We start from the raw sequence: 141,823 nt of genomic DNA, 5'->3' as shown, positions 1-141,823 counted from the left end.
TCTCAAATCTGTTTTAGAAGGTGGGATATATGCAAGCAAACAAACAAAACAATTCTACACACCCATGCTTCTCATATTTCAGTGAGCATCAGAATCACCTGAAGTTAAAATACAGGTTCCTGGGCACCCCCCAGAGATTCTGATCAAAGCGCTACTGATGCTAGTGGTTGGTGGACAGCACTCAGAGCAGCCTCTCCTTTGAAGTGATTCTCTAGCTATCCCTGTATTGTTTCTCAAAATGTTACCTCAATGTAATGAGCAGCCTGTTGACAGTAAGTTTAGGGTGATTGGTAGATAGATAATAAATAGATATCAAATTGAATCATATAAAGTAATGACAGTTTTTAAAATTCCTTCTTGAACATCAGTAAGTTTTTAAAGCATGGAACATACAGTATAAAAATTAAAAGAGCACAAAATCTGTATATCAGAAACTAAACTGTCCCCCATCCAGATCTACACTCCCATTTTGCAGAATCAACCACATTAAAGTCTCTTGTTAGAGTATGTACACTTAATGTTTTACAGAAATTGAGAGTTGCCTTCCAAAAAGCTTATGCCAGTTTATACTGACTACTGTTATAGAATTGCTTATTTTTCCACATGTCCATGGTATCAGACCATACCCCAAATTTTGATCTGCCTATCTGATATGTGAAAAATGACATATAATTATTATTTTGGTTTGTGTTGTTGTGATTATTAGAGAAGTTAAACAACTTGGAGTAGCAAGACTGCGGACTATCTATTTGTTTAGTGCAGATGGATGACTGGTTTGTAAACTCATATTCGTAATTTCTTTTAAGCAAAAGTGTCTGCTTTTCATATTTACCTGATAATATCTTGTTTTGTTGAATCCCACCTCAAAAAGTATTTAACCTCCTTTTGAATGAAAAAAAAAAAAAAACAAGTACAGTATCCTCCATTGTCTGCTCCCATGCTAATTTCTCCCAGGTAATTTAATTTGTATGGCATTCCTTTGGAAAGTAAAAGATGAAGTGTAGGTTTGTTCATGGTATTTTATATAGAAAATGATACATCTCCAAACCCAACCTTTGCTTATGCGAAATGACAACTTAGTGAAATTGAGACTCTAGGAAATTAAAGAAAATTTTGATTATGGCGTACATACCAAAGTTGAATTTTCCTCAGTTTGTTTATTAGTGCTCACTTGAAAGAAACACACACACACACACACACACACACACACACACACACTCACACACACACACACACACACACACACACATACCTAGGACTGCTTTTTGAAATCAAATGCATTTCCTGCCTTCTTCTTTCCTCAGTACTCTTACGACCAGCCTATTTATAGCCCAGGAAAGGAAAAAGCTCCACTGGAGGCAGGAAAACGAAGTTCAGAAAGAATAGGAGGAAGTGTGCCTGCCATTTAGCCAAACAACCTTTAATTCATTGAGCTCAAAGCTTAGCAGCTTCACTGTCGTGTCAGGCATAAACAGCTTGCAAATTTGATTTCTTTTTCTCTCTTCACTTTTGAACTGAATTTAGGCAATGGAGGTGGTAAGAGCACTTCAGAAGAGAGAACGGGAATCTCTAGGTGTTTAGACACGTGGAAGAGAAGCTTGTTAGGTGCTGGTGAAGTGGAAAGAGAAGCGATTCAATAGAGAGATGAACTTGAAATGATTTCATGTCTGAGAATTAAGGTGAGTGTGATTTTTATGACTGTTTCTACATGCACATCATGAACTAGAATATTAACTGCAGAGTGTATATGTGTATATATATATATATATATATATAACTTGAGGACAGATTCTATGCAACTTTTCACTGAACTTTGCTTATATCTCTGAAGAAATGTAGAAATCAGCCTTAGTTATGATATCAGTTTTTGATAATAATAAATAATTTTTAAAAAGTAGTTGTTTACTTAAGATAACTTTAACTTCACTAAGTTTTCCTCAGTTTCATTATCGCCAGATGATTAAATAGTATAAGTAATTTCATTGAAGATCATTTTTGAAAAATAATTTCTGGATATTTGCCTGTTTTCCTGTCCTTTCGGAAGTGCTGAGTTATAATCCATGTACCACTTTTTGGATCAATACTGGTTTAGAATACATTTAATAGGCACTCAAGCAAAAACGGTCAATGTTAGAGAAGTTGTTTTAACTAAAATTTTAATTTTGTGTAAAATTAAGTGAAGATAAAGTTGTTATTATTTCTTTTAATACAAAGCTTCTTCCCCTGGACATTGATTTTCAGGAAAGGAGAACGTACTGGAAGCACACAAAAAACCCCAGTGCTGAACAGCTCTAGTGATAGAAACTGTTCACAATAATTATTTACATTAAATTATTATTTCAAAACATTCATTCAGCATATATTTTCTGAGGGACCTGAAAAATGTCACTGGGTTTGGAAGTGGAAAGGTCGAAAAGGAATGGATGAAATCCAAGAACAGTTGACGCTGCCCACAAAAACTTGGAAAGCTCCTAGGGACATTCCAAATTCTTTTAACATTCCTTGCCATCAAACAAGTACATTTGTTTAAATGATGTACCATGTTTGCATCCATTGCTGATAGTATCCACATCTGTGTCCTGGACTAAGTTGATTAATGTTACCACAATGTCGAACAAAGGAATAAGGTTCTTTTGGTGGTGTGTTGAAAAGGAAGAGCAGAAGGAAATACATTGCTGTTATTTTGGCTTTTCCCTGTTTGAGATTGGTATGTTTAGAATCTGTTATAAGAAGATAGCAAAGCTGGAAGCCAGAAAAGCTGAGCCAGCCAGCTTACCATAGGAGGCCGAGGCTTGGCCTATCTCCGTGAGGAATCTCATGGGCTCTTCTCTTTCCTGGAAGAATTTAAGGGGTTATTTTTTCTTTCTGACTAGGAAATTATAACTCATTCCATTGAAAATGTAGCAAAATATGATATTCTTAAATAGAAACATCAATGTTTCTTAATTGAACTTAGTTTGTTAAAAATAGAGGGAAATAAAATTAATTGGACAAATATGATGGGTCTGAAGAATTAAGCAGAACAAACTCTTAGCACTTATTTCCAGCAAAGTGAAATCTAAGGTAACCTGAGATTTCCAGCACTTATTTCCTGCAAAGCCAATTCTGAATCCATTTTATTATTTCAGCAAAATGAAATCTAAGGTAACCTAATTAATTGCCACTCCACCTGGGCCTAGTGATAAGTCATTGCTTTCATTGATCCTGATTTCTGTTAATGCTGAACTCCTTCCCCTTACAGTTTCAAAACAACTTTCTCATTTGATACATCTGTATGTTACGTTATAAGAATAAAAATGTTTTAAACACTATTGAAGATTTAAATAATAGATAAAATTATTAGTTATGTATTTTATTCTAAGAATGTATTTTTTTATTTTTCCCTTTTAGAAATCTTATTGTTGATTATTGGATTCTGTATGCCTGTAGATGTTGATAAATGTATTCATGAAAAGCCAGTTATTTAAAATAGATTTCCTGGGAATTACTTAATAGTATCACAGGTTTTCTGTTGTACTTTCAAACTCCTGAGAATATTTTACATTATTAGAGTGCAGTAATTCTGAAAAAAAAAATTGCCATTTTTTCAGCAATTAATTTTCTCTATTAATAGGAATTTATTTCTTGGTTTGCAGTATAACTCCTATAATCACTATGTATTTACAGGGTACATAGTATAGCCACCCTTGACTGCACATTTAAATATCAATGAAATCAGATTACTGAGGAAATAGAATGAAGTGGTGAGATTGAGATGTCACACAATTTGTAGAATGTATTAGAGGGAGGGTAGGGAGAAACATGCCAAGGTCAGTCACCCGTAGCCACCTGGCCTTATGTTGTGTGGGGAGAGGGAGTCTTTTGTGTGTTGATTTTCGTTTCTATAAGCACCTTAAACCCAATTAGTGGGCTCTGGAGTTTCTCTTTCTCCTACACTCTCACCCCCTCACATCCTATTTTAGCAGCAGCACCACACCACCAAAGCAAGTTTATTAAATTCTACTTCCAATACAAACTCTACCTTTGATAAACTTAACATTTACTTGGAGAAAGGGAATTAGAGACGACACCAGGCACCCTATCTATGGGACCAAATGAATGAGGTAGAGAATGAATACCAGATAAGGAACGCCTGATCCAGGCAGTCTTCCTGGAGGGATGAGGTTGAGCTGGGCCTTGAAAGGCAGAAGGAAATCTGATGGGAACAGTGAGAGATAAGAGCATCCAAGAATGGAGCTGTGTGCATGGGCAGAGTTAAGAATACACTTGGGTTGCCAGATGAAATACAGAATTCCCATTTGAATGTGAACTTCAGATAAACAACATACACGTTTTTCAGTAAAAGTACGTCCTATTGCACAGGTGTGGATGAGACCCATCGCATGGGACATGCTTATACAAAATATTGTTTGTTGTTTACCTGATTCTCATTTAACTGGGCATCCTGTGCTTTTATTTCCTGAATCTGGTGGCCATCCCAGGGAACTGTGCACCAGCTTGACATGAGCAGAGGCCATGAGCATGTGGAACAAGAGAGAAAAAAGCATCTGGAGGAGTTGGGGTCAGACAGTTGTGGGACTGTAATACCAGAGTAAGGAGTTTAAAATCTAATTTATAGACATTGGGGAGCACTGAAGGGTTTTGAAAAGGGAAATGACATCAGTAAGATCTGCCCATTTGAAGCAGTGCCTAGTGGGGCAAAGAGAACAGGTCACCATGGCCTGCATGCTGGCGACAATAGTGAGAAAGAAACCAGATGGAGACACATTAGGGAACAAATCAACTGGTTCTGTAAACTAATTGAATATGGTTAGGAGAAGAGGAAGTGTCAGAGAGGATGTTATGTTTTATGGTCCACTCAAAGAAATGACCAAAGAGATAGCAGCAAGTCAGGGAAGTAGTAAGGGAAATGAGGATCTTGGTTTCAGGCATATTAAATTTGAGGCGATGATGGGATGAACAGGTAAAATAGTAAGTGGACAGCTGGAAATGGGAAACAGCTTAGGAGGGAGGTAGCGACCAGACATAACAATGGCCATCACTGAGCATTTGTTTGCTGTGTGCCAAGCCTTTTATATCCATTCTCTTATTTAATGCTCACAACCACCTGGGCGGCTTCCAGTGTTAGCCACTTTTTATAGATGAGAAAACGGAGACTCAGAGAGGTTAGGTAACTTGTCCATGATTACCTAGCTAGGGAGACAGGTAGACAACGGAACCCAAGTATGTGTGAGGTCAAGGCCCGGGCTCCTGCTCATTCCCAGAGAGAATGTCAAGAATCTGCTCTGGGTTCACTTCTTCCAACTACAAAGATGTAAGGGCACCAGTTCATGCTGTAACCCAATTTTTAACTAGATTTCTGGTTAAAATTTTGGAAAAAAAAATTGCCACCTTTTGGCAATTAATTTTCCCAATTAATTAAATAGAAATGTATTTCTTGGTTTCCAGCATTATTCCTATAGTCACGCTGTGTTTACAGGTTGTATAGTATAGCCACCCCTGGTCTTTCATTGTTCGTAACTGTGGCAGCCCTCAGAATTCTGCACCTTTTGGTTAATATCTCTGAGGAAAAGGGAATCGTTTCTGCAAAGAGATTTTCTTATTTATTTATTTATTTATTTGCATATTAGTTTATTACCTATACTGTGTCCCCCTTCAGTGCCTTGTTTTCCATGTCTCCTCATTTATCTGGTGAAATAAAGATTGTGCTGAGAAGAAAGCAGGACCAAGAAGGGTGTTCAACTCCTCTCTCTGTCCCCGGCTGCCCTCTCGTGGCAGCACCAGGTAACAGTGCTTAGCCCTGGCCGCAGACAGCGCAGACAGACGCTAGAAACAAGTTCCTTAGGAAACCAAGAGTTCACAGAATCACTGCGGAATTATCTCTGGGCTCCTAAATGGTTTGGAGGCTAGTTGTGCTTGGAGATTTTGGAAAAGAACTTAATAGAACTACAGACACCCTTATAATTTAATGGCCCAAAAGTCTTTTGGAGTAGACCAGTTTTAGATATTTCTTAAACTTTGTAATTATTAAAAGTATTTAACTTGTTTATACTATTAGGAAGGTACATATATCAAGTTTGGTTATTAAACTTTTAATGCACACATCTGCCTTTATTGTTAAGAAAATTTCCTAGGCCTTTTATTCTACATATTTACTTAAAAATACACAACACATTTTTTTAGTAAAAAGCGAATAGTTTATCTTTTAGGACTGTATCCTAAGGAAATAGTCATAGATTGAGACAGAAATGTATGTAAAAGGATGTTTACCTATTTGTAATAAACAAGTTTTGGACAAATATACAAAATAAGGAAACTGTCTAATGATATTTCATAATATGGAAATTTGTTGAGCCATTAAATTACATTAAAATAGTTAATGGCATTGGAAGCTGTTCAGAGTAAATATTAAGTGAAAAAGAGAAGGTAAAAAAATTATGTACATGATGTGATCTCATTTTCTTAAAAATTATGTATGTACATATGAAAAAGAGTTAAGAACTAAAAATCCATATATTGAAATGTTAACAATAGGAATCTCTGGTCACTTGGGGGTAATTATGATTTTTATTTTCTATTTTGTCTCCAGGATAAGCATGTACTACTTTTACTATCCGGAACAAAAACCAGCTTGTTTTTAAAAAGTGGAGAGCTGAGCCCCAGTGCTCTAATTTCTTGCTGTCATGACAATAATGTTTGTGCTAATTCAACCCCATTTACAGCCTCTTTGCCCAGTAAAGAGCTGTATCCTGTTTGTGACAACATAATTCATTGTAATGGAAAAGATTGTGATGCACTGGTCTGGTCTATGACTTCACTGCATTCATCAGCAACAGGAAACAAAGACACACACTCTTTTTTTTTCATAATTGTTTTAGTAATAATTGACAATTGGAGGAAATGAATGGCAGAAAACAATTATGGGTAGACAAGATGGTCAGCAAATCAGACTGAGAAATGCTGTGGAGCCAGTCTCAGTTACATTCATGCAACAAATTCAGAACGTTACAAAGATATTATTGTTTTGTTCTCAACCTACTCCTGAAATCACTATTGTTTTTAACAGGAGTTACACCAATTCTTTGCTGGCAGCAATGACCCCCAATATGTTTTGAATTCAGTAATCTGGTAATCCTACATCAGGGATTTGGTCCTGAATTTTTCTAGGTATATTTTAATATTCAGGGTTACTGGGAACTTCTCTCCGTGCTCGTGTCCAGTAATAATGCTCCTATAATAATCACTAGCTGCCTGTTGCCCACATATAGAATCTTAAAAAGGTTTGTTTTCCATTAACCTTAAATCAAATTCATGTTTCTATTTTCTGTGAAATGATTCCTAGTTTTCATCTGAGCAGCAATGGTGGGGGGAAACAACAACAAAACTCAGAACAAGTGAATTCATGATTCATTCTCCAGTTTCCATCCTGTGAAATGAGCACAATTAATAATGGCTAAGATGAAAATGAGGGATGCGTTATCAATTAGGAAAGAACTAAAAAGGCAGGTATTATATATACTAAGGTAACACTTCTTTCTCCTAGGGCTTGTGTTCATAGACATAACTGTCCTGTGGGGTACTCTGAAAATTCTTTGGGTGGGGAAACTAAACACATAGGGGCTGTTTTAACCTTTACTCCAAGTCACATTCCCATAGGATGGGCCTGCTTTGGAGTAAAGTTCTGCCACAGCTCTGACTTCCTATCTTACTGGTCATGACTAACGCCATTTATTGTGGAGGCCTCTGGACCACACCGTCCAATAAAAATATAATGTAAACCATAAATGTGAGCCACATGTGTCATTTTATATTTTCTAGTGACCACATGAAAAAAATAAAAAGAAGCAGGTAAAATTAATTTGAAGAATATAGCTTAACCCAATATATCAGAAACATTTAATTTTATAATACAATCAATATAAAAAACTATTAATGAGATATTTTACGTTCTTTCTTTTACCAAGTCTTTAAAATCCAGTATGGATTTTATGTATACTACGTGTCTCAATGTGGACAAGCCTCATTTCATGTGGTCAATAGCTTCCGGTACATAGTGACAACAGTATTGGATGGTACAAATCTAATCAGAAGAGCTGTAGTACTACCACAGTTCCATAAATAGCACGTGAAGAGATTCTACTATCTGTTTAGGGCTCACAGTCATCTCCATTCTGAGACATTCAGCTGGCCACTCTTACTGGTATCAGTTAAAACGGAATAATTGAAAAGCAAGCAAAGGACCGGCAGTGTTTGAGTTTTGGCCTATTAGCACAATCCAACTGTTCATCTAGGCTGTGTAACTAAGGATTCCTCAGTTGAGATTAAGGATAATAGAAGTTTTTTAAAAAACTCCCAGTTTTTCAAATCTGGATTATATGGTTGTAAGAACTATTTTATCACGATGTCGTCCAGTGAATTTAGATATAGGAATAGATTACATTATATAGCCTAAAACTAACTTCCAGGAAGCATTGTAGACATTGTGCTCTTAACAATGCATAACATTTAGCACAAAGACATCTTCAGCAATACACACACACACACATACACACTTCTGACATTGTGACCACTTGCTGATGTCTTTTCTACATTCCGCATTGTTTTATTTGAAGGGTAGGAAGTACGCTTCAATAATCTTGTATAACTACTATGCCCTGGGGACGCTCATGCCAGTCAGCTGGAGTGATAAAGATAGCTCTGTGTGCTAAATATGGAGATACAAAAATAGAACTGGTGGAAGCGGATAAAAGTAAAAGACATTGCAGGTTCTTATGGCCCTGCCAATGGCAGAGACGTGGAACAAGGGCTCCTGAAGACTTGGCAATGAGTCACAGCCAACTGGCTCAATCATATTTTGGGCTCATTTCTTATTCCATCAGGGTTTGGTTATAAAGCTAGAGTTAAAGCCGTCAGAAAATTCTAAAATCAAAATAAAAGTTAAAGACATATAAAATATAAATAATGACCATCCATTGCATGATTTACAAATTGATAGTGCTCCAAAAACTTGTTTTTAAGAATGTTCCTGGCCCTCTGAATTCACTTTCCATTTTTCTCCTAGAAACAAAGTCGTAAATAGTAACTGGTATGTGCACCTAAAAATACTATATACTACAACAGAATTATTATAGTACATTTACAATGTATTCAATGTGTTAAGTAAAATTATTATTCTTTATTCAATCATTACAATTTATTATAAATAGGTATTATTAAATTATTACAGTGCATTTACAATGAAATATTTTATTAACACATCATTTCTACATTATTATATTATACCATAAATTCATACTATGTTAATAATTACATTACATTAATAATATAGTAATAATTAACCAAAACAGAAAACAAAATATTGAATCAACCTGAACTTTCCTTATATTCAAAGCAACAAGCACTGGTAGAGAATCTAGGAAGTACCAGGTGCCGAGACAAGCACAAAAGATAAATCATATTTATTCTGTCGGTTAATGTTGGTAGGAAAGCAAATTCATTAGAGAAGAATGAGGAAATAGATGGAATTCTTTTCTAAGGAGACTACGTTATCTACGTGACTCTTAGGAGGAAAAAGCCTTTTATTTTTCTATGTCTAATTTTACTCCCAAACTTGGGATTTGCCTTTCTTTAAGGACGAAGTACCTCCAGTACTGCTCTTAGTGTGTAGCCATAATTAGGAGCTTTTTCGGTTCCCAAATAGGGTAAGATTTCCTTAAGTAACATTTGGCAGAGATGTAGAAGAAAGAAAGGTGGAGAGAAAGGTTATAATGCAGGAGACTATGTGGGCACGTGAAACAAAGAATCATGCACAAATTCTCGGTTCTTCTGAGGGAGAAAGAAGGGTGGAGCAGTAGGGTACCCAGCTTCGGATCATTCTCTAAATTTTCCCCTGCAACCACCAGGTGGAAAAAAGGAGGGGAGCGAGGCACGTGCAACTGGCCTTTGCATGTGGAGTGCGCTTTCCAAGTCAGTTTTTTATAGCTTCATGAGTACCATTAACTGCAGGATCCTGCAGGTGCTACCATGACTTTTTCTAATCACTAGTAAATGAGGAGGGGTTGGCAAAGTCAGGCATTAACTGGCCTTCAGGCAAGGTCAAGAAACCTTGAGTGGGACCATGGGTTGGTTTCACTAATCAGCAAGAAAATTCAGGGATGTGTAGATGAGTTGAGATCATGTATGTAGCTTAAGGAACAGTAATTTGGGCCAGGAGAATAATATATTCCTGTGACATATCTCTTCCGGAACACTTTCTTATAATTTCTTCTGGCTGGGAACTGGGGTTGTCTCTCTGGCAATGGAGGTCCATTTGCTAATATAAAGACCATGGGTGTGTGGCGGTGCCACATGCTGCTCAAAGAGGCACACCTGATCCATGTTTTTGGTATCTGAAACCACTCCCACCCCTTCCAATCAGTTAACCCCCCCTTCTTTAGTATCCTCTCTCTTCTTTTGTTTCTCGGACAGTTTCTTTAAAACATCTTTGTTTCTTTTTTGCCATGGAAAACTACGCCCCAATCTACCTACATCTGCTGCCCTCTCTAATACATTTAATCACATTTACTTAGTCATTATTTACCTTTATAGATAATTTTCCATGAGTTTCTTCTCTCATCAACTTAATTATACATTCCTTGATGTATGAGCCATGCTTTGTGCTTTAAAGAAAATCCCTCAGCGTATGTCAGTGTCCATAGAAGTATTATTTACAAAAGAATGGAAACAACCCAAGTGTTCATCAATAGATGGAAGAAGTGAGTATACTTTACATTTCTACAATACATTATGGGGTTTCAAAGTACTTTTTTCCTATATTGTTTCATTTGCTTTCCAAAATATCCATGAGACTGATATTGCCATTCCCACTTCACTGATTATTAAGGGAGACTCATAATGGTAATGGAATAGACTCATTCGCTATCCCTCCACTAGACGTAGGCAGAGCTAGTGCGAGAAAGCCTGTCTTAGTCTGATGCGATTTCTATTTTAGCATTCAGTGATCAGGCCAGGATCAGATAACTGGGCTGTGAGGGACATTTGGAGCTGCTTCCTACAGGCAATGAACTGCACAACTGTTCATAGTCTCCTGGGGTCTTGCCCACAATTCCCTACACACCAACCCCAATGCATGTAAAATCAGTAGAGGATGAGAGAGTGCTGCCAGACACACACAGCCGGGAGGAGCCACATGGCCTCCTTTTGGAAAACGCCTAAAGAATTAACTTCTGGGAAAAATTTTCCATCTGTTTTCCCGATAAGATTGATTAGAACCATCCATCCAGTTTTGCAGATTTTGTGAAAGAAGGGATGCATTGTCCTGTCTGTCCTGGGTAGGTTTAGCTCACAATTCTCAGAAGAGTTCCAGCTCAGTAACACAGGGAAGGCTTTTCTACCTTCAGACCTCCTCTGGGAATGGAGTTGCTGGGAGGTCCCAGACCAGAGCCCCACCCTGCCCTGAGGGCCTCACCTGAGTACTAGGAAGGGCTGCATCATTTTCAGCTGGGCATCCATTAGACAACATCACATGCATTTCATTGACCTTGATGTGAAGCTATAGCAGGGAAACTTGGCTTCTGTTTGCCAGTTCTCTTTGTCTCCCTTCCACTTCCCTGACCCTCTCCTCTCCCCACCAAGTTAGTTCTCTTATTTTTGGTATAAAGGACTTTCCTTCAATTAATTTCAAGGCTTCAGAAAAGCAGTTAAAAGAGATTGAGTTGGGGAGAGGTATCTGATCCTCTTATCTGTGTGTGTATACACAATCACTCACTCACAACACACACCCTACACCTGTGAAGCTGAACTAATTTAAAAATGGGTCCGTTTCTGTTTATTTTGTCGACTTAAGAAATCTCCAAACCTGTAGAGAATTTTTATGAGTTTATTTGAGCCAAACTGACAACAAGCAAAATCTCAATGGATTGAGAAAATGCTCTGGAGAATGGCAGTTTTGCAGCTTATTTTATATGTTAGAATCAAAGGAGGAGACCCAAGGCAGATTACAGGAAATCCATTGGTGGTAGATTAAGGGGGTAGGAGAAAGCAAAGCAGGGAAATCTCTGGGATTGGATAAAAAACAAAACGGAGAGATACTTCTTTTACTTTGGTGGGTACAGGATAGGTAACATTTACAGTACATAGAGATTGTATGTGGGCAAAAAGATAACAAGGAGTTCTGTGGTCTCATGCCCTAGTGCCGGCAATTGTACCTGGAGGGGTCTGGAAAAGAAGATGACTCTGACATTTCAAAGGTATGTTATCTTAGATGCACAAAGACAACACACAGTCTCACTGAAGGTAAAGACTGACCTTTGTCAAGGAAGCTACAGGCCTAGGGCATGACTACTCACCATGACCGGCTTTTAGTTAGGAACTTTTACGTTCAGACCATCCTATGTGGTTCCTTTTTGGTTTCTGAGTTTGTAGGGCCCGCCATGCTGGCCTCCGTGAGCTTGTCAGGTTTAGCATGCAGCCCCTTTTCCGTCCACAAATTAATGACAGTCTTCGCATGTTAATGGTGATGTCAGACAGTCTATATTGATTGTGGTTATTGATGTATTAATAATGTCATTTTTATTTTCCATTATTATTGTTGTCTCCTCGCCTGCCTCCTTTTGGAGTTTTCAAGTTTTATCTATTCCAATTTCTCCCCGCTAGTGTTTTGGAAGTTAGGTAATCTATTTCTTTTCTTTTAGTGGTTACACTTAAAATGCGTATTTGATTTAACAATGTCTAACATTAATATCTTCATAATGACATCTTCTGCAAATCATAAAGACCTTATAAACCTTTAATTTTGATCTCATTCTCCCATCTTTCATATTATTACTGATGAAATTTTAGCTCCACTTTTTTTCTTTTTAAAATAATTTTGTTGAGGTAAATTGATGTATAATAAATGGCACATATTAAAAGTATACAATTCAATATCTTGATATATTTATGCACCCATGAAGCCATCACCACAATCAAGATAAACAACTATTTGAAAAAAAAAAAGGATCTGGTGCACACAGGAACCTAACTAATTGCATGTTACTAAGGTCTGCCAGTTTTCTGTAAACTCGTTTTCCTTAAGGAGTTCTGTAGCTTCTTGACAGAAGTAACTGCTAATCACCATTCATCAAAGTCCACTAGGCATTGTGCTAAGTGCTTTTCATTAATTATTTCTCACTGCTTTATTGTCTTAAATTTTTAATTATAAAACAATACAGGTTTATTATAAATGAATGTACTCAGTACTGAAATGAACAGTATGAAAAAGGAAAGACTTGCCACCCTTGCAACCCACTTCTTTTCTTCAGAGTGGATATATGTTTATTGTGTGTTGTCACGGCAGATTTTTTTATACATTTGAAAACATACGTGATTGTAATAAAAACGGAGCTAAATGATTAGTGGGATTGGGGGGGCTTAAAACAATAATTATTTATGGATAGTATTTTCTGCAGCTTGCGTTTTGCACTTATTACATCAAAGCCATCTTCCCATTTCATCTTTTTCGTGGCTGCCTGATGTATGTAGCATTGAATTAATGCATTGTGATTATTTTGATCCATTTCCCCTTATTTTTAGGTTGTTTCTCTTTTTTATTGTTATTACAAGTATAACATAGAATTGTCTTACATATATCTTTGTGCACTTATTGAATATTTTAACAGGATAAAACCCTGAAATGCAATGCATTATTTACAACTCCACATAGCCACCTTTTGAATTGGATAGTAACATTGCCTTTCTACAATTGAGGGTTTTATACTTAAAGGTTAGGTGACTTCCTCAGCTATTGAGTGGCTGATTGGGGAATGAGAATCCTCATTTTCCAGTTCTCCAAGGTGCCAACATCCTCACCAGTCACGTACTGCCTTTCCTACCAGTTTGGAAAATGGTTAAAAAAGAAACAAGTTATTAACTTTGGAATTCTCAGGAGGATTACTGGGGATTTTCAACTAATCGTAGTCCCATGGAGTTGGAATGCAGCGGACATATTACATACAATTTATATTTTCACCTGGCCCTCAGCTGAGGATATTAATGTGAGAGCTGAGGGGCTATTTTTAGCAGGTTACTTTTAAGCACCCTTGGGAGGTTGTGCAAACGCCTATCACAGGCAGCAAGGAATTGCTTCCCCACTTTTTTGTTCCGAAGGAAAGGACACAGACCATCTGGGCCAGTAAGTTGGGTCCAAAATCGGACTCATGTTTATTTTACTTAATAAATGTGCTCTTGAATAATATGAGCTGAATTTTGGTTGGTTGAATGCCATTTTTAATGCACCCAGGGGTGCAAACATTTCTTGTAATCCTGCAGTGAGTGGCTTTCTAAAATAAAGAATGCTTTGGCAATGTGAACAAATTTTCCTTAATTTATGTTGAGCATAACTTATTTTTTCTTCTCTGATGGCAGGGAACCCCATGCTCAGTCGTTTGTGTCTTACAGTGTGTTGGCTAGTATAGCCAAATGAGTTAACGGTAATGTGGAATATATATGTTGTTAAAAATATAGTCCAGTCTCTCACTTCAAAGTTTCAAACCAAGTGACATAGGGAAAACATAGAATTTAGAAGTAGTTCTTTTAGACAAATAGCCCATGCCAGGAGTAGTGCAGCTATAGACATTGGGTGCTCTGTAACACCATGTTTGGATTGTGGGCCCCATTCCTGCCTCTCCAATGAGCTGGCTCTTTGGTTACTAAGGTCACAGTCCAGAAAACAAGGTAGAAACAAGTGAGGGTGCAACTGACCCTTTTTCACAAGAGCACCATTGCATGCTTTGAAAGTACAATAAAATATTTTTAGTCCGACGTTACCATTTTTGTTCTTTATAATATATCACTTCTCATAAATGTGCTCATAAATTTTTAAAAATCAATCAGCGATTGATTCTACAACTGGAATGGCCTTTAGAGTATGTGCAGATAATAAGGACTAGCTGGGGGGAAATAGACTCCAGTTTTGACATATTTTAGACAATTTGGCTTAAGATGCTTTGGTTTCTAAAAAAATATTATTCTACATGAAAAGCAAACAAACGTTTTTCAACAAAAACAAGTTGTTAATATGTCTGGGATGTGATTCTGAAATGAATTTTTAGTGCTTCTCATAATGTTGATCCTCTAAGTTGAAATTTATAAGTCTTTTTAAGGCTGTGACCCTTGCATTGCTTTTAGTTTAGTTTTGGGGAAATAACTGAGAATGCATAGTGAAATGAATGACTTTGTAATCCCCAAAATGCCAGTTTTGGAGATCTATATTATGGAAAGGAAAGCACCAGAAACTAAAAATATACATGTAAGGCTGTTTAGTGCAATGTTGTTTATAGAGACAAAACACTGGGAGTATCTTGTATGTTCATCAATAGCATTAACAAACTGACATAACTACCCTGTGGAGGGGTATATGACTATTACAAAAAATAAATTAAATCTATATTATTGGCTTTGGAGTCAATATACATGACCATGATACAGTGTTAAGGAAAAACATCTAATTATACATTAATTTTCTAATGGGAAAATAGAACCCCACACACATATGTGTATATGAGACACATTTCTCATAGGTGTGTGTTATCTTAGGGAGATGGGAATGACGGGAAATACAGGTTATAAAATATATCTATGCATTGTTTAACTTGCTATAATGAGCATTTTTAATTTTCAGTATCTTACAAAGTAAAAAACACACACAGGAGTCCTGCTTTTCTTATTTTGTATTAGGACACAAGACTATTCTTCAATGTGATAATGTAGTTATTCTGACCAGTAGAATGTACATTTGAAAATAATTTATAGACATTCAAAGACCTACCGAAGCCTCACCATTTAGGTTGGTATTTTTCAGCTCTTTTAGCGCATACTCCCTGCACTGATTTCTTACTACCATGTGTTTGTTTATCTCCAGCAGCCAAGAAGCTTGTTAGCTTCTGCCTTCCTGTGGTTACATTATGGGAGCGGCACTATCTTTCAGTTCTGACCCTTCTTCTCTGATTGCCCCTCCATTTCGGAGTTTTCCCACAGCTTATATTGATCTACTGCCTGTCAGTGATAAGAATGGCGGTCACGAAGATGAGCCTTGAGAATAAACGCTCCCTTGTGTAATTAAAACCTGAAGGAAAACTGGAAATTTCCCTACCATTTTTTTTTAATGTGCTTCTAAAAGTGTTCTCATTGTTTACCCTCCTCTGATCTACAAAGAAGAAAATCCTGTTGCAAGAATATTAGATCCTCATTCCTTGGGCAGGTTCCCACTCTGCTTGTCATTGCCTCTGTGTTCCCAGGAAGTGATAAAAAGGAATACCTTATCCAAAGGCTTTCTACACACAAAGAGTATAAATAATCCCAAGACTGCAGCCAAAAGGTTGTGCAAATACAGTGTGGGTAAATCATGGTGGCATTTAATGAAGTATCTGATAAAGGCAGTGATGCCTTAGGAAAGGATACACGAATGAGGTCAGAAACTCAGGCCTCCCAGATTTATAATCTAGAGGTGGTAACAGTTGGATTAAAACTTGAGCAAGTGGTTTGGCAGCAAGGACTGGAAACCAGGGCTTGTAATCAGCTGGCTGGGTTTGGATAATATGGTAGTTAAAGTAAAACAGAAGTGATTAGGTAGACCATTTAGAATTATGCACAATTTTGAGCAGATGGATTTGGTATCAAAATAATATGGCTATTTTCTAATTAAAACCGTGGTGTGAACATTCATTCATTCAGAAAGTATACACTGAGCATCCTCTTCCAGCCAAGGCCATTGGGCTGTGGTGTGAACCTAGGGCAGCTTAGCAAATTCAGGACTGTGCCCCGGGAGAGTGAAGCAGCAATGGGAGGATAGGGAGAAGTGAAGTAGAGGGGGCCTATAGTTTGTAAAGGGGAGTAAGAGGATTTGGGGTCTCTAACTGCACTTTTCCTATGATGCCTACGAAGACCTAACTGATCCCTACCTCATGTGTTTTGCTATCACACATTTTGAGAAAAAAATTAAATATTTTCTTTGCCTCATTTATCCTCAAATCAGCTTTGTATTTTCAGCTTTGAAATAGCAATGATGCTGAAACTTAAATAGAATGGAAATCAGAAATTGCAAAGTTGCCCTTCTATTATTTTGTGTACACCAAATGAGTCTCAGAGGCAGCCTCAGGGATTTTTTTTTTTTTTTTTTTTTTAAACACTAAGCAACTCTTTTCAAGAATTGAAAGAATTCTGGAAATAGTAGTGTAATTTTAGAGTCAGAGTAACTTTCCCACTAGTCTGAGGTTTAAAGGGGTGGGATCCTCACAGATTAATGAACGTTGCTGTCTAGTCAGGGTTTTGAAATAAAACTATTAGGCGGAAAAGTTATTATGTAAGTATAAGGTGTATTGTACCATGAATGCTAAATTTTCCTTCTCATCTTTTACCAAATAAAACTTCTGGTAGAAATCCTAATCTAAGCCTAATCTAAGAAGCTGATTCAGTGGAGGGAAGAATGCTGCCATAAAAGTAAATGTAAATGTATTAGATTAAGTAAATGCCACTACTGTGTTTTTAAAAAAGTAAATAAAATGTTACAAAGAGGAAGAAAGAAAGAGAAGAGATAAAATACAGGGAAAAGAAAGAGACTAAAAACAGAAGTCTGCCCAAAAATTTGAGGATTTCTCCAGGGATGCTGAAGAAAGGAAGGGGATACAGAGACTGGGCTGTGGGGGCACCTTCTGTAGAGGCCTCCTCTGGTAGAGGCGACGCTCCTTATTCATTCTCCTTCTTATCTTTATACAGCCCGTCTCCGATATATGAATTGTTAGTGTGCCAAAGGTTCACTTGTGAATCAGTTATTTGGAACTCAGCATGTTTTTCATCCACAGAAGGCATTACCCACAGGAACAATATTATAAATGCTACCTAGTCTTCCAGGGTGCACCACACTCGCTTAACAGGTATCACTGTGTGAAATATCACACATTTGCAATGGATACTAATAGGAAACTATTGTTGTAATACCAATCATTAGACCCCAAAGTGCAATACAATAGACTCGGCTGTTGTGTTTGAGAGAAAGAAAGTTCCATTAGAAAAAGACAAGCAAGACTATGAACACTTCTATGGCTACTAAATCGTTTTAGGGAGTAAATGTACAGGGTTTGAAGTCAGACAGACTTTGGTTCACATCCATATTTCTCTCTCTGCGGCATACTAGTTGTAGGCAGCTTAGTTAATCTCACTGAACGTCATCTAGAGGTAATAATAGCATCTCCTTAGAGCACTGCTGTGAGAATTAAATGAGCATTGGGCACAGATTTTAGCTTGTTATATATGATTAATAATATTTTAACAATACATTATAATATTAATAGGTATTAATTGTTATGATATGTAATAATTATTATTCGTTATATATGGCTTTCTTCCTGTTCCACTTTTCTCCCAGAGATTATAAACTTTGAGAGCAGACATTTTTGTCATATACTTTGGTGAATCCTTAAACACGTCAAACACAGACACTATTTTTTCATTTATTGACAATGATTTGCTTTGTTCAGGGGGATTAGAGATTAACAACTCTACTCTCTGATTCTTTCACAATTATGTTCTTTCCATTTAGTACAGGCATGTTGCTAACACAGCTCTTATGATAACTGATTGTGACTGGGTATTAATTTTGATTCACACATACCAGGGGTGCCAAACAAATGTATACAAGTGGACACTTTGGTCAGCGTTGCTCAAGCAGTAGTTCGCTGTCATCAGAAGTGTCTGGACGCTGATGGTCACCACTTTGAGCACCTCTTGTAATTGCAGAAGTCAAACGTGACTTGTATTCATTTTTTATTATTGGGATATAAAAACAGGACGGGGAGAGAAAATTCTCCCTGAACTTAGACAAATGTTGGAAGAAAAAAGAGAAGGACAGAAGGAATCCAAAATGTATATTTGTCTGAGAAAGAGATGACCAGGGAGAATTTACTGAACTCAAGAAAAGAGAGTAAGTAATGTTCTGGTGAAAGAAAAGGAAGGCAGGGGTGGAGGTGGGTTATGGCATTAGTACCTCAAATTGGCCAGCAGGTGGTGTGTCACCAAATTGGTGTCACCTGTTTGGAGTTTGGCAAAAGGCGGATGGATGGGCAACTTCAAGAGGGACAGCTGACATGGGAGGTTCATGCTATCTCGCTATGTGTGGGATGGATAGGTACCATTTGGGAATTTCTACATAAGGGAATGCCTCATAGGCACAAAGGCCCATCAGGATGTCTCTGAGAAACTGAATCTAAGGTGCTCCAGCAAGACCATGCTTCCTTCCTCTTCCTGCATCCTTTGAACCTGGTAGTTCCATCACTTCTGGTGACTTGCTATCAAATATTGGGTCCAGGATCAGAAAGTTAGAGAATTGAGACTTAGTCTGGAGGAAGTGTCTGCCTTTGTTAATGGATGGTCAGGCTTTTCTGCTCTGGGTCCTTTTTTTTTTTTTTTGATCATGCTTCCTGTCAAAGGCTTTCTACTCTTTGTGGAGATGATTAAAGTACTTCAGTATGATTGCAGGTCTAGTATCTCTTTTCTTATGTTAAAAAGATCTCAATTAAAAATGAACAACTGATATACATTTATCATAGAAACCGTAAAAAAAAAGCTGATAATCATAAAGAAGGGGAAAAAACCTGTATGTGACCCCACCTGCCAAAGATAACCACTATTAAAAATTTGATGTATCATGTTCCAGACTTTTACATATGTTGATATCTTCTTAGAAAAATGAGATCATACTGAAGAAACTTGTATTTTTACCTTTACCTACGCTGAATATTATTGCATTTTTATACAGTTCAACCACATTATTTTATAATAATTGCAAAGTGCTACCTCTTATGAATGTGTTATAATTTACTTAACTATTTTTGACACATACCAGGGGTGCCAAACAAATGTATACAAGTGGACACTTTGGTCAGCGTTGCTCAAGCAGTAGTTCGCTGTCATCAGAAGTGTCTGGACACTGATGGTCACCACTTTGAGCACCTCTTGTAATTGCAGAAGTCAAATGTGACTTGTATTCATTTTTTATTATTGGTATATATTAAGTATTACAATTTTATACAGTTTTCCTTTCTTAAAATGTGTATACATTTTTTTGGCACTCCGTAGATTGTTTCTAATTTTTCACTAGTATAAACAATGCCATGAGAAACATCCTTATACATGTGAAAATCCATATGATTTTCTTAGGATATATTTTTAGAACAGGAACTGCTGAATTAAAGGGTATACATGTTTTTAAAAGCTCTTGCTACATATTACAAAATTATCTTCCTTTCATATTGTACCAATTTACAGTCTTGCCAGCAAAGTATGAAGGTGCCATTTTCCAAACCCCTGCCAGCATTGAGAATTATCAATTTTCATCTTTGTCAAGTTTAGAGATAAATGGTATCCTATAATTATTTAATTTGTGCTTTTTTTATGGCCACTAAATTCTTTTTCATATGTATACTGGTCCTTTATATTTCTTCTAATATCCCCTTGCCCAATTCTTAATTATAAATGCTATTTATATGGTAAGGTTATTCATCATTTACCAGATATAGGATTCATTTTTTAATCTCATTTTGCCATTTGTGATTTAATTTTGGTTATGATGGGGTTATTTTTGATGTACATAAATTTTACATTTTATTTATGTAAATATTTAAAAATTTTCTGCTTTTTATGGTTTCTGCTTTTGTGATCATAATTAAAATAATTTTTATGATAAAAGTATTTAATCGTGATTAAAAAATTTAAGATTATAAAAACGATCACATGATTTTCTTCAAGTTTGCTTGTGGTTTTATTTTCACATTTAACTCTTCAGTCCACTAGGCATTTATTTTGTGTACGGTGTGAGATAATAATTACATCTTTATTTTTCATAATAATGAACTATTTAACCAGTTATTGAATCATCCATTTTCCCCCACTGGGTTTAAATACCATCTTTAACAAAGAAATATTTTAATATAATACTTGTATTTATATTTCTGGGCTTTCTGTTCTTTTCATTGCTCTGCCTCTTTTGGCACTAGTATCAAACTTTTAATTTTTGATGTCGGTAACTATTTAATACCTACTACCCGCCTTGCTGTTCTCTAAAATTTTCTTTACTATTCTCATTTTTATATTTTTTCAAATAAACTTCAGGATATACTTTTTGGCCTGTTTAAAAAAAATCATTTTGGGGTTTCATATTTAATTATCTTTATAAATTAAATAGGGGAGAATTGACATCTTTACAATGTGGAGTCTTCCACTCCTGGAAAATTACGTATTTTCCCATTTATTGAAAATCTCCATTTATTGAAATATTTTCTAAGTAGAGTTGTATACATTTTAAAAATATTTTATTCACTTTTTCAGTTATTCCTAGAAATTTTGTTATTGTTGTTGCAACTATGAATGAGATTTTTTCCCCATTATGTTTTTAAACAGTTTTTGGCTGTTATATGGAACATTTTATCAATTTTGTGTGTTTATTTTGTAACTGTTTGCCTCACTGACATTTGTAGTTATTTAAAGCATTTAAAAAAGTTGATTCTATCGAGTAAATGATTGTAACATGAAAGTTGAATAATTTTTTCTCCTGCTTTCTCATAATTCTTTAGTGTCTTTTTCTTGTCTGGTTGCAATGGCTCAAATGCCCAGAACAGTGCTGAATGGTGATAATGACAATGAGCATCCTCTTCCTGTTTTTTATTTTAGTATTAGTACCTCTAACATGGCACTATAAGTATAAACTATGATGCCTGTGTTTGGTTTACATAGATAACCTTAGCATGCTAAGAAAAATTCTCCTAACTCCATGTTATTATTTTAAAAAATTAATATTGAATTTTATCAAAAGACTTTTTAAGATTACCTATTGCGCTAATCCAAAATCTTTTTTCATTTGATTGATTTATGTCATTATGCTAATGCACTCATTACTTAATACTGACATATTTTTATATCTCTGGGGTGTATGTGATGTTAGTCTGTGGTTTCCTTTATTATGCTTTATCAGTTTATTTGTTTTAAATCAGAGGTGTTATGTTAGCGTTCTGTTACTTTGGTCCACTTGAACATTTTATGTAGCCTGGAAATTATCTGTGGCTAGAAACTTTGAGAGAACTTGATTGTGCAAGTAATTTGGACTAAAAACTTCTTGGAAACAATTTCTCAGTAACTGTTACATTTTTCCAGGATTATTGATCTGTTGTTTTTCAACTACTTCTTGAGTTAGTTTGCCTGTTGTTAACTCTTTTAGCTCTGCCCACAATATTTCATAGGTGGTGTTCTCATTATTGAAAACTTCTCAGCATTGTCTAATTACCCTTTTGATTTCTTCTCCAATCAATGAATTTTTTTAAAAGAAGAATTATAAAAATATTCCAAAAGCTTGGCTTTTTTTTTCTTTTTACTTATACTTTTGTAATTATTTCATAGTTTTATTACCGTGTGGTCAGAGAATGTGACCAAAATAATTTCTTTGGGGGGACTACTTAAAAATTTTTGGTGGTCTAATATAAAATCAATTTTTGCAAACTTACATTTTTTCTTAAAGGAATAGACAGGGGAGCCTGCTCTTTAGTCATTCATTTCTTCATTCAGCATTGTTTCATTTATGTGTCTCCTACATGTCAGGCATTGTATTAGGCACTGCAGGATATCAAATGAATGTCATAAGCTTTCTCTAAGATTGTCAAAATTTAGATGGAACATACACATGAAGACCTAATTGTATTAGGTTGTGCAAAAGTAATTGCGTTTTTTGCAATTATTTTTAACCTTTTAAACTACAATTACTTTTGCACCACCCTAATAATATAGAGTAAGAAATGAAACAGCAATGAATGCACAAAAGAGGGATTCCAGCCCTGTCATAGGTTCTAGCAATACAAAGGTGCCCAAGATACCACCATGGCCCCTGAGAGGCTTTCAGTACAAAAGTATAAAAAAATAAATAAATTGAAGGCAGAGACAAGTTTTTGGAGGCAAGGTAACTAATTAGGAAACCACTATAGTCATTCAGTAATAAATTAAGGCATATGAGAGATGTTAGAGCATAGAAAAAAGAGGGGATTTTTACACTTAAGGAGCAGAAAGAAGAAAAGTCCACATAGGCGGCTGAAGGAGGTAGGAATAAAATTTTAAGAAGCTCTGAGAGAATATTTTAAAGAGTGCTTGGTCAGTTGGGTCAAATGCAGCCGAGAGATCAAGGAAAATAAAAGCCAAAAAAGTGTTCAATAGTCTTGGTCTTTGGTGACTTGCAGAAATCATTTTCAGTGAAGAGGGAAGAAGCCAGACTGTAAGCAAGTTGGGACTTAAATGGGATGTGAGATGATGGAGACAAAAAGGTTGTCTCCAGAAACTTAGCTGTGAAGAGAATGAGTGGGTTAGGGCAGTAATTAAAGAAGTAGAGATAAAAAAACAAACAAACAAATAAACACACAAACAAAAAACCCCATAAAAACAATGTGCATATATGTAAATAACGAGGAAGGTGAACAGACAACAAGAGAAGGCATTGTTGGAGAAAGAGCCTGAGCAGGTGGGAGCCGCAGGATGAAACACAAAGCCCAGGGGATGGGTGGCCTCTGACAGGAGGAGGGCACCTCTTTTTGACTTGGAGGAAATGATTGGTACCTGTAGGCAGTTTGGGCAGAGAAGTACCATCTCCCTATTTCTTTGCAAGGCTGGAAGAAGGTGTCATTGTAGAACCTTCAGTTACGCTCCTGGGGCCTGTTGGAGAGGTCGAGTCAGTCTTGGTCTGTGTTGACATTTGCTTCACAGGTGTGATGAGGACCCATCCCTTCCTATCTTCCAATAGAATAAGGGTAGAATCTCTATGCTTCCCGAGGCTGTTTTTTTCTAGGGGTCGTTGAAGGGTTTCCAGAAGTCTCTCTTTGGTTGTGTGGTATGCAATGGATTGTCGAAATAATTAACAGTCAGTTGCAAATAAAGTGATTGATGGATGCCATAAGAGCACAAAAGTTTGTTACTGTAAATACAAAATATAGATAAATCAACATATATATTTCAAATCTTTAGTAGGCTCTTTTCCTGTTTATTTGTGAATATTGATTGTCACATCACATAAGGAGAAATGTTTATGAAGGTGGCATGCGTTTTAATTTTAGCACATTGGGTTTTAATGTGTGTTTTTTAAATTTCTATTTCTAACTGAACTCTTAAAGAGGGATAGGTTTTGAAGCTTGCAATTTTTTTTTTTTCCATTTGCACGTTGGGCTCTCACATATTGATAACAAATCAGTCCCTTGAAAGAATCGTTAGACTAAGGCCTTCTGGTCTTTTTCTGTTATTTTGGAAGAACACTCTATCCTCTATATAAAGGAAAACTTTTGGTTTGATTATCACTGTAAATAATTATGAGACAAAACCCAGATACGAAAAATTGCCCACACAGGCTCCTTTATTGAGTAGGATCTCACTTATTAAAAATCAAGGTTGACAGTTTAACAGGCTCATTATGGTTCAGAAATCCCCTGGGGCATTTTAACCTTTTTAAATCTTTTCAGATGTTCACATCGCCAAATGAGCTGACTGTGTCATATCTCACTCTACCCTTCTCCGGCCCTGATCTTGAGAAGTGTCATTTTTACTATACCAAGATATCAGATATTACACAAGGTCAGATACTATCCAAAGTCAGATTGTTCAAGGGCTTTCCTTGAAGACAGGGATGAAAAGCAAGGGGTGGGAAAATCAGCTTAGGTAAGAAGTATGATTTCCACAAAACATCCAGGATGGTTTGTTAGCACCTTTGTTAGCAGCACAGGAAGCAGCAGTTTAAGCCAATTTCCTAGCACACCAAAGGGGGCAGAAGCACACCTTTGTAAATTTCATGATAATTGTATTTCCACTTTCATGCCTCAGGTGGTAATCTCAACTGCTCTGCGGTGCCCCAAAATGTTGGCACACTCCAACAGATAACACTAGTGGAAGTTTGCTCTGAAACTACCTGAAACCACTTCCATTAGCTCTTTACATAAAACTGCATTTGATAGTCTTCATTATCCCCTTCCACATTTGCCCCTCCACATCTCTCGGCACAGCAGCCCTGGTTGTGTTGAAATTAAATCTATGCACTCTTAGACTGTTAGTCTGTTTTCCTCAGAACAGTCCATTCAGTCTTGTGGCTCTCCCAACAAACAAGAGTGTGGGATGCTGAGAAAACGAAAGCAAGATGGAGCGACAGATTGATGTTTTCCAGGGGCATCTGGAAAGTAGAGCAGCTTCCACCTGCTGGGCCAGGCTGTGGTTCCTTCTTCTTGCTGTTTCAGAGCCACAGTGTAGACTTGATTGAAATGAGAGAGCACAAGGACTGCCAGACTCCCCATCCCCCAACCCCCACACGAACACATCAACTTGCAGCTTGCAGTGATCTGCCCTCCAGTGTGACTTATCAGCTGTTCGGAGTTGGTCACTAAAAGAAAACACATTGTGGAATGTACTGCTCTGTATGAAAATGAAATGGCTGAGCCTGCTCAGGGGTTAAGAGAAGATTTGAGAATTAGGAGAATAATGATCTTCAGTTTCTGACCTCCTGGCAGGCGGTAGTATTTATCAGGAGGCACATGTGACTGGTTAAGACACAGAGCTCCAGCTTGAAGGAAACAGCTGCTCGTAGTGAGCTCCGGCACTTGGCAGCTGGACAGGCAGGGTGCTGGTGTGAGGCATACTGGACAGAACTGCCCCAGTAAGTAACTGGAGACGTGTGTGTGTGTGTGTGTGTGTGTGTGTGTGTGTGTGTGTGTGTGTTGCAAGCCACTGATAATTTTTAATTTTGATTTTTGTTTCCCTCTAGCATTAAAGGAGGTACCTGTTATTAATAGCCATTTTCACTTTTATTGATTTTTTTTTTCTTAGAACCTGTTATTTTCAGCAACGTTGTTTTCTAATTTTGAGGATGAATGGGGCATATCGCTTGACTCTTATCTAGAAAATAGCCAGTCTATTTCCTGGTATTTGGGATTTTTATGATCTATGGTATTTCGATTCAAAGTCAAGAGTCAGGTTATGAGAGAACCTATTGAAGTGATTTGATGACTACGTGTAATTTTAATCAGTTTTACCGTTGAAACTTGAAAAATTGTGTTGTGAGAAATAACTTGTAAATATATTGTATATCTGACTTGAACATTCCTAGTCAATTTTGAAGACTATCTGATTTAACTATGAATAATAATCAGCAATACAGAAAACTAACAAGATAATATTTAGATTTAGGTTAGATTTAGATTTCAGGCATACTTTCTCATTCACTGAAAGATATGGTTTATAGATCTTTTCTTCCATAGGTTAATTCACCTTCCTTACTTTAAAGTTAAAATTTGTGGTTGCCCCTGGTCTTCCCTATTTTAGATAAGGGAAAGTTCGTGTTTTTATGATGCTCAGAGTCTTGCTTCCTTGTTTATGGGCTGGTTTATGAAAGTGTTGCCTGAAGCTGATTATCAGCTCTAGCGGGTCTGGTGTCCAAATAAGTGAGAGAATCTGTTCCTTTTCTGGTTCGCTGGGCAACAGTGGGACTTGCTTTGGGGAGAGCAGCAGAGCAGGCACCATCCTGGAGCAGAACTGTTGTTTGGGGGCTTTTGTCCTTCCCTGAAAGTTACAGACAGAATGTTTAAGATGAAAGGAAAAGGAAAAGGGGAGAGGGGAGAACCCTGACTCGATGATGTAAACCTCTGGCTTCTGAATCAGAACATTTTGGGGAGATAACCCAACAAGTTCCTTTTTCTGGATTGCTTAGACACTAAGGATGGGAGGGCGGGCAGAAAGTGGTTGCTTTGACTTGAGTTCTTAGCAAACATTTATTTGGCTTGTGACAAGCCCTAGGCATACTGAAGTGTTTCCCCAGGTGAATAATGGCTTGTCATATATGCTCAGGTTGTACAATTTTCTTGCAGTTTCTGCCCCCCTGCCTGGAGTAAGCACTGCTGTCCCTCCACAAATAGCACCCCGTGTTGTATGTGGAAGTGGATTGAAAATGACCCAAAGTGTGCTGGTTCTGCCACGGTTTTTCCCAACATAGTTGGTCTTGAGTCCCATATCAGCCAAAAATCTGGGATGGAAGGAGTTTCAGATGCCCTGTCTAAAAAAATGGTTAGTCTGGCATTGGGAAGTACTCCCCCACCTGCCCCCCACCCCACACTATCCCACCACTTATTTTCCTTAAAATGTAGAAGAATTCACAAAACCTAGAGTGTTCAATGAGAAAAAAATATTTCCAACACCTCTATTCCTCTTTATGCCATTTTTGTGAGGTCCCTGGGTCAGCCTGTGGCCACGTGGCCCAGTGACTTCCCTGTCTGACTGCAGGGCGCTGGCTGCCCTCTGGCCTGTTCTTCAGGGAGTTTGCTTCTGGTATAGTTTCACTTTTTCCACAGGCTGATGGTGGAAAAGAACTTTCCAGTGAAACTGTGTCTCTAGAATAATAGAGCCACCCACAAATAAAATGGGGGGTCTAAACAGCAAAGTTTCCTTTGACGTATTCAAGTGCTGAATTTTTAAAGTCTGTAGATTATTTTGAAAAACCCAATGATACCTTGAATTCCCAAATATTAATAACAGAATAATAAAAGTGATTATTTTACATACATATAGTACATCCAATAGGAATTATAGAATGTGCAATTTAACGCCTTCCTTTTAAAGATGAAGAAATTGTAGCAAATTTCTCTGGGTCACAGTGCTAGTTAGTGCCAGAGCCAGAAAAGAGCTCAAGGCTCCTGCTACCTTTACCATCACAATATTAGCATTAATCATTTTAATTTATATTTATTGTGCACTTACTATGCCAGACGACATGTTAAACAAGGGTATTTATTTTTATATGACCCTCACAATAAGTCTATGTGCTATATATTATTATTCTAGTTTTATAGTTGGAGGAACTGAAGCTCAGAGACCCCCTTAGCTCCTCAGCTGTATTTGGCACAGGCCGAAGTGGCACCTAGATATGACGCCAGAACCTGTACATGTTCATTGCTAATCCCACACAGTTAAATGTAAAAGCTTGTGAAATGCAAATGAGACTATTTCAGTACAGTACCATTAGACAGGCCATGTGTGCTGTGGCCCTTTCGAACTCTCCATGGCAGGAAGGGTGAGGTTTCCCCTTGTGATAGTCCAAGCCCCAGCTATGTAGGATCAGTGACTTGCAGTATGTTTTCTCTTTGAGAGCCATTCAGTAACGGCCCTCACATTGATTGGTAGGAGAGCTTTATTATTACCCAGGAACACACTGCTCTGTCTGCCCCTTCTGGGCTTTTCCTCAGTTTTTCCCATCCCTCCTTTCCTTTGGAGGACAACCATCCTCCCACGCCCCACCCCAAATAGCTGGCTTAGTGGTGATAAAACTATTATCAGACCTGTTCCTTGCAGCTCAACCTGGAAGGTTGGTTGTCCATGTAGGTTGTTGTTGTTTATGAATAGAAGCTATATAATTTTTCCCTCTGTTTACTCATTTGTTCTGAGCTGGGAGGGAGGGTCGTAGGCCCGGCGACTGGGTGGAACAGGGGAGGGAGGAGACTGGGATGCTGACTGCACCCACCTTGGTGGTTACAAGCTTCACCCCTCTACCTGCCATGTATCTAAAGACTGGCCCTCTCAGTTGCCAGCCATGAACCTGAGGATTTTCTGGGTCACCAGCCAAACACAGAGCCCTTAGAGAAACCTACATTTTTGTTGGCTCTGTATCTTTCCCCATGTGGTTTAAATGTCAAAATGAAGGCTAGCAATGAGAAAGAGCCCTGAGTAATCCATAACTAGCCAAAAGGTCCTTTGGTTAATCAGGAGGAAAATTAAGTAGACAGATTTTTCATGGATGTCTTTGAGAAAGTTATCAACATTGTTTTAAAGCTGTTATGACGAGATGACACATTTTGAAGATCAAGCTATTTATAGCAAGAAAAAAAGAATTTTTAATCTGCTTTTCACCTGCTTGATGCTTCTAAAAGTAAGAACTCAAGAATCATCAGCAATACAATCTGCTAAAACAGATCTACTGGAAATTACCTCCAATTCCTCCTGGGTATTCCTTATTTCCATAGTAATTGGTGTAGTCCATGGGTCTTATATGGAGACACATGAGATGGACTCAAATAAAATCACAGCAGAGTCCATAAGTCATGCTCCAGAGCTGGTTTGAAGCAAAATAGTGGTTGATTATTTTCTTGGCAACTTTTAGGATAAGGAAACAAATTTTTTGATGAAGGATCTGTTTTGTTTCTGTTTTTGCCAGATTCTATGTTCCAAAGAAACTATTCTCAAATAGTTAACTCCCTTGGGTCCCTCTTTCCCTTTATATGGATGGCTCATTTACAGTTCTTGGAGCTGTTTAGCTGTTTGCATGGCATGTTTCCATTGTTATATGGATTTGGAAGTCTGGTTTTGTTTGCTGTTTCAAAGGATTACAGTAATATCTCTGGAGTCTGTGGTGTGTAGGTTCTCTGAGCTTTGATTGTCTTTGAGCCCATGATATCAAGTAGACAAACTCCTGCATTTATACGGGAATTTTCCAATATAAGACACTTTTTTGCACTTTGCTACAATCCTATGAAAGACAGAGGATGTAATCACCATGTTTACAGTAAGGAAACAGAGAATGAGAGAAAGTGAGTGATTGTCCATGGTCATGGAGCTAGTAACTGGCAGAGCTCAATTAAATCTTCTGGTTCTAAATGATATCTATAAAAGTGTCCTTTGTGATCAAAAGTGCTGTGATTTGATTATTTTCTGATGGACAAAAGCTAAATGGATGACTGATTCAATGCTATACCGTTGCATGCATGTCAGTGATGGTATTTCTAAGCCTATGGATACTTGACTTCAGAAAAAGGGTCAACTTAGTTATAGACACAATAGTATTTGCTTAGGGTCACATTTTTAAAGGAACTTAGTGGTCATTTTCTTCCCCTGCAGACTCAGTGTGGTTAAGTTGGAGTCCTACCAACTATGGCATGATGTAATATTCAGCTTTAGAAAAAATCTGGTTGTTTTTTCAGATATAAAAAAATGCAGTCTGATGTTCAGCATGCACTCTTCTTACCCAACAAAACCATCAACGTTCTTGGAAGTCCTGCCTGGTTACAGTACCCTCGTGCCCATGGGAATGAGTGTACTCTGACGACCGGGAACAGTGTCCGCTGTGATCATTTCCCTTTGCAAAGTTACATAGCTACAACTGAGAGAGTCTTAGCTTGCTGAAATAATGGAAAATCTCCACTACTAGTCAATTTTCCATTATTGCAATCCAGTTCATTGTATAACAGCATTATCAGTATGTCGGCAAGGCCATAAAAATGACAGTGCACCCTAACTGATGATTTTACCGTGCCTCTGCACCTTGTAATGGCCAGGGCTTAGAGGCAGGGGCTGGGGAGGGTGGTACGGAAGCAAGTGAACAGCTTTATGATCATAACGACTATTATAGCGTTTTTTTCTAAAGTATCTTTTTCTGAGTATGAGTGTGAAAGTTTGCCTTCTTTGAATTTAAGACATCCTGAAAAACATTTAATTCATGAACTGACTCAAAGAGTATTTTTCCTCAGTGACCACTGTAATCATCAGAACTTTCAGCACCTTTCAAGAGGACAAAAAGAAAAAGAAAATTTTAAAAAAGAAAAGAAAATGCAATGGTGGGTTACAATCTGCAGAACTTGGAGCTGTTTTATCAAGTCGTATAAACCCTGATGCCCCTATTTTAAGTGGAGAATTCAACGAAATACATGAATGATTTACGTAGCTGCAGATATCCCAAAATTTTTAAAGTTTCTGTGTGATCATATTGGTAATTTTATTGTCTGAAGGCTTCTGTATTTGTCAGTTGCTGCCCTATCTTTATACATAACTTAGTGTTGGTTTAGGGGGACCTGTCCCCACCCTACAAAATGTTCCAAGACCCTTACATAAATCATTATACCATTGATTTGCTTAAGTATTAGTGTACTCAGAATTTCATTTTTGAATGTGTTCCAGGTGCAATCTTTGACAGAGAACTAGTAATGGGGGGTAATATCATGGAAATAGTTAAGTGCATAGTTAATTCCAGAACTTCATTTTAGTCACTGTATAGTTGCTGCTTAATTAAAAAAAATGATAGACAAGTAACTGCATTTGAATGTGTATAAGTGATTTTAATTTCTTTTCTTTTTCCTCTCTGAGGTATCTGTACTATGGTAGAAACCTTAGCAATTGATTAATTAGCCAAAAGCTAGACAATGGGAGAAGAACTCAAGCAAAGAGGCTATGAATCTGCCATGAAATCAGTCTTCATGTTAGAAAGAAAGAAAGAAAGAAACAGAGAGAGAGAGAGAGAGAGAGAGAGAGAGAGAGAGAGAGAGAGAAAGGGAAGGAAAAGAGGCTGTTGAGTCACTCCTCTGTTCTGTCCTGAGAAAGTATAATAATATTTTTCCTTTCTTCCAAAAATTCAAAATGGGCTGAACGAAGTTTTTTTTTTTTGAGCCTTTTACATGAGTTCACTTTGGGAAGGTACCACCTAGGGACTCCTTTTGAGGAATTTACACACTGTAAAACCGCCCAACCTGGTTTTCCAGAACTCCTTAGACCTGGAATCAAGGAGCTAGGAACAAATGACCTTTTCCAACCACACTCGAACAATTTACCCTGTGACTGTCACGGATGATGTCTCAAATCTCAAGTTAATATAAATTTCTGGAGCTCATAAACTACTTAAGAATTTAAAACAGTTTTAAAATAGAAGAACTGACTAAATTTCCTTATTTGGTTCTGGAAAACTCATACCATAGGTTCAGTTTGACTGACTTTGGATTCTGCTCTACTTTCAGTTCTGCTTTTTAAAAGTTGAAAGTATTTCATTTATGCATGGAATGCCTGCCATTCAAACTCCTATGAGTTGACAGGATGTTTTAGAGATCATTATTTTTTTATGGCAAGGACAGCGTTCAAGTCTGAATGTGGGTGCTTTCTTTCCCGAATCACCCAGATTCTAAGATGAATCTGTCTCTTTCTATTTTCCTTCTGTGGTAGGCGTTTAAGCTGAGTCTGCTACTGGGACAGGAAAGAGACCAATGTTTATTTTCACAACTCCCAGAGGTAGACATTGCTGTTGACACTATTATAGAAGTGAACTACATTTCTGAGAAGTTTGAATCACAAGCCAGTGAGTGGTGAAGCCAGGTTCTGATCTTAGTCTGGCTAGAAACAAAGGGCATGTCTTTTTTATTCTGACCACACTGTCTCTCACTGTTTATGTTAAAAACTGATGCACACTATGCAAAGAGAAGCCATTGGGTGGAGTTCAGATTCTGCCGCCCTTGTCATGCAACCGACATTATGTCATGCCTAGTACATAGCCATTTCCATGAGAAGGATGCTGTAGGAAAAGAAACGTCCTAGGACTCTGTGGATTCATGATTGTGTCCTGCAGTCTCCTCTCAGTCCCTACCTAGAATACACTCATCCTATTCCCATTGTTGAGGTGTTCTATCAACTGGGGTGCTCTGAACCTTGGCCAGGTTCTCCTGCAGAATTAAGCCTCTGGTAGCACTCAAAAATCATTATACTATCTCACATGATGACAGGTATAAAAAAGATCATGACTGTATGATCTGGCCACTTCACCACCAGTGACAGTTTGCTTTATGTTATATTTATGTTTTACAGGAAGTGACATAACACTGGCACCAGGAGGGGCGGTCATACTCCATAAATTGTTTCTTGGGGCCATGATAACTAATAGATGAAAGGGTTGAGCAGACCTTGAAGCAGGACCAGTGGAACATATCTCATGCTATTTTAATTCTCTGTGTTTCAGAAGAAATAGTTCTTTCAACCTCTCTTTGAAAGCTGCAGTAACGTTGGTTGACTTAAGCCAGTGATGGTGGTATTGTTGTGAAACAATTGAGGCTTTATCTTTTCAGCTATGAGGATGAGTGAGAAATATGTCATGCATACAATTCTGCAACCATTTAGAATACTCCCTCATATCAAACTTGTGGAAGGTAACTCATGTTTGAGAAGTTGTTTTGAGTTTTAATCCTCAGATCTGGAAATTTTACTCAACCAAAAGCCTCGATGAGTACTGCAGTCATGGGACCCCTTATGTAGAAGCCAGAATTTACATTTAGGTAACAAAGTAAAAGAAAAGAAAAATCCAAAATATATTTTTATCTGATTCCTTTGGCAAGTATTTTTAAACATGTCCTTTGTACTGCATATTATATAAACATATATAATGGCACAGACTTTACCCTACAGGTTATTACTAGTTAGTTATGCAGATTAATATTTTAAAAATTATTACAATAATCATCTTACAATACACAAATATTTGCTCTACAAAAGAGGTTTGTACAGAGTTCTGTGGAAGTCATCTATGGAGATGACTTTATCAGGGAGAGTCAGGGAAGGTTCACTAGAGTTAATGGCATTTAAATTGGGTATAAAAGGATTAATAGTTATTGTTGAAGAATGTTTTGGAAGAATCCATTCCACGAATAACATGTAAATTGGTAGAACTGAATCATAAGGTACATGTTGGAAGAGGAACTGAAGAAAAGGCTCAAAAGACAAAAGTAGTTTCAGGGTGTTCACCCTTCTGAAGCATTTAGATATTTTTAAGAGCTATTGGAAGCTTAAGAAAACACACATTTTATTATAGAAAATCCCAACATACACAAAAGTAGAAAAAAATCATGTAATGAATTCCCACATATGCATGAACCAACTTTAAAATTTTCAAAGTCCAATCCAGTTTCATTAATATCCTCGCCAATGTTCTCTCCTTTCCATAATAGTTTTGAAGCAACTCCCAGACTTTTCATCATTCCACCTGTAAATATTTTAGTATGTTTTTCTACGAGATAAGTTCTTTTTAAAAATTCACAATAGCATTAATACATATGAAATAATTAACAATAAATTTTAACGGTTATTGAAGTTTGTCAAGTAAAGGAGTAATATGAATTATATAGTATTTGCATTCTGGAAAGAAAACTCTGGAGGCAATGAGGAGGACAAGTTGGAAAGAAAAAATACCAAAGACCAATGGAAGACTCCCGAGATCAATTTGACCAAGTCAATGGTGATGGTGAGATTGGAAGAATTTTCAAAATATTTAAAGTAAAGCTAAAGTTCTTGAGATCAATTAGGTATGGAAGTAAAGGAAAGGAGGGAGTTGAGGAAAATTTGCAGGTTTTAACTTGCATAATTAGCATATAAATATGCCATTAACTGATGTCATGTGGGGATTCTTTGAAAAGCAATTTAGGCTAGTTCTTCATTTACCAGAGACTATAGGAAAACAAATCCAAAAATATTTTCCTATTACCTGCAACAACACTGTGAGACCTAAACTATTTGGAGAAATTTTGATTTCTCCATCTTAAGAAAGTCATTAACAAAAATTGGAAAACATTAAGAGAATAGCATCTAAAATCCTTAAGGGGACAGAGGAGACACTTGGACAGACTGCAAACTGAGACCTCTTCTGATTACATCTAATTAATAGTTATAAAATCTTAAAGGCTAAGGAACGTGACTAATTCACCAAATTCTGAAACACTGAAGGTTTGAAAGAGGTAAATTTAGAATGAAGAAAGAAAATTTTTTCACAATATATGATGATGCTCAAAAAAAGTTGAAAGAATTGTATAGTGAATAATCATACACCACCAATTCAATTTTACCATTAGCAGTTTACTATATTTGCCTTTTCACACATCTATCCATTTATCTACTCCTCCATCCATTCATTGGCCCATTTTTTCGTTTGTTTTTTTATTTTCCTTCAAAATAAATTGAGGTCAACAGTACACTTCATACCTAAACACTTGATCATACATATCACTAACCAGAGTTCAATATTTGTTTATGTAGAATTTATAGTTTACATAAGCAAGATTAAACTTAGACATTTATTTTGCAAAAAGAAAATGTTCTGATTCAAAAAGGATTAACACAATTTATGGCTGATTCTTACTGAGTTATGAAAATGAGAAGCTGTTTGAGAACCTATGGCTCCTCAAAAGTTGTTGCCATATGGAGTAGCCTTACCCTATAACAAAACGGCCTGTCACTATTTACCTGGCAAAGCCATATACCTGTCAGTAAATGTTAATTGAATTTCATTGTGAAGAAATTGACACCCAAAAGCATAAGCATAAGTGATAGAGCTGGTATGAGAACAAATCACCTCTAATAGTTTTGTATTGAGCATCACTCCCTGCCTATAACTACTCTGCAGGGTCAGAATGTGGATAATCGAAAAGTAAAAAGTGTAATACAGGTAATGCATCCCATACAGAGTCATCCTGAGATTACTCAAGAGGAGCCAGTACTTGGGCAATAGGCAAGGAGGTAAAATTATAAAAGAGCACTCTTTATTCACATATTGCAAACATAAGATCTGTGTTCATAAATATCTATCCTCTGACTTCCTCCAAAAAAAAGAAAAAGTTTAAAGCAGCTTATGATAAACGGCAAAAATAAAATAAGATAAAACTGGAAGTGATTAACACAGGAATAAAACAAGGGTCAAACTATGGCAGCTAGTGGAGTAAGGAATAAGTTTAGACTCAGAAAGCTTTGAAATGTTTTAAATTAAGTCAGATTCTGCCATGTTCAATCCTGTCAATTGGTTCAAGCATTGATAATCAAGCTGAGGTGATGTCTGGAAGATGCATTTTTTTCAAACGTTTCTTGTTGATGAAGATATCTTGTATTCATTTGAAAACTGAAAAATTCAGTACGATTAGCCACGCATTTGTTTACACAAAAAACAGACATTCTGATAGTAGAAAACAGGTTTGGTGTTTGATTGTCTTTTCAGCTTCCATTTTGATGTTATGACATCAGTTTATATCAGTGGTTCTCAACTGGAGGCAATTTTACCAGGGGACATTTGGCAGTGTCTGGAGACATTTTTGGCTGCAAGTACTAGGGCTGAGTACTAGTAGCATCTAGTGGGTAGAGGCCAAGGGTGCTGCTAAACATCCTGCAATACACAGCATGAATAGACCCCCCCCAAACAAAGAATTATCCATCTGAAATATCAATAGTACTGAGGTCGAGAAACTCTGATCCATGAATCAATGATAAATCTTACTCTAATATGCCTTCAAAACACTTTAGATGATTTACATGTGACATTTCTTCTCATAACCACGGTTGAGCAGTAGGTAGTGACGACCCAATACACTTACTGAAATACGACTGCATGGGCTCGAGCACAGTGAGATGCAAAATGACGAGTCCTTCAGAGTAAGGTTCACACAAAGCCAAGCCGGGTGGTGCACAACACAAGGTCACAGCACTCTTTGGTGGCCAAGAGCATTGGATGTTGGCAAACAAGAATACAGATATTTAACTAGCAGAGATGTATTCAAAGGAATTAGGGACGCTGTGTTTATCAGCACTGGGAAAAGGATCATTAGATCCTAAGTCAGGGGACGGCTCATCCTGGGATGTTCCCCTCTGGGACATGGGGAAGTCATTTCTCTCTTCCTTCTTTCCTCTTCAAAAACTCAGGATGGGGAACTGAAGTTATCGGAAGCAGGTGGATTCGATAAACTCCTCTGACAACCTGATGATTATGTCTTGACTTACGTTATTCTCCTTCATCTTCCCCTCACCATTGTAATTATATGTACTCTGTCTGCATTTGCCTTCTTTCTTTATTCTTGTTACCTCAGGTACCCGTCCCTGCATCTTGGGTTATTCCCTCCGCCTCCCTAGTATTTAACTTCTTCCTCCCTAGTGGATTATCCCCATCAGTGTACAGGTATGTTCCTGCAACTCTCATCTTGGGAAAATATCCCTGGATCCCCACATCCTCTACCAATTTCTCTTCAAATCTACACAAACTCATTAAACTCATATTTTACACATGCTATCTTTGTTTCTTACCTCCCATTTCCTCTTCAACTCACACCGACCTGGCTTCTGCTCCCAGCTCCACTAAAGCTGCTTTGTCAAGGTTACCAGTGACCTCGTAGCAAAAATTTTAAAAGCAGATAGTTTTCCATCCTTCTCTTATTTGACTTCTCAGTAGCCTTCAGTACAGTTGATGGTTTCTTCCCTCATGAACACATTCTTTTGGCCTCATGGCACAACGTGCTTTAAATTTTTCTTCTGCATCTCTGAGAACTTCTCAAGATGCATTGCTGCTACACCTCTCTCAGACCTCTTGATGTTGGAATGCCTAAAGCTTAAGGGTGTGTTCACTTGTCCTGTCTCATTATACTTTCTTCCTAAGTTATCTGAACCATTCCTATGGCTTTAAATACTATTCACATGGAGGAAATTCCCGATTTAAAATTCTATCTCAGATCTTTTCTTGGAGCTCCATATTTGAATAAATAACTGCATATTGAGACCTGCACACAGAGATTTCACAGGCATCTCAACCTTGACACATTTTACTTTCTTCCAATACACCCATCCTGCCATCCTGCCAATCACTTCAAACTCAGTAAATGGAATTATGACCCAACCAATTTTTCCAGCTTTTCATTCCCTCACATATTTCACTAAATTAATCTCCAAGTTTCAGCTCTTGGCTTAAATATCACCTCTTGAAAAAGATCCTTCCTTACCACTCACCTAAAATAATCCCTCATCTCATTCTCTATCCTAGTATCCCGTGTGAGTTTTTAATTGATAGCTCTTATAACAATTTCGAATTATACATCAATTTATCTGTCTACTTATTTGATATTGGTTTTCCTCACTAAAAGGTCCACTCCCCTGGATAAGGACCAGGTCTGTTTCATTCACCAATGGATACCCAGGCCCTGGCATAATGTGTGGAAGGTAGAGGTGTGTGCTCAGTCAATATTTGTTGCATCAGTGAAGGACTATTTGGATACTAGGCCTAAAAAAGATACTTGTTTTCCCCTTGTCAAGATCAGAAGTAGGTTATTTTGCTGTCAGACTCATACGTTTAGTTAGATTAAAAGATAACATTTAAACATCATCCAAAAACAACAAGAACAAAAAGAAAAAACCCAAGAGAGTATCTAATAAGTGCTTGTTGATTGATGGATCAATTGAGTAACCCGTTGAAAATTCACTTAATTTCTTTGTTTCCGTTGTATTTATTGATAACAGAAATAATACTATTCACTCTCTTTTACAGAATTATTTTCTATGATGAAGTTAGATTGTTGCCCTTTAATCTTCTTTGAAAAAAGACATTCAATACGTACAAAGCCCCATTCAAGATGTTGCAGCGATTACATGTACTATCAATTACTTTAGTCTGAGGACTGCACTGCAGTAATGCCTGAACTCTTGGTGGTGCGTGGGCCAACAAAATGTCATTAATCTTCATTGTTATAAGCCCTGTTCGAAAGAACACCATATGACAATATTTTTGTGAAGAGGCTAGAATTACCTAATTGCCTATGCAGAATCAGAGCCCTCCTCTCAGCTTCCCTGCCTGGTGGAAAGTGGCCCACTATGCTGCTGGCTGCCACAGTACAATGACCACGGGCTGATGGCAGCTGGCCAAAGTACTGAAGGGTAACAGAGGTGAACGAAGTGGCAAAGGAAGCAAAGGGGAAGAAGAAGAAAGGGTAGTATTTGCACATTGACAGGGTCATAGATGCTTCTGCAAAAAGGAAACCCTTATGTTTTTAAATTGAATGTTCAGTTTGAGGTTGCTTATGGACTCTTGGGAGGCAGTGAAAATTTTATTAGGTTGGTACAAAACGTAATTGCGGTTTAAAAGGTTTAAAATAGTTGCAAAAACCACAGTTAGTTTTGCACCAACCTAATAGTATCTCAAATTTTTGTGACTCTAAAAAATTGATGGTGGGAATCAGGAAATGATGGTGTTTTTTTTCCCTCTCCTTTTACATTGGGCAAGTCCATCTATTTTAACATATAAAAAAATGATACTGAATGGTGCAACTTCAGGGAATACTGATTTCCCTTTGTCTTCGGAAATCCTCTGGGACGTTCAGTGTCACCGACACACTTTGACACCCTGGATAGGTGGTCCATCTGAACCTAGAACCTCCTTGAATTTCTCTCAAGTGTTTAATAAGAGGCAGGTATCCTTCTGAATACAATATTCTCATTTGTAAAGTAGAGAAGTCTTTCCCCACAGTTAAGATTGGAGCTACCTAAGCCCTTAGCAAACTGGTGGGAATGTGGGAAGTATTTGCTCCTTAAAAATCCACTTACCTCATCCTTATCCCTCTTTAAAAAGCTACCGTTAGCTGATGTGGGTGGAATTTGAAGACAAAGGCAATGGAAGTTGTAATTTGCAACTTGTTTGGTCCCAAACCTGGAAGACCTGGGGCAGAGTTTCAAAGCCTAGTGGTACTGGAAGAGTAGGTGTAGATTGGGGAAGGGAGCATGTACAGGTCTTTTCTGGAAGACTTCAAAAGAAAAGCCAAAATTTGAGTGACCAAAGGTAACCAACAAAATAGGTGGGGTTCCATGTGACAGGAGTAAATGACCAGACAGGGTTCAGGACCCAAATGTCAGAGCCAGAGAGCCAGTTATTTGTGCCAAGAGCCATTCTGAGTTCCAAGGCTCCATCTGTGCATGCTCACCTTTACCAACACATCTTTGCCCGTCTCAGAGGTATCCAGAACTGCTTCAGATATCCAGCACCCACCAGCCAGAGATTTCATCTTCTTACTAAAACCTTCACTATCATTTTAGACCCCTAAATACAAAAATTATCTTGACAAAGGGAGATGATTAGATTGAGTAGTTTTCGCAAAGTCAAAGAGCCAAATTCCCTTGAAATCAGAACTGTGAGCAGAAATTCCATGACTTCAGCAATATAGCTGTTTCATTTTTCCATGTCTAAATGGTGAAAGAGATGCTTCATGTCCAAAAACTCATACTTTTATAAGCAGATGCAGTAGTTAAAAATCAGCCTTCTATTACTTTTTTCTGTCCCAAGGACCTCAGTATGAATCTGGATTCTGTGGAAGCTCATTGTGATGGAGTATTTCCCTTTCTTCTATTAGCTCACTGTTTAAACTAGGCAAACTATGTTATGTTTTGGGTCCTGGGGCTCTCCTTTATAAAATGAGGTAACCTGGTAAATAAAAAGTTCCCTTGAGAAGTGGAAATGTTCTGTGTCTCTCTTGTACCACGATCTCTTTCTCTATTATAAATAAAGAGTTTCTCTGAGTAGACCAAAAAAGCACAATCAGAAGACTTGAATGAGTGAGATGTTGAAACCAGATGTTTAGAGACCAATCCTTGCAGCTGCCTTGACCAGTAAGTAACCCTTCCCTGGTTTCTGGTTTCTCCTTTTAGCACAATAAACAACAACAAAGAAAGAATACAACTCAACTTGTATAGTCACTAATTATCCAAGTGACTCATTACCTAAGTGCTGGAAATTATCCTGGAAATTATCCACAGGCAATTATCCTGAAAGTCCACAGTGAAGAGTACCTGTGATTTACTTGAGTTTGCCATGGAGGGGTAAGCTGTTACTAGTTGTAGTCAACAAATCCAAAGCAACGGAGAGAGGAAGTGGGAGAGAGTGAAACTAGATACTGTAGGGAGTGGAATCTGAAAATGTATTTGCCTCTAAGCTTGAGTAGGTACAGATATTTTTTTATAGATCACCCAGTGTATACTCTATTTTCCCTGATTCTTTCCAGAATCTACAAAGTGTTGAGAGGGTATTGGCATCAAGTCCCATGCTCGTTGGGAATCAATAGTGAACATCTGTTTTGTTGATTAAAATAATTTTCTGTAAAATAAAAACACAAACATATGAGGAAATTGCGAAACTTGGAGATAATCTAGACATTTTAAGCATATTATAAATGGAAATATATAATAATTTGTTAGCCTAACCAAGCTTGACAAATGCTGTAGAAATCCTCAAACTTACTTCCTTGCTTGAGCAAGAGGTGAAGTTTGTCTTACAAGGTGAACCTACTTTTTGAATGAAAATATGTCAGAAGGTGTAGTAGCTGTCTTGTGATTCTTCCTTATCCAATCCACAAATGGAAACAACTGGAAGACCTACACATTGAAGGGCCTTCTTCTTAGCATCTCTGATGTCAGCAGGCAGCCTCAGGGATTGGAGATGAAAGTGTCTACAGGGCCAAGAAGATAGCATAATGAGTGAAGTGGATTAGGGATAGGAAAAAATTCTCTTTCTGTCTTTTATATTTCACTTTCCTCTTAAATCTATTAAAAAAAGAAAGGCACATAGTGGGATGATAAATGGCAATGACCCTTGACCTCAGTGTGGGTAGACGATAGAGGGTTGTGGGGACGTTGGGGAACTGGTAGGTTATTGCTAGTAAGCTGGCTCACTGGGGTGCAGCCCTAGAACTAGCAGATCTGATTTTTCCACAAGAATCTAGAAAAACTGATTTTTTAAAGTGAAAATTTGAGTGTATACATTTTGCAACTACTTAAAACATTTTAACTTTGTGACAGCCAATCCTATGTGGGCCTAAGAGAAAAAATTATGTCCATGGGCTAATTCTCTGTCTAAGAGATCACCATTTTATAAACTGTGGATGCTGAGTAAGGGAGAGCTTATAATTTGCACCATCTTCAATTTGGGGATGAAAAACCAAGACTTGTGGCTTATTATTTGTATGTCTTTAAAAAGGCTTTCTCAGATAACGAGAAAAATATGAACAGAGAAGGGCATTTGAGAACAATATTTATAATGTTTAAACAGCCACTCTACTTTTATATCTAATTGTTGTAGCATCACAGCCAGAGTCCTTGGGTTATTATGGAAAGCATGATTTTGTGTTAGGACCCACAAGTGCATCTATGTGAGATATTGTTGATGTAAGCATATGGTGTCTGTGCAGTCATCTTGCTGTGAATATGGTACTCAACCAAAAACTCACTGAATGATTCAGATTGCTCCACATTACAGAAGAGACATGGAAATCTGGATACATCTAGATGACATAGGAATTTTCTAGTTTTTATAAACTAGTTGTTTGGCACTTTGTAGACAGCACATTATCAAAGTAAACACTCCCTTATTTAAAAGCAAAATGAAATTGTGGGAAACTATAATACCTGCAAAACAAAAATGCTTTTACAAAACCTCCCTTCCTATGGCTTTAGATGCATGAAGGTAATACACTTTAGGTCCTGAGCATTCCTTGATTTTTCAGTCTAGGTACCACTTTAGATATTCCAGTATTTTTTCCCTAGTCATTGATATTTTTATGGTGCCTTTTTGCCTTTCTCTCTCAAACCAAGTATTACTACATTATTATGTAGTAATAACTTAGCGAGAGGTTTCATTTTTTCATTTGCATTTTTCTGTTTTAAAATTGGAATAAGTAATTTGTGTTGCATTTAGTAGCAAGGAAGTGTCTTTTACCTAAATGTTTGGTGACTACAAGTACATTCAGGTTTTGTCTAATTAATAGTTAAAGAGTGCTAAGTTAAATAAATAAATACATACGCTGTTTCCTGGACTAGAAATTAGAAGCAAGTGTTGAAAAGAAGCCACTGAAGATGAGATATTGTGGTGAGATAAATATTGGCTAGGGTGAACACACAGACTTGTGAAATCCCCACAAATTACCACAGAAGCCGATGAGATTCTTGTTCTAATTTTAGTGCCCAGCTCGGTTTCACTTACTATTTCAACTTTTCAACATCCTTATTGTAACTAGTAGATCCATTAGCAAAGCTTTTCATGGAATATTTTTGTGTAATGTTCACTCCCAAGAATTGTTTTTAGGGATATTAATCACCTGATATGCATTTATTTCCATTATGTAGAAGAATGAATGCAATATCAAGACTTAAGTCCCATTCATGACTCATTGGTACACATGAGGTACTACTGGCATTTCCATATGTATCTACTGAAATCTCCTGCCTCCTCTTTGAGGACATGTATGTTTCTTTGTACCCCTGTAAGTACTTATGATAAAAATTAGATTGCAACTGATTAATAAAAACATAATTGAATAGTTTGAGTTGTATGTGAGATAGCTAGTTTTATCTTCCCACAATAATTAATACTACAGAATATGGACCTAATTATAAAAGCTTCATGTACGAAAAGGTGGGACTAAGAAACAGAAAGATTCTCTCTCCCTTCCCTCCCTCCCTTTCCTTCTTTCTTTTCTTTTGCATTATATGTATATGTAGATAAAATATATGTGGCTTATGAGTCAGAGAGAGATGATATAAAGGGATTATTTCATTCTTTAAGTAGAGGGCCCTTTTGGGTCACTTACCAGGAAAATAATAATAGTAGCTAACACTTATTGAGACTATACTGTGTGCCAGATAATAAGCACTTAACTATATTAACTCATTTCATTCTCATAACAACCCTACAACATAGATTCTATTATTATCCTACTACCATGTTTCTTCGAAAATAAGACCAGGTCTTATATTAAGGTTTGCTCCAAAAGACACATTAGGGCTTATGTTCAGGGGATGTCATCCTGAAAAATCATGCTAGGGCTTATTTTCTGGTTAGGTCTTATTTTCAGGGAAACATGGTATAAAGATACAGCGACACAGTAATATCAAATAACTTGCTGAGGACCACACAACTAAAAAGCACAGCAGTCGAATTGCATCCCAATGATCTGATTCTAGAGTCCAGGCTCTTAACATTAAGCTGTACACAAAAAGAACTCATTAAATGAATAAAATGTGTAAAGCCTACACAGACCCACAAGAAAGGGCTACATTGGACTATGTCACATGGACCTTTGCAGAGGCTTTTAGTTCTGATGCTTAGAATATGGTCGTTCCTCTTTCCCTTTCTCAGTGTTTGTTGAGTAAAAGAATGACAAATTTACACTTTAATTCCAGTTTCAAGACTTCACCCTCCTGTTAGCATTCCCGCTTTCCCATACCTCTCTACCTTTTTCAGTGACATTTTCTGGGCACACAGTGTTCTTTCTTCTGTTTAGTGCAACTTCACTCATGCTTCAAGACACATCTCAATTCTATGAGTCAGAAGTTGTTTTTACTTCTCTCATGACTCTTTTGTAACGCCCATGTACCCTAATTTCTATACATGTGTGCCCCCCTCTGTAGATCTTAAGGCTTCTGAGATCACAAAATCTGTGCCCAATATATACGAAGTCTGACAATTAAGTTCTGAAACTCATCCTAGAAAAAGTGCTACATACCTCATTGCTGAATATCACTATGGTCACCTTCGAAGTACTCCCCTTGGGAAGCTATGCACCGACACCAGTGCCTAGTTCACCCTTCAAAGCAATTTCGGAACTCTTTTTCTGGAATGGCCATCAGAGCTGTAGTTGTATTAATCTTGATGTCCTGAATGTCATCAAAATGTCTTCCTTTCAATATTTCCTTTATCTCTGGGTAAAGAAAGAAGTCATTGGGGGCCAGATCAGGTGAGTAGGGAGGATGTTCCAATATAGTTATTTGTTTACTGGCTAAAAATTCCCTCACAGACAGTGCCCTGTGAGCTGGTGATGCAAGTGCCATGAATTCTTGGCAAAAAGTTCAGGTCATCTAACTTTTTCATGCAGCCTTTTCAGCACTTCCAAATAGTAAACTTGGTTAACTGTTTGTCCAGTTGGTACAAATTCATAATGAATAATCCCTTTGATATCAACAAAAGGTTAGCAACATCGTTGAAACAAGTTCACACACTTAATTGTCAGACCTCGTATACTTATACCTCTGCCACGGTGTCAATCACAGTGTCTGGCACAGAAATAAGTGTTTATTAAATAGATGATAAAATGGCTGCAAGAAGTATTCAGTGTAATTTTATTCTTATTGACATAAATCTATAATGCTAAAAATCTGGAAGCATGTCTTGAAATTCCATTATGGACATGTTAATACAAACAGTAAATTCATTCAATAATCAAAAGAAAAAATTCAAGACAAGAGTAAAATTACAGAAGAAAATTGGAGAAGAGACAAATTTAAAGTTTGAAGACCATGTTGTAAGAATGAGATGAGACACATAACCACATTAAGGTATCAGACACACTTCTGTGTTTGGTGCTAGAAAGATAAAAGCTATGGTCTGGTTCTCAAGAAATTACTAGGGGGACAGAACCATTTTGTAACATAAATCACACAAAGTCTAAATGAAGTCAGTATGGTGAGTGCCGAAGTCTACCTGGAAGAGGTAGGAGGAAGGGGGAGAATTCAAGGAGGTATTTGAGAAGTATGTGTTTGCCAAGCAGACATATTGGGGGAAGGGAGACATTTGTGCAAAGAAACAATATGTGCAAAGCATGAGGCTATCACAAAAATATCACAGACTGGGTGTCTTCAACAGCAAACCACTCTCATGACTTAATTATTTCCCAAAGGCCCCATCCCCAAATATCATAACACTGGGGATTAGGGTTTTAACATACATACTTTTGCAGGGACACAAACATTCAGTCCATATCATATGGGCACTATGAAAAAGAAGTTCTTTTTACAGCAATATAACAGGGGGGAGTAAAGCAGAGGTGAACAAAGAAGAGTAAGGGTATGGATACACAGAGAATGAGGGCTATTCATGAAAGGTTTTGTATGCCATGCAAGGTTTACATAGGGACAATAGGGAAATGTGGAAGAATTTTAATAGGGGAGTCATGTGATGAGTTTGATAATTTGGAAAGATTGATTTGGCACAAATAAAGAGTAGAGATTAACAAGGATGTGAGAATCAACCTGGAAGCCTTATAACTAAGCATTGCTGTAGCCCAGGGGGAAGGTAATGACAGCTTGAACCCAGGAGTAGCAGTGGAAAGGAAGTAGAGTGGAGGTATATGAGAAGCAATTGTGAGGTAGCTCATCAGACTTGGAGATGGAGAGATACTGAAAGAAAGTGCTACGAAATCTACTGTGAGTCTCAAGTTTCTGGAATAAAATCTTGGGAGGAAGATGGAACCACAAATCAAGTAAAGATATATAAGAGATATAGCAGTTTAGGAAAGTAAAGAGGACATTTCTTATTAATTTAAAAATTTTTAATTGAGATATATAGTTCTTATACCATTAGAATCTACCCTTTTAAAGTATACAGTTCAGTGCTTTTTAGTATATTCACAAGGTTGTACAAATACCACTATTATATTCCAGAACATTTCATCACCCCCAAAAGGAAACCCTGAACTCTGCAGTCATTCCCTCGTCCTCCCTTCCCTCAGCCCCTGGCAACCATTAATTTACTTTCTCTTTCTGTGGATTTACCTATTCTGAACATTTCATATAGATGGAATTATGCAATATATGATATGGTCTTCTGTGTCTGGCTTCTTTCATTTAGCATAATGTTTTCAAAGTTTATCCATGTTGTAGCAAGTATCAGTACTTGATTCTTTTTTTTAAAAAAATTTTTATTGGAGAATACTGGGGAACAGTGTGTTTTTCCAGGACCCATCAGCTCCAAGTCAAATCGTTTTCAATCTAGTTGTGGGGGGTGCAGCTCAGCTCCAAGTAAAATCATTGTTTTCACTCTAGTTGTGGAGGGCGCAGCTCACTGGCCCATGTGGGAATCGAACTGGCGACATTGGTGTTATGAGCACTGCGCTCTAACCACTGAGCAAACCAGCTGCCCCTGATTCTTTTTTATGGTTGGATAATATTCCATTATAGATATACCTCATTTTGTATATCCATTCATCAATTCAGGAACATTTGGGTTTCCAGTTTTTGGCTATTCAGAATAATACTGTTATGAACATTTGTGTACAAGTTTTTGTGTGAACATAAGTTTTTAATTTTCTTGGGTATATACCTAGGAGTGAATTTGCTGAATCATATAGTATCTCCACATTTAAGTTTTGAGGAACTACCAAACTGCTTTCCAAAGTGGCTGTATCATTTTACATTTCCACTAGGAACGTATGAAAACTTACCCAAAAGTTAAGCAAAAGTTGCCCAAAGTCACACAATAGTAAGTAGCAGAGTTAGGATGCAATCCCAAATCTGACCTGAACTCCCAGAGTTCATTGGGTAAAGCGCTCAGCACAGCGACTAACACAAGAGCACTCAAAAAGATGGCTTCCTCCTTAAGGGGATTTGGAACCAGTCCTTCCGGAACATTAGTGCAACAGACAGGATTCTTATGAATGCAACATTGGTATCTTTAGGAGAAGAAAACACTGATCTTAAATAAATAAATAAATAAATAATTTCCCCAAAGTTTAAAATTTTAACTTCTGAGCTATACATTTCCTAGTTCTAAGCCTTGTTTGGGGATATTATTAATAGTTACAATCTGAATACTGGAGTTTCCATAGTAGATCATAGCCCTTCCATGTTGCCGAATGTATCTGTGTGGAAACCACCTGATTGCAAATGTCTAATATGGGTATATCTTGGTTCTCTCCCATTTTTGGCTCCAGCCAAATGCTAGGAAAATACCTCCTTGATGGGACTTTGAGAGTCCATGTTATTTATTACCAGAGCTTCTTCTAGACTCTCATTTCTCATTCAAATCATACCAGATAGTTGTAAATATGTTAGTTTAATTGTTAATAATAAATACCAGTTACCAAGAAAAAAAATAAAATAAAATGGAGTTTAACCTTGTTACTTAATTGTTAACCAAGCAATCCAAGGAGGCCTTGTGAGATGAGCTCTGAGCTGGTTATTGACTTCTGTTCAGTAGTTGGTACCAGTGAGTCCCTGAATTGCCAAACTTGCTGTAATAAGGATGGTTATTCATTTTCAGACAATAGGGCCAGTGATAGAATGCTTAGGAGCTAAGCACAGGGAAACATTTGTTCCAGAAAACGTCTAGAAATTGATCTAGCAAGTGAGCCTTAACAACAGCTAAAATTTGTGCGGATAGGGAAAAAATTCACATTTTTGGATGGACCTGACTGGACCTTAACTAGAAACATGATAGGGACAAGTTATTTAACCTCTCTAGGCCTCAGTTTCCTCATCCATGAAATAGAGAGGCTAATTCTCAGCTTTCAGGTTATAAGATTTAAACATAATAGTAGTAATTTTTCCAACATTGTGTCCAACACAGTACATACCACCACAAGTAGTATTTGTACAGGCTTGTTATTACATTGTTTTCTAAAATCCAGGACAGCATTGATTATGAATGCTCCATTAATTTAGGAAAAGCACTTTGCAGGAAAAAACAAACAAAACCAAAAAAATTGAAAACCCAGGAAAACCTCATTATCACATTAAATAAACCCATCTAAGGCAAGAATGAAAATAAATTACTTTTAGAGTTGAGAAATACAACATTATCCATGGCTACCCCATATTGTATTGTTAACTAACCTTTGGGGCTATTGCTATCAATAGCTTATTCTCTGGGTCATCATCATGGTCTGTTTACAGGGTTTTACTTTGCTGTAAGCATTGGTCTCATTTCCTAAGTTTATACTATCCCAGTGGGTTTGTGATAAAAACAACTTTGACAGTGATGAAAATGAGACTGTAACAGAACATGCTGAGAAAAGTAACTGATTAGAGGAAATAAAGTAGACAGAGAAATCCAAAGAACTGAGAGGTGATGTTGAAAGAAGTGAGAAGGGAAATTAAAATTAAAACGAGACCAATGCAGAAGCAAACAAAGAATACTAAATGTGAAAGAGTGAACTGAGAAAACAAACAAAAAAACACCAGTATTGTATCTTGTGATTTATGACCTTTTTCAAGGCAACAGATAATGAGGGCATTGGAGAGGATGAGTGGTGGACAAAGATATAGAAAGCCTGGTTGGGAGGGTGGAAAACATGGGATGGTGGCTGCGGTTGTAGATTCCAGAATGAAATATCTTGGATCAAGTCAAAGGGTGAGAGGTAAATTATTTCTTTATTATTTCACTTCCAGTACTGTCTTTCTTCCTCTTCACCATTTCAAGCAAAGCTAGGTGAAGTGCAAGCAGGAATCCATGCCCTTCTGAGGAAACCACCTAGCAAACGCCAGCCATGCTTTAGCTCTGAGCTTCAACCTTATGGAAAGCATGTATTCATACTTATGAATACAGAAACTCAGAATTGCCTGCTCCATACATAGGAGAAACTCAGAATTGCCTGCTCCATACATAGGAGATTTGCCATAAAAGTTATTCCAGAAAAGTTACCTTAAATAATTTCAGACACTTGACACAAGTGACTTATATCACCCAAGGAATAAGAAACACTAAAATTCCTTCTCAAAACAAACTCCAGAAGAAGAAAAACATTAGCCTTCTACTCTGGATGGGAATAAGCCTTATATCTCTAGTTTCTTCTGTTCTTCATAGCATCTTTTGCATATTTTCCCCTCTTGATAAAACTCAGACCTGTCCCTATTAGACCTTCCATCAGAATACCTTTTCTCCTTGTTTATAGAGTAAATAGTAGACATCAGACAGGAATTTCCCCAACTTCCTGCTGTCAAAAGTATAAATCTACCTATATCTATACCCATTTGTTTTCTTTTTTTCTGCTGTTATATTGAGAGAGGTGCCTCTCTGCTTTATCTGAGGTAAATCCCACCACCTGTTCATGGGTCCAGCACTCCTGTCCTCTCAGGGACCTTGTTAGAAGGATTAAATTATCTTTCTTCTGTTCTTTAAAATTTTCTTTCTACTGATTCTTAGCACTTACACATGCTCAGGTGTCAACTCAGAAATCTGTAGCTGGTTCAGAAGCTAACTCAGTATTTCCCCCTGGATGTCTCAGACATTTCAAACTCAGTATGTCCAAGAGTGAACTCATCATTTGCCTCCCATGAATTTCCTGCTCCTGCCCCCTCCCCTCAACTTCTTAATCTCAGAGGAATGGCTCCATGACCCAACCAAATGTGTAGCTATAAATCTGGAAATGATCCCTGATTCCTCATGTCTGCCCATTCCCCATAGGCAATGGATCAGCAAATCTTGTTGGATCTCTTTTCAAAATATATTCTATAGCCAACTACTCCTCTCCATCTCCATTACCACACGCTGGTTTAGATAACTATCCTATCACTGTTTGTCTGAATGGTTAAAACTGACTACTAACAGGTTTCCTAAAATGTAGGTCTTTACTGATCTCTTCTCCATACTGCAGTTAGAGGGATCTTTAAAAAATCCAAATATGATCATGCCACTCTACTTTTGCCTTTAAAACAATGGTTTCCCATTGTTCTTCAGATAAAGTCCATACTCCTCAATATGGTTTACAATACTGTTTATGAGCTACTCCTACTGACTTTTTAGTCTCATCTCTTGCCACATTTAATACTTCAGTCATTCTAAATGTCTTTCAATTTTTCTTAATTGCCATCTTCCCATCCACTCTCTGCCTAGCTTACACTTCTCTGGTTCCTCAACTAAATTAGCGCACCACTTCTTCATAGAATACTTTATTATGAGAACTTGTTTAATTCTTTGCTAAAACATAAGGGCAAGAAATGTGTCTGTCTTGCTCACCAATTTATCCTTCTCACTGCTCACCCCTAACTTCTTCTGCCAGCTACTCTGCTATCTTGCTTACTTAGTATCTGGTGTCTAATAGAGTCAGAGTAGTTGTCAAATAAATTAATTACCTTTCAGAGTTTTGCTATTATTTCTCTTTACTGAACTCAATCATCTTTTTTCTCCAGTGGAGTATCAGAGAGTATAATCACAGAACTTTTTAAATTTCATGTGTGTGGTGAGAAAGGGAGATAAAGCTTGAATGTTGCCAGAATAACAAATGGTACGACACCTTCATCATTAATCTTTAAGGCTTAAAGGTTTGTGATAAGTACCCCCCTTTTTTTACAAAGGATTTAGGCATTTAGAGAAAACCCCTTGTCTTCATAAGAAGGTCATATGAACGTAAAGACATATATATATGGTCATATATGCCTCCATATATATAAAGACAGTACCTGCCATTTAGGAGGGAAGAGTCTTCAAGGATTTTTATTTTGTTGTTGTTTCTCTCAGAATAGAGAATGTTATAGATAAGACAATCTTCAGAAATTCTAATATGGCCAACCTCATTTCAAAACTATTTTAGTTAAATACTTACTAGGTATAATATTTCACCTATAAATTCTGCAATCCGAAAGCCAGGAGGAAACTTCGCTGTCATTTTGGCATATTTCCTAGACACCGTCTGGGAATTTAGTGTATAGCATCTCTGACAGTCATTGCCTTGCTTTGGCTGGAGAACTTTCAGGAACGGGATTCCATTGCTGATGAGGCCAGTTGCCCCACTACCAGCTGCTCTGGTGTCAAAATAGCTTTTCTTCTACTTCCTTTCCCTGCTTCAAACTTACGTCTCTCTGTCACTTCTACACATTGGTCCTCTCCTTCAACTTAAGCCCTCAACTTAAAACCCTTTAAATACCATTGAAAAGGAAGGAAAGGGAGAGGAAGTGCGGGCAAAGGGAGACACCATCCCTGAGCGCCCAGCGTTTGGCAGGCCCCGTGGTGGGTACATTTTACATGCTGCCTCACTACCTCCTTAAATAATCTAGTAAACTAAGCACCATTAATAGCCTTTTACTCAGAGGTAAGTAAAACTTTCCTCATGTGGTGATCTTAATGTTAAAATCTAGTTGTTTTAAAGTCTAAAAGTTCTAAGTTAAGAGCCTGGGGTGCTCATTTATATCTGTTAATAGGCAGTAACATGGAATCGACTCCTTTTCACTATTTCTAAAATTGGGAATACAGTTCTTCTTGTCCTACGCAACCTCACAAGGATTTTTTTTTTTTTTTTTTTGATGATAGAGGCTTCTCCAGTCACATTAATAAAGGTCTTTTTGCTGCATGAGCACATCATGGCCATTGGAAATGACACCCAATAGAACACTATTGCCCTTTTGAAGTGAGAACTTCTGTCTTAGAAATGATTCAAGCCCTGGGAAAATTTTGGCTTATTGTGCTCTTTTCAGACGTGTGAGAAAATGTCTATGCTGAGGAGCAATCATTTTCACTGCAGCTAGAGAGTACCTACCAACACTAAAACAATTCCTAAACCATTGGGAGACTAAACAGCCTGGACCAAAATAACATTGACATTCACATTGAGACAGTTAGGAGTGATTTAGAGTCAGAGTTTGAGGATCATCACAACAAACTGTTTTAGAGATTTACTAACATCTCAAAGTCAGTGTTTGGACATTCGTAATGAGTAATCTCTACTGATATAAGTATATTTGGACTAAAGTATAAGTATATTTGGACTAAAATAATATTTTACACTATGTGTATACATATTGATTTTGCCCCATTTGTAGGTATTTAATAGGCTGAATTTTTTTAAAAAACTGCTTGATTTAAAAAATATCAAGTCCTAAATAACTATTTTGAAATGTGTTTGTTTTTTTTTAATTGATTTTGTGGGTCAGGTTTAGACAGAAATCTCAAAAAAAAACAACAACAAAAAAACACCCAAAAAACAACACAACACCTATAATTCAAGGTTTCTAGAAATGCTTTAACACATTGTGGATTCTTTTGGGTTTCTTCTATTTAACTCTGTCTAGGGATTTCTTTCTGTTCTTTTATCAGGTTCTCCAAAGTACTTACTATTTAAGTTGACTAAGCCAGTACTGCAGACTACATTCCCAGTTCACTTGCCAATGATGGTAGCTGCCCTTAAAATTCTTTCAGACCTGGAAATCTATCTATGTGAAACCAATAGGTAGGTATTTCTTTAAACTATTGTAGGTTATGTAAGAAAATCTACAAAACAAATATGCCTAGAAAAACTAACAGAAACATGCCATGATATTAACAATAGTTATTTTTGGATGATGACATTATGGGTAAATTTTCTTCCTTTCCTCTTCCTTACTGTCTATTTTAAATGATGACTGTATATTGCTTTTACAGTTAAGAAGGTTCACTTTTGGAAAAGCAGTTGTAGACACAATAATATCCACACATGTGAAATGAGATCTCAGGTAAATGCAGGCAACAGAATACTAAGCAGGGATGTAGACACATCTACTGATTATAGAAACAGATTGTAACCGGATAGCCTGGCCCACGTGGCTCTCATGTGCTGGCTTTTTTGCAGATCACAAATATAACTCCAAACATGGTGACAGCGTTTTGGTACCAGGTTATTTCTAACCCTCTGTGGAAGGTCAACACCATCTCTAAACAGCTCAGCTGAATAATTTTAAATTTGACCTCAGAAACTAGTTTAGTTAATCTAGACTGTTTGGTTCAAAGTAATCCATCTAATATTCAGTAACAAGAGTTAATAAGATAAAAAAAATGTCTGTATATATATGAAAGTAAACAAACTCCTCGATTGCCCAATCTTGACTTTTAATGGGATTGACAGAATTTACATTAGGGAAATCAGAGAAGTGCTGCCCCAAAATATCCTGGAAGAGGAACCAAATTCTTATTATAAATATAGGCAGATTCTATTAAGTCTAGAATGCTGGCAAGAACTTCTGTGCTAGTGATGTTTACTAAAAGCTGACTTAAGTTAGTAAAACAAACTAAAAATCACCTCTTCAGAATTTATATTACACATTTATACAAATATGTTCAAAGACAAACTTTTTACAATTTTTATTTTATTCATGTCTTCATCCACTCATTCATTAATTTAGCAAAGGCTTTTATGAGTATATTCTATACATATGTGTGAGGCAAAATCTTAGGAGTTGGGGAATACACCAGAGGAAAAAAAATACAAAAATCCCTGCATTCACGGAGCTTAGGTTTACAGTGCTAAAGACATTAAAAAAACAAATAAACAGAAAATATATAAAATGTCAGATGCATATACATGTTAAGAAAAATAAATCTCGGAAGTGAGGTAGGACGTGCCAAGTGAGAGATGGGCATGCTGAAAGAAATGTTGTTTTAAATAGGGTGGTCAGGAAAGGTCTTACCGATAAAGTAACTTGGCTAAGAAATGTAAAAGTGTGGGTTCCAGATAACTATAACTTTAATATTCCCCTTTCTCAAACCATTTGAGCAGCAGAATTGGGAGAATATCAATCCACGGTTTCGGTTAGTTTTATTACACATATGAAATAACCCTTCTTTTTATGCTCTAAGAGTGGTACCTTCAGCACAGAAATATGACATAATATGACATAAATATGACATAATATGACACAGACATAATACACAGTAAACATGTTTCCTTCAGAGCAATGTGCCTGGTGAACAGACTCACTCAAATATCACTCTTCAGTGTCCTATTGAACTAATACAACCATACATATGGACATTAGTTGTTGTTGTTGTTTTTCTATTCATTTATGTGTTTGTTTTCTGAAGTGGACTATGAGCCCAGTGAAGCCAGGGATGGGACAATGATTTGATCATCTTGGCAGCCTCAATGCCTAGCCCAGGGCTGAGCACAGTGATTACCAGTTGAATAAATTAATTTTGAAAGTAAAATAGACAGTGGCTTCGAACAGTTCGTAAGATGAATCTCCAGTGGCCATATTTACCTACCGTTTAGTCCAAAGTGAATAACTATCTTATGTCATAATGACCTCTGCACTTCTTCATGCCCTGTATGGACCTGGCCTCAAAGACTTGATCTGTAAAATAAAATGCTGACGTGTCCCCAAAAGGATACTTTCAGTATAAGCAACTCTGAGAGGTTGTTTCCAACCCTATTTTCCATAGGACAGTGCTGTAAAATAAGACAGCTGTCATCTCCACATTTTCCTTCTACTTCTATGACAGATAATCTAGTTTATATCTTCTTTCTGAGGTGGTATAGAAGAGTGATATTTTTCACACTAGATTAGGGGGCAAAATTATGACAGTTTGTGATATCCACACTGGGGGGATTAATAAAAGGGAAAAAGGGAATCCAAACTTGATTTTATAATAGAGTCCTGATTCTACGTCTTAATAATAACTCTGTGGTTTTAGACAAGCTGCTGAATCTTTGTGAATCCCATGACTTCATTTGTAAACTGGAAATAATAATTACTATCTCACAGTATTATCATGAAGGTCAAGTTGGATAATATATGTAAAGCATTTGGTATAGTACCTGGTACATAATGTGGGTGTTAATAAATTATTGTTAATATTTTTACTACTAATAATAATAGTGTTACTATTGGAGAACTTAGACAAATAAGATTTTGTTTTACCAGTTGTTCAACATTTACATAATCACTAAGGATAATGCTCATAAATATATTTGTACTTTAAAGTTTATCTCCCTTTATATACTCATAATAATATTAAACCCAGTAATGTTTATAATATTCTTGGATGTTTTATCACTTAAGAATATGAAGAAAGTGTAACATGGTGTTTCCAAAAATATTTCAGCTGCAAAATAAGATGGTATTTAGTAGGGAACGTCTCTGTGGTCACAGAGCACAGTACATGAAAAGGGACAGCTTAGCAAGCATTTTGCCATTATGGTGGTTGATGTAGTCACTGTCACTTTGATACTTTTCTTGTAAAACAATGCAGCCAATGAAAGTCATTGTATTTTCAGGTAAGAAAGTGATGATTTAATGGGGTCTGAACTCTAGTCTGATAGCTTTCTTTTCTTGCTTCTTTATAGCCTTGAAGGATAACAAAGGACAGAGACCACCACTAGACACAAACACCACCAATTTGCACAATAATGGAGATGGTCTGTCTGATGCTGAAAATGTCTCTAGTTTTTTGACAACGGCTAAGTAACCATGGGGTCAAGTGGACTTGGGAAAGCAGCAACATTGGATGAACTGCTGAGCACTTGCATTGAGATGTTTGGTATGAGCCTTTTTTCCCCTTTGTATATCTTCCTCCTATCACTTCCTACTATCGCGTACTCCTACTCAGAGGCAAGTGTTGCTATAGAACAGAATTCACTCTCCATATCTTGATATTTAAGATCTTTTTTATTGACCTCAGTCTGTCTCTCCAGTATCACTGCCCTCTCTATCTCCTTTCCTTTACTGCTCACAGCTCATAATCCACACTGTGCACTTAATGTTTCTGGAACATTCCTTGCCTCTTTCTACCTTCCTGCTTTTATCAAACCCCGTTCACTGAGATTCTGCTTTAGGACTCATCTCAGGTGTTACTTCGATGTTCACAATACCATTCCTAATCTTCCCTGTCAAGAATGCTTCCTCCACTCTCCCTCAGCCCCTTGTAACTTTCTTACAGCACATGGTAGATATGCTGCTGTTATAATTTCTTGGCTTTTTTTTTGGCTTAGACAAGTGTGGGTAGCACAATCTGCTGCATTCTATATGTGCATATATGTCTTACATCTCCTACTAGGTTATAGACTTTATAGCTATATGCTTTTTATGTTGTTTATGGATCCATTTCAGCATTTTGGATTGTTCCTTACCCAAACAGAGTCACACCGGAGTCATTTGTTGAATTACTTTTATAGGAAGAGTTAAACCAGAGTAAAATTGTTAGATAAAATACAGGATTATCCGTTAAATTTAAATTTCAGATAAACCACATTTTTAGTATAAGTATTTCCTATATAATGCATGGGACATACCTATACTAGAAAACTATTCGTGGTTTAATCCTAATTCAAATTTAACTAAGTGTCCTGGATTTTTTTTGCTTAATTCTGGCAACCGTAAACCAGAGGAAAGGTGAGACCTACCCACTTAACTTGCAAAAAAATGCCAGCAGAAGCAAGAGGAAAATGATAATTGGGTCCATGAGAAAATTTTGACACTAATGTTTCTCTACTGATATTAAAAAAGGAGAAAAGTTGTACTGTTACCTTCTCACCTCTCATTTTGTTTTATTTTTTAACAGATGACAGTGGAGAGCTGAATAATAGTTATTTGCCAAGAATTGTTCTACTGATGCACCGATGGTATTTATCTTCCACTGAATTGGCGGAAAAACTTCTCTGCATATATCTTTTCAACTACTGTGTAATTTTCACAAGCATAAGTCATGTTCATTATTTATGTAAAAAGAGTGTCTAACCAAAGCCAGTAAATCAAAATGAATAAACAGTCTTCAGTCAATTATCCAGCTGTTTTGTGAATATAGATAAATGTCTAGACAAAACATCTGGATGATGGAACAAATGGTTGACTATCCATCTGGATGTTTTGGCTGTACATGAAAATAATCACTAGTTATAAAATGAAACAGGAGCTGTAAGCTGAATGTTTCTATCTTGTCTTAAGCATTTCTGCTGTTAGTACAATGAAAGAATATTTAACACTGATTCAAGACCTAATTGATTCCTCTTAGAATGGCAAAATGGTGGACCTAGAGGATACACTTTAGACATTTGGAAATGCCAGCCAAAATAATATGATCTGGCTCAGGCACAAACCCCACCTAAGGTTTTAGATCTTCCCTTGCTGGCAAGACACAGAAAAACATTCTAGTAGGTTTATTGTAATTTGTTGATTGATGTTAATTTTAGATTTCCTTCTGACGTAAGAGCCAAAAAAAAAAAATAAAGTAACCAAGCCCCACATTCTATAAGGGCTTTCAACAGTTCGTCAACTCTTGTACATAATACAGTCCTAAAAGGTGGTTGAAAGTCAAATGACTGAAAATGGCACAATAGTCTCACATTTATAAGGAGGTTTCATTCCTCAATATCTAATGTTTGTATAATTTCTAACGTTGGTTGCTACAGACTGCCTGCTTCAAGTCCAGAAAGCCCTGCAGATGAGTGAGAAATCCTATAGGGTAGGGGAAATCTGAGAGGGGGTGGGTCCATGGAATGTTATTAGGCCAAGTGGGACATCCATCTGCTCTCTTCAAGCTTTCTCCACTCTCCACTCCTTCCCTCCATCTTCCCCACAACCTCAGGGCAGAATGGCATGTTAGAAAGGGTATGGGGACAGTCACCCTGAACAGAGGTCCCTGGAAGTGAGCCAGATCCTAGTCCCCAGTGGTTTAAGGGTTCCATGGGTCCCACTATTGAGGGTAGCTCGCAGGGAAGGATGGATGGAATTGACTCAGTCTGGCCCCATCCCTTCTTAGGTTCCAAACACTGTCCAAAGAAATGTGCTTCAAACGGCATTATCATCATTAATAGATCCACTAATATATGAAATGCAAATAAAAATGGATACTTAGGCACAGTAAAGTCTAATACCTGAACGTACAGATTGTATGAAAGTTGAAACTACCTGTGAATAGACATTTCTTTAGATTTTCCTCCCTTTAGATCCCTTGTTCATTGTATACCCATGTTGCCTGGCATATAGCAGGAACTCAGCAAATATTTGTTTAAAAAAGTTTGAATAAATAGGTGAGAATCAATTGCAACACAACCTGTGTATTAATATACCTGAAAATGACATTTTCAAATACTAAAGGAATTAGAGTGTGTATATAAGGTATTAATCCTAAATACAAAATCTTTTTGGCTAAACTGGTGCTTCTATGTACTAAGTTTAAATACCTCTAGTTGGTAGTATACTTGTAAGTACAGTTGACAGTCATCATTTTGTAGGTGCTCAGGAAGGTACAACGGATTTTATAAGTGGCTTCTCTTCTAGACCAAAAAAGTGCTTCCCAGAGCAATAATACATAGTTTCAATTATTCAGTGCTGACTCATCAATAACCACTTCTCTCCCCATTTGAACGTCTACACAACCCAAATGTCCCCAGTATGGCCCTATTACCAGGAAGTCATCTATCTTTATCAAACAGCTGCAGGGGTGTGCAAAGGAAACAAATGCAAAGAGTTTTTCTTTAACTAGAGTACGTATCAAAAAGCCTGTGGAGAAAGCTGCGATGAATTTCGATTAAAGATCTGCTACTTCATGAGGTAAACATACTTACAAATTTAATTATTTCTGGTTCTGGAATTACTGACACTTTCCTTCTTCCCAAGAAGTAGACCTAGTTTGACAATAGAATTGACTCAGATTCTCCTTCTATTGATTTTGTTAAAATTGGCCCTTCTCTGTCCTTTGGGGTAGAATTAATTTATCTTTGTTTTAAACTAGAGCTCAAGCAGTGGTAAATGTGATTAGGGCATGAAACCAGCTCTTAGAGTAAATTCTTTTTTTTTTCTACTCCCTCACCATACATATTCCTACGTACTTGTCATGAGGTGGGAGAAGGGTTTATTTCTGTAAAGAGTCAGAACGAGAAACTCATCATGGGAGTGATGGACTTGGGTATTTGATTGAAGGAGGGATCGATGTAATGGGTGGGGGATAGGAGACTGCTAATTTGGGGGTGGCCCTAGATTCATTGTTAAATGTAATCTGTAAAATGATATAATAGTTTCCATAAAAGTCCAGCTTGAAATCTGGTTGTCAAAAATATTTGATGCATTTCAGGTACTGGATTCTAAAGTTTCCTGCAGAGTTTAATCTGGACCTTGGTTTGATCCGTATGACTGAGGAATTCCGAGAAGTAGCTAGTCAACTAGGATATGAAAAACATGTCAGCCTCATGGACATATCCAGCATGTAAGAGTGATGCAAGCTTTTTTCAAACATGATGAGTCCACTGCATGGGGTGGGGTGGGGGGACTTGTGATGACCCCACTTGACCTCAATCCATACCATTTCAGAATCAAGGGGTGCTTCTTTCAGGAAAGTCTTGCTGTGATGAGCACCATTGGATGTAGTTCATCTCTCCAAGCTTCTTTATTTGTAAAATGGGGATAGTACCCTTCTCATAGGGTTATCATGAGCATCCAATAAGTTCATAAGATAGCATGTGAAAGTATTTGGCACATAACAGATGCCCAGTATTTACTGAATCTAGTTACTGCCTCCTAGGCCCGTGCCACTCATAGTGTAGTCTATGGATTGGCAGCAGTGGCATCACCTGGGAGATCAATAGAAATGCAGAACCTCAGGCCCCATCCTAACCCTGCCGAATAGGAAACTGCATTTTAATAAGCTCCTCAGATGACTCTATATGCTCATTCAAGTTTGAGAAGCCCTGTAGCGTGGTACATCTGAGGTTGGCCTGACGCTGTATAAATGTTGATCATAGTAGCGCCATGAACTGGTTAGCTCAGTTATTAGGAACAGTGTTATTAGGCTAGTGTTCTATATCAACTAGTTAAATTTGCAAAGAGACAACTATTTTTTTACCTGAACTTTGGTTATCCATCTTGCAAATATATGCTCTTGTGTCCGGGCATTCGTATTCTAGCCTATTTTCCTAGACTACTTCAAATGTGATCAACAGTGAGTGATCCAGGAATCATGAGGGATGTTGTTAAAAATACAGATTATTCAGGTTCATTCCCAGTATATCAGAATCTCTGGCAGGGAGGTCCAGGCCTCTGCCTTTATAGCAAGCTTTTCAGATCATCCATATCTTGCTGAAGTATGAGAACCAGCTTCTGGTGGTTCCCATATGCCTTAAATCACTATCTATATATTAATAAACTCCCAAATTTATATACCTGGCCCTGACCTCGCCCTTAGAATCCAAACCTTACCAGCCACAAGAAAGACCAAGTAAGAGTTTCTGGATGGATCAATGCAAACACACCCTGTCTGGAAAAACAACTCAAAGTTTATGTTCTATTGGCGATGGGTCAGTGGTTTTCTCTTCCAATATGCAGGACAGGGCGTTTATTTTGCACAAACCCCTGGAAGTAGGCCAAGCCTTACAGAGTCAGTAGGTTAATAACTTCCATTGAGTGAAATGAGCTTTCGGCACACTGACCAGACTCACTCTTCTTTTATAGTCCTTCCTATGACTGGATGAGAAGAGTCACACAGAGGAAAAAAGTATCCAAGAAGGGAAAAGCCTGTCTGCTGTTTGACCATCTGGAGCCCATTGAATTGGCTGAGCACCTCACTTTTCTGGAGCATAAATCTTTTAGAAGGATCTCAGTAAGAAACTTGACATTTATTCTTCCAAGGATAACAACCATCATGCCAACTTTCCCAAGAGCTGAGTTTTCATCCTCTGAAGTGCTGGCAGCCTCTGTCACTGTGCTCTATTGGAAAAGTGCCTTTAATTCACAGGAACAATCCCTTTCAACCAAAAATAAATATTATCCTGTCTTTATTTTATGGCTCAGGAGCTCCATTTCTGTCACTATTTTCAATGTCTCCTTTCATAGGATTAAAGCATGATTTTCTAAATACTCAGTGGAGATTTAACCATTTGAGGTTTATTTAACTCCACTGATTTCTCCTAAGTGAATGGCTTTTGCTAGGCCCCTCATTTGGGGAGAATAAATATTTATTTAGGTTGGGATTTGTATAAATGCCTAATTATGGGTGTAGGTTGAAATAAGAATTGTAGACTTTGAGGAGAATTTCAACATCAGGTTGTTTGTTTCCCAGGGATGGAAATCCTGCATTAAATCTTCTTTCCTACTCTGTCTTGACAGCATTCCTTCTCTGCATCTCTTTTCTTTTTCCTCCTGACTGTGGTCTCTTCTTAGCCACTTATTCACTACTGACTTGTTATGATAATATTTCCATAGTGGTTTACAAGCAGCCTTGGTCTTTGTCTGGCAGTCCCTCCTCCTCCTTCTTCTCAGAGATGCCAGGGAATGAATTGCGTTGCTCCTTGCAGAGAACAACATGAAGTGAGAAGCATGCATTTCTGAAAAGCTGCTTCTTTTCACTGAGTCATCTTTTCCTTGGAGAGGACCTCATGATTCCCTGCAGGCAGACCATAAGAGGGAATCCCCTGTACTGTTTATATGATAGAAGGTTCATATGTCGTTGATGACATCCATGCTGACTTCCTGAAAATGTGTCCGTTATGTTAAACAGCTGCCTTCCTTCGATTACTACTATTTTTTTTTCTTGAAAAGACTTGACAAAATTGTGACTGGAAATGATTATATGTATTCATTTCCTCTTCTTTAATGTATGCCACTGTGTCTCAAATTTGCCTGACCATTAGAATCACAGTTACGGGTGAAGAATGAAGATTCTTAGGTTCTTCCTCTGGAGATACTGATCCTAAAGTTAGGCCTGAGGTGTTCCCAGAAACCACTGTTTAGCAAATGTCCCAGGTGGGTATTATGATCCAGCGAATTTGGCACTCACTGGAATGTGACTGTAAGTCTTATCTCTTCTTCACCTCACCAACATTGTCATGTGTAATAAAACGCAGCAAAATAACACACTAAAGGTACCTGTATATTCAAACTTGTAAGATGTCATTACAAATGTGAAATGAAAGAAATTCTTATGTTATTATAAAACAATATCTCACCTTTTTCATGCAACCACTCTAATTTTTGATTTTGCAAAGACTTCATTATAATTCAGACTCTCTGAACCTTCCTTTACCAGTTCACCGATTACCAAAGCTATGTTATCCATGGCTGCCTGGAGAATAACCCAACCTTGGAAAGATCTATTGCTTTATTTAATGGAATCTCTAAGTGGGTCCAGTTGATGGTTCTTAGCAAACCAACCCCCCAGCAAAGGGCAGAAGTCATCACAAAGTTTATCAATGTTGCCAAGGTATGCAGATCTTGTATTTACCCTGGGGTTCTTTGAAAATTTGAGACTTTCATTCACTCTACTGAGAAAGGTCATTAAGGAAATTTGGGGTTCACAGTACAAAGAACAATTAAACTATAAATGTCTAATGAACAAATCATACTTCTCTAATGCAAGAAGATTGCTTTTAAGTGGTACTACTTAAAAACATTTTATGTGACTATTTTTCTGTGAAATGATTGATATATTTTTCTAGTGGATTTTATTTGTACTTCATTTTAAAATTGATATTATTTTTCCTAGGTCTTTGTTATTAAGTAGTGCATGCACTCATCTGTAATTCAGAAAGCTCAGAATAATTAAAAAATTGTTACAAAGTATTGATGTTAACATTTTTTATTGCAGAAGCTCCTTCAGCTAAAAAATTTTAATACCCTGATGGCAGTGGTGGGAGGCCTTAGTCATAGTTCCATTTCACGCCTCAAAGAGACGCATTCTCATCTTTCTTCAGAAGTTACAAAGGTACAGTGGATGTGATCCTAATCCCAAGTAAAAAATTCATTTGTAAACTGTTTAGTGGTAGGATATGCTTAACAAATGTCACTCAGAGGGGGAAGTGTTCTTCTTAGACAATGGCAGGTTACACATCAGGTATAAAATAGGAAGGGAATAACCATGCCACCTGGAAAATAGGTTGGGTATTGTGGCAAATGTCCCAGTAAGAATATCTTGAATACTATTAACATGTTGTAGTTGTAAATATTCAACAAATATGTAGTTGGTGCTTCCTACATGATAGGCACTGTGATCCACACGGGGTGCAAGGCAGATAAGATCATTCCTCCCCTCCTCTCCTCAAATGAAGTTATCAAATGCCTGCTTTGTTCATGGCACCGTGTCTGGCACAGTAGAAGATACAATGGAAAGGGGAAACATAGTTCTTGTATAGAAATTCCTCAGATTTATACCTGGGTTGTCAGGAACAAAAGCATATTAAAATAAAAAAAAAAAACAGGGTGTGGAGTTCAGCATAGGGAGTAGAGTCAATGGAATTGTAACAGCTATATATGATGTCAGGGGGGTAGTAGATTGGGGGAGGGGGGTTATCACTTTGTGAGGGGTGTAAATGTGTAACTATTGTTTTGTACATCTGAAACTAGTAAAAAAAATAATGATAGTAAAAAAAATGAACAACAACAAAAAACAGTGATAATTTCTCAAATCAAGATTTCTGCCACGTTTATTTCCAGACCATAATAATAATATTTTTCTTTATTGAGCAGAAAGGAACATTGCATCATTATGAAAAGATTTCCTTGTAAGGGTGTACTTTGCTGTACCAATTAGGACAATCAGCTGTAATTTTTTTTTTACTCTTGAAGTTCCTTAAATAATAAGGAAATGGATCATCTTCTCATATGCCTGGAAGGCTGACTTCAGGCATAGTCTGATCAGAGCTTGGGCTCAGTTGCTCTGCCTTCCTCTGAGTATCAGTTTTGATTTGTTTTGTTTTTTCCATCAGACTGGCTTTCCTTCTGATTGGGCTATTGGCAACAACAGAAAATTATGCTTTCTTGTTCACAAAAAGTGGAGAGAAGGGAAACTCTCTTCAGCCCTGTCCCCATAGAATTAAAGACCTTATTTTTATACAGACTGGATCATCTCAAGTCACATGCTCACCCCTGGACCAATAGCAATTGCCAGAGGAATACAATGTACTGATTGCCTTAACTCTGCGTTCCTGAACCAATCACAAACCAGAGGGGCAGAATTATGATGATGGTAAATCAGAACCCACCCTTGGACCTAAGAATGGAAACAGCTCCATCTGAGTCATATGGGCTGTTTTGGGAAAGAGTAGACTGATCAAAATTAGGGTCGATTAGGAAGGTCTGGTTGCTGTTAGGCAACCAACAATAACTTGTCCATATAAACAGGAGGATGTAAACCACAGAAGTACTGCTGTCTGACCTCAAACACTGTACTCACTCCAAATATGATGGGGCTCATTATGTAAGTGTTTCATTTTCCTTTAGCTTTGTACTGGATTTCAAGTAAAGAGCAAAACAAATTTTAAATGTTGTGAAGAATATGAATTCAACAGAATCTCAATGAGACTTGGAACCACCAGTATATCTTCAAACATTTATTTGAACTCTTTTTCCTTACACATAAAAGAACTGAGGCCCCCCACAAACTGAGGTGACTTGCTCAAGGGCACCCTTCTAGTTGGTGGCAGAGTCCAAAATTATAGCTATCTCACACCTCAGTGTGACTTTTCCTACTCCTTACTGTCCCAGATAAACCTTCAAATAATGTCTCCAAAGCAACTTTCTTGAAATAATTAGGAAATTTTACTATACTACATACTTAATATAATACTTGCTTATACTTGTGAAGTGTAATACTTCCATTAATTGCAAAATACTTATATATACATGACACTATTTAACATCCCAATATCTGCAATAGGTAGGCAGAGGTGTGGGCTATTTCCATGTTGTAGCAGAATGGAACAGGCTGTCCAACTCATAGCCAGGCCTAGTACATTTTTCTTTCTTTTTCCTCGTTAATATTTCCTTGCATCAACATTGGTGCAATTGATACTTCTCTTGGTAGCCGAGGAATTTCCTTGCCACACACTGCAGAACTGGGGGTGGGCAGAAGGGAAAGCTGTCTGAAATCTCTACTTTCCATCTGTTCCCAGAACTGGAATGAAATGACCGAGCTGGTCTCCTCCAACGGCAATTACTGCAATTATCGCAAGGCTTTTGCCGACTGCGAGGGCTTCAAAATCCCCATCCTTGGCGTGCACTTGAAAGACTTGATAGCAGTTCATGTCATTTTCCCAGACTGGATGGAGGAGAACAAAGTGAACATTGTGAAAATGCACCAACTCTCAGTCACTCTGAGTGAACTAGTCTCCCTGCAGAATGCCTCTCACCACTTGGAACCCAACATGGATTTGATCAACCTGCTCACGGTGAGTCCAAGGCTGCACCTTACTTCCCTGCAGATGCATGAGATCTGTGCGAGTAATTCACTAGGGAGAAAGGTTGAATTCAGGGTCACAAGGTGGGAGAAATCTCAAAGGATGAGGGGAGAGGACCCCACACCCTCATTACCACATGGCTTAAGACTCTAATCTCAGAACAAAGAAATATCCCTTTTCTTTGAGGAACCCAGTCTCGACCCCTGCAGCTCCAGCTTCTGGAGTTCTTAGAAAGGCCCTCCAGAGCTGTCCTCAGCCCCTCACTTTTCTTGATCATACTTTTGCAATTATTCAGCTCACTCTATATGTCCTCAATGCATCTACTTCCCTTTATCCTCACTGCACAGCTGTTGCTGAAGCCTGGAGTAATGCAAAAACCTCCTCTGATCTCCCTATCCCACCTCCCCCCAAATGCCAACCTCCTCAAACTCCTGGATATCGATTTGCATTAGATTTTTCTTCTGTTTACATGTCTTATACACGACATGTCCCCAGCCCATCTCACAATACCTGGCATAGGTAGGAAGTCAACAAGTGAACTGAATGCTATATTTAGGAATGGTGGGCGTCAGACAGAAGTTCACACATCATTCATATTTTTCAGCATTTGTGTCACATACCTTTACAGTAGTACCTCAGTTTTTGAACATCTCCGTTGATGAACATTTTGGTTTATGAACGCTATACATTTTATGGATCTATGGTATCATTAGATAGTAAAATTCATGGTAAATTTGTAGTTGTAGGGGTTGATTTTAAAGGTCTGGAATGGGTTAATCCATTTTGCATTACTTTCTATGGGGAAACCATGCCTCGATTTTCGAACGTATCAGAACTCGAATGGTCTTTTGAAATGGATTACGTTCGAAAACCGAAGTACCACTGTATTTTATTTACTTATTATTTTATTAATTAAAAAGTTTTTTTTATTGAGTAATATTGGGAAACAGTGTATTTTTCCAGGACCCATCAGCTCCAAGTCAAATCATTGTTTTCTTTTTTTCTTTCCCCCTTCTTCCGCCTTCCCCCCCAACCCTACTCTGGTTCAAGCTGTTGTTTCTCGGTCTACTTGTGTAAGATACAGCTCCCTGGCACATGCTGGTATTATGAGCCTTGTGCCCCACTCCCAACCACTGGCGGCAGCACACAGCAGCCCACAGCTGCCCACACTGGCCGCCAGCCACTTATGGCAGCACATGTTAGCCCATGGCAGCACACAGCAGCCCACGGTCGCTCGACACTCACGGCATCCGTGGCAGCTTACGCCAACCTCCGGCTGCTCACGACAGCCCAGCTCCAGGAAGAGCTGCTGTTCGTAATCTTAGCTGAAGAGCACACAGCTCATTGACCCATGTGGGAATTGAACCTGCAACCTCGGTGTTAGGAGCACAGCGCTCCAACCACCTGAGCCACTGGGCCAGCCCCAAGTCATTGTTTTCAATTTAGTTATGGAGGGCACAGCTCACTGGTCCATGTGGGAATTGGATCGGCAACCTGGGTGTTATCAGCACTGCGGTCTAACCACCTGAGCCAACCGGCCGCCCCTGCACATACCTTTAGCTGGTCTTCAGGTTCCTAGCACTTGTAGACACAACAGGTGTGTAGAAGAGAACATTTCCCATTGGCTGCCTCTTTGTCAGGGGAAAGAAGCATAACCAAATTCTCACCCTTGCTGAAACAAGTGGAGTGGCAACTTCCCTGTTTGGGTTTGTAACACGGTAGCATCTGAAGCTTGGCTGCACTACTGAATGGACTGTTTTCCTTTAATGGACATGGAAAATGAAAACAATAACCTTTCTGAAGCTCTGAGAGCCTAAATCCCCTCGCTGCATTGGAGGAAGAGTGTGGTTCCTAGACCTTCTCACCAACTGTTCCTAGAGCACATGGTGGTTCACCAAAGACGAGAACCCCTACGGGGGGTACACAATGATGCCAGCTGCACGCTTTGTATAAAGCAGAAGTGGCCAAGGCACAGAAACATGAATCTCTTGGGGTTGAGTTTGTGTGACAAACAGTAAACACACAGACTTTCTCTACTGGGGGGAAGAAAACCTCACAATAATCCAGGCACCTGCATTTATTAATCATTTGCCATGTAAATCTGTTTCCATGAATAAGAGACCAGAGTGGCAACCTCAAATAGACTCCAAAGCCACAGGCAGATATAGGTGATGTCTGCAGACCAGCCTAGGTTTCATGTGTCCCGGCTGTCTCCATGATGCTTGCAGAGGAAACATCACAGAGCAGGGACCTACACTTAAGATAATTTCTCAGTCAGACAAAAGGTAATGACAGATTAGGGAAATTAATTCTGTATTATAAATGTAGCAAGTGACATCATGACAGATATTTAGAGAAATATTGAAAGATTTTTGAATGCAGTTTTTGGGGTGCAAATTGAAAATCTGAGCTCTAGAAATAAAATCTAAGAAATAATTTCCTTTTTACTGGGAAGAAAAGGGAAAAGAAAAAGACACAGTCTCTCTCTCTCTCTCTCCCTCTCCCTCTCCCTCTCCCTCTCCCTCTCCCTCTCTCCCTCTCCCCCTCCCCCTCTCCCTCCCCCTCTCCCTCTCCCTCTCCCTCTCCCTCTCCCTCTCCCTCTCCCTCTCTCCCTCTCCCCCTCCCCCTCTCCCTCCCCCTCTCCCTCCCCCTCTCCCTCTCCCTCTCCCTCTTCCTCCCTCCCTCTCTCCCCTTCCTCTCAATCTTCCTTTCTTACATTGAAGAAAAATTTAGTACCATGCACCATATTTAGTAATAGTAGTGTTATATAATATAGCATAGTGACAAGATCCTAGAAGGGAGATCACTTTTAGCCCTGCCTCTGCAATTACTTAACTTTGTCTCCTTGCTAACTATCCTTGACTTTGGATTTTTCCAAAGGATTTTGTTCTCATTTGTGAGGTCACTTCCAGCTCTAAACTTCTGTGATTCTAGATGTAAAGCATGATGGAGCCTTGAGAATAAGGAACCAAGTGTCAACGTGATTCTGTGGTTCCAGCCCAACTGTTCATCAGGATAGCACAGTCCCTCATATGAGTACCGATCATCAAGCCAGTTTCTATTTAAAAACAAGATCCTTCCTCTCTCCCCACAACAGAATTACATATTTATTCTTTTTGGTCACAGCTGCCTGTGGATTAATCTCCTCAGAATGAGGATACAGGAGACTCCCATGAGAGTCTCTCACTAGAGCCCAGTGGGCATTTCATGAAGCACCTACATGTGGGACTAGAACCATCTGATTGACCACAGCTGCCCAAATGCATGTGAGGGTGTCTGTAAGTGCAGCATTTGAAGGGCAATTCATTTTGCACCAAAACTCTAGGTCAAGTTTCTGCCTGAAGTGATTGTTTGCTTCTAAACATGGCCCCAGGTGAGGAAGCCAATATATGATTGAGAGCCCTGGAAGACAGAAAATGAGAAATCTTAAGTTAATCAACAATCAATAAATGCCTGCTCTGTTCCATAGGCCATGTAGCAATGCTTGAACTTTCTGTAATAAGTGATTATAGTTTTCACAGCATTTTTCATGTATTTTTTTTTCAGTAGATCCTCACAAACACCCTGTGATGTAGCCTGGACAGAGTGTATAACATCACCCCTGCCCCTTTGTATTTTAAGAATGAAGAGATTGAGATTACTAAAGGACAAAAGGCTTGCGAATGGCAAGCTTCTAAATCCCAGCTTGGTTTCTCTCTCTCTGTCTCTGTCTCTCTGTCTCTCTGTCTCTCTCTCATTCTCTGATGGACATGTACTTTTGTAATGTGGCAGTATTGTTGACATTTATTTTATTTTACATTTGTAAAAATTAAATAATCTCTGTCTCTCCCTCTGGATTTGTAAAGAAGGAATTAATTACACAACAAAAATCTATGAGGGCAGGGATGATGTATGCCATTTTAATCACTGTCACCTTAGCCCCCTGAATGGCCCTTGGCACGTGAGGAAGGAGCACCACACCACCAAACTGCTGGGGTTTAGATTGTTCTTCTTTTCAGGAAAGATCTGGAGAAGACATTTTTTTTTTTTTTATTGGGATCCCAGTTCACATACCAGGAGATTTAAAAGCTGATGCTTCTCATTTCATGATATATGAAATCGTCTAATTCTTTTCATAATATTTTTAGATCTATCAGTTGCTTTTACCGTTCTGAGTATATGCAAATAATTGGAAAGCCCCTGTATTTTTACAGTCTCATAAGAAAAAAACAGAAGAAGAAAAATTTCACAAATGGAGATAGTTTGGTGACCAAGTATGTTTTATGTTACAGTTCCCCAATCCCCAGACCATGTAGGTCCTAATGTCCAGACTGAATCCACAACCATCTTTGCCGATAAGCTTGGGTGTAACGGAAGCAACCTCAAACAGTGACTCAGAACATTTTTCAGATCAACAAATTCAAAAGAAGTTACACACTCTTGAAATCCCATTGAATATTCTTGAAATCCCATCGAGAAGCTGCCTATATTATAAAAATGGTATAGGAAGTAGACGAGGTCACACTGCAGGGTCATAAAACCCAGAAGAGATCGGAGAAGGGAAAGTAGGCTCACGGCTGGGAAAACACAGAGTCGGCAAGACTAACCCAGAGAACAGCTTCACCTTCATCGATGAGCACAATGGCATTTGGCTGTCGAAGTGACCGGAAGCCACAGCCTACAGTCCCCATCTGTGCGGCTCTCTAAACAAACCCCATTGGACACATGAGCTAGTTTAGTCTTCACAGCAGTCCTAGAAGGGATGTATTCTTTATGATTCTCATGTTACAGATCTGGAAATTGAGATTCAAGATGGTTAAGGACATGCCCAGTTTCACACCACCACTAATAAATGGAGAGCAAACATTTGGAGAAGATCCATCATAGGCTCAGATATCTGTCCATTTGACATATGAAAATACCCTAGGATATTCCGTGTCTTTTGAGAGAGCATCTCCCTTACTTAGTGTGTGGTTTATTTGAATTTCTGGTCAGAGGTTCTGGCACTGCTGTCATCACCTCTCCAGCAGATGCCAGCACCAGCCATTAGAGTTAAGAGGACAGGAATATGCTCAACAAAGTCCAGATTAACTCCTAGTAACAAGGAATTCAGAAGGAAGAAGTCACTTGGCTTTTCTTCTATGTATGTAGCAGTCACAATGCAAGGCAACAAGCTGGGGCAGGGAATACAGAGGTGGAAAAGGTAGATGCGCTGCCTGCTCTCATGAGGCTTAGAGACTAGCAGAGTCTTCTATTGTGGAATTACAAAATGGGCAAGTGCCTTCAGCAGATGTGTTTTATTGGGTTACATGGAATCAGAAAAATTTTTTGTTATTAGTTGCCAGTGTTTAGAAATTGGGATATTTCATATAAAACTCCAGATTTCTGACTTAACTAACCTGAAGACATGGCAGTTGTCAGGATGACAACCATTTGCCTTAGCTGAGTAGTGGCTGCCTCTCATTCATCAGAGACCCCACCATTCCTTATTGCTTTCCTACCCCGGAGATCTAGTGTCAGATTCCACCTATCATCACATATTTTCCTTATTGTTGAGCTAAGAGGAAAGATCCCCAAGTTAATTACATCTGCGGAGACCCTTTTCCCAAATAGTGCTTTGTTATACCAATATCTCTATCAAAATATTCCTTTTACACATCCCACTTCGCTCTTTTTTTATAATGGGATGTCTCCTTAAGGCATTAGTTTGTGATGTAGGGATGGTCCTTTCCTGCAAAAAGGCAGAGCCCCTGGATGTAGGAGTGACTGCTGGTCAAGAGAAGGTGGATACAGTGTCCATTCTTTGTGAGTAGGATTTTCATGATTGGAAATAATGCTGAGGCAATTTTATAGTAAAGTCAATTTTATTATATTTAGAAAATACCTTTAGGTGACAAAGTCTAGGTAAAGCAGTATATGACCTGATGCATGAAATCCTTAATTTAAATGTTATATTTAGTAGCTAGAACAGTGACTAGAATGATCCCTGGCCCATATTAAGTGATCAATAAATATTTGTTGAGTGAATGAATTAATGATTCAAAATGCCAATTTGTAATATCAATTTCTTTTTAAAATGAGCTAGAACAAGATAAATCCTTGAAAGATATCCTTTGCCTGTGAATTTTATCTTGCACCCGCCTAAGCTCTATTTCCCCTCACTCTATACCCATATACCCATAAAAAACAAGCCTTATCTTTAGACAAAATGTTAGAGGAAATTTTTCACACCTAAATGGTCAAAGAAAGGACAGGCACTTGGTTATCTTTACTGCTGATGAAATGCTATGATTCGTCAGTTGTCTTAACATTGAACACAGGAATTACCCAGGCTTATTTTAAGTCTCATGACTTCTGTTTCAGGTGAATGAGATCATGCATTTTAAGGTTTTCTAGATTTCACCCATGCTCTCCGATGTTGGTCTTGCTGTCCATGCCTCCCCTGATGTTCCTTTCTCTCTTTCTTTGTCCAAGTCCTCCCAGTTAGGACCCAATCCATAAGCTTCTGTGAGAATCAATCCTGATCATTTCTGTCTTCAGTGACCCTCACACATAATAATAATATTAGTAGTAAGCAATAATTATAACAGTAACATCAACAACACCAAAGTACATTTCTCGAGATCTTGAGAAACTGTATACCAGGTTCTGTGTGAAGCATTCTGCTTTACAAGCATTATTCCATTTGATCCTGACAAAAATCTAATTCAGTAGGGACTTTTCTGACCATGCCCATTTTACACATATAGAAACTGATTGTCAGAAGGAAAGAACTGGCTCAAGGTCACAGAGCTAACCAGTGGCAAGTTCAGCATTTGAACTCAACTCCAAATTCTCTCCCTCAGGCTTTATACACTGCCTCCCTGAACAATTTCTCAAGCATTTACAGTGGGGCAACTTACTTCACATTTAGCATGTATTGCCTTTTGTTGATATAAACATATCTTTTTTGTGGCCAGTTCCTATTTATTCCAATAAATTGTCAAGCCCTTCAGAGCAAGAATGATTTTACACCATTTTATACCAGGACTTAACACAATACCCTAAAAGAACAGAAATCTATTCATCGCTCCTTTATTTCTACAGTCTTTAATCAAAGCTCTAACACAGCTTTTATTGCATTTACAAATCTTACTTTATGAATCTGCCTCTGCTTCTCAACATCATAGGTGCCTTATGTCCAGCTCAGTGCTTAGAAGCTGCTCAATAAGTATTACTGAGGAACTGAGTCAATGGTTCTGGATGCTGATGACCACACGAGGTTTAAGTTTTTCTCTTTTCAATTTCATTTTCCACCTCTGCATGCCATCTTTGTACTGTTCTGCATTCACTCAAATGATTAGACATTAGGCTTAGACATCCAGTTTGAAAACTATTTCAGCAGTGTAAATAAATATAATCCAACATCATTATTTATCCCTTCTAATTTGTTGTAGCTTTCTCTGGACCTCTATCACACAGAAGATGATATTTACCAACTGTCACTGGTGCTGGAGCCTAGAAATTCTAAATCGGTAGGTAATTGCTTTCTCTCTAAGGATCGGTGTCAAACACCATGGTTTGTCATGTACAGTAGTTGGCTGTTACAGTGGTGCTTTGTGACCTAAAGATTGAAGCATTTAAAAATCTATATTATTCCCATTTTAGCAATGAAACAGTTTAGCCCTGACTGTTTGAGAATTATTTCTTTACATAGGTTAATAAAGAAAAAGAACATTTGCAATTACTCTGTTTTATTATTGATCTAGGGGTTGTGTGTGCTTGAAAATTCACCTACGTATAGGACCAAAAAAAAGTGAACCATAACTCATCTTATTGAAGATCATTTAGATCCTTCCAGGCTTTTAAAAAAATCCCATTGAACATAAAATTAGAATTTATAAATTTTAAATACCCTGCTCATAATTCACAAATTTCTCTATTAGTGATTACCTCAGCTCAAAATTTCAATATCACATTGGAAAGTGTCTCACTTAATTGATGGCTAACTCTTAGTAAAGAAACATTGTATAATGAGATTGAGGAAACTGCTTTACTGAATGCGCACTACTCATTAGTTTTATCAAGTGGACTGTGTCTTAGCTATGGTTTTGCTCTAATAAAAAATTATCTGAGTGCATTTGAAATTTACAATGAGGATGAGGTTTGCATGTTGAAGGCAAAAGTGTTTCTTTACTTGTTATACTATATCCTGAGACCAGTATTTTTTTTTTTTTTTAATTTTTTAAATAAAGGTCTCATGCTTAGCTCCTTACCAGTTGAACTCTGGGGCATGTTGCGAGCGACTCTAGACCCTAAGTCTATTCATCTGTTATATTACTACCTACTGTGATTCTGAACCATGGGACTGAAAGAGGCAGAATGACTGTTGAGTGCTGTTCTCTGGCACTGGGACAGCATGCACATGAATCTGAGTCAGTTGACCTGGTAGCATCTTGTTAAAATAGTGAGTGTGGTGGTTCCCTAAGCACATTCACCTCCTGCCAGTTCCCAGAAGCCCATCTCCTGGCGACAGTGCCGAACAGAGCTGTGTAGGAAGATATAGCATGAAGGGAAGGGTGGGGACCCAGACTCTGCAAAGTTTGCATGACTAAGAGAGAGCTAGAGAGAAAGGTAAAGTTAAAGGGGAAAAAAAAAGGGAATTCGGAAGTTCCTCCCTCATTGCATAGCTTTGGTATCATGAAGCTGACTGTGGTGTGGTCAGCTGTAGTGCACATGCGCACACAGCATTTCTACCTCTGACACCTTCCTTTACCTATAACCAGGAACCTTACTACATGTTAGGTTGTCGGATGTCTGGCAGAGCATCAAATACACGTTATCTCATTAACTCTGTTAAGGAAACTGAGTCTGGTGGGCACAGGTCTCTGACCATGCCCATAAGTGGGAGAACTGTGGTCTTGCCTCAAGCCTGTCTGCGTGCAACATCTGTGCTTTTCCTACCGCAGGACGCGTGCGCAGTCTGTCCTTTTCCCACCACCCCCTGTATCAGGAACAGGCTAGGAACGACCGAGCACACTTGGCAGATTTGTGCTCTTTAGATTTACTCAGTTTATTTTCAGGATAAATTTTTGCCAATTTTGAGGGACATTTCTATCAAACATAGAAAAGTATTTTTATTGTTTTGTAGAAGAAGTTTCAAAGCCCCTTCCAAGGGCTGAAATCCTATGTATCTTTACAAACACATTTCCCAATCCCTTTCCGTCTCTTCTCTGAGTGGAATGCCATCCTAATTTGTGCCTAACGTTCGACACGTGCTGGGAGCTGGAGGACAAGTTCCGGTCAGGATAATATACCTGAGAGCCTGTAGCATCCGTGCGCTTACCGTGGGTGCCAGCCGACCTCACTTAAACCGTCAGTCCCACTGTGAACCTGTTTCTGTTGATAGTGGCACACTGAGTGCCTCACTAGTTCTTTGTGCTTTACTCTGTGTCTCAGGGTTTTCACACCACGTCTAGGTCAAACTAAATACTTAACAGTTCCGCTTATACAATAGTTAGAGCCAATCAACTTAAATATTTATGTTCTAATGACTTGGTACCCACTTGAAAAAAACATAACACACATACATTGAAATAAAAATAATATTTTAATTTCATTCTTAATCACAATTACTTAGGAATGGATACGTGTGCTTGTTGGGCACCATACAATTTCTTAAATCTTGGAATCAGACTGGATACTGCCACCCTTATTTCTTGTTGTACGTTGTTGTTTTCTTGCTTCAGAAATATATGATCATTGAAAGAAATGTAGCACGATCTAATGGGTGACATGTGAACTACTTCAAGCTGGTAGTTCGTATGGTGTCTGACTAATATTAGATATCACTGTATTTCCCTTGGAAGTTTGAAATATCTTTTGTATCCCTCTGAGTTCTGTTTTATCTATTTTGTATTATACAAAATATGTATGGATTTTTATATAGGTGTTTAAAAATGTTTTAGTAATACTTGGGAAGCTTGGGTAGGAGTTTTAAATGGTCTGGGAGAGCAATTAATATCTTTTTAAAATAATAGAATCTAGGCTGTTGCTAAACAAAATGCACTATCCAAATATGTACGCAGTTACAGATTAGATTCCATTGACAAAAGTTTGTTTTCAAAACATTTAAGTGCTATATAAATGCAAGTTTTTACTGGTATTATTAATATACAAAATGTGTATGTCTTTCTTAGTGTCCCTGGTTCTAATTGTTCAAGGCCCCAGATAAAACTGAAAAATGTGTGTGTTTTCTGCCAGCAGCCTACCTCTCCTACGACACCCACGAAGCCTGTGGTGCCCCTAGAGTGGGCATCAGGAGTGATGCCAAAGCCAGACCCCACGGTCATCAACAAGCACATAAGGAAATTAGTTGAGGTAAGTGGTTGAGGGAGAGTAAAGAGTGAGCACTAGAAGGCCCCTTTCTTTTTCCAGAATATTCTGTAGTTGCCCAGGAATCAGATGGAGTCCATGAAAACAGCCCCCTGGCAGGTAACAGCATTTTAGCATACACTTAGCTCTACCTGGCTTCAGCCTCTGGGGGAGAGAATCTCCCCAAAAGTCCCCCTTTCCCCTTCTTGTCAGTCTGTTCTCAGTTGCCCAAATACTCTCAGATACGTACTTTCAATTCCTCTCTTTCTCCAGCATTTGACACCTCTGCCGTTGCCCCTGCAACTTGAGGGACTATTTGGGAATTAAAATCTCATTAAAAACCCACATGAGTCACCATAAGATGCCCAATGCATTGTTTACCTGAGGGTAGGAAAGATCCTGTAAGTTGGATATTTTTCTCTTGCTCTATGTATTTTGGGATCAGTGACACAGCAGCACAATGCCATTTAGGTCAGAAATACCATTTAATGAAGGGTCAGGCTCTGTCAGAATTTTCCATGTAGAAAGAGGAGTAGAAGCACCAATGTGGGGAAAATCTCAGGCACTAGAAACTGTGATCCCTGATTAAAATTTACTTTAATAGATGGGTACAACCTCTGACACAATAGGATTGTGTCTGTGGGATACCGTGTACTTTTTGCTGAGAACGGATGTTTAAAGAAAAAGAATGTTCTACATCTTGGATCATCGAGGAAACTGTGAGGCACTAGAAGAAGTTATATGGTGCATGTGAGGCAGCAAGGAAAGGTGTGAGGGAAGGTGATGTGATGATGTGGTAGTAACAGACCCAGCTTGGAACCAGGGAAGGTGGGTAAAGGATCTGTGGGAGTAGTGGGGTGGAGTTGCAGCTAAAGAAGGTCTGAAATCAAGAAGTGCAAGACAAATGGAACTATTCTCTCCCCCACTCTCCTCTCTGCTTTTCTCTGAATGCTCATTCCTTTCTTTGCAGACTGACTTTCTTTGCTCCCCATCCACACTGGGGAGTCTGTTTCTCCCTTCCACTCTCTTTCTCTCCGTCCCTCTCCCTACCTCCCTCCATCCCTCCCTGCCTCTGTGCCTCTTATACCTTCTCTCTTCTTTCCAATTCCAATTCCACAGGGAGGGTTGGCCCAGTCTGGACAAATTACCTACATTGGTTTAATCAAATGAAAGACTGAGTTTTATTATGAATTTCCATACTAAATTTTATTCCACAAAAAATCTTGTACTTTCAGTATAAATGTGGATATTAGACTATAAACAGTAGGCACTCCATAATAGCTAAATTTTAAAGCAAGTTTGGTTGTAGATAAATATTGATATTGGGATTACAACAAAAAGTAATGCTTTGTGATTTTGTACAATTCAGTTATCTATAGACAATTTATGAGTGTTAAACAGTCATATTTTAATTAAGTAATTTGTTCATTCGTACCTTGCCTACTTCCCAAAATATTACTCCTGAAGCAGCTTGCAACATAAGGCAATACAGATAAAATAGAATAGACAGAAACCATTGGAAAAAGGGAGAAAGATTTATTATAACTGGACTGCAGATCAGATATATGTTTACATACCTGTGTTTGCAGGGAGATCTTACAAACCTTTTTGAAAACCCAATTTAGCAGAGGTCAGTAAAAAAAATCTTTTTAATTTCTCTCTGATTATAAAGAAAGTCAGAGTCATAAATATTCAAATATTGCATAAAATATAGAAAATGCAAGTTTTATTTTCAGGCCTTGGGAATTCTACTCTCTAGGGATAACCACTGATAATTTGTAAATTACCTTGTACAATTTTATCCCCCCTATACACACATACACACACACACACACATTTTTGACCAAACTTGTTCGGTTATTTCCTTAGAACAATTCCTAGAATAGAATTACCATGTCAGAGAGTAAGCACTGAATGTCCTCCAAAAAGACTGGCTATTTACTTCACCAACTTCATATGAGAGTGCCTATTTTCTCAGACCCTAGGAAATTACCAATTATTTTAATGTTTTCTAATCTAAGAGGTTAAAAAAACACATTTCATTTGCATTTCTATTATTATTAGCAGAATTGAGCATCTTTTCATGAATGTATTGGCCATTTCTATTTTTACTTTGGTGATTGCCAGTTTTCCTTTTGTGTCTTTGCTCTCATATATGTTGCAAATAATTTGTTGTCATTTATCTTTAAATTTGTTAATTGAGCTTCTTTGATTCAGATATTTTTCATTTTATTGTAATAAATTATTTTTGTTTATGACTTCTGGCTTTGATGTCATGCTAGGAAAGGCCTTTCACACTCAAAAATTACAAAACATGAAAAATAATTTCATGTATTTACCTTTTGTACTTTTATTGCTTAATTTTTTTACATTATAATATTTAATGCATCTAGAATTTAGTTTGGAGATAATTAATTTTGCAAGATTGTTAGTCACTTAACTCAACAATCATTGGATAATCTATAATTTCCCTGTGGATTTAAAAAGGTACTTTTTGATTTTCTAAATTGCTGTATAAACCTGGGTCTATTTCCAGACTCTACTCTGTAGTAAGTTATAATACCATGTTGTTTTGGTTAATATAGCTTTGTAGAATATTTGATAGGGCACATTCTCCCTCATTCTCGTCTTAAACAATTTTAGGCTGTTCTCAAAATGTTCACTTCTATTTGAACTTTAGAGTCTGTTTGATCATTCAAAACAAATTGCCACTGGGATTTTCATTGAAATTGTATTAAAAGTATACTTTAACTTTTGGAATAAGTTAACATTTTAAAGCTTCATTTTCTATTGTCATGGTATTGGCATTTGTGAATTCACCAAGCCTAACTCCTACTCAACCCTGAGGTCTGTTTAGCCCTCAATTTCTCCAGGAAACCACACTGTTTTTATCCTCAGCATTGTACTCATCTTGTTATACCATAAAGGCTCTTGATTTTGTTTTCTCTCACTAGATTCTAAGCTCCTTAAAAGAAAGGATAATATGCTAATTATCATTATTTCCCAATAATGAGTTCAGAGCTCAACTCATTATTGGTCATTCAATAGACATTTGTGTTTCCTTTGCAGTCTGTGTTTAGAAACTATGACCATGACCATGATGGGTACATCTCCCAAGAGGACTTTGAAAGTATAGCTGCCAACTTTCCCTTCTTGGACTCCTTCTGTGTGCTAGACAAAGATCAGTAAGTTTTAATTTTATTGTATTTTAGTGCAACTGTCCTGAAGCAGAAAATTATTATCAGAGGACAATAAGGATACCATTAATTTACATCTTGCCAGCTTCAACCTAGTGGGTTGATGAGTCTAACCTTTCACTAAATTTTTTCTTGGTGACTACAAACATGACTCATTGGATGGAATTGCAAGGCAGAGCACATTATCAGCATTGAGTACAAGTGCCCATTTGCAAATTAGCTCAACTATCCATTTCCTACATTATTTCCATTGCTTCATTCATCAACCCCAAAACTTCCATCAAAAAAACGTAGAGGAGAAATAAGGTTGGAGCTAGCCTGGTAGAGTCCTGAGTATCAGTGAACCCGAGGGCAATCTTAAAACTCACCAAGAAGTTAAGATTTATTACTATTATTATTATTATTATCACTTATGGTCTTCATGAGAGCAGGTGATGGCTGCAGCTAGCCAAGACATGTCCTTGCTTTGTTTTCTTTTTTTTCCTTTGCCAGCTCAAAGTTTGCCTTGATTAACAAAGGAAAAATATACTTCTCGTTAGCTTCAAAGAATTCTTCAAAAATTAGATGACTTTGGAGGCTAAAACCTAGCTCATTAAAAAAAAATGATTAAAAAATAATTGCCAAGAAAGCCTGGTATTAATAATTTGATTAATTTTTAATTGCATGAGATTAGTTTGTAGTTTTAAAATTATCTGTAATGAATTGCTGGATTTTATATTGGTGAAATGTCCAAATTATATCCAATTAAAATCCTCTAATATTTTTAAAAAATTAAACCTGTAATTCAATACACCAAAAAAAACCTTGGTACTTTATCATAAATGTCTTAAAACCTTAAGTGATTATTATATATCTCGAATAAGAAATACTTTTTAAGTGAATTAAATTATTAGAAACATAAGCTACCTTTACAAAATAAAATTTAAGTTACCTGCAAACTGTCCACATCTTCCCTTAGTTTGTTGCTATGAGTGGCATGTGCATAGAACATAAACTTAGAATCATTTCCCAGTCTTTATTTCTTTTCTCTGCTGATTCTTTAGATGGAACCGAGACTGCCCCAACAGCTATAGATATAGATCTATAGAAATATATAGAACAATAGATCTATATCTATATCTATCTATATATTTTTTTTCTAAAACTGAAGGTTTTAAGTGTTCATAGCTTACATGATTTATTTTGTTAGTCTTGGATATGTTGATTTTGAGAGGAAAGGGGACCATCCAGGAAGAGATTGTAATAAGTTGTTGAAGATGTGGTACCAAGGTTCAGGAGGGAAGTTGGGGTGGAGAAGTAGGTGAAGTCTTCAGCCTACAGGTGTGAGCTGGAGTTCCCGGATGTGTGAGCCAAGATGGGAGAGTGGAGAGGAATGTGAGCATGGGGCCTGAGGAATGTGACTTTGGGGACTCCTCTCCCCACACGTAGAAGCTGAAAGGAAGAAGTAGATCCTGTGGAAGAACCAGAGAAGGAAGAGCATGAGAGGCAGAGGGAAACCAGGGAAACACGGAGGTACAAAGAGGAGTGAGTGTCATAAAGGAGGAGACCTGTTCCCCATGTAACATGCTGCTAGCAGGTCAACAAGCGCAAGGAATGAGAAAAGGCCACTGAGGATGTCATTGTGACAGTTTCAATAGAATGGTAGGGTAAGAAATATGAATATATGGAAGAAAGAGTAACAGAAGGGATGGAAAAAATGCCTAATGAATGCTCTTTGAAAACTTGCAGAGTCAGAGAAGGAAGAGAGAAAAGACAAGTGTTAGAGATGGCAGCCAGATTGAGGAAAGACAGTTTTTAGGAGGGTAAGTCCTGAGCATATCTGTAAACAGAGGAAGTAGTGCGTGAAGTGCAGGAGCAGGACCTGGAAGGAGCAGTGTCCTGGGGAAGCTGGAGAGTGGGGGTGGGAGCACGATTTTCCCTAAGACAGGATGACTCCCCGATAGGCTTACCAGTGCCAGTGGCCTGGATGACATCAGGCTGAATGAATTTGAGAATGGTGGGTCCAGCTATCAGTTTTCTGCCTTTCTCCGGCACCCTGATTCTTGCAAAGTCTACTATGAGGCAAGGGCTAGAATGGAGATGTCCTTCTGGAAACTACTATTCAGTAACAAAGGAGACTTTCTGTGCTGCAGTGCGCAGGACACACACACACACACACACACACACACACACACACACACAACTGCATACTAAAAAAGCCTTTCACACTTAAAGCTGTCCTATGAGATCCTTTCCTCCTTTCTGATGTAACAGAAAAGTGAACATTCCCCACTGGCTTTTGGCCACAAAGGTTTGGGAGATAAATAATTAAAGTGTGGCAACCACTTTGCAATATGGATTTCAAAGATCCCTCTCTTCTTTGATTCTCTTCACAGGGATGGCCTAATTAGTAAAGATGAAATGATGGCTTACTTCCTGAGAGCTAAGTCCCAACTACACTGTAAAATGGGACCAGGATTTGTCCATAATTTTCAGGAGATGACCTATCTCAAGCCAACCTTCTGCGAACACTGTGCAGGATTTGTAAGTTTGTCTTCCATTGTTTTCTGTTGTACATAGTTATTTGTGCAGCATTCTGAGAAGGTAGGAAAATGCTGCACTAAACAGAATCCATTGACTGCCTCAGATCAGAAGCAAAACATGATGGTTCCCTGAAATTGAAAATTAAATTAAAATCAAAAGCCAGATCTGCAGGTTCAATTATATTCTTTCTAGGAATGTAGGGCTAGTGAAGACAGAGAAGGTTGGTGAGCCCTGTAAATGAGCGATTTGTCTGTTAATCCCTGCTGGGAAATGTCATGACAATGAGCCCTGGCATTCGTCACTAATACTCACAAGAGGGTGCAATTAGGGAGAGTATTTGTTTTACCCAGTTCCTCCCAGTTCTTGTTTCATATGGTGTCAGTCACTAGAAATCCATCATGGCGCGGCTCATTAACTCATAACTGAAGAAAGGAAAAAAAAATCTTTTTGGAGGGAAGAGGAATATAATAATAAATAACATTTACTCAGCGTTTGACAGTAATGAAGTACTTCCACAGATATTAGTGTAATTAATCCCCATAACTAGCCCACAAGGTGGGCATTTTACTCTCCCCATTTACCTATGAAGATAAAGGGGTCTAGTGAGGATAACCCCAAAATTGCCAGGATTGAACTGCCAATATTTATCAGAGCCAGGCCTCAAATGCAGGTGTTCTGACTGTGAATCCTGCTCTCTACCTGCACCACTGCAACAAATGAAGATTATACATGTCATACACCCTCCCGCCCCCCAACATCTGATAATTCTTTACCACCTAAGGTCAGCTTTGGCCCTGGCATTAAGCAAAGACTCTTGGGCCCTGAGCGTCTTTTAGTTGATACCCAAGTTATAATAAGATGGGAAATGTAACACTCTAATTGAGGGTGGCCCAGCAGCCAAATGAATATGACTATTGTTCCTTTATCAGATGCCAGAGCTCAGTCATGTTCGCTTCACTCAGCAGTCTTTGTTGACCTATAGCTGATATTATGTGTTACTACTAAATTACACTTTTTCCCATCCCATGCTTGAACTGGCTTTGGGGGGCCCAAGGGCAGGAATTTGTGTTCAAGCACACACCCCTCTGAGAGTGGGTTACTTCAAAGATGGCCCCAAGTGGTCACAGCAGCTGGCATGGTCAAGGGGAGAGGCCAACGTAACCAAGCTCTCTCCGTCCACCCCAGGCAAGGAGAGCTTCTCATACTTCACCACTGGGATTGCATCACCTGACCACTTTATTGTAAAATAGACACATCTTCTTTTACATATTTCTCTCTTATAATGGGAATTTGAGGATGTATCTAGACCCGAAAAATGCTGAAGTCGGATGGGGTCATGTGTAACTCTCTCCTGCAGAGTGAGGTCCAGTGAATCTGTTAGGCCATGGCATGGCTCAGCCAAAAGTCAAGTTGAGACATTTGTCCTTTGGTGTGGTATGAGAGTTGGAAGGCCCTTATCAAATCTCAGGGCCTTAGCTCTGCTCCCCGATCCATCTGGATGTCTCTCCTTTCTATGGAGGCACTGCTTCTGCAGAAGCAGCAAGGTAGTGTTTCTCAGGATCTTCCACACGGACCTTCCACCTCTCAGAACCTTCCACTTCTCCCCAACTCATCAGGACAGTTTCTGATGCTAGGTTCTTGGTGCAGCTGTGATGAGGTAGATAGCTCAGAACTCGGAATCTGGAACCCTGGCTTTGGATCTCAATTCTGCCCCTTATTAACTCTGTCCTTGACCAAGTTATTGATGACTTTGAGTCTCTGTTTTCCTATCTGTAAAAGGGGTTAATTCTTACCTGTCATGTTGTTATGATGATTAAATGTTACATGTCACATACCTCAGAGTAAATTTTTTTTATTTTTTGGTTTTCAGTGTTCCTTGATACTTTTGGAGTTTAGTGGAAATGAACTCAAAGTTTTAATAGCCCTTTTACATTTTTCAAAATATATTTAATTTTATTGGTACAATTTAATTTGATCTTTATTCACAAATATTTTAAAAATCTGTTGGTTTTCAAAGGGATTTGTAAACATAACTCTCTAAATATATCATTGAAAGGAATTACGGGGGAATGCAAGAAACCCTTTTTTAGACCTAGACCAACTGCTTTTGAAATAAATTCCATTTTAAGGGTAAAGCAAACAAACACACTACTTGAAATATACTTATTTTAGAGTTAGAATTCAAGAACTGAAAGGATTTTGCTAATTCCCTTATTTTGAGGTCTGGAGAAGCTAAGTGACTTCCCTGAGGTCACACTGAGGATCAGTAGGACCATGACTCATGTCCAGGTCTCCTGACTCCCAGTCCAGTGGTCCTTACACCACAATCAGTCACTCCAACTCTTATAGCAGCCCAAGGTCTCAAATCAAAGGACTGTAGGAAATCTGCACAGCCTTCTAAATGAAGTCACCTCTCCTGTCCTTGGCTGGCATGCTGACCTAGAGCTTCTTCCTGGCTAGTGTTGTCTCCTAGGTATTAAGTAAGCCTAGCAAGCAATGCCCTGGCTTCCCCTCCTGATAGGACTCATGCTTGGCTATATCTTTTTCAGCAGTTCCTGCACCTGTGCTAATAATGGGCCACATCTGGATATTAGGATGCTTCTTAAATCCTATCCTTTCTTGTCCTAGATTGTTGGGTTTTGCTTATACACACCACACCCAGGAGCAATGGCTTCCTGTCTTTCCCTCAAGTCACACATTCTTCTCATTTCCCTTCTTACAAGCTGTGAGACCTTGTCAAGTGACTTCACTGCTCTATAGCTCAGTCATTTCATCTGTAAAATGAGAAAATTGTCATTACTTATCCCATAAGGGTATTGTGAGCATTAAATGAGTTCATATACATAAAGAGCTTAAAAGTGTGCTTCTCCCATAGCACGAGTTTAAAAACATTAGCTGTCATCATTACTATTGTTATTGCTATTATCAAGAGCTCCATGAGGAAACAATTTCTTATCACTGTGAAGTTTCCCAGAAGTGGGACTTTACAAATTGCGTAATTTCCTGGATCATCACACTCACTTTTTATAAAAAAGAAGCTAATTAGATTCTCTTGAAGATCCTTATAGCTCTAACATGATGTGATTGCTCTGCCCACCCTCTTCCCTTCGCTGTATTGTCTCCTCCCCATTCCTCTTCCAGTCATGCTCTTGCTTCCAGTCAGTTGTCTTAAGAAGAATCCTTCTTGTCTCCAGAGCAAACTGTTGCTCTGTCCCAGGAGACATTTGCATCTTAACAATGTATTCTGAAGGGCCCAATAACTTCTAAAGTTCAAAGGAATCACTCTCCACTGGTGGAATTTTCTTGTCAGAAGGAGGGTGAGGAGCAGCCTTCCTGATGGCCTTGAATCACTTCACATTGGCAGCTACTTACTCTTCTCATAGGGCACTGATGCCGACACCCAGGGCATTATTCCTCTCTAATGCATTAGGAATGACACTTCCATCAGTCCCAGGAGGCCACCAGCCCTGCTTCTTTCAAAATCATTTTAGTAAGTAGATATCAGTCACCCAACCTAACCACCAAAGTTAGGTTAGGAGTGGGGCTTCTCCAGCTTGAGCTAAGACCATTTAATTCATCCATACTGTATGTTCCTGGTGTCTCTGGTACCCACGTGCAAGAGCTAAGGAAGGCATGAGAAAGAACACGGTCAGGCCTCTTCTTCATGAAGTTTACGGTGTGTCAGGAGGGCGAAGATACCACCACCAGGTTGGTGCTCTTGAACCACCTGGGCAAACACTCCCTCGCCGAACTGTAAGCCTTCACATCTCTCGTGAGACATTTGTCACTTCCTACATCCCACTTCCTACGCGGTGGGGAGAATCTGCATCTTCTCTGCATCTCCCAAAGCCCTGGCACAGGCCCAACACTGAGCAAAGGCGGAGAATGAATACATGAATAAATACAGTTATTTTCCTCTTCTGTAGTCTTTCAAGGTACAAATGCTACTCAGAAAATAACCTAGCAAAATATCAGTGCCTTACCGGGATGTGCACTGCTTAGGTTGCTTCCTTTCCCTCAGTGGGCACCAAGAGCAGCGTGTGATTAAAAAGAAGGCTGAAGACAGAGTGATAATGTCTCCCCCGTCACTTTTGCTGAGAGAGCATTATACGAAAGTCCAAGAAATGCACCAACGTCAGTTTCCAATCCCAGCTCCCATTTGGCTCCCAGAAAGAAAAGGGAAGCAACATTCCTGTTATCACCCCAGCTGGAGCGGGCTGGGAGAGGGTTCTTCTGTCCTACAGGAAGGGTGTTAGTCCGGGGCAGCTACATCCTGTTTGTGCTCCGAGAGGCATCAGCTTCTTAGGATTTCCTTCTCTTTAGCCATCCTTGTTTGCTTTCCAGATTTTTCTTCAGGTTCCCTGACATACCTTTGTCTTTTGTTACAGCTCTGGGGCATAATCAAGCAAGGATACAAATGCAAAGGTAAATAAATGTTCCTTTGTTAAAATTTAAAGAATGTGACATTTGGGACAGGAATCAAATTTGTCTAATGAAACCACAACAGCTCTTGGCATCATGGAGAGCTCGGGTCTTTTGGGCCACTGGCAAATGAAGAGCTAATGTGTCCAGGAAAGGACTCCCTGGAATGTTGGAGAGCCCGACTGGATTTTTATAGCTTGTTAGAATAGGAAGCAAACCACCCCTATCAACCTGCATACAGCTAGTCCCCATCTCTAAAATGTCTTGTTGATAATCAGCATACAGTTAAGGTGGGAATTCTGAAGTGGGAAAGACCTAATCAGGATACTGTACATAGGAACTTTATCCTTCCGGGGAAAAAAAAGTATCACTTATTTCTGTAATACATATGCATTTCCTGCCACTGTCACATAGCTATTTCTTTCTCTACTAAATCACAGATACTGATGAGAAAAGAGGGAAAACCTTAAAACTTATTTTTGTCCCTTTCAATGAATTAATTCATATGTCTCCTCATTTAATTAAAATGTATAGCCAGACAACTGAATACATAAATATGATGAATGCAATACATAATATTAATGGGAATTTAGGGATATGTTTGCTACTTGTACACATGTGATTATTACACATTATGGGTAATTAAGAAATTGCCGAATATTTTATGCAGACGCTTTATACTGATTCCTTTATGAATCTGGTAATTCTCTTGAAAAAGATAATAAAACTACAAAAGGAAACACTTGATTACAGGATGACTTCAGATTAATATTGTTCCCTTGTGATGCCCTTGTTTCTCCAGCCATCTTTCAATATTTGGCCTTCATTTTGCATGAACAAGGAATTTCCCTGAACTTCAAAGAGAGTCAGGTTTTAGAGCTCAAAAAATACATTTCCTTTAGTTTTCTGTATCAGTCTTAGTCTAACTTGGATTTTTCTTTCAAGCAGCAAAGATACTACAGTATCTTACTGTTCAGTTATAAGTCCTTAGTTTTACTCTGGTTTCTGTCCTGTATCCCCTAAAAGATGTGCATGTGCACGGACACGCGCACACACACTATTTTGTGAAGATGAATATCTATGAAATCCTTGGATCATCTTTATATATATGGTATTTTCTCTTAAAGGCACAAAGAGTAAAAAAACTGAACATATTATAACTTGATTTTTCTATAATGTGATTACAAGTCCATTTGAAACAAGACCATTTTGGGGAAAATAGGTACTGGAAATCATTAGACAGATCTTCCTTGATGGTGAGAGACAAATACACTATTTAAAATGATCATATCTGTTCAGTGAATCTAAGGGAAATGCAGGGCTCTCATATGAAACAGTTGTGTTGCTATCTTCCAAAGTGGTCAAAATTTTCTACCCCAAGTAGCAATTAATATTGTACTTTCTTAACTAAAATATCCTAATGGGAAATGTCACAGAATCTGCTGCGTGCCATTTCAAAGTCATTGTCACATCTGGAACATGTCTGTTGAGCATGTGCCCACCTTGTTTTCTGTTTCTATGCAAAGAAAGGAGGCAGAATATATAATCTCTTGCCCTGGAAAAGGTTTTGGGAAATGAAGAAAAATTTTAAAATGCAGACAAATACTGAATAAAATCAGCAATTGATCTTGGGAGAGACTAGAAGCTGAGGCTTTGTGCCTCATTCTGGCTTAGTGAGCCTCTTTGTGGGGAACCCATCTTGGCCTGGGAAAGAACCCCACTCCCACATGATTTGCATTTAGTTTGGGGCAAAGGCAATTCCCCACTCAGCCTAGCCCCTGCTTGTTGCCTCTCCAAGGCTTCAATTAATTGTGTAGAGGAAGAAGCGGAACAAATATAAGAGAACTTTAGGAACCCCAGGAAGACACGAGAGTCCGACCGACCCTTTTCCAGGCCATAGTCACACCCTGTGGGCCTGAGTCAGACTTTGAAATTCAACACAGAATCAAGGGTGGAGGAGGGGAAGGTGGACAGCTCAAGCACCACCCTGGAAACCCAGTCAGCACCAGACATACTTGGTTCACACTAATCATCTGTGATACTTCGGGATTTTTCAGACTGTGGAGCCAATTGTCACAAGCAATGCAAAGACCTCCTGGTTCTGGCCTGCAGAAGATTTGCCCGGGCACCTTCCTTAGGGAGCAGTCATGGATCGCTGCCTGGAAGCCCATCCTTGCCCCCAGGTAATGTCCTCTATGTTCTTTCTTTCCCATTGCAATTTCTCTCTGCTCACCTTCCCACACCTGGACCTCTGTTGGGTTCTGAATCTAAATCTGGTCAGAATCATTATAAACACCAAGGCATTCTCCAGGGTGAGCAGCAGTGGCCACACCCTTGAGTCCCCCTCGATTCTCTCTGCTTTCAGGTCTCACTAACATGCGACTCGCCTGCAACTAGTTTCATTCTGCCTCTGGTCCGTTCCTCTGGCACCTTGGCCCATCAGACGTCTGTTACTTGCACCAACTTTGATGGTTTGCTACGAAGCAGTCAACTGTCAAATAATCACGATAATCTTTCCCTTTCCAGTGCAGGATGAGGTGTTCGAGTTCCCTGGCGTTGCTACTGGCCACCGAGACCTGGACAGCAGAGCCATCACACTGGTTACGGGCTCTTCTCGTAAGATCTCTGTGAGGCTGCAGCGGGCCACCACAAGCCAGGCCACCCAGACTGAGCCTGTATGGTCAGAGGCTGGCTGGGGGGACTCGGGATCTCACACCTTCCCCAAAATGAAATCCAAGTTCCACGACAAAGCAGCGAAAGACAAAGGCTTTGCGAAGTGGGAAAATGAGAAGCCCAGGGTTCAGGCTGGTGTTGATGTTGTTGACCGTGGCACAGAGTTCGAACTTGACCAGGATGAAGCAGACATGGGTGAGACCAGACAGGATGGCGAGGTCAGTGTTGGGTCAAACCACAAATAAAATCAGAAGGAGGAAGTTGAAAGGGGCTGAGATGAGTGTTGCAGTGAGTCTGGGAGGCAACCTGGGTGGTTTTGAAAGCAGAATGGTTGAGAATCAAGAAATATCACTTTTTTAGTCTTGCAATTGGCCATATATGTGACCCTGGGCAAATGGTTTTGTCTCTCTGGACCTGTTTCATATGTATAAAATTAAACTGGGTAAACTTAGTGAACTTTGCCATATCTGTGTACTGAAATGATGTCCCAGGGACCCATGATTATCATGTATGTTCAGTGGACCAGTGTGTATACCAGTCAGCTTAGTTTCCCAAGTTAGAACCAGGGCCCAAACACAGGGGAGCCAGTGGAAGCAAAAGACTAATAGATATAGAAAGAAAGTTGGAAACTTTTGTCCCTATTTAAAAAAGAGGCTTTTGACACCATCAGGGAGAATGGGGTGGTGAGAATCAGAGACATGGGGACTTCAAGGTTTTGTATGCCAGGATCTGCCTCCACACAAAAATTACACTCCAATCATCCAAAGGAAATTGGGAAGCATATGGAATTTGTTAGAACAAGCTGAAAATATAAATTGATTCAAGATGGACTTAGATAAATTTATTAGTCAACACTTCATAGTGTATTAAGGAAAAGGATTGGGGGAAATTGGTGTCATATTCCTAACCTTTAAAGTAGTGTCATGGAGGGCAGCCATTTGCCTCACTACTGAATCATTCTCATGAACAGAATATTGGGTTAGGCAGAGATCCTACCGGATCAAGCCAGGGCTCTTTATTCTTATGGGTGGTCCTCCACATTCCACACTCTTCAGGAGACCTAAACATAGTTTTCCATGATGAGAAAAACTCCAGTGACCTTTAACCAAAATTTCTCTAGCTCCTTCCTCATTGAGGACAATTAATAAGGAGACTGCGTGTTATCGTCAGTCATATGAAGTTTATTGTTAAGTTCCTGCAGAGCCATTTTCCCCTTTATGCTAACACCAACTGTTAAAAACAGCTTTATTGAGATATAATTTAATATTATTACCCATCTAAAGTGTATAATTCAATGGTTTTTAGTCTAGTCACAGCATTGCACAACTATCACTACAACCTAATTTTACAACAGTTGTATCATCCCAAAAAGAAACCCTGTACCCATTAGCGTCACTCCTCATCTCCCCCACCTCACTCCCACCCTAGGCAACCAACTAATTTACTTTCTTTCCCTGTAGATATGTAATATCAACTTTATTTTTAACACTTCCCCTACTGGTCGTCGTGGCAAATATGTATTTCAGTCCTATCCTTCCACTTCTTCTACTGGCCTAGCACAGTTCAAGTTGGAAATATAAAAGTGAATAAGAATATGAAAGTGAATAAGAAAAAGAAACCCCAACAAGGAGGCTTTCAGAGACCAATGTTTTATGGATCCCCCTTTAGGAAGCATTGTTGTAAGCATCCTTGCTAGACTCTATATGGGAGTCTTTAAGATTTCATATGCTGGGTGGACTACACGATCTTTTAATTCCCTCTACATCTTGAGAGGACAAAGTACTGATCATTTGAGATGATCTCTCGAATTTATCTGATAAACTACTTTCTAGGAACACTCTTATTGTATTAAATGAGACCCAGCCGTGCAACAAGTTCTCATTCATATTGCAGGATGGCTGACTTCAGGCTGAGGACACTGAAGGCAATAATGTTGACATTTGGAAGGAGCACAATGAGAAACTGAATAGTCCAGCGCTAAGGAAGTTATCTGAAAAGATATCTGGACGTTTACTGCCTTGTGACACCGTGGGACCTCCCTGATTGGACTACGGGACAGAGGATTTACCCTATGAACTATTTATTTCCTCCTCCCCTGCCCCTAGTTAGGTGCCATGAAGATTGTGTTATGTAGTTGATTGTTTTCTCATGTATCTTTCTCTAGAGCCATTCATATACGGGTGAAATGAAAGCTTTTGTGCATGTACTTGATACTTATTCTCTAAACTCTGACTTTGCTTTCTTTGTGAGAATATTATTTCAGTATTTTTATAAAATTGGGGGGGATATTTAATGAGGAGTTGATTTTGAGGTCTTTTTATGTGCTTTCTGGATGGGACCAGAACTTAACATTTTCTTGAGGGACAAAGATACTCCTCAGATCCTGGAATGCAGTGATTCTTCTAATGACGATCTGTTGCAAGGAGAAGCTGTTTACATTGTTCTTATCATATGGTTGCTATAATGATGTGTATGTAACAAGTCACGTGTTTATATATCATGTAAGTCTTACCAATTCTGCATCACTAGGAAGCTATGACACAACCATAAAAACTCTCCTAATATTTATAATTGCCATGGGGGAAAATTAACTATACTTGTCCCATCTGACTTGAGTTACCAATCTTTCTTAAAACTTCTACTAAGACTGCTATTAAGAAATGTGAAAAGCAAAAAATAACTCAAGCCTTTGTAGATAAAATTTAGGAGAAAAACTACCAACCAACCAACTACTTAACAAAATGCAAAACAACCAGCAAGTTTTAAAAACTCAAAATAGTTTTAAGAATTTTGTTTGTTAAAAAATAATATTTTGGGATGTGAAAGAGAACTCTTGTGCTCTTCCTAAGAAATTGTCATCCGTAATTAAAGAACAGAGATGGAAAGAAAATCATCACAAACTCTCTTTGATTAATATTTCATCTAAAATTTTGAAGTATCAATATTTTAAATATGTTCCTCTGACCCAAAACAACTACCTGTGCATCTCTTTCTTACAAGATAAGAGGAGAGAGAACTTGATTCAAGATGTTCAAAAACAGATGGGATTGAGCCTGTGATCTGCTACCAAGTGACCAGTCAGAAACTGGTCTGCATTTGGGAGATTAAGTGTATATATTCTACATAAGGCTGAATTCATTTCTATTTGGGGCAGTCACTTCAGTAAAAATAAAATGAAATAAAATAAAATAAAAAATGCCTTTCTTCTCATTTTCCATTAGGTAACTGACAGTTCTGCTCAGGAAACATCTGTTGAATACCTGCTCTGGGCAGGTCCTGTGCTAGATGCACAAAGACAAGTCGTGCTTGGTCTCTGCCCTCAGGAGCTCAGAGCCTGTGAGAATTACGTCAAGATGATTGCTTAAAATACGATTCCAAAATGGCTAGAAGTGATTTAATTGTGCGATTGAGAGACCAATTTGCAGAGGTATTGCAAATTAAATGAGGGCATTCGTTGAGGGAGCTGTGATGAAGCTGGGTAATCAGAGAACTCACTTACCATATGCAAGCACCCCAGAAGGCAAACCGCCATCCCCAAATGTTGGTTCTATGTATATACACTATTTCTACTCATAAAGGCAATGAAATACATGTTAACAAAATTAAAAACAGAAAACAGCAATTTAAGTACAAGCAAACTTTCTTGTGTGTTTTTCTAATTTAAGAAAATTCAGGAAAAACTTGTTAATAAATGTTGGATTGTTCTTTTGCTATTCAGAGCAATTATTTTACTTGCCACTCAGTTTGGGTTATTTTTGAGTTTTCACATATAAGAAGAGTTTTATATTGTCAGCCTTCCTGTGACAAAGATACTAAATGTTCCTTGAGTAAAAAACAAATAAACACAAACAAAAAAGAAAATAAAGCAAACGTGTGTACATAGGTATATAAATTACATGTGTGTATGTGTATAAATATGTATATACACACTCTATTATTATTTGCAGAAATTTGAGTACATAATGAGCAGCTTTATAGTTTTGATTATATCATTTACTCACAACTAACGGTGACTGTGATGTTTTCAATCTATCAATTTCCCATAATGAATAAAATAAACAAAATAGGCAAACCCATGTTGGAGAAGAAAGACATTCCTCCAGACCTTCCTCTTGTAGTTTTTTAAAAAAAGTATTAGTTTCAATTGTACAAAACAACAAACTGATTAGACATTTACACCCCTCACAGTGATAACCCCAACAACTCTACTACCCATATGACACTGTACATAGTTATTCCAATATCATTGACTATATTCCCTATGCTGTACTTTACATCCTGTAAACATATATATATATATATATATATATATATATATATATATATATATATATTTAATTATAGTTGACATTCAATATTATTTCATATTACCATGTTTCCCCCAAAATAAGATGTAGCCGGACAATCAGCTCTAATGCATCTTTTGGAGCAATAATTAATATAAGACCCGTCTTATTTTACTGTAATATAAGACCGGGTCTTTATAATATATAATATAATATAATATAATATAATATAATATAATATAATATAATATAATATAATATAATATAATATAATATATAATACCGGGTATAATATAATATAATATAATATAATACCAGGTTAATATAATATAATATAATATAATATAATATAATAATATAATGTAATACCGGGTCTTATATTAATTTTTGCTCCAAAAGACGCATTAGAGCTGATGGTTTGGCTAGGTCTTATTTTCGGGGAAACATGGTAGTTTCAGATGTACAGCACAGTGGTGAGACATTTATATAATTTATGAAGTGATTCCCCCGATAAGTCTAGTAGCCATCTGACACCATACATAGTTTTTACAGCATTATTGACTATATTCCCCATACTGTATTTCACATCCCCCTGACTATTTTGTGACTACCAATTTGTGTTTCTTAATCCCTTCACCTTTCTTACCCATTTCCTCAACCCCCTCCTATCTAAAAATCATCAGTTTGCTTTCTGTATCTATGAGTCTATTTCTGTTTTTTTCTTTTTTAATTTTACACAAATTTTATGACAACTATTTTGAGTGGGTAGTTTAAATAATATGAAGTGCTCCATTTTAATACTTGCCTGTAATCTTATATAGTTTTTTTTACTTTATAAAAATTTTATTTTTTAAAGATTTTTATTCAAGTATAGCTAACATACAATATTATATTAGTTTCAGGTGTACATCATAGTTATTCAACATTTATATACCTAAAGAAGTGATCACCATGGTAAGTCCAGCAACCATCTGATACCACACCACGCTATCACAATATTATTGACTATATTTTCTATACTGTATATTATATCCCCAAGTCTTATTTGTTTTATACCTGGAATTTTGAACCTCTTATTTCCCTTTATCTTCCCCCCTTTTTTAAATTTCAATTACCATTATCATTCAATATTTCAATAATTTCAGGTGTACGGCATAGTGGTTAGACATTTATATAATTTATGAAATGATCAGTACCCACTTAGCATATACATAGTTGTTACCATATTATTGATTATATTCCCTATGCTTTTCTATACATACCCATGACAATTTTATAACTATGAATTTGTATTTCTTCACCTTTTTCAACCTGCCCCAATATCCCTCCCATCTATCATCCATAAATCTAGTACCCACCTGACACCATACATAGTTATTACAATATTATTGACTATATTCCTTGTGCTATACCCTACATCCCCATGACTACCATAAAACAACAAATTTATACTTTTTAATCCCTTTTTTCACCCATCCCTAAATCCCCTCCCCCATATTTGGCAACCGTCAAAATGTTCTGTTTAATCTATGGGTTTGTTTCTGTTTCATTTGTTTCTTTTGTTCTTTAGATTCCAGTTACAAGTGAAATCATACGACATTTGTCTTTTTTTATTTGACTTAACTACACTCAGCACAATACACACTAGGTCCATCCATGTTGTAGCAGATGGCAAGACTATTTTTTTATGGCTGACTAATAGTCCATTGTATATATGTACCACCTCTTCTTTATCCATTCAGGGACACCCAGGCTGCCTTCATATCTTGGCTTATGTAGATAATGCTGCAATGAACATATGGATGAGCACGTCCCCTCAAAGTAGAATTTTGTATTTGTTTGGATAAATACCCAGAAGTGGGATTACTGATCCTTTTTTTGTCTCGTGTTGTAGTCTTTGTTTTAAAGTCAATTTTGTCTGGTATAACTATTGTTACCCCAGCTTTTTTGCTCGTTTCTATTTTCATGAAATATCTTTTTCCATCCCTTTACATTCAGTCTGTGTGTGTCTTTCAACCTGAAGTGAGTCTCTCATAGGCAGCATATGTTGTCCCAGAGACCCCTTAAATGCTCCTCATTTTTTTGAATTCTTTTTTCTTTTTGCTGTTCTGATTGGGTGTTTTGTGCTACCTCATCTTCTAAATTGCTGATTCGATCTTCTGCTTCATCTAATCTACTGTTGATTCCTTGTAATATATTTTTCATTTCTGTTATTGTAGTCTTCATTTCTGACTGGTTCATTTTTATGTTTTCTATCTTCATTTTTATATTTCCTATCTCTTTGTTGAAGTGCTCCCTGAGATCATTGAGCATCCTTATAACTTTGTTTTGAACTCTCAGTTTGGTAGATTGCTTGCCTCCATTTTGTTTAGTTCTTTTTCTGGAGTTTTGTTCTGTTCTCTTATATGACACATGTTTCTTTGTCTCCCCATTTGGGCTACCTGCCTGTGTTTGTTTCCGTATATTAGGTAGGGATGCTAGGTCTCCCCTAGTCTTAGTAGAGTGGCCTTATATAGTAGGTGTGCTATGGGGTCCATGGTGCAGTCTTCCTGGTCACCTGAGCTGTGCACCCCAGGTGTGTCCCTTGTGTGACTCGTGTGTGTTCTCCTCTTGTACTTGAGCCTTGGTTGCTACTTGCATGTCAATGGGAAGGACTGACCCTCAGGCCCATCGATTGTGAGGACAGGCCATCACTACAGTGGAAGAGTTGTGGTGCAGGGGCTGAACTTACAGAGCAGGATCTGCCTCTGTAGGCCTCTGATGCCTGCCCAATGCACCCCTTGGGTGGGTCATTTTTGGAGGCAGCTGGGTGATGTTCCAGCTCATTTTGAAACTGGTCACTGGGTGCGCCAGTCCCAGGGCCACCTAGGAAGAGACCCGCTGCAGGTCAAGTTTAGCCGCAGCTTGTGCCCCACCCAGGGCCATCCAGCAGGAACCACAAAGAGATCTGTATGTAGATGGCTGCCATCTGCGCCATGCTTGGAAGGGCCTGGAGAGGCCAAGCCGCGTACCAAGGCCAACTGCTGCTAGTGCTGGGCTTAGGGCTGCTCTGCCAGAGGTACAGAACATGCTCAAGCCAGATGCTGCTTATTTGGGTTTTGTGAACCTTTGAGAGACCCTAGGAAAGTCTGCAGCATGAGCCAAGGCAGGAGGCTTGTACGAAAAAGCCACTGGAAATGGCCTGGGTGTGCCTGAAAGTTGTGTGGGGCGGGGTATCAAATCACCAGGGCATGGTGAATGAAGGGCATTAGCAAACTTGATGGAGAGTCAGATAGTCAGATATGGCGGCCGCTTGCGTCTGCATGCTGGGAAGGGGGAGGGCTCAACAAAGAAAAAATGGCTTCCGCAAGCTCGTTGGTCTGGGAAAAAGCTGCCTCTCCAGCTGTCTTTCCAGGCAACTCAGTTCCCAACCCTATGTTCTGGCCACCTCTCCATCTGCTGCCCCAGCGCTGGAGTTCACAGCCAGTGATTCCGTCGGTGAGTAAGTCCATGCGCCGGACCCTTAAGAGGAGCTCCTGAAACTCCAGCCACCCTCCATTTCACTCAGCTATAGTCTCTGCTGGTTTACACAACCAGAAATTATGGGGACTTCTCTCCATGGCACAGGAACCTTGGGTTGGGGAGCCTGATGTGGCACTGGGACCCTTTGCTCTTTCGAGGGGGAACTCTGTCAGTGAGATATCCCTCTGATTTTTAATGGTCACACACAGGTGTGCGACCAGCCCGTTCTGCATGTCTGCCCCTCCTACCAGTCTCGAGGTGGCTTCTTCTGTATTCCTTGGTTGTAAGGCTTTAGTTCAGCAAGATTTCAGGTGATTCTCAATGATGATTGTTTTGTAGTTTACTTGTAATTTTGATGTGGTCATGAGAGAAAGTAAGCACAGTGTTTACCTACTCTGCCATCTTGACTGGACTGTATTTTTTTCTGTTTTGTTTGTTTGTTCATTCTGTTCTTTAGATTCCAAATATAAATGAGATCGTATGGTATTTGTCTCTCTCAGTCTGATTTATTTCACTTAGCATATCTCTAGATACATCCATATTATTGTAAATGGTAAGATTTCATTATTTTTTATTGCAGAGTAATACTCTATTGTATAAAAGTACCACAATTTCTTTATCCATTTGTCTGTTGATGGGCATTTCAGTTGTTTCCATATTTTGGCTATTGTGAATAGTACTGAGGTAAATATAAGGGTGCATATATTTTTTTAATTAGTGTTTTGGATTTCTTTGGATAAATACCCAGGATTGGAACTGCTGGGTCATAAGGTGGTTCTATTTTCAGTTTTATGAGGAACCTCCATACTGTTTTCCACAGTGGCTGCACCAATCGGCAATTCCACCAACAGTTCACGAGGGATCCTTTTTCTCCACATCCTCGCCAACATTTGTTGTTTGTTGATTTTTTGATAATAGCCATTCTGACGGGTGTGAGAGGATAGCTCATTGTGGTTTTTATTTGCATCTCTCTGATGAGTAGTGACATTGAGCATCTTTTCATATGTCTATTGGCCATCTGTATGTCCTCTTTGGAGAAATGTCTACTCAGGTCCTCTGCCCATTTTTTTTTTTTTTAATTGGATTTTGTTTTTTTGGTGTTGAGTTGTATGAGTTTTTTTTTTTTTTAATATATATAAATTTTGAATATTAACACCTATGAGATGCATCATTGGCAAATATCTTCTCCCATTCAGTAGGATGTCTTATTGTTTTGTTGATGATAGCCTTTGCTGGGAATAAACTTTAGTTTGATGTAGTCCCATTTGTTTATTTTTTTCTTTTGTTTCCTTTGCCTGAGGAGATGTATCACCAAAAATATAACTAAGGGTAATGTCTGAGAGTTTAGTGCCTATATTTTCTTCTCGAGTTTTATGATTTCAGGTCTTAAATTTAAGTCTTTAATCCATTTTGAGTTTATTCTTGTATATAGTATAAGAAGGTGGTCCAGTTTCATTTTTTTTTTCTTTTTGTATCCAGTTTTCCCAGCACCATTTATTGAATAGAATGTCTTTACCCCAATGTAAATGGTTTGCTTCCTTTGTCTAGCTTCCTAGATTAAACTACCACATAGGCGTGGATTTACTGTATTTTGCTGTGTATAATGTGCACTTTTTTGCCCAAATATGTGAGGGAAAAATAAGGATGCACATTATACATGGGTGGTACTAATTCCAAATCTATATAAATATTTTTAATTCTTTTATTTATGCTTATGAGTTAAAAGTGTAAATCTAGAAATCAATAATGATATCTGTATGCAAAACAATAACCTGGAATACAATAATTGGTTTTATTGAACTTACAATGAATTTGCAACAATGAAGAGTTCTTGGTCTTCTATGATGCATGAATATCATAAATTTGTTACTGGTACATAAAATTTCTTGTACCTTGTATCTGGTCTTGTGTTTTGTAATTGTTATATAAAATTTCTTGTACCATAATATGTTAAAAAATAAATGCTAAAATTCCTTTGTAATACAGAAAACAAGTACCTAAATATAAACAAATAAATATTTGAATTAAAAAATGAAAACAAAATATTTTTTTCCCCTGAAAGTTTTGGCCAAAACTGTGGTTGCACATTATACACAGGAGTGCATTATACAGAGCAAAATACAGTATTTCTGAGCTCTCAATTCTGTTCCATTGATCTACGTGTCTGTTTTTATGCCAGTACCATGTTGATTTTTTTTTTTTTATTACTTTCAGGTGTACAAAACATGTAATAGACATTTACACCCCTCACAAAGTGATAACCCCCTCCCCAATACCATTCTGTTTTGATTACTATGGTCTTATAGTATATATATAATTTGATATCACATAGCATGATACTTATAGCTTTGCTCTTCTTTCTCAGAATTGCTGTGGCTATTTTTGGTCTTTTATGTTTCCATATAAATTTTAGGATTCTTTGTCCTAGTTCTGTGAAAAATGCCATTGGTATTTTGATAGGGATTGCATTGAATGTATAGATTGCTTTGGACGTTTTCGTTGTATGTTTCCTGATATACCTCCTCGGGCTGCAATATAACAAACACACAAAAACCAGGCAGCAACAAAAACCCTTCTCAGAGAAAAGGGGCACACTCTGAAGTGCATATCCGCAATCCTCTATTTTCAGCAGAAGGAACAAATAGTCCAGCTGGTGGCAGGTTCTTCCTGGCCTGGTTTGGTTCTGAGAATCGGAAGAGTTGGAACACACAGACAGGGAATATTTACAAGATGTGATCTGTCTCTAGGATAGTAGTGTGTCTGAATCTTTGTGGTGGAAAAAAAAAAAAAAAACCCCAGTTGCTAATCTCTGCCCCAAATGTAAAGGCTAATTCAACGTACGTGCAAATTTAGGATATAAGACTACTTTCACCTGGCTCGGACACTATCCTTGTTCCTTCCTTAAATGAACTTCCCACCAATTTTGGATAAAAGCTCAACCAAAAATGTCTCCAGACATTTACAAATGCCCCCTCTGGGACAAAATTGCCACTGGATCAGAACCTGTCCCTTGCATCAGAATTCTCTGGAGGTCTTGCATAAACACAGACTGATGGGCCCCATCCCCAGTTTCTCCTTTTGTTGGTCTGGGGTGAGGCCTGAGAACTTGCATTTCTAACAAGTTCCCCGGCGATGCTAGTGGTGACGCTGCCGGGTGGGTCCTGCCCTTGGGAAGCACTGCTCTAGAAAAGTCAGATGACCCTTAGGCAGCCTTGTTAGACACTGCTCTAGAATGGCACACAGACAACAGGCAGCCATCTTTTGCCTTATTTCCAGGTTTTGAATGACTTTTCTTAGTAATTATTTCTAAAGAAATATAAGATGAAGGCAATTCTACATACTTATAAAGGTAAACATTAGAATAAAACTCTAAAACTTTCTAAATATCAGAGTAAAGACCAAAAACAAAGAGACTCTATATGAAAGACTTTTAAAAGTTATAAAAACAGAAAACAGGAACCTAAACTAATGAGATGGAACTAAGTTTAAACATGTCTATCATATAAGCGTAAACTGGCTAAACTCAACGATTAAGAAAAACAAGAGTTTCAGACTGATAACAAAGACAAATCCAATTCTATGCTGTGTCCAAGAGACTTACATAAGCAATTCAGATAGTTGAAAAAAATTTAAAACGGGCAGATATATTAGGCAAATGCAAACAGAAAAAAATTGGTCATAAATATATAATTAAACAAAATTAAATGCAAGGCAAACACCCAAAAGGAGACAAAGATGGTCCATTTTAATGATAAAGGATACAGCTCACAATGAAAATATAATAATTGTGACTATTTTTGTATCAAATTACAGAACATCAACATTTATAGAACAAAAAGTGTAGGAGATTCAAGGAGAAATACACAGAAATATATTAATGGTATAAGAAAATAAATGTTTTATTTTATAAATTTATTTTCACCTTACTTAGCTCATAACATACCAAATCAAATACACAAAAAATAAGTTGCTACACCTGTGCCATCCAATGTGGTAACCACTAGCCACATGTGGCTATTAAGCACTTTAAATGTAGCTAATCCAAACTGAAGTGTGCTGTAGGCACAAAACATGCCAGCTTTCAGAGACAGTACACAACAAAGACGATAAAGTACGTCATTAAGAAATTTTGTATGTTGATTACACGTTGTAATGAAAACAATTTTTATATAATGGGTTAAATAAAATATATTATTAAGAACAATTTTACCTTTTTTTTTAACTTTCTTAACATAGCTACCATGACATTTATAATTGCATATGTGACTTGTGTTATATTTCATTTGGACAGTGCTACTCTAGAAAAACTGAATAATTAACAAGGGAAGTCTAAATAATTGTAACAGCTAATACATATGTAGTGCTTATTTTATTCTACACACTGTTCTAAATGCTTTGCACATATTAACCCAATTAATCCTTCCAACAGCCTAAGAGGTAGATGTTGTCATTACAATCCTTTTACAGATGGGGAAACTGAGGTGAGGCCCAGAGAAATTATATAATACACATATGATCACAGTACTGTTTTTGCGGTTTAGATACTGTCAGTCTGGCTCCAGAGTTTGTACTCTAAATCACGATGTTAAAAATTGATACATATACATATCAAACTGCATATGTCCTCTTTCCTCTGAAAACGGAGATAAATCTCCTGTTCCATCTTCTTCAATGAAACATTCACAAAAATTGACCATATGTTAGGCCCCACGGAAAATATCAATAAGTTTAAAAAATTTGGAAATAATAGAGGTAAAACTTCATCACTATATTATAAAATTAGAACTTACAGGCAAAACCAGAGAAATGAAGTCCCTAAAATTCAGAAATTGAAGCAAAACAAATCCCACCTCTTCCAAATGCTTCAAACAACTCTTGAATCACTCAGAAAATTCAAACTGAAGAATGTATAGGAAATGACTATAAAAACACTGTACATACCACCTATAAAATTCAGCATAAGCACTACTTAGCAGAAAATTTAAAGTCTTAAATATATGAATAGACAAGAAAGAATAAAAATAAAGGGCTACTTTGCTCAAATCTAGACCAAAACAGAAAAAAAAGAAAACCTAGTTAAAATGAATAATTTTCTGGAAAAATATAATATGCAAAAACTGACTTAATAAGGAAAAAGTGTGGAGTTGTTGAAGAGGCTACTGTCCAACATTTTCATCAGACTCATAGGGTTCTACTAGAAAATTTTATAAAACTTATATTTTTTAATATATTTTTTAATTTTTTAATTACAGTTGACATACCATATTATATTAGTTTCAGGTGTACAAAGTAGTGAGTGGACATTTGTATACCTTACGAAGTGATCCCCCCAGTAAGTCTAGTGCCCATCTGACACCACACATAGTTATTACAATATTATTAACTATATTCCCTATGATGTACTTTTACATCCCCACAACTAATTTTATAATGGGCAATTTGTACATCTTAATCCCGTCAACCTTTTTCACATATGTCCCTAACTCCATTCCCATCTGGCAACCATCAATTTCTTCTCTCTGAGTTTATTTCTGTTTTGTTTGTCCATTTATTTTGTTTTTTAGATTCCACACATAATTGAAATTATATGGTACTTATCTTTCTCTGCCTCACTTTTTCACTTAGCATACCCTCTAGGTCCATCCATGTTGTTGCAAATGGCAATATTTCATTCTTTTTTATGACCAAAGTTTTAAAGTACAGATAATTTCACTGTAACTTACATTGTTCTAGAATACAAGAGAAAATTTCTAAAATCTTTTAAATGAAGCAATCATAATATTGACAGCAAAATCCAATAAGAATTGCCCCAAATAAGAAAACTGAAATAATCTCACGTATGAATATTAAGGCCAATCTGAAATATTATAAGTACAGTAAAAAATATGAAGGTTCATAGTAGGAATTAAAAAATGGTTCAACATTCGTTTATCTATGAATATAAATGATTATGTTAATAAAATCTAAAGAGTAAAATTATATAATCATCTTAATAAATACTAAATAAACACTTGACAAAATTCAACATACATTAGAGTTAAAAACTCTTAAAAATAAATATAGATAAAAACTTCTACATGTGATTAAAATTTATCTATTTCAACCCCAAAACCAGCATGATAGTTAATAAGGAAACACTGTAAGTATTTATACTCAAGACTTGTATAACATACAAAGGTGTATCATCATATTATCTAATAATGCCTCTGAGGCTTTAGGTAATACAAATAGGTAAAAATGGAAATAGGGGTATAAGTGTTTAAAAGTAAGCAAAAATAATTACTATGATATGATTATATTTAGAAACCCCCCAAAATCAACTGAAAACTTACTATAAACAAAAAGAAAAATCGATAAGGTAGTTATTAATAGACAGAAATAATTTTCATAAGTACAGACAGAAATCAGAAGATATAATAAAATAAAATACTTTATATATAAGTGACAAAAATAGTTAAGATATCAAAGAATAAACTAAACAAGAAACAAGCAAGCTAAACTATAAAATGCTTCTGAGACACAAAAGGAGGCTGAACTAAATGGAAAGACCCTAAGTTTCTGGATAGGAAGAAAGTATCATGAAGATTTTGGTTTTCTTCATGTTAACCTTTGCATTTATTAATGCAATCCCCAAAAACCACTAAGAGGAATTTTTTTTTTTTGCATTAGCAAATTGATTTTAAAGTGGAAGAAAACAAACATGAATAGCTATGAAATATCTGAAAAAAAGTAAGGAGTGAATACCAAATAGTCCTATCAGGTATTAAAACACTCCATTTTGACAATATTCATCAAAATAAGGTATGTATTTTCTTTTTGACCTACCGTAGTAATTTCACATCTGGGAATTTTTCCTAAAGATGATGATGATGATGATTCTGATAATAACAGTAATAGCATCAACTAACCCAGCATTTACTGTATGTCAGGCACTGTCCTAGGTATTTTACATAGGGCGATTCATGTATACTGCATTAACCTGAGTTCTTACTGATGAGAAACTTGAGGCACAGAGAAGTTAACAATAGGCCCAAGAACACACAGCTAGTACGTAGAGCCTGGCTTCAAACCCCAAAAGTATGTTCCAGAATTCAGGCTCTTACCTGTGACCTCTCAAGATACACTTAGATATAAGACAAATACAAAATGACCATGGTTTTTCACAACAGTATCATTCGAGATAGGAAATGAATGGAAATAATCCAGTATCCATTAATAAAGCCCTAGTTAAACAAATGGTTACATCCATACAACATGCATATTATTCAGGTGTTAAAAAAGATAAGAAGAAACTCCTTATGAATTGATATGGAAAGGTGTCCAAAATAAATTTTAAATAAATACCAAGGTGAAAAACAGTATGAATAAGTTATTTCTCCATTTTGAATTTTAAGCCATGTATTATCTATTTAAACATGTCCTAATGATAATAAAATCGCATGGACCCTCCTTAGGGTCTGTGTCACAGAGGAACAAACTGAGGCAAGGTGAACAAGGGTGACAAACGCTGCCTTGTAGAACATTCCTAAGGCATGACTACAGAAGAATGAATTGTCATGCTTTTATCAATCACTTAGTGAAACAGAAACATCACAGAACTCTTTACTAGCAGAACTGAGACAAGAACCAATTTTTTAACTCATAATATAATCCTCTTCCCAGTAATTTCCCTATAGCTTTTATTTTTTCCTATAGCTAAGATGACTTCAAAGGTGATATTCTACACACTCACAAGGTAGTAGAGGTTTTAGCCTCAAAACGGGGCTTGTCTGTTGTACAATATGCAGAGAGAGATCTTTTTGGTGTAGATCAGGGGACTAGTAATGTGTGTCCCTTAGACACACGAAGACATTTACCAATTGTAGGTCTTTAAGCCTTTCTGTTCACCTGCACACGTTTCAGTTTATATACAAAATGCTTCATCATAAGTTTAAATAAGTTTATTAATTGCTATAAAATGAAATGAGCTTGACTGTGATTGGAGTACACACCTCGTGACATGATTTGATAATACAAGCTTTAACTACCTTATTGTATAAAAACCCCTGAATCTGAAAGAAGTCGTTTGACATTTTATCTGTGAGTTTTATCCAATGTATCTTAATAGATTTGGTTTTTGTAAAACAGTCTAGTTATATTTAAGAGACCTCATGTAACTAAGAAATACTGTTTTGGCTGCTCTGAAAGACTGTCCTCAGGCCAATGTGATCCTTAGGGAAAAATAGGTACAAAAGGATTTAAAGGGCTAGAATGCATTGAGTAGATGTTAAACCAAGTGTCCTTGAACCAATATTTGGAATTGTCTCTTGTTTAGCACCTCTAGAGAGTGTTATACTCTGAGACAATTCACACGAGAAAGATGTGATATTCATTTGGGGCTTTTTTTTTGGTAAAATGGGAACATTTTTTTCTCAACTAATTTTGGAAAAGAGTACTTGTGGAAGATGAGGACCAGAAAATTGATTCCCTGGCTTAAAACAATCTATCCCAGTAGTGTACCTCTTGCAGTAACTTTGGGAATTACTGCTTATTCCATTTTTGAAAAAACTATGGTTAAACCACAGGCATTATCCTTACTTCTAATTTTACCGTTTAAGATGGAAAAAAAAAAAGAAAAAAGAAAAGTTCCCCAGCAGTTGGAATAATCAAGAGATAGTAAAAGAATTCTGTAACATGAGCTAATGATCAATGAGTCTCCAAATATTAACTCACTCCCTTGTTGTCCTTGACAATGCTGTTACAGAGCTGCTGTTTTCTAGTCACACTGAAAATGATGGAAAAGATACTAGTAGGAAAAAAAACCCCTAGAATTAAAAAGCAAAAGGACACCAAACAGATTGCCCATCATAGGTTCTGTATGTGTGGGCAGTCAGGTTATTTTAGGCTGTTTTGAAATTGTAGTAAGAACTGAGTGCTACACACTTAGCAACATTTGTTCCAAACTTGAACCAGGAAGGGAAGACAGATACTCGCCCTAAGGTTCTGTGTAAGGTGTTCCTGAGTGGTAATTATCTCAGAATTGATTATGGCCAACATTGAATGGATATTATGTACCATGCACTGGGGTGGGCATTTTACACAGATTATCACACTTAATTCGCAGTTATTCTATGAAGGTGCGAACTGTTCTCATTTTACAGATTGGAAGATTATGGTTTTGGTAGGTCAAGTAACTTGCTCAAGGTCACATAGCTAATGCACCCGAGTCCTGAGTCCTGATCACCTGCCTCCTGGTGTTGCTCTAAATGAATCATAGGCAGGCACTTTTTGCTTCCACCCATGGCTTTGAATTTTAACATGGGTACACATTTCATTGCCCTAGTTTGTTACAGAACAAGTGCCTCTAGGGAAAACATGTTTTCTATTACTTTTGTTTTTCCACAGCAAGCACTTAAATAACTGGGTAAGAAGTTAAGTGATACAGAACAGCTCTACAACTTAAACTATTACATTTCATCATCATTGTAAATAAGAGTACAAAAATCGCCTCAATCATCCCTTTAAGTTGGCATTGACTTTCTGCTTATTCGGTGTTTTTTTACCCCATTAGTTTCTGTTAATTGAGTATTAGTTAGAAGGAAACCGGTTTCTCTGTAGTTTCTATTAGTGTAGTTGACTTGGTCTTCTGTACGTGAACTGATCTCTATTGAGAAAGGATTCTGAAGCTGGTAAGATTTAGGAGACATTAGCGATGGTGTCAGCTAAGGCCTCGCGAACTGCTGGAAGCTATGTATAACTGGGAATTTTATCTGCTCTGAGGACTTGATAGTACTTTTTATATTTTTCCCCAAGAAAACCTGATTTATCTTGACCATCCCGTAAATGCCTCATTAAAAATAGTATTTAGATACAGTGATTGCTAGATAGGCATATAGATTGAAATCGTTTTTTGATAGATTGAAATCATTCCCCCACTCTGCATACCTTTTACCCTTCTTGTAATTATAATGAATGGAATTGTCACCCAATTACAAAAGAAAAAAACCAGGAGTCATACTACATTTATTATTCTTACTCCAACCAATCAAGTCCTGCAATTTTACCTCCTAAATATTTCCTAAATTTGTCCCTTCTCCATCCCTACTTTTATACATTAGTTTAAGCTCTATGCTTTCAGTTCAAATTTTAACCCCAGCCTTAAATCTATCCTGTACTCTTTAGCCAATGATTTATATAGAATCCACATCTGGCCATGCTACATGCCTTGGCATACTAAGGTACATAAATTAGGTCCAAGTCATACAAAATTTAGGAAGGTATGTAGAGCCCTCTATTATTGGGCCCCTGCAACCTTTCCAACTTCTCCTGCTACTTTCCAACTCATACGAGCAATACTGAACACTGTGCCATCCTAGTACCCTGGTATAACTTTCATTTTATGCTACAATTATGTGTTTCTAGCTCTGCCGCTGGGAATTTTCCAAGGCAGGGACTCTCTAATTTATCTTTGTGCTTCAAATGCTCAACACAGTTCCTGGAATATAGCAGGCACTCAAATGTTGATTGAACTGAACCGCAGGTCTTTCTCTTCTTGAAGAAAGTATAACAATTTAACAAATACTGGCCAATTTAGTAGACTTCTTTCAAGATTTTCCCTCCTGAGTTCCAGTCAAGATGGTGCAGTAGTGAACGGTTTGCTCTCCTCCTACGACCACATCAAAATTACAACTAAGTTATAGAACAATCACCCTGGAAAACCATCTGAAGACTAGCTGAACTCCAGTCACGTTGAGACTGATCATATAAAAAATATTTTTTCCCCTCCAATTCTTACGGAACATGTTAAATCTTCCAGCTTTCACCCAAGGCTTTTTCACTGACATTTAGTGGGCAGTAAACGATTTACTGTGGAAGTAAACATAAACATAACTAATGCCAACAGTTATGTTTATGCAAAATTTTTACCAACATAACTTTGCAGGTGACTGAAAGTACCCAAGATAAATGAGTTCAAACACTGACATGCGCGCTTCAGTGATTTGAACCCTCAGAATACATTAATGTATACAAATGTGCAAATGTAGTGCTGAATAACAACAAAAAGAACGTTTCTAGTGATTAGAATCACATTAGCAAATGAGAGAAACAAAAGCACGGAAAAAAGTTTTATGTTACTTTGTGATGAATTTATTTTTTTATTTAGGTAAACCTAAATAAAAGATCTGTAAAAAAAGAATCAAATACCACCAAAATTATTTAAGGGGAAGATGGTTATGTACACACATTTAAAATACATTTTCAAAAGGATAAATAGGTCAAGTATCCAGAAAGGTAGAATAAGCACGACCTATTTAAAAAAAAAATCTTAAGTATAAAAGTGATTTGGGCAGTGGGAAGAGTTAAGTATATATACAAATGATTTCAAATGCTTTTCTTTAGCAAGAATTTACTTAACTCTATTCTATGTCCAGCACAGTTGGACACTAGCTCAGTTTTTGGAACTAGAGCAAGAAATGAAAATGACAGTGGCACATCTTTGATAATTTCCGTAGAGCATGTTGATACCCTGTTCTAGTTCCTGGTATAAGGAGGAAAAAAAGCACTAACAAAAGGTACTGTTTGTTTCTGTCTGAGACAGTATTTTAAGATTTCGTATGGCAAAAATTTCCTAAAAATTTTGTATCTTGTTTCTCCATGTAATGCTCACATCCCTTGTTCCAGTGAATCATTATTTACTGCAAGTTAAGGTTCAAAGAATGTAAGATCAACGGACATGCGCTATTAAAAAAATCTAAGAACTTTATTATTTTAATATAGTAACAAAACTGGTGGTTTGAAATATCCTATTTCTAGAGAACTGTATGTCAGAGGAACTAAAAGATAATTCTTTTATAGTTTCATAATGGGAAAAAAAATTCTCATTTGAAGCAGAAAATGAAGGTGCAAATTTTAGAGCCATCATGGAGAAATGTTACAATTTGCTTCCTTCCATGTTCATATTTGAAAAGCAATCTATTAACTATAAAAATAAACCAAAATTATGTCAAAGGAATGAAACAGTCCTTAGGCATTTTGTAGAATATGAGGCTACAAAGGAAAGCAAATGCTAAGGTAAATGTGCATACATTCTAAGATATTTTCAGATACAAAATCTTGACAATTTTATTTCTAATAGGAAACTGCTATGCAACTAAAGATTTTTAACAGCATAAAGAGATCAACACAATTTTCAAGACAGAACTTAAAAATTTTAATTATAAAGTATTTTAAAATGTCTTCAAGTTTGAACATTTTAGAATGGTATATGCTAGCCAAAAAAATCTAATATATTAACAAAATGATCAAGGTAGGCTTTCAAAAATAGTTTTAGCTATCAAAAGAATATGCTTATCTCCATAGCGAATAGAGTATTTTTAATGGTAAGACTAATCGATTCTTTAAAAAACTCAGGAAAAGGAAATACTGTTTCTTTTTACAAACATATATTGACATTTTCAATTCACTCATTTCAGGAAAAATGTCCCTTATTCTTAGGAAGAATGAAAAAACAAAATAAAACAAAAAATCCTAAAAGATTAGGGCCATCGTTACTTTGCCTAAAAAATTGTGGCAACAGCTACACCCAGTGGCCACAGATAAGTAGTGCAATTTTCTAGCTATAGTATTATAGTAAAAGGTAAATTTGGAAATGGCTATTTTTCAATTTATTTAAGGTTTTAGGGTAAGAGTTATCTTTCGCTACAAATTATGTTTTAAGTGAACACTCAAAAATCCTCGGTGGAACAAAGGCTTTAGCTCATAAGCTTGAAGCAAGTGTCCAGAATAATTCAGTTAAAAAAAGTAGCTAAAATAAAACTCAAACCAGATAGAATGTACAGATACTTTATTGCTCATCTTTCACACAAAGCATACCTCCAGCCATTTTCTTTCACAGCTTGACAATGTTTAAGTATACAAAAACCCAGCAAGAAGCTTCATGTCATGTAGATTTCAGTAAAGGAGAATGTAAAACATCAACTCAGCCAGGCTTTTGTTTTCTGCAGCAATAATAAAGGGCCTCCTGCACTAAGCAAGTCTGTCCATACTCTGTAGTGCATTTCTTTCATTACAAAAATGTCTCCTTCCCAAAGCAAACTAACTTGTATTTGCTGAGCCAGTGGTATTAACTCGTGCATAAAACAAATTTCAGTTTGCTATTTCTTCTAGATTTCAAGTAAAAATAAGGTTGAAAGAGGAACTTGTTTTGAATGGATGCAGGTCATTTTGAATTGCTAGACTTAACTAAATGCCTACATTACTATAGAGTCACACTTAGTTTGCTTTTATAATCCTTGTTGATTTTGGCCGTGTTCAAGGTTTTCAGAGTTCCGCTTGTGGTAGAGTATTCCATCAAAAGGATAAGGCTACTGAATGTGCTATCTGCAGAAGAGCTCATTTAATAGGAACTGATCTGAAAGTTCTATCATGAAGCAAATGTGGCATAACCTCTCTGAAAAAAAACCAATCAGGGCAGAGCTGTACTTGAAAAATAGACATTAGAATACTATAAGGAAAACACATATAAATGCATTGTTAATATGAGGAATGTTTCCTAGTTGTAAGTCTAAAAAAATCTAGGAGAATCCTCATTTTTAAAACTGCATATTGAAGACATGAAAACTACTTATTCAAGTAATTTTTTCAAAAAAGTATGCATGTTCTGACTGTGGAATTAGTCTACTGGTCAATTAAAGGCAATTTTAATTACCTTTTAAAAAATTCTTCATACAAAGGAGAGATGTTGTGTGTGTGTCAAATAAACAGCAGTATGTAAGTCCATTAAAAAAAACCCCAACAAAACTGAATGAAGACCTACAAATGCTTATGCCAAGCAGGAATCTGCCTGCCCCCTGTGGTCTCACATTAATTCAAAATCATGCTGGATTCAGGATTCTGAAACTAAGCTTCTATTACTTGAGCTCTAGCAAAATGTGAGGTTCTGTAGCCTCAACTAGTATAATGTCTTCCCTGTCCAAATCCAGAATGATTATACTGATAACCTCCATGTTGGAAGTGCTGTTCAAACTGTCCCCCTTGGTGATAACTCTGGCTTCCCCTTCCTCCCCAACCGCCTCCCTGGCCTCCGCGTCCACCTCGGCCTCCACGACCACCTCTCCCTCCTCGGCCACTGCCTCGATCACCATGGTGCCCACCATCTTGGTATCTATTATCCTGCGGGTATCCACCACCCTGGTATGCACTTGCTGTGTATGTAGACGTTTGGAAGCCACCATAGCCACCACCTTGGTAGCCACCACTGTGGCCACCATGATAGCCACCTGGCTGGAAGCCTGAATCTCGATAACCACCATCTTGGTAGCCACCTCCTCCTCCACTCGCTCCATCTGTCCAGCCTCCTTGATGCTTACTTCCTCTTCCTCCCCCTCGGCCACCATGGTCGTAGCCACCACGTCCACCTCTCCCTCCTCCTTGATCATGACCTCCTCGTCCTCCGTATGAGGAATGTTCATAACCACCTCTCCCTCCTCCTCGGCCTCCTGTTTGCTGCTGGGGGCCATCTTGTCTTTTCTGCCATGGTGGCATCTCTGGGGGTGGAGGTTCAATTTCATTGGGTCTACCTCCTCTGTCAGGCACCCTGCCCATCAACACCTATGGGATAAGAAAGAGATTTGAAACTATTTTATTTTGTAAACAGAAATAAATGTAAGCAAGATAAAGGAACTCTAATCACCTTATTGATGGCACAGGCTGTCTTTTCTCTTATTGAGCCACTGCTTGTCCTTAAAATCTTTGACAAGTCTTGTCTTGCAGCCAAAAGATGGGCAACAGAAATAATACTTTTAGGAGATAAGAGTGAACGTCTCGGCTGGTAAACCTTTGCTAATTTCTCTGTCTGAGTCTGTTGAAGGAAAGTATTCAAAGGTAAATGTCAGTTTTCAAAATGACAAACATTCATGTTAAATAAGTTAAAGATCTCTAAAATGTCTGATAACAATATTTACTAGGCTCTACATGGGAGGAAAAGGTTATATACTCACCATTGCTCCTACCTAGTCAAGAACTATAATGTCTTACAGCACTGCAAGAAACGATGGGGTGCGTTTTGGGGTAAGGTGGAGGAGGAATACACGGGTTAGAGGAGCTTCCTTTACGACTGTGGGGCCAAAAAGGTAGAAAGGTTCCCCCTGCCACTGGTCTCAGATCATTTGCTTTTTATTATTCCCATCTTTGCTTACTATGAGATAAAAATGTTAGTTGTGTCTAATTTGTACTAATTATATTAACATGATACATTTCTTACAAAAGTGATCCCCCTACTTAATACTTTCCTCTTTTCTAAGAAAAAAGGGTCTACCTTAACCACTTAGTAGAAGTATAAGTTAATGATTAAGGAAATTAGCTCAAAGAGATAAATCACTGGAAAATTAGAAAACTGGGCAAGGCATTTAACTCTATTTCAAATAAAAGACCACAAAAGGTAAATGAACAAGGGATATAAAGAGAAAGTTCACACAAGAGAATGTAAGTTTGAACAAACGTAAACATTTTTTTTCCCTCCAGGCAGAAATCAATAGATGCAAATTAAAGTAACCTAAATTTTGGGAAACAGCAACAATCTTCTATGTACTAAATTTTGGAAGCAACAGCTACAATACACAGCAAATCGGCACAAGAACACAAATATATGGTAAGTCTTTCAGTTATATGCAGGTACTCAAATATTGGTCGTAAATGTTTAATTATATTATGTGACAAAATAGAATGTAAAAAACTATGTTTATTATGATTGCTTATATGGACAAAGAAAGAAAGATAATACTAAAAATGAAAAGAGCTATTGTGGTTAAGACAATGGGATGATCAATGACTTTTTATTTTAAGAAACTTCTTTAATAATTAAAAGGATAGAGAGATTGTCATTCCATCTCTCTGGGGAATGTCTTATATTTTGCTTGTAGACACTATTGTACCTAAATAGGTGCTCAATCATTGTTTGTTGAATGGAAACAAACACCTTTCAAGAAATGGTTTCATATATGTTTCAAATAAAACTAACTTAAAATGCAATTTCAAAGTGAGCTATACATGCATAAATTTCATTACATGAAAAAAAATTTCACTTTGTGCATATGAAAGTAATTTCTATAAAATAATTAAAAACGAAGTTGCAAAGTGAGATATCAGTATGTAAATTCCATTAAATGAAAAAATCCTCCTCAATATATTGATGTATTTCATACAATCATTGTGTATTATCGTTCAAAAGACTCTTAAATATCACCTAGATTAACTGTGGCACTTTAAAGATGTCAAAAATGAAGAGTAAATGGAAGCTCAGACATACTGTATCAGGATGCCAGCCTTAAGGCCACTGATGGCAGTGCCAAGACCAGAACCCCAGAGTAAATGCCTCAGTCAGTGCACGTTCATCAGTCATTATGTTTTTCTAGCTGACAGTGCAGGTTATTGTTTTTGAAGTGTATCTACCATGCTGAGAGTGAAATGGTTGTTTTTATCAAAAATAATTTAAGAAAGGACTGGTGTTTCCTAAATAGCAATCACAGAAGGGAACAATTTACTCCGGGTGTTACTATTGACTAGCTGGGAGGTATTAGGTACTCTCCCATTTATCTCAGTCTCCACAGTTTTAGTTGCAAAATGAGGGTAGTAAAGACTGACTTCTAAGACCCTTTCCAACGCTAACATATTGTAACCCAATAAATATCTACCTCAACAATTTAGCAGCAAAGTAGGACTGTGCTAAGGTTTAAAGATTTAAGGGGAAACTAACATATTGGCAAGATTATTGGATAACTAAAAAAAAAAATCATTTTCTAAAATTCAGAGAAAAATCTGTTTCCAAAAGGGAATGCACTATTAAAGCGGCATCTAATACACATCTGGACTAACCTCCACATAAATTCAAGGATTAGTTCCATTTCAGGGTTCTAAGAAGGTCAAATTAATCAACTGTGTCCATTAATTTCCACTTATTGATCATATAGTGGATATTTAATAAATATCTGTTGAATGACTGAGACCTTTAACTGGATTATCTCATTTAAGTTGAAATAAGTTGTATGTCTTCCCAGATCCTCCAGTTCTTTATTTGATCTTGCTAACTCCAGCATTTCTAAATTTAATCAGCAAATTAAATTGTTAGCTTAACAATTATACAAAGTATAGTACACAAATAATTACAAAATTTATTATTTTAGTAATTTTCAGATACTCTCTGTTTCTCTCACAAATGAGTACGTCCTGTAGGGTCTATAACATATGATTCTGTTGAAAAGCATTTAAAAATTGAAAAATAAGTGTTTCCATTATTGCTGACTAGCTGAAAAAAGTCACTCAGCAACTCACTTAAGTTCCTGTGTATGTCTCCTATGTATTTTGCTTGTCGTCTCCTCTATATCTCAACTGGGAAAGCTTAAGGATCATGTCTATAAATACTCTACTCTTCTAAATTATTTAATGTGTACCTTAGCTCTGTCAGACCAACCAAAAGACTGGACAGTGACATCCAAACGTTTTATTAGCAGCTTTCTCCGAACTTCATATTCATTGGCTATGGCTTGGTTAATTGCTTCTATCTTTTCCTGAAACAAAATTGAAAAAAAAAAAAGCAGTATTTAAATCTGCTTGACCTCTGTTCCAACAGGGCAGAAACTGTGTTTATTTTTATTCATAACTGAATCCCCAGCACTTAACATAAAATAAGTTATTTAATAAATATAATAAACGTCATAATTATTAAGGAAGTGTTAGGCAAAATAATGTCTCAAAACAATAATGAATATGTAAAGTACAAAATTCTCATTTAGCTTTCTCAGAATTCACTGTGTGAAGCTCAGTCCCATGAAGTGTTTGTCTTGAAGGCAACCCACTTGGCAATTAGAAACATACATCGTACTAAACTTCAAGTTATTTTAATCAGCTGTGTGAAATATTTACAAATTATGACATAAGTGCTTCTAATTTTACACAAGTAAAATTATTCTGCGTAAATCTTAAGATTCACCAAAATGATTCTAAGGATGTCCACATAGGAAACTACAAATCAGAAAATACAACTTAAAAAGCACAAACTGTTAAGTGTTGACATAAATATCTTGACATAGATGGTTCCTTACAAATTTACTCAAGATGTTCACTACTCACCCAGTGGGCTGGTCCCATTGACTTCTTCAATAAAGGCTTTCCCACATGATTCGGCGGAACTTTTGCTAATGTTTCCTTTAACTGACACAAAAACATAAATGAATGAATAAACAAATCTAAAAGTAACACATATCCTCCTTATCTTCCCAAGTCCCATCATATCTTGCCATCAAAAGAAGGTTCCTGACAGAGGCAAAGGTGGAGGATGTTTTGAAATGTACAAGACCCACACAATAAAGACACTCACTTGTCCCACTCCTCACGTGCCTGTGGAAGCATGATTCCTCCACTGCACCTAGAACAGTGCCTGCCAACAGCAGGCACTCAATGTGTATTTGCTGAATGGATGAATGAACACACAGGAAAATATGGACTATGGATACATTGCTGCTCCCCTGTAGAGTTCAGCCAGATTTGTGCATCATGATGTCCACCGGCCCCACAATGCAAATGTACCAGTTCTCAGAGTCCAGCAGATTGGCACACAGAGAGTAACTCTGCTATAACAAATATCATGCCCTTCATTAATTTTTCAAACTGCTTGCACCTAATCAATTATTTACGAAACCTTTTAACTGTTGGTAATTTGTGGTATAAAAATAATTCTGACTTATTGTTACATACTAGATTATGTTAAAGTCAATGAATGTAACTTGCCAACTGAACCATATAAGATTCGAAGTGACTGGATGAAAAACTAAGAACATTAACATCCTTTTCTGTCCAGTCAATGGGGAGGAGAGTGGTAACATTTAATGATAAAGACCTTAAAATTAACTGCATAAAAGTTCAATGATAAAGTAATTTTTAAAAGGACTTAATTCTTTTTACATTGTATCTAGTTTATTTCAGCTTATAAATCAAAGTGTAAACTTTCCTTTTTGAAAAAGAGACATGCTAAGATGTTAAAAAAAAAACAAAAAACTAAAATACTAATTTTTCTTTAAGGCATGTAGGATTTAAAACCCAAAACTCATTTAGTAACAATTACTTAATAATATGCACATTAGGTTCCCATTAAGAGAAATTAACTTGCTTTATTTCAAACAAATGTAGGACTATGCCTTTAATACACTACAATCTGGTACTAAAGGTCTTACTTTTTTTTCAATCCCGCTGAAGAATTGGAACATAGTTATATTGGCTGGAGGTTTGGACATTCCTAGAGCAATACATATGCCTTTCAACTCTTGAAAGACCTCACTACCGCCTCCTTCTTGAGCTTTTTTTGGAGGAGTATTCACACAGAGCATTCTGGCAGCTTCTAGTTCTGAGATGAGGTATGCTGAAGTAAACAAAATAAGATTTCAAAATGAGATACAGCTACAGTTAATAGTCATAAGTCTGGAGTCACAACTCTATAGACCTAATGATATGTAACTTTTAAAGCTGCAAGAATGGATAAAAACAAGAAAGGAAAACCATTTTTACCTCAAATGACATAACATATAAACTGGTTCTGTAATTCAGGTATTTAACAAATATATATTTAAAGGTTGATTTAAAAATAAGCGATTCTTCTTTGAAACCAAAGGAGCAAGGTAGATCACATCTAAAAAGCTAGATTCTTGCATTCTACTATTAAGGAACCTACAGAACAGGGGTTGGCATCTGTTGACAAATTTGCTAAAGGCGGTGGCAGGTGGCCAATTATCAGCAACAGTTATAAAGGTTATTATTTTCACTTCTCACCACTGATATGGACCAGTGATAGAACTATCTTGCCCTCTGATTTCCCAATACATCTGTTTAGAACTAGTGTGAGACAACATTTTTAAGTAGTCAAAGCTTAACTTACAGGAGAAGAGGAAAGGCTTTACTAAACTCCCCAAGTTCCCTTCTTACAGTCTCCTGTGGCCTAATGTCACCCTCTGCCTGTTCAAAAAAAACTCTCTTTCACCATCTATATTCTTCTCTGTATTCTCTTCCCTCCTACTTTCCTCATTCTAGTTCCCTCCCCTGAAAAAACAACAAAACTTTCTAATCATTTCTTGGCAGAGTCCTTTTGTATCAATATCATCCTGTGTGTTGATTTTCAGTCAGGTAAAATGAGGACTGCAATCTGCTTTAGGCAATTGAGGTAAAGATATAAATACTCAATCTTATTCCTTTAACCTTCCCAAGGACTTTTAAATTTTTATAAAAGATGATTAGTAATCATTTGTGTCTCGGGATTTCCAGTTATGTGACAAAGTGAGAATCTTCTGACAATATTAGAAAGATAGTTTTGAAAAAAGACATTTTCTGGGCTCGTAAGTTTTGAATTACAAAAGAATGATCAACTTGAATATTTTATTTCCTATACCCAAGGTGTAATCCTAAAAGTACAGGGATCATAATTTTGGCAGATCATTTCTGAAAAGCTGCCAACTCCTATTCTAGAACAATAAATACAACCAAGTTTCTGGAAACGTCATTCTAAATAGGTTTGATAAAATCTAAACATGTTCCCTATAGCTAACTGTATGAGGTAAAAGATCAAAACAGTAAAACCCCACTGTCATGAAAATAATCACTGTTTTTACAAATAAGGTTTCACAGGAACACTGCCATACTCATTCATTTTCGTATCGTCTGTGGCTGCTTACAACATGCTACAACAGCAGAGTTAAAAGAGTTGTAACAGATCTCATGGCCCACCAAGCTGAAAATATTTATTATCTGACCCTTTAAGAAAGTTTGCCAACCCTTGTTCTAGAAAATCATATATTATATGATTTAATAAACTTGTTCTCTAAATTTAGGACAACATAGCTCAGGTATTCACAAAATTAGTTCACCAATACAATTACCATCAAAAAACATTAACTGTAGCTGATGTGTTCAAAGAACTAGGAAAGGCACTGGAGCTATAATACAAAACAAACAAAAAAGATTACCTCTACTGACAATCTAGTTAGGAATAAAGAATAAATGCATAAAAGATGAATAGTACTTCATCTGTTAGAAACTCAGACAGCTGACTTACTTTATTTAAAGGGAGTAATCTGACAACCAGAAAGGCCAATGAACAAATAAAATAGTTCTAACCTGACACATGAGCGTTTTTCAGCCACTCATTTGAAGACTATTCTATTTTACTAACAATTCTAATGAGGTTTGTTTATTTTTCCTCTGAAAATACAATGTATTAAAAGATTTAAATCAGTAAGCTAAGGGTGCTGGAAGAAGTAACATTATAGCATCACAGATGTGACAACTGATACTTGGAAAGATGAGAAATACTCATACAGAGCAAGTAGAGAATGAGTACATGTACACAAATACTACATGAGAGAGAGGATACAAACCGAGGGGAACATTTTAGAAAACGGAAGAAAGTAAAGATAAAGAGGAGGAAAGTGAGTTGCGTGTATGTGTGAAAAATTAAAAGCAGAATAACCTTTAGCTGACTTAGTCTTTTAGTTGAGGAGCAAATAGTTGCATGTTCTTGAAGAGTTTTGGAGGTGACAGCACGTTAAAATTGCTATTAGTATTGACACTGAGTGTGAAATAATCATGTTCTTCGCAGTCTGGTTAAGAGACTGGAAAGGGTTAAGGATATTAAGATTTATATGCACAGTGGTTTTTATAAGTATCAGCACTAAAAAGGCCAACCTGAGCTCTTAGGAAGAATTAGATATTCAGGGTGATTACTAAGCTTTCCACACAGCTGTTGTGTTCCTTTGTAAGATAATATATTCCAAGTGCCAAATATTAGGTATTGGTAAGGATAAGCAGTGCTACTGAGGGAGAATCACTGCGTCGTATACTGTGCCTGAGCCAGTTATAGAAATTACACAATCTGAAGGTTACTGAATGCATGCATAAGAACTATATGCAGTAATATCAATATCTAAGGGAACATCTAACCTTATGGGCATATCCCGTCTACGCCCCCTTAACAATCATTTGACAAAAGGGAAGTTAAGAAAGTGATACTGGAATAACTTAGTGCCTAAGGATAATGGCTATGAACACATTTTCTTCCTTTAACTAAGTCTTCAAAACTGTAATTGTATCATTTTCTAGAAACCATAGTACGGTTGTAAAGACAAATATTTTAAAAATCCTTTGAACGGTGTTTGTCATATTAAAAATGGTAATATCCAGTTCACCAAAGCTTTACCTAAATGTGTCTCAGAATGCTACAAAAATCCTGAGTTTAGACTACTGGTTGGATTTATTGGAGAGTGTATTTAAGGCAATAAAATTTGTGAGTCTACTTACTGTTTTTCAGGGTGAAGAGAGAAATAGTAGTTAGTATAGAAAAAACATGGAAGGAAAGAACTTTTTATAATAATTTATTTCCCAGAATGATCAGTAAGTATAGGAACAAAGCAATTATAACTGCAGGAAATTTTCCATTGTAATTTGTCATATATACAAACAAAACCAAAATCCCCTAAACAATTACCCAACCACAAAGAAATAGCAACAAGATAAATATTTTAATTAAAAAAAATCTCCATGATTTCCACACTGTTTTCCCACTCTACTTTAAAATGTGCTTCTGTTTTAGAATGCTAAGGTTTAATGGTCACCCACTTGAACAACACTCCAGCACTACCTTTGGTCATATTGGCTGAAGCACAATAGCCTGAGTACCACCCAAGTTGAATGATAAAAGAGCAGCAATTACATACAACACAACACTGCTACCGGTGCAAAGGCCCACCATTAGCTTCTACACTGGAAATTTAACGAAATTTTCTTTAAAATTAGTATTCTGAATTAAATCTATAATGAAACAAAACAATACCAGCTAGTTTATTAGTCATGAAAAACAGAAATAGAAAATAATGGCTGCATTCTAGTAGCCATGAACTTACTGAGCAAAAGGAGGCAGTTCTTCTGAACGAGAAGGCGCTTGGTCACATCCCCAGATGTTAGTGAAAGATACGGACAGTTCATCTCCCCTAGGAGCCCACTCACCTCAAGCTGGAATTCTTCAGCTTCACTTGGGCCTTTTAAGAATTAAAATAATCTTGTTTAATAAAAATGATTCTTTTTTCCATTAGCATACTAGTTATATATAAACTGAAAATTTTAATAGGATTTTCCTAATACAAGTTCCTTTCTCTTCTAACTCATCCTTTCTCACACTGCTGACAATTTTCTTTCTTAAATACTTTCATTAGGTTATTCCCCTATTTGAGAATCTGCAATGGCTTCCTAATTTCTACCTCACCTAATCGAATTTTTCGGTCTGCCTTTTTAAAGACTCTTCGTAGCCCCTCCGCTTTACCCTTCCTTCCCAGTACATTGTTATACGTAGTAGTTCCTCCTACATGTACGTAGTAGTTATCGATTACGTCCACAAATATTTCCTCTATTTGTGCCAGGCCTGTCTCATTTCCACTTCTGTGCCCTCACTTGTTACTCCCTGTGATGGATATGCCCTCGGCTCCTCCTCTACCCAATCCCACCTGTCTGTTAAAGCCCAGCTGTCTTGCTCCTTGATGAAATCCTCCCAAGTACTGCTGCACTTGCTGATTTTCTCCCCTGTAAACCACAGAGTGAAGCATTCAATTACTGTACGAATCTCTAGTTCTTTCATTCGTGCCAAATACTTCCAGTAAAACTAAATCTGAAGGTAGTGAATGTGACTTGTAGTTTTGTATTCCCATAACCTGTCAAGCAAAGAGTTCATTGGGGGAACCAAGGAATAACAATGTTCTTTCTTCCTATTTTGATGGTTGTCTATTCATATCACTGAAGAGCAAAAATTAAGTACCCAACTTTGAATGTCTTGATATGGATCCTTTTCCTCCTCTATAAAATAGGAAGACTGTATCATCAGTATTTTGCAAACTGTGTTCTGTGAACTCCAGAGTTCCAGACGCCTTTAGAGGCAGCTGGGGAGGATGAGAGAGTTGTGCTAAAAGTACTCCCTCTCAACTTCAACTAGAACAGCTACACTTTAACCTGTTTTATGTATTGGCTTCTATAAAATGTTTTCATTTGAACCAAGTGGCTCTAGGTTATAAAGAGTTACCACACAGTACAGGTGTTTTCGAAAGTTCTTACAACCTCTGAAATGCTGAGTCAAGAGGCAGTTTTAAGAGCACTGGTTCCCAAATCTGACTGCTGAGGTTGACTGCTGGTTTTATCACTTACTGGCTGTGTGACCTCAGGCAATGTATTTAATCTCATTGTGCTTCCTTGTTTAATCTATAAAAGAGTAATAAACATTGCCTGGTAGGATAGCCTGGAGGTTTAAAGTTAACACATGGAAGTACTTAGAACATAATAAGTGCTCAATAACTGTAAGCTGTTGCTATCATTGTTATACTATACTCTCCTTAAAAATCGGAATTGGATGCAAGTAACATGTACATGCTAAATATACTAAACTTGCAAGGGTGAGCTCTTGACAATGGGATACTGTGAAAAAGAAAACGGGATTATGTGTATAGTTCTCCATAAGGGTGGATTAATAGGTGGGTGTTTTTCTTTGTCTCCTCCTATTATAGATTTACCTATAGTAGGAGGTAGAACCAGCTGGAGTGTCAGGTTCCAAGCCTTTGTCTCTTTTGCAAAGTCAACAAACTAATGCTAAAACAGTAACAAAATTGGCAAATATGAAACAGCTCTCTGATGCCATAAATCTGATGGTGTTGGATCTGGTTGTAATATATCTAGTGATACATTGTTATGATGCACAAACCTTAAGAAAGCATTCTCTTTCTCCTTATGTATAACAATTATAATGTGTTCACATGCTATATGAACTTCTGGAATCTAGTAGTCCCAAGAGAAAACCATCCTAATTTCTAGTTCGAGCCACCAATTTAAGATCTCACAAGTCATGTTTTACAAAGAATGGAAAGTTCATTTGTATTATATTTGTCTCCATTCTTCTGTATCTCAGTAATCGGGTCTTTTCAACTTCCACAAATTTTTAACAGTTGCATGACTATATTTTGGTTTTTCAACTTCCAAATCACCTTTCTCTAAAAACAATGGAGACAAAAAAAGTATTTGGTTTCTTTACAAATTTTTTTTTTTATATTTAGATAGAATTTGAAATTTTAGCTTTAGTACTGATAATGCCTCAATTTTATTTGTATATTTTGCACCTAAAACTGAATGTTTACTTACTGTTAGTTGCTTGCACATTTTCCTCCAGTTTACAGAGCACTCTTAATTCAGACACCAGCCAAGCACAGAGTTTGGTAAACTCAGGGGAACTGGCTCCAGCAGAGACTGCCTGAGACAGAGCGCCATCTTCTAACAATGGACCCTTGTAACTGGTGAGTTAAGAAATCACACTTCAGAAAAACATAAAATCACACCTAATATGTTAGACACAATATATTTATGTATTATTTGTATAAGTAAGCAATAGTTTAATAACAATAAGTCGTGATGATCAATTTCTAAACTTGTAAATACAACTAAAATTTAGAACTACACTAAACCATTAGAAAAACAAGGTAAGTGGTAACTGTATTTCAACCCTTCAAAATATATGTGAATGTTTAATAGAATCAACTATACTAAATTATATCAACTTCTATACATTTATTGAAAACTCTTATGTACAAAGTTTTATTTTCTCACTTTAACTGAACTGAGTATTAAAACCAGATTTAGTAAGTGATAGCTAGTTATACTATAGTTCACTATTTCAGAAATTAAAAAAAAAAAAAATTAGGTTATCTTTTCTAGATGTTTTTCCAAAAATGAATTAGGTTTTTAATAACTTTCTTTAAAAACAAAAATTTCCAAATTAATCATTTATTTATTTTTTCTATATTTAATGAGTTAAGACTAGTAAGATATACTAGTACCAGAGAAATGTCAAGATTGATTTAATAATTTTTGGCGAGTTGATGTTTGGGTGAACTGGTACAAATGAATCCAAATCTTTTGTAAGTAATTCAAATGTAATTCTAAAAAATTATTAAACATTCAAACATTCATAAAAGACAATAGTAATAATGAACCCCAATCTAGAATATGGCTAGAATTAAAGATTTCGTCATTCTCAAAGTAATTTTAAAATATATGTTCTCCAGAAGATTACTTTATCTTCTTTTAAATGAAATACTAATAAACAGCTATTAAAGATGATATATTAAACATGCTTTAGATAATTCAATGTTTTGAGGTACAGAGATGTTAGAGAAATGACAATACTCAATCCTTTTAAAATACAATTACATGTTTACACATTGAATGGAGTGGAAAAAGTGTTTCACAAAAATTAGATTACATATACTCTGGCATCTAAATTCAAAACCGCACATTATTAGACACTGGGATGCAGTGAGTAGGCCTAGAAATTTCTCGTGTTACATATTTAGATTTTGTTCGTTTATTCTACAGGGAAGAAACAGTATCCATCACCAATTGTTAGGTGACGTCTATCCATGCAGAACAACTGCATTTAAGTAAGGTCTACCTTGTTTTCTCATCCTACTGCTCTTTCAACACTCAAGTATCACTTCTAAGAAGCTTCTAGGACTTCCTATTGCAGTAAAGGGGCTCGCCCCAAATTGTCTCACGGTATGTTCTTAGCGTGAACCTCTCTTTCACCTCACTTTGTCCTCATAAATGCTCAGCCCAACACTGCCGCAGAACAAGCATTCCTCAAAAATATTTACTGAATGAATAGATTCATGTGTGAGCAAGTATTTAGTCTGAGATGTCCACCAAAAGAGTCCACTTTGCTGAATGTGACTTTTACTTACGCTCTAATGGAAGAAATAAGTCCCTTAAAGTCTGGAATATTCATGAAAATTCAGAGCAAGTTCCAAAAAAAGAACAACGGTAATTCACTTTGACAAAGAAAGGTGATGAGTACTCTTAACTAAAAACTTCTACCAGGACAGACTTTGGGAACCCTCCCCGTGTCCTTTCCTAAAGGTTTCCCTCAAACGTTTCCATGTTATACAAAAGCCTAGGGAAAGGTTTTGATAAAGGGCATGTTATTTTATAATTACAGCCAGCTAAACCTGTCATTTTTTGACCCATACCTATAGACAAATATTTAATCAATTCGTTTCTGGAACCACATTTAGCCCAAGAGATTCTAAGTTTTCAAGTTTTAATAGAGTACACTGATCTGGGTGACCCAATGAAATAAGAAGCCCTATTTTCAGCTTCTAGGTATGAATTATGATTATCCAACCATAACTGTCAGGAAGAGAGACAAAATACACAACAAATATGCAGGGACTTGGGGGGTGAAGATGACCCTAAGGGTAAGGGCTAATAATAATAATAACAACGGCTCAGAGAAGCAGAGTGTCACAGCCAAGGGAACTGCCAGTGGTCCCCATGGCTGTGACAGGTTAGGAGCACACGTGAGCTCGCCAGCGGAGCGGATGCAGCTGCACAGACATGTGGCTGGGTGCATGCAGAGATGACTGGGCAAAGGAGATTTCTTTGAAAGAAGTGGGGTGAGGTAGGAGTAGGGGCTCAAGACAGGAGTAGAAAGTTTGGAGGACAAGTAGAAAAACAGAGAAGCAACTTTGGCAACCTCTAGAGTGAGGAGATAGGGCAGGAGGATGGGGAGCAAGCAAGGAGAGAAGCTCAGGGAGGGGGGTGGCGAACACCACAGCCCAGACAATGACACGCATGACTGACAAACGCTGCGGGTAACTCGGCTGCAGGGAGCACAGAAAAGGCCTACGGGCGTCGCATTTGTAGGGCTCCGACCCGGTAGGGCAGAGAGTGGACGTGGCATTGGGGTCCCGGAGCCACAGGGGGCGAAAGCCAGGAGCCACGGGGTGCGGTGTGGAGAGACAGGTGTCTCCGACTAGGGCGCAGGAGGTGTTCCCCCGAGACCGGCAGTGTGGGTTTTGGGAGACCCCATGCCCTGGCAGTCTTACCCTAGATCTTCCAACGACTCCAAGATGTCAGTCTCCATGAGGTCACACTCCATGCTACTGTGGTATTCAAATTTCCGAGTCGTCAGGCTCCCCTCTTCGCCGGCAACGCGTACACTCACGCATGCGCTGCCTCCCCGGAACTTCCAAATCGACAGCTGGCGCCTCAGTGTCCGCACTGCGCATGTCCCGAGCGTGCGCAAGAAACTTAGTCCCGCCTGCTTCCCCACCCCTGCGGGAGGAAAGATTACCGGGTGGCACAATGCTGCACATGCGTATTACTGAATAATGAGGCCAGCTGCCCAAAGAAGGGCAGGAGGACTGGCTGCGTGGCAGCAGGGCGTGGGGACCAGGAGAGGGAGGAAAATTCTAAACTCTTAATTGGGTGTACGCATGTGCGAATCTTGGGGAGAGAAGGGCGGGGTAGGAGCTTGGGGGTCTCTAGATATGGGTGGGTGTTGGCTGTGAAACTGTCTCTGCGTCCCAAGGAGTAGCCGGAGTGGCTGTCTGCAGCCTGCCAGCGTAGTCTAGCCTTAGCTGTGGGTCCTGAAGAGAGGGAAAATTCATAAGCTCCGGTTTAATTCCTTAGGACAGGGGTAGACCGACCAAGTGTTGAGACTGGCAGATAACATGCCTTTTGGTATCCCTGTGGCTGCAGTGGCTGTATTTCAGGATTAGGGAGGAGTCAACTTTCTTTTGACTTGGACGTATTCGGAAAGTTGTTGCGTTTGCCCCTTTGCATTCTTCTTAAGCCCTTCCCAGACTAAGCATCTTATTTTGGGGGGAGGAGAGGGAGAAGGGCGGACAGAGGAGGGCTTCGCTCCGTATTAAATAGAATGTATTTAAAGCCACGCGCTTCAGACAGTGAATAAACTTTTAATCTGTAATGCAATTGCTTTTGACGTTATTTGGTTGGGTGTGACATTCAGTTCACGAGGGGTTATGATTTCTTGGCAGTTGTTGGTTGGGTATATGCTTAGAAGTTATTAAAAATGAAAAAAATGTTTTCTAAGTGAGGACATATTTAGAGAATTATATTTAACATAAATTGGCATAATGTTGCATTGTGTAGACATTTAATTCGTTTTCACATTGGTACCAGTAGATTTTATTTTGTAATTCTCAAACATTTTCATGTCGAATGGATAAATGCCCCCTATACCTTTTTTTTTAACTTCCTTATTTTGCATCATCTAGAGTGGGGGAAGGAGTTAACATTTATAATGTAGCCAAAGTGTGCTTGACATGGTATTACTCCCGTGATCCATATTGTTTTATGCAATCATCATAGGGCTGTGTATGTGTTACTCCCATTTTACAGATTAGGACACTGAGGCTCAGTGGCTTCATGAGCTGTCAAAATGGTAAGACCAATAAGGACTGGATTTTGAGACAGAGGCATATCTGAATCAATATTCCTTCTCATTTGACTAGTCAAATAAGGTTTTATAAGCAGAATGTGAAAAGATAGGAAGATCAAGCTAGTTGAATTTGTTTCACCTTATATATGTTGTACATAATTACCTTATAATAAAAATGGAATCATTTGTTCTCATAAGGTTGTCTAAGCTGCTAAATAAAAAGTAAGGCTTAATTCACAATCAATTTGAGGGGAAAAAAAAGGTTCACTTTTCTATGTAAGTTGTAACATACTATTATTAGTCAGTGAACAAGTGATGATCAGTTCTCCTTCCATCACCATATATTTGATCCCTTTTACCCTCATCTACCACCACCCTCCTCCCTTACCCTCTGGTAACCACTAAAATAGTTTGTGTCTATGAGTTTTATTTATTTATTTGTCTTGTTCCTTTGTTGTTTTCAGTTTTATATCCTACATATCAGTGAACTCATATGGTTCTCGATTTTTTCTGTCTGACTTATTTCACTTAGCATAATAATCTAAAGATCCATCCACGTTATTGCAAATGGCACTGTTTCATCTTATGGCAGAATAGCATTCCATTGTGTATATATACCACATCTTCTTTATCCAATCATCTGTCGAAGGACACTTTGGTTGTTTCCATGTCTTGGCCTCTGTAAATAAAGCTGCAATGAACATCGGAGCACATATATCTTTTTTTTTAAAATTTATTGGGGTGACAATTGTTAGTGAAATTATATAGATTTTAGGTGTAGGAACACATATATCTTTACGGATAAATGTTTTCAGAGTTTTTGGGTATATAGCCAGGAGAAGGATTGCTGGGTCATATGGTAATTCTATTCTTAATTTTTTGAGGAACCTCCACACTGCCTTCCATAGCAGCTGCACCAGTCTTCATTCCCACTAACAGTGTATGAGGGCTCCTTTTTACTCCACAGCCTCTCCAACACTTGTTATTATTTGTCTTGTTGATGATAGCCATTCTAACTGGTGTGAAGTGATAGCTCATTGTAGTTTTTATTTGCATTTCTCTGATGAGTAGTGATGTTGAGCATCTTTTCATATGTGTGTTGGCCATCTGTACATCAGGTATCTTTGAGAGATGAGTTTTTCTGTGTTGAAGATGTTCAACTTGAAATCATGAATGATCTTAAAAACCAGCCTTTTCTGGTCTTGAAAAGAGTAAAGTGAAGTCATAGTTTATACTACTGAAAAAATGTAGAGGAGAAAGTTGAAATGAAAACTGATACCAATTTTCAGTCGAGCATCTTTTTATGTCATAATCTTAAAGGTTATTATAAGAGAAATTTTGAATTATGTAGTTAAATTTATGCAGCTGAGAGTCTTAAGAAAGTTACTTATAAAACGTATAGAAGGGTAATTTTTATAACGGCAATAAACTAGGTATATATTTGAACATAAGGTTTGTCATTTGTCATAGAACCGTTTCTAAATCTTGATTAAATAGGCACCTAAAATAAATAATTTTTCTTTCTCAGATAAAAGAGTCTGAAAAATAGCAGCATTTCCCAGTTCTAATGAATTTGCCTTTAGAATGGCCCTCCAACAAGGAGAAAATGAGAAAAACCATAGATTTGCTCATGTTGCATGAAATGAGATTTGTATATGCTACTAAATAAAGTCTTTTCAGCTTGCTCGCTGAAAATAGTCCTTTTTTTGTGTCTAAATATTAGTATGTAGAATTAATCTTGAAGGGTCTCAAATACCTTTATATCACTAAATAATGCTGTTTTTTAAATCACGCCTTTGGTGATGTTAGTATATTTTCTGAACCCAGGCAATTTTTAGAGATTTACAAAATTTGAGAACAGTATCTTGCCTATGTTTAACTTGAGGAGGAGGTATAGATCTGGATATAGATATATAGATGATTAGAGATACAGATATAAACAAATATTTCCAGAATAAAAGCTCCAAACTTGATTTGTTTTGTTTGTTCAGCCCAGCTTAAGCCTACTGGGCCATGTTCTGCCAACCTGTGAATCAGGCACATAGTGAACCAGATAAACACTGGTCTAATTTGGATGCAGTAAGAGTTTACTAGACTCTGGCCCAGAGGTAATAAACTAGCATTCATATCAGTCTAAGAGTTGTGGGAGGGTTTTTGTTGTTGTTGTTGTTGTTTGGTCTAACTCTTATAATTTAAATAACTTTGAGTCATCATTTAAAAATTTGGAGATACTATCTGAAAATCTGGATTTCTAGGTTTTCTTGAAAAAAATAAATCAGGTGACTAGGCAGCACTAACCTCTAATTACTCATCAAGGCAATGATTGGCTTGTGTTGTAAAACTGCCCCTTCTAGATCGGGCATGAATCTACCAATTCTCTGTTGTGTCTGTTTTCTGTCACTCACACCATATATCGTATGCATGTACACCCAGTAATTCACCTGACCCCTTGTGAGTTTGAGATTTTCAATCCCTTTTGCTCTTTTAATTCTTAATCATGTTAATCACTTCTCTTACCTTACCTCTCGTAGGCCTCTCCTCCTTTCTCCTCTGCCTATTCCGGTGTAAGGGAAGAAAATTTTTTCCTCTACCCTCAGGTTTATGAATGGGGACTGCAAGTTAAACTGACAAAGACAGATTAACAGAAGAAAAAGCATACAAGTTTTTATTGATGTTATGATTTTTTTAATGTTTCACAGAAAAGACATGAAGACCCCAAAGATGTAGTGAGACTTGAGAGTTTGTAAATCATTTTAACAAAGAGTGATAAATTGTGGAGAAGTGACTCAACAAATGAAAGGGGTTTTAAGCATCTAGGGGTGGTAAATTGTGGGAAGATAAATATATGGGGAAACTAATGGAAGATAAGGGTTATTTTTATAAGGTTTGTCTGTGCAGACTCCTTTAGAAGCCAACTTTCTTCTTCATTATCAGAAGTTTCTGCTTGTTGTCAGATAACGGAAGCTCTGAGAAGACTTCTATTGATTCTCAATTGCCTTCGGCTCTAAATAATCCATATGCTGAAGTGTCATATTTTGGGGTGGCATATTCTGATCTTCACTAGTCACATGAAACTTCTACTATTCACTTAACACACCTTGCTCTTCTATGCCTGTATACTTTTGGACAAGTTGTTTTTTCAGCCTGGAATCCCCTTTCCTTCATTCTCTGTCTGGCAGTTTCCCCCTGCCCAATCCTTAAGACTAAGTTTGGGGGAAACCTTCTCCAACTGCCTGAGGGACTCAGCCTCGATCTCCCAAAGCTTCCCTAACACTTCTTCTCAGATAACATTCCTGTTCCAGGCCAGTCCACAGATACCCTTTGTTCTCTCTGCTGCTTTGCTTACATTCTATCCCATCCTCAAGACTTAGATCAGTTTCACTGTTCCACAAGAATGTGTTCCCTGACTGTGCTGGTTAAAATTAATTTTCCTACTACTAATATAGCAGTGCCTAACTTGATTGTCATAATCATGTGGGGGACTTAAATTCAGATTCCTGGGCTCTGCCTCTGATGGTTTCGTAATTAGTCCTTCAAAATCTAACATTTATTAATGTTATATTTTTATGTTATTTAATAGGTTCTGACCTTTTCTATTCAGTTGCTATAAAACCTTGCACATCCTACCTATTGCTTAGTACATTGATGCATAAAATTGTTGATTAGTTGATTGACAAGAAAATGTTTCCTTTCTCTTGACCAGATTTTGCTTTCTTCTAAAAGAATAAAGTGATTCTTCACAGGGAATGAAAAAGTATACAACAGTGAATTATGCTCTGAGCTCCTGGATCATCCTGGAACTCAGTCAATGCCTATTTAAAAGTAGGCTATTCTGGTAGGATGATATGTTCTCTGCTGACTTAGATTGTTATTAGCAACTTTGTCTTTTAGCTACTGCAGTGATCCTTTATGGTGGGGAGTTAGAATCCTCAGGGAGACTTTTCAAGCTCTCTACCCCACAAGGGTCCCCAAGAGAATCATAGCATTGTGATGAGAGATGCTGCTGATTAGGAGTATGCAGTGAACAAAACAGAGCTACAGCAGAATAAAGGCTGTGTAAATCACTGTCCTAGGGAGACCTTGTCAATACGCCTATTATGATTAGATAAATGAACTTGAGGCTGACTTTGAATGTCCTCAGCAAATCTTAGTTTCTAATTCTTGGTAACAGTTACATTCTTAGTTTCTTTATTATGACAATAGGATCATTGTTAATAAACCCAGTAGAGGAAGAAAATATATTTTAAGCAGAAACAATTATATTCAAATGCTTGTGTTGGAATACTTAATTTTGGAGAATTGGGATAAAATCACATAAATTTGACTCTTGGGACATCATTCTAGACTAGATTTTCTCAACACTTCCAAGAGAGAATTAAGCCCTAATGCCCTAAGACATCCATTGTATGTAATAATTAGCTTCTCTCCTATGCATCTAGAATGCCAGCTATCTTTGTATCATACTTGGGAGAAATGAGAAGAGAGTCACTGAAATCATTTTCTCTTGTGCTCAAATATTTCCTGTGATTGAGAAAGGCTAAAAGAGCTAGAGCCCAGCTCAAATTTTTGCGTGTTTCAGAATTACCTGGAGGCTTTTAAAAACACAGATTGCCACCCCTAGAGATTCTGATTCAATTGGGATGATGCAATGAGATTCCAGGTAATAGACCATGCTGCTCCTGTAGAGACCCTTGTAATGTGCTGTGTTTTTGTGTTGTGTACTGTGTTTTTGTTTGTTTTCTAAACTCTAGATCATTTATTTAATGCTGATTGGCAGCTCCTAAATTGATCTGGGTCACTAAGATTGCGAGCAGCAGTCTGAAAAACAGTGAATGAGGAAGTCTCAGTCCTTTCCAGCTTTAGCATTTCACCCTATGGCTTAACCACCCTCATTTTACAGATAAGTATAGGAAGCTCCATGCCCAAGAACCTAAATGATGACCACCCACCAAGGATTCTGACACATCTGGGTAGACTAAAGGGAAGATGTTTGGGACTCAAAGAGCAACACCTGAAATAAAAGGCTTGCCTTCAGCATCCATTAGTGCTGGAAAACCAACTTCGAGGCACTCAACAAGATTGGGTAAAGAAGTCACCCTAAGCAGAGAGCATGACTCTGTACAAACTTTCAGATACACTGACTCGGGCATATCCGGGATGAATGGTTCTGGGCCTATTATAGGGCAATGACACTTAAGTGGACTTCTGACTTGACTCAAAGTAAAACTGGGCCTAATTCCTAGAGTAGAGAAAAAGAAAAATAAAGCAGAACTGTAAGGATTGTTTTTTACCTTTATAAGGTCATCACAGACATTTACACGTTAAGGAAGTCTTGTTTAATGGCCTAAAGACAGAGGGGACTGACTAGGGGAGAGAAGAAGAGGTGTTTGTTATTTTCTTTGCCCACTTTATTAATGTGACCTTGGAAGTGGGAAAACTCTGGATGACAATGTCAGTAGTAGAACAACATCTATACCAGAAGTGCTCTCAGGAGCTATGCTAAGAGATAGAACAGATTGCTACCTGGATTTCACTAATGGGGACTATCTGAAAACTGACGATTTTTTAGGAAGAATCACAATCTGTGATTGTTCATTAAACCAATGTGTCCTGGGCAGTATATTTACTTAGGAAAGAGAGTTCCTGGTTTGTGTGAACTGTCCTGCCCCAGGCTATGAATATTGATGATGCAATGACTGTGATTCTCAACTTAGTGCATATGGATTTTTGTTGTTTTTATTTATTCGTTTGTTTATTTTTTGAGCCGCTTGAACCCCGGCAGCCCAGTGTGCCCCTAGAAGTCCCCGCCTATGGCCATGATTATCCCTTCACTGCCCAAACCTGGGACGCAACCGGAGGAGTCCTGAAGCATAGGCGGGAACGCGCATGTGCAGTTCGCCTTGTAGGCACCTACTTCGGGGCCCGAGGGCTGTGTAAGCAAGGGCTGCCCCAGCCGAGCAGGCCATGTTTCCGGAGCTACTGGTTATCTGCACTTCACCAGTGATGCAGAGCGGGGAAGGTCGTTGGGGTCAGACCCCTTGCTGCGCTGTGCTGGGAAGATACACGGGTCCTCCTCCGTGGGAGTCAGGTCTCCCAGCTGTCGATCCTCAGCGGACTTCCTAGTGGTGCCCAAGAAGGCAAGGCTAAGGCGTTCCCGTGAGATCTGGCTTCAGGGAAACAGGTAACTCTTTTGGAACGGGTGGACCATAGCAATGCTGTGTGACTCCCAGAAATCTCGGCTGGTGGCTGGATCTATCCCTATAAGTCCTGGACCCGGACACATCCCAGGGTAGCTGGATGCTGAGTCACGTGGCCCGCAATGTGCAGTTGGCTCTTCGGCATCTTCCCTCAGGCACCAGGCCCTGCAGGCCTGCTGGACAGGACCTGCGCTCCCCACCAGGCCACCCTCCTCGGGCTGCAGGTCCCCTCAGTATGCCGTTGATGAGGAGGTTTGAGGGATGATTATAGACTCCATCTGGTCCTGCTGTTCTCATGACGCTAGGGGCCTGTCTGGTAATCGTTGTTTTTAATCCAGGGTATGTTATGTATCTAAAAATACCTCTTTGATTGTGAGGTACAATTTATTTTAAGAGGTTCTAGCGATAAAATAACAGATTTGGGGGAAAGCAAAACACTACACGACATAGACGTGAATTTTTTTTTTCCACATTAATACATACTACAAGATAACAAATTTTGTGTTTAATCCTTTTTTACATTAAGCATCTAAAGATTCTTCTGGGTAACTTTTTGCCATTGACAGACTTGTACAGCATCATGGTAACATTGACATAGCTTGGATAGGATGATTGAGCAATACTGGGGGGTGAACAATGACGACCTCGGATGACCTTTGTGTGATTTAGTGGAGGGTGATGGCTTTTACCTGCTATAGGGAGCCATGGAAAAAGATCAGATTTGTGGAACAAGATCATGAGATGAGTTTTGGACACCTGGAGACATTTTGAAACATTTTATTTGGCACAACTCCTCAGAGCTCCCTTCTGTTTGCGAGATGGGATACTGCCCGATTCATGACAGCTCCCCAGAAGGCCTAGTTGTCTCTGCTGGTTATGTCTAGATGCCTTGAGACTGGGCTCCAGGCTCCTGGAAATCGTCTTACTAAGGAACCAAGGCAGCTTCTGTCTCCTGGGAAGTTACATTCTTTGGTAAATTCATTCACACTAAGTAAAACAAGGGCATACTTCCCATCTTTGCTCACCATATGCCTGTGTGACATGTTCCCACCTTGGCCAGTCCTTGCCTGTTTAAAGCCACTTCTTCTGTTTGCGTTTTAACCTATCTTTTTTTTCCCCCTTAACATTTTACATTAGGGCCTGTCTTAGTTAAACTGCCTAATTGCTTCACTTTGCCAAAATAAAAGAAAACCAAGGTATTGGTTCATTAATGCATTTGACAAACATTTCCTGAGTACTCACTATGTGTCATCATATTTAATGAAGGTCTAGGGCCTGAGCTACTCTGGTGCTCCCCTCCCTAGCTGTTTACCAGAGGAGACCAATTATTATTCACACATTAGGGAGTAGTATTTGGTGCTTGTGATATTGAAAGAAAAATCTGCTCCAATAAATGTCTTGATGGTTTATTAGTTCCATGATCATATTTATCAGATCTGAAACTATTGTATTCTGAAGTGACTAAAATCCCCCAAATTGTTTGAATTGGCTTACACTTCCTTTTATATTTGAATGTTATGGAGCTTCATTTTTTTTTTTTTTTTAAATTTCGCTATTACAAAAAGATACCTCAGAGTTGGTGTAATCTTGAAAAATGATAGAGAAACCTTAGAAACATTTATTCTACATGTCTTAAGTGCTAAGACAGATATTTTAATCAAAGTTTTAAAATATTGTAGTGTTAGTCCACAGCTATCGATCATGGCCTGCCCTCCCCACCTTCCGTGTACTGAAGTGTTCTCTGCTGAGGCTAAACCCAAAACAACAAAATGACCTTGTGTCCTCCCACATCCATTGTAGTTGACTATATGAGAGGAGAATACATGATTTAAGAATCAAATCCCCGCAAATCTATCGCATCAGGTGAAAAGATGAGCTGGATCAAGCTTTTCTCTCCTTTGGGAATTTGGAATTGGGAACCCGGAGAACTAAGACTGAGCCAGTTGGCCACAGGGACAGTGGTGGAAAGGATGTGTGGAGGGGAGCTGTGATGTAGCATGACCGGGGTAACTTAAGTTAGGAGAGAGCAGTAAGGAAGCTGCCCAGGAAACCTGAACAGTATAGGCCTTGTCTCATCTTTATGGATGAAACTGCCGCTCAGAGAGCTTAAGTTATCCAAACGTGCAGAGCTAATAAAGGTAAATTGTATTCACAACTTGTACTTTTTATACTCTCTCCCTTCATATACAAAACAAAACAAAAACACTTGAGTAGTGCCAATGAAATAAAATTCTAGGGAGGAATCTCCATCTCACTTTGTCTATGAGGGATCGATCTCTCTCTCTCTCAATCTCAAAATGCTTAGAGGTGATGTACATACACATATTTTTATGGGTTATCTGATTTGTATGTCACCCAAAGTCATCTTAAAATTCCCAGCATAGTACAATGAAAGATTAGTACTGTATTGTCTTTATTTCACTAATTAATTAGACTATTTCTCCCCCCATTTCTACCAGTAAAATTGAGATCCACAGCCTACTTTTTGTTTATAATTCTAGTGAGTGCAGGTCTTTCTATTTACTGAAGAGGCTCAAAAAAGAGGAGAAAGAGGTTCTCTCTGCCCTGTAGCTTCTGGGGAAGAGAGAATTTTCTGTGCCATCAAAGCAGTCAAATAATCCAATTTGATAAAGCACTGGAAACATTCATTAGACTCTCAATCTTGCTCTTCTGTGCAATAAAGAGATTTGTGTGAATATTCATAATTGTTGCTAAATTGTTTCCTGCTAATATAAATCTGCCCTTGGAAGCAAAATTGAAACAAAGGGAAATTGTAAGATTCCAAAGACCTCAGAAAATACTGCTATGTCCTAGGAAAATAATCTTCAAAGAGAAACATGTAATTTGGATTGTTTTTCTTACTTGTTATTTTATTTATTTATTTTTTGCCCTGTTAATGTTGAAATTGACATCTCTATATTCCTAAAAAGGAAAAATATTTATAAGACGTTTTTCTCAAATCGGTGGCCATTACTTCTCCCTCATGTGAGTGGGGGTTGGGTATGACTGCTAGTTTTTATCATTTAAAAATGATTAATAGTTTTATTTAAATTAACAGTTGTTAGATATATATTAATTAACTCAAATAATCTTGCTAAAAATGATATGACCTGTTTCACCAGCTTGAGGAAAAAAAAATCACTTCATATCCTTCACCTTCACATGCTTTATTGGGCAAGAAATCTAGTATTTCCACTGGTTTTTTCCTGCCCTTCCTGATTCTCCAAGAACCCTTGGACTGAAGCTTTAGACTGTTCACACACCAGGAAGAGAGAGGTGGGAAGTCTAGTCAGCTGGTTAGCTGCCTGCTATTTCAGATGCTCTCTCTGAGTTCTCCTGTGGGCTATCTTGGACAGTCTGATGAACTCGTGTCTGTTTCTCCAGCGATGCTCTTCCTGGCATAGATCCTTTCAAAGGCTGCTATTGGTGGTGCCTTGATTTGGGCTCCAAGCTGACACTGACATGCTCAGCTATTTTCCTCACAATGTGACACTGTGCCTCAGTGGATCCACAGGGGCTCCAGACTCAGCCCAACTCTGTACCAGGGTCAGTTTCCACACTTTGCCTCTTAGTTGACCCTGGACTGCCAGCCCAGACTCCCTGTTCACCTGTAGTGATTCCACTGTGGGTCTCTTGACATCTTTTTCAGCCAGTGGACTATTGTCTAAGTCACCCTGATCTACCGAGGTCATGCAGGGCTTCAAGTATCTTCCCTCGCGGGGGTCTAGGTCAACCTCTTCTCCTGAGTGCTGCATGCCTACAAAGGAGTCTTAGGTGGGGGGAACTTGATCAAGCCCCACAGGATTCCGTTACATTTTCCCTAGGACATGGCTGCATGCCTGCCTTTTACTTGTAACACTAAAAGAGCTACCATTCAAGTGATGATAGCTCACTTAACAAGACAATCTGCCCCTAGACAAGTTGTGCCTCAACTTTGGACCCAGAGGTAGCTGCCATAAGTTTTAATTTTTCCTCATCTGAGACTCCAAAGACTTATCTAAGGCCAGGTGCTGCCAATAACAGGGCAACAAAGGAAGAATTTGAGAGCATGCAGAAAGAGGTATGAGTTTTTGAATCTGTGTGGGTTCATGTTGTTGAGTGGAAATCTCTGTGTATCCCAAAACAAATTGGACCTCTGTCTGGAAAATGTAGAGGTAGGAAGAAATTTTTCTCTTGTGTTCTGTGCCTGGGAGCTTGCAAATTAAACTGACAAAAGACACATTAGCAAGAGAGAAAACAGTGTATTCACACGTGCTATGTGCATGCACAGGGGAGTTCTCAGTGATGAATAACTCAAAGAGGTGGTTAGAATTCAGGGTTCATATACCATCTTAATAGAGGAAGGGGAGAAAGGCAAATCACTTCTTAAAAGGGCATTGGGAGAAAGGGCATTTATGGAAGACGAATGACTTTTTTTTGGACAGATAAATGGGCTCTTAGGTGAATAGATGGGAGATAAGATAATCTTGAATTACCTGTTTGAATGTGGTGTCTTCTTCTTGAGTCCTAGTCTCCAAGAAGTTTGGAGTTGTCCCCATGGAAGGGATATATTGAATTGTTTTGGGAGTGTCTGCGTTTAGGAAGATGAAGGATTTCACAAACTCAAATGCCTTTAGCTCAAAATAATTTTTATGTCACATTGGCATATTTTGGGGTTCCCTGATTGCCTTCAAAAAGGACCAAATTATTTGAACATTATAAAATATAATAAAATATTAAAATATACAGAGGATGGTTTCCTGTTCTTTTTGAAGAAAACTATAGTTCATTTTAAGAAAGTTCAGTTAACTCAAATATCTCCTAATCTCCTTAGCAAGCCAACCATAATTAATTTTAACCCTAAATATATGTTCATTCCAGTGGATCTTGGACAAAGGAACTTTGTCATCTTGGAATCCCCTTTACTGTAGAACCTCAGCCAGTAGACCTTGACTGGTGTTTCTCATTGGTTAACTCCATGGTGCCTCATCCATAGGAGGCGAGGGGGCTGGTGGCACTTCGGTATAGGAAATGAAAATGCGATTAACTTACATGATAAAAACATGGTTTCTTGCTTTTCATTTTTCTCTTCTTTGGTTTTTAGTTTGTAGTCACTAACATCTAACAATATTCTTTTCAGCTTGACAAGTTTTTATCTACTTGATGGCTTACCAGATTGGTTTATGATAGTCTCTACTAAGGATTGGATGTATAATTTTTTTTTTTTAACCTGAAAGATAAAATTTAGAGTATCATTTTCACCTTAACTATGTGCCTGTGGACCTGGAAAAGACAAAAGATGAGTTGACTAAACTCTAATGAAATGGAAAATATTTGTGTTTTGTTTTAATAACTCTGAGCCCCAGAGCCTGTGTGTGTTTGGGGGAAACTTGGCTTTTATTTTTTACTGCAGCAGGTACTCAACAATGGCTCTGGAACAGCCTCTTTCTTCTGTGGCCAATGAGGTTTTCCTGCTGGTGGCAGATGGTGATTTATTTTTAAATTGGCTTGAACAGGGATACTTTTTTTCTTTCTTGGCTATGGTGATGATTTCCAGAAGACAAGCCTCCATAGAATGTTAATTCTGGCAGGTTAGATTTTTCATGTAACCCTAATTGGAAGAATCAGGAATAATGACTGTAGGTTGACCAATAAATACATCCCACAGGGGAAAGATCTGCTCAGATTGGTAGCTAATGGTGTCAGGGTCTCCAGCTTCTGGAGCTGATGACCGTTATAAATTCAGACTTCTCTCTCGTGCCTTCTCTTGGTAGATACGCTTTGAAGACCCTTCTCTCTCTGCTACCACAAGGCCTCTAAACATTCTTGCATAGCTGCTATTTTATATTTGCGTTTCCTTGATGACTCTCCTGAGCCGATATCAGCATCTGCTTCTACAGTTCGCAGGGCATTAAAGCGAGAGCTCCTCTCGGCACTCTATGATCTATGACGGACATTTCCTATCGACTGCATTTTCATCAGGTTCTCTCTACTCTGCCTCTGAGTACATGTGTTTTCTGCATTGTGGCATTGACAGAGGCTGTCATCAGCTGTGTTCATAAATTCATAAGAAAATTCGTTTAGGGTTATGAAGCAATGCATTACATTTTCCTCATTCAGATATGTTTCTGTCAAAAGGAAGATTTGCTATTTGCCTACGAAGGACTGAATTGGTTCTGTTCTTTGTTAGAACACGGAATGATACTTTGGCAGTGCTTCCATGTGTGTTTATTCATTTTCAGATGAGACATTTATCTGTTCTGTGGCTTATGTCACGTAAGAAAATTTTAGATAAATTCTACAGATCCATGCTGTGCTTTGAAACTATCATTAATTTATGGGAATTTTATTTCAGAAGTGACATTCATAACCTCATATTAAATGACTTCTTATGAAGTTATTTCACAGCACTGAAGGAAGAAATCAAAGAAAGAAATGATTTGAGTATGTGCATGTTTCCAAATCTGTCACTGATCCAAGGGTCATTGTATGTATGGGTATTGCTGTGGAGTCTTATATAATGAAGGAATCTTAGAATATTCATCTTAGAAATGTACATATAAATATAGTAAAATATTTATATACATATAATTATGTATATATATATCTTATACATATGAATAAGTAGTGAGAGAGAAAAGGAGGGAGAGAAGAGGGAGGGAGGGAGGGAGGGGATGAGAGAGAGAGATAAAGAGAAACACTTCAATATAATTTTGTACATGGACAGGTTCATCAGATAATTTATTAGGACCTCTTTTCTCTGGAGACCTTCCTTGAGCCCAGAGATTTCCTGTTGCTATCTCTAGGCCTGTTGCACAGTTATCCTTTGGGAATGTTCTTTATCACCCTTTTGGATCCTTGTTTCATGAATACTAAGTCCCTCTGTTTCTTGGTTTACTTACTTATTTTGATGAAGAATATTCTTCAATGTGTTTACCAACTGTCTTACATTTACTCTCGTACTTGATTAATGCTTTGGCTAAGTATAAAAATTCAGATTGAAGGGAATGTTTCCTCAGAATTTAAAAAACATTACTTCTAGAATTTATTGTTGTATTTGAGAAGATTGATTAAGTCATTCTCGTTTCCTTTTATAAGTGACATTTTATTCTGAAAGTTTTTATAATCTCTTTAACTTTGATGTTCTGCAATTTCACAGTGGTGTGCTTTGATTATGGTTTTTTCTCATTCCCTGGTTTAGCTATTGATAGTCTTTTCCAGTCTCTGGATTCATGTTCTTTATGAGCGACCATGTTTTCTCATCTTTTTTTTTTTTTTTAATTGTGGTAAAATACACATAACATAAATTTACTTCTTATCAGTTTTAAGTGTACAATTCAGGCCTTCAACTGATTGGACGAGGCCCACCCACATAATGGAGGGTAATCTGCTTTACTCAAAGCCTACTGATTTAAATGTTAATCTCATCTAAAGAGTACTTTCACAGCAATATCTAGACTGATGTTTAACCAAATATCTGGGTACTGTGGCCTAGCAAAGTTGACATATAAATTTAATCATCGCTGTCATATGAGTGGGATCATTTGTCCCACTCATAGTGGGATATTTGTCCTTTTGTGACTGGCTTATTTCACTTAACATCATGTTTTCAGAATTCTTCTATATTGTAGCATGTGTCAGAATTTCCTTTCTTTTTAAGACTTAACAATATTCCATTGTATGTATAGACCACATTTTGTTTATCCATTCATCCGTTAACAGACCCTTGCTTTGCTTCTACCTTTGGGCTATTGCGAATTATGCTGCTGTGAACCTAGATGTACAAATACCTCTTCAAGTTTCTGCTTTCAGTTCTTTCGGGGCATATAACCAGAAGTGGGACTGCTGAACATATGGCTCTCACTTGTTTTTAATTTTGAAATCCTATTAGTTGAATGTTAGAATCCTTAGATTGATTCTCTAATTTTCTTACCTTTTTTCTCCCATTTGACTTTCCTTTTTATTCTACTTTTTGGAAGTTTTCCTTTACGATGGCTCTCAACTGTTCTTTCTTTCTAATTTTTCTCTTCACCTTTCTCTCCTTCCTTCTTTTTGTCCTTCCTTCTTTCTCTTCCTCCCACCCCCTTTCTTTCTTGGACGTCAGTTCTCTCATGTTGAACAAGCACTGCATTGGGGTGAAATCATGAAGCAATTTTATTTTTGTCTACCAGTCTCTTTTAATTACTCTGTGGAGCTAATTCTTTCTTTGCCCTTGAATGAAATTCAAGGCCATTCCCATAGCTTTTCTCATCATGTTCAGATAACCAAGATGGTTTCCAATCCCATGTCATCGTTAAATGTTTAATCTTGATTTAAAGTTCAATCTTCTTTCTTTCTCTAGCTTAGATTGTTGCAGATAGGATATCTGAAGTCAGGAAAGGGGGAGTATAATCTGCTTCTTTTCTCCTTTATACTTGACACTTTTCTTTCTTCTTCCCAATCATTCTAATCCCATTTTCTGATCACTGTCTTCTCCAGGGTAGGAATTCTACAAAAGGATAGAAGGAGAAGAGATGTGTCTATGATAACAGTAGGGTCAAATTGTGTGGTTTCTTGTAGGTAATACTTTCCTATATGATTTTATGAGAAAACAAAGTCATTTTTTAATTAAGCGGTTTATATTTTTTACAACCTCAATAACGGATGTAAAATGTTTATTTAATACGATCGCAATACATTTCAATTATGTGGAAGCATCTTCTGAAAATCCTCCCACAGTGTCTCCACCATCCCATGTGTCTCCAACAGGGTTGAGCCCATCTCCATCTCCACCACAGCTTGCTCCTGCTTCTGTTTTACCTGTAACAGACTGCATTGAAAGCATCTGTTCGCTTGTCTGTTTCCCTCCTGGACAGTTAGCTCCTGGAGGGGCCTCATTGTCTTTCCTGGATGATAGTGTTATTGAATACATTTCTGTCAAACTGAACTGACAGAATTCAAAGGATAAAAGATCAAAGATTCAGCAAAAGAACCCTCAAAGTGAGGACTGATTCCAGAAGAAAGGCTGTTTGTCTATTTGGGAAGGAACATGTCCCACACCTGATTATGACCTCTGGCCCCATCCTTTCCTCCTGCTTCAGTGAGCATGGGTGTGGGGGCTGACAATTTTTTCTAGTCAGCTCAGGGCTATCTCCACCCAGTAGGTGTTAGACAACAGGGCTAAGAACATTTTTCCTCTTGAGAAGGAAATTCTGGTTGCAATGATCATGCTCAGATACCTAAAAGATTGCTGGAATCTGACCTCCGGTTACTGGGGGAATGACCATATTGTGAAAAAACAAAAAAACAGTCTGAAAAAAAGATAATGAGATAGGCTTGTTTGTAAATATTTGGCTCACCTTTCTAAGACTTATCTTTAAGCTATAAAAGTGGACAGTATGTTTTATGGGTTTTATCTGCCTTCACAGCTCTAAACTCAGAGTTTTATTGGTGTGAGCCCTCTGTGTGAAATAAATGATCGATAAACAGATGATCACTTTATTTCATGGTTGAGACAAAATGTGTCGGGCTTTATTGCACTTAATCCCCCACTGCAAGAAGAGTTTTGAAGTGCACAGTAGTTAATTCTCTTTGACAGGTATGAGCTGTAAACATGTTTTCAATTGCTTTTTCCCTTTATTAAATTAGAAATTTCAGTGATTATAAGTTTTTACTTCTCTTGTGGGGAACTTGGAAACAATGTTTCATAGCTACCTTTCCTATTTTTCAAATGCAATTGCAATGTTACCTGCAGTGACCTGGGATACAGTTTTAATTAGTTTTAGCATATTACTACCATTGGTATACATGGCATTTTTGGCGTAGAATACAAACATTAGCCATCCTCACTATTGTCAAAGTCGTGATTCCTGATTACCCCAACCAGAAAAGAGTTCTTCCATCTTGGTACTACTCTGTCACTCTTTGTTTGCACTTGGTAAGTGAAGTTCCTTTACCGGGGTTGCTTATATAGCAGCATGGCTGATTCCCACCCTCTTTATCCCTGATGATGGGACATAACCGACATAACCACTCTGGATCTGTCCTTCTAGACTCCTTGGTATATAGGTAGTAAATGCCCTTATCGTTGAATCCCACTTAAATTGGGTTTTTTCTTATTTGCAACTGAAATCATCCTTACTGATGCCTACCATACCCCTCATCTGTATTTCCTTTAGAACCTTGTGCATTTTTCTATCATGGCTTTTGTTTTTTAAAATAGCTT

The 141,823-nt window shown here is 37.6% G+C and overlaps 2 protein-coding genes and 1 long non-coding RNA gene across 6 annotated transcripts; 1 reads left to right on the top strand and 2 right to left on the bottom strand.

Moving 5' to 3' along the window:
* The first annotated feature begins 25,307 nt into the window (after positions 1-25,307).
* Positions 25,308-92,076, top strand: RASGRP3 (RAS guanyl releasing protein 3). 2 transcript variants are annotated; one of them, XM_019741830.3, is made up of 18 exons: positions 25,308-25,696; positions 52,409-52,541; positions 55,410-55,603; positions 56,624-56,726; positions 58,552-58,614; positions 59,135-59,266; positions 60,508-60,655; positions 62,081-62,254; positions 62,639-62,755; positions 64,941-65,216; positions 72,641-72,718; positions 75,447-75,563; positions 78,627-78,742; positions 81,130-81,277; positions 85,666-85,702; positions 87,757-87,882; positions 88,226-88,590; positions 90,266-92,076. In XM_019741830.3, exons 3-18 carry the CDS (start codon positions 55,534-55,536, stop codon positions 90,272-90,274), a joined length of 2,079 nt encoding a protein of 692 aa, XP_019597389.1. In that variant the 5' UTR covers positions 25,308-25,696; positions 52,409-52,541; positions 55,410-55,533; the 3' UTR covers positions 90,275-92,076. The 2 variants fall into 2 exon arrangements, with proteins under 2 accessions (XP_019597389.1, XP_019597456.2); XM_019741897.3 differs by lacking the exons at positions 25,308-25,696; positions 52,409-52,541; positions 55,410-55,603; positions 56,624-56,726 and having other exon boundaries at positions 58,518-58,614; positions 75,450-75,563.
* Positions 33,119-44,389, bottom strand: LOC141571525 (uncharacterized). 2 transcript variants are annotated; one of them, XR_012496301.2, is made up of 3 exons: positions 44,112-44,389; positions 40,853-41,060; positions 33,119-40,708 (listed from the first exon to the last, which is right to left on the bottom strand). It is a non-coding gene; the product is annotated as an uncharacterized LOC141571525 (long non-coding RNA). The 2 variants fall into 2 exon arrangements; XR_016020480.1 differs by having other exon boundaries at positions 40,901-41,060; positions 44,112-44,386.
* Positions 92,077-108,965: 16,889 nt separating the features above from the next.
* On the bottom strand, positions 108,966-124,259 carry TSLIG3A (tRNA splicing ligase complex subunit 3A). Of its 2 annotated transcripts, XM_019741901.3 has the most exons (8): positions 124,086-124,246; positions 121,348-121,496; positions 119,076-119,210; positions 115,365-115,549; positions 114,265-114,345; positions 113,586-113,702; positions 110,831-110,998; positions 108,966-110,748 (listed from the first exon to the last, which is right to left on the bottom strand). In XM_019741901.3, the coding sequence occupies exons 1-8, from the start codon at positions 124,136-124,138 to the stop codon at positions 110,086-110,088; spliced, it is 1,551 nt and encodes a 516-aa protein (XP_019597460.3). In that variant the 5' UTR covers positions 124,139-124,246; the 3' UTR covers positions 108,966-110,085. The 2 variants fall into 2 exon arrangements, with proteins under 2 accessions (XP_019597460.3, XP_074187990.2); XM_074331889.2 differs by lacking the exon at positions 115,365-115,549 and having other exon boundaries at positions 124,086-124,259.
* Between the last annotated feature and the right edge of the window lie 17,564 nt (positions 124,260-141,823).

Source organism: Rhinolophus sinicus, chromosome 2 (assembly GCF_057876585.1).
Source record: "Rhinolophus sinicus isolate RSI-liver-muscle chromosome 2, RSI-T2T, whole genome shotgun sequence".
Taxonomy (NCBI): domain Eukaryota; kingdom Metazoa; phylum Chordata; class Mammalia; order Chiroptera; family Rhinolophidae; genus Rhinolophus; species Rhinolophus sinicus.
This window is presented reverse-complemented; position numbering and strand designations above follow the sequence as displayed.

Coding starts and splice junctions, on each gene's coding strand:
- RASGRP3 (XM_019741830.3), top strand. CDS start 55,534: ATGGGGTCAAGTGGACTTGGGAAAGCAGCAACATTGGATGAACTGCTG. Junction 55,604..56,623: donor CACTTGCATTGAGATGTTTG/GTATGAGCCTTT, acceptor ATTTTTTAACAG/ATGACAGTGGAGAGCTGAAT. Junction 85,703..87,756: donor GCAAGGATACAAATGCAAAG/GTAAATAAATGT, acceptor GGGATTTTTCAG/ACTGTGGAGCCAATTGTCAC.
- TSLIG3A (XM_019741901.3), bottom strand. CDS start 124,138: ATGGAGTGTGACCTCATGGAGACTGACATCTTGGAGTCGTTGGAAGAT. Junction 121,497..124,085: donor GAGTCGTTGGAAGATCTAGG/GTAAGACTGCCA, acceptor TTAACTCACCAG/TTACAAGGGTCCATTGTTAG. Junction 114,346..115,364: donor TCAGCGGGATTGAAAAAAAA/GTAAGACCTTTA, acceptor TTTTTGTGTCAG/TTAAAGGAAACATTAGCAAA.